The sequence below is a fragment of the Salvelinus fontinalis genome, chromosome 41 (assembly GCF_029448725.1).
Source record: "Salvelinus fontinalis isolate EN_2023a chromosome 41, ASM2944872v1, whole genome shotgun sequence".
Lineage (NCBI taxonomy): Eukaryota > Metazoa > Chordata > Actinopteri > Salmoniformes > Salmonidae > Salvelinus > Salvelinus fontinalis.
In genome coordinates, this window is record NC_074705.1 from 22,843,050 (window position 1) to 22,985,578 (window position 142,529).

The window sequence follows — 142,529 nt, forward strand, 5'->3', positions numbered from 1 at the left end:
CAACTCACTAGAAGGCGGAGTTAAAGGAACATCAATTAGGTTACTCACAATAACCATAGTGCTTTTTCTGCAGGAGTTGATATGATTTCCAAGTCCTCTGTTGCTTATTCTGACAGGGAGAACTGGAGCACTACCAAACAGTTTGCGATGTTACTGGAAAAAAAGAGACATTCCTGCCATTGCAAAGTTTCTTCATGTACTCATTTAGGGAAAAGAGTAAACTGAAACTTTCCGAAACCCTTCAGTAGCACGGGAGGGGGCCAGAGCTAATGAATCTCTTTCCTGTGCTAGCGAGGGTGTTTAAAATGTTTGTAGTCCTCACTCAGTTCCTCAGATCGCTTAAAACAAAGGTCGTTAAAACCTACGTGAGTGACGATGGTGTCAATATTGGAGTAGTTGGCCAGAACCATGGGCAGGAGGGAGTTGATGTCATGGACACAGGCTCCTAGGTGACAGTGGACCTTGGTCTGTCCACAGATCTTCTCTGATAGATGAAGGGTGGCCAGGTGCCCTTCTTTGCAAGGCATTGGAAAACTTCCCTGGTCTTTGTGGTTGAATCTGTGTTAAAAATGCAATGCTTGACTGAGGGACCTTACAGATAATTGTATGTTTTATTTAACTAGGCAAGTCAGCTAAGAACACATTCTTATTTACAATGATGGCCTACACCGGCCAAACCCGGACGACGCGGGCTATGGGACTCCCAATCACGGCCGGTTGTGATACAGCCTGGATTCGAACCAGGGTGTCTGTAATGACGCCTCTAGCACTGAGATGCAGTGTCTTAAAAATCATGTTAAACAATATTATTACACACAGAGTAAGTCCATCCAAGTTATTATGTGACTTGTTAAGCACATTTTTACTCCTGAAATTATTTAGGCTTGCCATAACAAAGATGTTGAATACTTATTGACTCAAGACATTTCAGCTTTTAAATTGTATTAATTTGTAAACATTTCTAAAAACATAATTCCACGTGGACATTATTGGGTATTGTGTGTATGCCAGTGACACAAAAATCTCAATTTAATACATTTTAAATTCAGGCTGTAACACAACAAAATTTGGGAGAAGTCAAGGGGTGTGAATAGTTTCAGAATGCACCTTTTTGACAAACTAAATGTGAAGTGAACTATCACTTTAATTGTAAAACGTTACCCTAATGGGCTTGTTCGACATTGGCGCTGACAGTGCAGGCGACTACCGACTGACTGATCTACAAGGAACTTTAATTCGGAAATAATTGCTCATTATTATTTGTAGATCAGTCAGCTATTCACAACTTACCCATGATACATGACGGTTTTGATCCTCTCGAACACGGCCTCCGTCAGCTGCGCTTACCACGGACTGGCTGGGAAAACTGTGCTAGACTACAGTAGAGGGGGGGTTGATGGTGACGCAGGAAAAACACCCAAGTGCAGACAAAAAAATAAGCAAGGAAGAGAGATCATATTATCAGATCTGGATGCATGCATGACAATATTACGTAACACACGTTGACACTTAGCAAAACACAGAATAGAAAGATTCATAGACAGGACAAGTCAACTCAAGGAAGTTGCATCAAATTTTGGGGTAAGTAACATTGGGTAGCTAGCAACAATGGTGCTAACTGGCTGGTATAGCTAGATAACATTTCTGAGTAATCATTAACAATGAAACGTTATAGCTGTCTAGCTACAAGGTGTAACGTTGCACATATGCTTTTCATTGGATAAAGAGGGGAGAGTAATAGCAAGCAAGGTGCCTGACATCGACAGAATGAATGCTGAAATGCCGGTTTGTTTCTGTATGTAACGTTGGCTAGTTAAGTTAGCTATTATTTTTGTCTGTGGCAAAATGGCTGACGTTTCCCATACCAACCTGTTAATTGTTTGGATTTTGAAATATAACGGTTTCCACATAGCTAGTTCAAGGTCAGTCTCAACCAAACAAGATGTTGGCTAACTTCTTGGATTAGTGGTGTTGACATATGGGCTGGTGTTTGATCAACAACCTACCAATGTACACAGACTGTTGATTGTTGTGGCCCCGGCGACAGTGGAGGCAGCGCCATTAGCTAACGTTTTTAACTAGCTAGCTAGCACGTTAGCGCTACTACCGATGTTGAGTAAGGAGAAGGCCCTTGCAATGCTTGTCAGTAGCTAGCTAGCTAACGTTACGGGCCTTGTATAACGTTATGCCTTAGTTATCGTCCAGACTCCTGTTGTAATAAGTAAGTTATTTTTCACATCAATTACCCGTGTTCCAGGCCGTGTTTGCAGGCTGGTTACTTTCGCATTTTTTTGCGTAGTATTAGCCAAATATTTCAATCTAGCAAGTGTAGTTAGCTACGTTAGATAGTTGTTGGCTGATGCTGGCTAGTTAGCGGTCTCTCATATCTAATATACGTCATACAATGTGACAGTGACACTTATTTTGAGATTGAGTTGTTTGCTGTAACTAAATCAAGTTTTCCTTATACTCCATTACCCAAATAACTTGATTTAATTAGTTAACTGCACAATGTTACTCAGTGACGTGTCCTCACAGAGATAGGTTCTGGTGAGGATAGAGGATCGTGACAAGAATGATTAACAAGCCTAGGACCAAGTACATCTTTATTCACACACATCATGCAAGCAACCTTGTCATTTGTCGTTACATAATGTTTTCCTTTGTGCCAAGCTCATTGTAAATCAAAGGCTGTCACAAGAAATGGCTTTACATGTCTGTCTGCATCTAACTGTCTCCAGAACTGAAACTGAAGGTGTAGCCAAGGGTAGTCTTGACAACCTGACCCTAGTTGCCTCTGCCTAGTGTCGGTTTTTGAGACTAGCCAAGGTGGGGGCTGGCAATGGATCTGTTGACAAAGATTAGATTAGAGTTATTTGCAAGCAAGGCATTGTCAATATAAGTCATTGTTTCTGATTTTTAAGCCTGGTAATATGCTTACTTTGTGCATTTCCAGATACAAATGACTTCATTCCACCTGAAAGGTCTGTGTTTCCTCAGTCTTGACCTAGCTATGCTCACTTCAAGTTTTACTCAAGTCAGCAAAACTAAGCCATGACCATGATGACCTGAATACTTGTCGCATACTAGCTGTGTATACACACTGCCATGGCAGCTGTGCCAGCTGGAATTAATATATTTTCAGCAAGCTGAAAACCAGTGTTTCTCAACCGCCCCAGAAGTTTTCACATTTTAGTTTTAACCCTAAACTTGGACCACTGATTCAGTTATTCAACTAATCATAAAGCCTTTGACTAATTAAATCAGATGTGCCAGTTTATGGTTAGAACACGAATGTGGAACGTCTGGGGGTGCTGAGGAGAAGGTTGGAGAAACCCTGGTTTATGGCCCGGTCAGGTGCTTTCTCAAGACTCAAGGTTTCTTCTTTTTCTGATTGGTTCCTCAACCGTTCTTGTTCCTTGGGTCATTGATTCCGATTGGCTTGTCAACTTCCATTCACACTGTAGCTGTCAAATGTAGCCTACTCCTGCCGGCTTGCCTGATGATGCTTGAGGTAGAAGTCGGCCCAAACCACAGATCTAGGATCAGATTCCCCTTCCCTAATATTAACCTCTTCCATTAGATGGAAGCAGATACATCTGAAGACAGGAAACTGAAGACAGCCAATAATAAACCTGTAAACTGAGCCCAGAGGATCGTAACTCAGCTGGAGACTGTCTTAATGTGTCTCAAGACTTCCAGTGTCTCACAACTAGACACACAGACCTTTCCTACCCAGAAACCCTAGCCCCTAATCTTAATGTTACCTCATAGGCACTTGAGTGGATTGAAGGAGCCTCAGGCCCTAAAACTGTTGTTAGGCTATCTCTTCCATCCTGACTCATACTGATTTAAGATGTTTTGCTTTGTCACTCTGCTGTTGTGTAAGGTCAATATTCTACACAGACTCACTTATGTTATAGTTCAGTGTTTCCCAACTTCAGTCTTCCAGTACCCCCCAACATCACCCATTTTTCTTATAGGCCTGGACAAAAACCCCTGATTCAACTCATTGAGGGCTTGATGATTAGTTGACAAGTTGAATCAGTTGTGCTTGTCTGGGGCTCCAACAAAAATGTGTGCTGTTGGGGCTAATGGAGGACTGGAGTTGGGAAACACTGTTACAGTACTGGGACACGTTGTTGGACTACCGCAACTTTATGTCAGTGGCAATGGCAGCCAAGCATAGAAGGCCTGAATTCAATCCAATATGGTATTATTAATCATTTTGGGCAATTATTAAGAATACATTATTTGTCAGTAAGCGCACAATGGCTTGTTCTCCTTGTTCAATTGTTCTTGTTTAGTTATTGTATTAGGCTTGGCTAATATATCCAGGTGATATCTTGAAACCTCAATATCCCATGCATGTTTTGCTGTAGTGAGACGTGAGTAACCTAGGAGCTGCAGTTAGTTGGGGTAGGGTTAGGGTAGGGTCGTGCTCTGTGTGACCAATCAACAGTTTGTCAGTAGCTGTATACTGTCTTGCACAGTCTAGATATCTCTGAACCAGTTCGACAGAGACTATTAATAGGCCAGTGTGGTGTATGGTTGATAGTCCTGTGCTGTCTGCAACTGGAAATAGGAGAGGTGATGGTAGTGGGGCGGTTCTGTCTGTCGGTATTGGAGCTAGAGTGTGTGTCTATGTAATAATTCCACCCCGTTGTCAAGCATGCGTATTAACATTTTAATGTCTAGACCCAGATAGTGGCAGAGTGAGAGTCATTTGAATTGGTCTTGCTTAGTTGAAGACTCCTGTCTTGCAAACATACTATGGAATCATGGCCTTTGGATGCACCTGTGTTATTTCTCAGCTATTTTTACACCTCAAGAGTGGTCTGAAGTTGACCATGTGATGTTACCTACATTGTACACAGATTAGCTGAAATGCACATGCCTCAGTCCCAAATGCATGGGAAAAATTGGGCATCAACCATTCTAGATCTCTCTCCCCCTGTCTCTGTCCCACAGGTTCTGCGATGGTCTCTGCAACCCGCCCTGAGCCTCAGCAGCCGGAGCATTCCCTCTCAGCCGGCCTCTGGTTCTCCTTCCCTACCCAGGCGCACGCAGTGATTCCCCCCCAGGCCAGGGCCTCCTAAAGTGGACAAGACTGCCAAGATCTGCCCCGTGTCGATCATGACGGTCACCACCCGTGGCTCCCCCGTGGGGGGCAATGATAGCCAGGGCCAGGCACCCGCTGATTCTCAGAGCCAGCCCCCACCCACACAGGCCCAGGTGGGTGAGGGGTTGACGTGTGTCTGTCTGTGGATAGTTCCCCAATTATCAGTGAACAAGGTTACCCGCATATCAACTGTATGTCTGCGTAAAGTTGACTGACTAATATGGAGCGATCTGCAATGCCATATGCTTTACTACTTACTGACTTAGGCCCATCGCCCCATGAGGAGCATAGGACAGTAGTAGGAGTTCATCTTTAGAATGAAACAGCATGAGTCATGTTGAGGCCACAGCTGGCTGCTCTCCAATGAGAGAAGCTCTTTGTAATTTAAAAGTGTTTCTGAGCTGTGGACAGGATCACTGATGAAAGTCTAATTACTGTCACATAATTGAATAAGCTTTATTTATAATCTAATGTTTTTTTTTATGAATTTAGTCCCTCACGCTCTATGAATTGTGTTTGTTTGACTTTGGGCTTCCTGTGAAGTTCCAAGGCTAATTACCTACCTTCCCTACTGTGTGTGTGTGTGTTCCCGACTAGCGTTCATCTCTTTTAATCAGCGTCTGTAGTATGCTTGGTATTAATGTGTGTGCGCGTTGCAGACGGTGTCCCCCAACCCGTCGTCCACGGAGCCGTCTCCTGTGAGCCCCCCGGCGGCGGATGAGGAGCAGGGCCAAGGAGACTCTGCCCCTGCTCTGGAGGAGGAGGAGCCTGCCTTCCCTCACACTGACCTGGCCAAGCTGGACGACATGATCAACAGGCCCCGATGGGTAGTCCCAGTCCTGCCAAAGGGGGAATTAGAAGTTCTACTTGAAGCTGCTATAGACTTATGTAAAAAAGGTGTGTCCATCATTGTATACAATATACATCCATTTAGGACATTTTTTTTTTTTTTTGATTGATCTCAAAAGATCTATTGATCTCTCTTTGTTTTCTGCCTTTAATCGTTGCCTCTTTCTGCAGGGCTTGATGTGAAGTGTGAGGCGTGCCAGAGGTTTTTTAGGGATGGCCTGACCATCTCCTTCACTAAGATCCTCACAGACGAGGCTGTCAGCGGGTGGAAGTTTGAGATCCATGTAAGGACCTTGTGTGTGTGTGTGTGTTGTGTGTGTGTGCGCGCACACTTGCACTTCCTGCTTGAACTGCAGCTGATTGTCCTCCCCTTCACAGAGGTGTATCATCACCAACACACACCGGCTGGTGGAGCTGTGTGTGACCAAGCTTCCTCAGGACTGGTTCCCCTTACTCGAGCTACTGGCCACAGCCACCAACCCCCACTGCAAGTTCCACATCTACAACGGCACGCGGCCCTCTGAGACCATCCCCGCCGGGGCCACGCTGGCTGACGACGAGCTCTTCGCCCGCCCACCTGACCCTCGCTCACCCAAGGTAGGCCCCAACTCACCCTCGCTCACTCAGGATTTCTCGCTTGATACAGTATGTCTAAGTTTTCAAAATGAATAAAGCTGTTGCCAGTGATTGGCCATTCATTGTTCTCTCTCTATCTCTCCCTCTCTCTCTCTCAGGGCTGGTTGGTGGACCTGATTAATAAGTTTGGCACACTGAACGGGTTTCAGACTCTACACGACCGCTTCATGAGCGGACAGGCACTCAACGTACAGATCATCGCTGCCCTCATCAAGTATGTTAACGCAGATGGACCAATGTAAGGGACTTGTAAGGGACGTGTGCGTGTCTTAACCCGTGTATGTCTTCCCTCCAGGCCATTTGGCCAGTGCTATGAGTTCCTGACCTTGCACACAGTGAAGAAGTACTTCCTGCCAGTGATCGAGATGGTTCCTCAGTTCCTGGAGAACCTGACGGACGAGGAGCTGAAGAAGGAGGCCAAGAACGAGGCCAAGAACGATGCCCTGTCCATGATCATCAAGTCCCTGAAGAACCTGGCCTCCAGGGTGCCCGGTCAGGAGGAGACCGTCAAGAACTTGGAGATATTTAGGTTGAAAATGATCCTTAGGTGAGATTCCTTGAGCAACCTCGTATGATGAGTGTTTTGGACAGTCAACTGCTGTTTTATTATTAAGGGAAAACTCTGCCCAAAAAATATGTTTTGGTATTTCTTTCATTAGTCCATTATTGACATAGTCCCAAACTTGTTTGCTGACATGCACATTTTTTTCCCAAGATGTATAACTTTCAAAATACAGCTGGTATTTTTCTGACATGCAAAACATTTTGGGACTATGTCAACAATGGACTAATGAAACAAATACCAAAAGATAGCTTTTGGGTGGAATTTTCCTTTTCGATAAGCTTTTCATTTGTTGATTGGTCCCCAGGTTATTGCAGATTTCCTCGTTCAACGGCAAGATGAATGCCCTGAATGAGGTCAACAAGGTCATCTCCAGTGTGTCCTACTACACGCATCGGCATGGCAACCCCGAGGAGGAGGAGTGGCTGACGGCAGAACGCATGGCGGTGAGTCACCTAGCCCCTAACAGTTACTCCTTATGAATGATAATGGACTGGATTTGTATAGCGCTTTTAAATTGCTCATCAGAGTTTTATAGTCAATTCCAGTTCAATTTCCGTCAGTCAAATTGGACATGGAATTTCTCCACAGGAATGCAAATCTATGCCTGACGTTTGTCTTTCTCTCCCTTTCTCTCAGGAGTGGATCCAGCAGAACCACATCCTGTCCATCGTGCTGAGGGACAGCCTCCACCAGCCTCAGTACGTAGAGAAACTAGAGAAGATACTCCGCTTCGTCATCAAGGAGAAAGCCCTCACCATGCAGGACCTGGACAACATCTGGGCAGCGCAGGTACTGAGTTAAACGTGTCATGGGAAAATGGGTCTTAGCAATATGGGGGTGGCTCCATTTTGAATTGTAATGTACTTCCTATTCATTGAACCTATACAGGTTATTCTCATTTGTGAAAAATATATATTTTGCAAGAGAGACCTTTTCCTTTAAGAAGGAAGGGGTTGTTTTTAGAACCATGCCTAAGTGTCTTCCGTGTCTGTTTCTATGTCAGGCTGGTAAGCACGAAGCCATAGTGAAGAACGTCCATGACCTTCTGGCTAAACTGGCCTGGGACTTCTCTCCAGAGCAGCTCGACCATCTCTTTGATTGCTTCAAGGAGAGTTGGACAAATGCGAGTAAGAAGCAGCGTGAGAAGCTGCTGGAGCTGATCCGTCGTCTGGCGGAGGACGATAAGGATGGAGTGATGGCCCACAAGGTGCTCAACCTGCTGTGGAACCTGGCTCACAGTGATGACGTCCCCGTGGACATCATGGACCAGGCCCTCAGCGCACACATCAAGATACTAGACTACAGCTGCTCTCAGGTAAAACTACTCTTACTGCTACTGGGTTGTATTCATTAGGCACCAAACGAAAGAAAACAGACTGAAACTGGGACGTTCTACCTAACCTTGTCAAATGAGAATCTCTTGTTTTTTTGTTTTCTGTTGCAAAATGTTTTGCTACGATGGTCCCTAATGACTAGGACCCTGCTCTGTGCTTCTGTGTGTTCCAACAGGACAGAGACACCCAGAAGATCCAGTGGATAGACCGCTTCATCGAGGAGCTGCGCACCAACGACAAGTGGGTCATACCTGCCCTGAAGCAGATCAGAGAGATCTGCAGCCTGTTTGGGGAAGCTCCTCAGAACCTCAGGTAACGAAAGACTCTCCACCTCCCTGTCTCTCTGCCTTTCTCTCTCGCTCTCATCTCCTTTTCCCATTGAGTCATAGCTTGTGATGAAATATTACACTTTTCTCCTTCCCTTTCCTCTTCCTCATACAGTCAGACCCAGAGGAGTCCTCATGTGTTCTATCGTCATGACCTGATCAACCAGCTGCAGCACAACCATGCCCTGGTCACTCTGGTGGCTGAGAACCTGTCTGCCTACATGGAGACCATGAGACCGTTCTCCAAAGCTGAACACGCAGACTTTGACCCTCAGACGGTCAGAGTGGGCAGTCGCTACAGTCATGTTCAGGAGGTCCAGGAGAGGCTCAACTTCCTGAGGTAAGCCAGGCAGCTGTCTACAGGTATCTCAGGATGAAAACAATGACCCTTGACTGCTTTTCTGGGCGGCGAGGCATTTCTCCGTCTGTGGGAATAAAAGTGGCCATTCTGAGTCCTCTGTTAGTGTCTAACTGCTTTGAACCATCTTGTTCTCCAGGTTCCTGTTGAAGGACGGACAGTTGTGGCTATGTGCTCCTCAGGCCAAGCAGATCTGGAGGTGTCTGGCTGAGAGCGCCGTCTTCCTGTGTGACCGGGAGGCGTGCTTCAAATGGTACGTACACATTTGTTTAGACCAGTTTTGTATATTATATGAAATATGATTTCCCTTTTGAATTATTCCAGGTTAGTTCAAATGTTATTGGTAGCACTTCACTTAAAGCCTGTTGGAGCATACTTTATAATTTGTTATAAGCAAGTATGAGCCTTTATAATGTCTTTATACTGTCTTTTCCAACTCTAGGTACTCTAAGCTAATGGGAGATGAGCCAGACCTGGATCCGGACATCAACAAGGACTTCTTTGAGAACAATGTTCTGCAGCTGGACCCGTCCCTGCTCACGGAGAACGGCATGAAGTGCTTCGAGAGGTTCTTCAAGGCCGTCAACTGCCGCGAGGGCAAACTAGTGGCCAAACGCAGAGCCTACATGATGGATGACCTGGAGCTCATAGGACTGGACTACCTGTGGAGGGTGAGTGTTTTAAAAAGCGCATCAATGTTATAAAGCTTTCTGAACATACTGTAAAACCTGGAGCTCATAGGACTGGACTACCTTGGGAGGCATTTGAGTTAAAACTCCTTTTATCGCTGTTATAAGCTTTTATAGACAACAATCTGGTTCCTGGATTAACCCTGGAGGAGGAGAGTGCACAAAACAGCTTTTCATTGTTCTACCAGGTGGTGATCCAGGGTACTGATGACATCGCCAGCCGAGCCATCGACCTGCTGAAGGAGATCTACACCAACCTGGGGCCCAAGCTGCAGGTCAACCAGGTGGAGATCCACGAGGACTTCATCCAGTTGTGTTTTGACCGTCTGAAGGCGTCGTACGACACGCTGTGTGTCCTGGACGGGGACAAGGACAGCATCAACTGTGCCCGGCAGGAGGCCATCCGCATGGTTCGCGTGCTCACCGTGCTCAAGGAGTACATCAACGAGTGTGACAGCGACTACCACGAGGAGAGGTCCATACTTCCCATGTCCAGGTAGGGGAGAGGCTCACACACACAGACTCAAACCAACACACACTTGTGAAAGCGAGGTCCAACTTAGTTTGTCAGTCTCAGTGCCAACATTTTGACTGACCAATCCCTCTCTTTCTCTCTCAGGGCGTTCCGGGGGAAGCACATCACGTTGATTGTGCGTTTCCCTAACCAGGGTCGTCAGGTGGATGACCTGGACATCTGGTCTCACACTAATGACACCATCGGCTCGGTGCGCCGCGGCATCCTCACACGCATCAAGGCCAACGCCACGCACACCAAGATAGAGCTCTTCATTGGCGGGGAGGTCGTCGACCCGGCGGATGACAGGAAGCTGATTGGACAGCTCAACCTCAAGGACAAAGCAGTGAGCTAGTCATTTCGTAATCAATGGCCCATGCACTGGTTTTGAATTAGGGCTTAGTTCCGATGTGTTTAAATACAATTTGATTCCGTCCTGGAATCACTAATCTACTAGGATTAGATGATGAAAGCACAGTATATCTGTTAGCGTTTGGTTCAAATTGGTTTATTGTTTGTGTGTGTAGTTGATCACAGCCAAGCTGACCCAGGTGAGTGCCACCGTGCCCTCCAGTCCTGACAGCTCTTCGGACTCCTCCACCGGCTCGCCCAGTAACCACGGCAACCACTTCAGCGAAGGACCCAACCCAGAGGTGGAGGGCTGCCTACCTGGAGTGGTAAGACACACACACCTTTTCTCACGTGAGAAATGTAAAATGTGTCGTCTTCTCCTGAGTAACGTCTTCCTCTCTGTAGATCATGTCCCTCCACCTGCGCTACATCTCGTTCCTGTGGCAGGTCGCAGACCTGGGCTGTACCCTCAACATGCCTCTGCTGCGAGACGGAGCCAGGCTCCTCATGAAGCTTATGCCTCCAGGTACACTGTCTTTCTCTCTCACGCTCTCATTCTTTCTCATTATGGCTTGCTGTCCTTCTGTGGCTCCGAAACAGCATCTCTCATCCTTCCTCTGCGTCTCTCTCTCTTACTGTGGTTTGAAATGATTTGTCCTGACTGACTAATGTTCTGGTTGAGCTGTGTGTAGACAATGGTACCGTGGAGAACCTGCGCGCTATCTGTCTGGATCATGCCAAGCTGGGAGAGAACAGCCTGAGCCCCACACTGGACTCTCGCTTCTTTGGCCCCTCGCCCTCACAAGTCCTCTACCTCACTGAGGTTGGTAACACACACCACTGTGTGTGTGGTGGTTTACGTGATCGATTCATTACCCCTTACCCTCTTCACATCCTCCTGCCACGTTTCATTGATTGGATTGATTCCCCAGGTGGTGTATGCGTTGCTGATGCCGGCTAGCGGCACCCTCGGTGAGGACGCCAGCGACTTCCAGTACAACTTCCTGAAAAGCGGCGGCCTCCCGCTCGTACTGAGCATGCTCACCAGGAACAACTTCCTGCCGTCGGCCGACATGGAGACGCGGCGGGGGGCATACCTCAATGCCCTGAAGATTGCTAAGCTGCTGCTGACCGCCGTGGGGTTCGGACACGTCAAAGCTGTGGCTGAGGCCTGCCAGCCCGTAGTGGAGGGGACCAGCCCCGCATCACCAGTAAATAACGTTATTGTATTGCCGTTATATTACCTCTGTAAATACGGGGAAAACCTTGTATTACTACAGCTTAGATGAGTGGAGAACAATGAGAGTAGCAGGACCCTTGTTACCAGACCTGAATGGACAGACCATGATCACCCCAAACATACCTTCACTGTGTATTTGAATGAGCTTGAATATGACTGGGGTTCTTAATCCACTGTCTTCTGTTTTTGTTCCTCTCCAGATCAACCAGGCGACCCACGACCAGGCCTTGGTCCTCCAGAGTGCTCTACAGAATATCCCCAACCCCGCCTCTGAGTGCATGCTCCGCAACGTGGCCATACGACTGGCCCAACAGATCTCTGACGAGGTGAGACGGCATTATCTATTGAGACGAGTGCTTACACATGCGTTCAACCGGGTAACAACGGCTAGTCAAAAAGAGTAAGACCGTAAACGTCTGCTCACTTGTTTTGGCAGTCACTGCCCCCGAACTCCCAGAACTTCTTCCAAGCATCCAAGTACATCCCAGACCTCTGTGTGATCCGGGCGGTGCAGAAGATCGTTTGGGCTTCAGGCTGTGGCACGGTACAGCTGGTCTTCAGCTCTAATGAAGAGATCAGTCAGATCTATGAGAAGGTAAAACCCTTCCTAAACTGAGATGGTGTGTGCTTGGTTTTTAAGTTGGGTATTGCATACTTCTAGGGGTTTGTATGGAGAGTTTCTGCGTCTTCTATAAACTCACAGCGGTGTGTGTTCACCTCTACAGATGAACGCGGGTAAGGAGCCGGACGGGGAGGATGAGATGGTGTGCTGTGAGGCACTGGAGATCATGACCCTGTGTTTTGCCCTGCTGCCCACCGCTCTGGACACTCTCAGTAAGGAGAAGGCCTGGCAGACTTACATCATAGACCTGCTACTGCACTGCCACAGCAAGTATGTCTGCATCTGGCTGTTAATCTATGTCTGTGTTGTGTATCCGTTCATTCAGGGCATTTCCTGGACACAGACTAATCCTGGACTGAAAAGCATTTTCAATGGATTCTCCATTGAGTTTAGTATAGGACTAGGCATAATCTGTGTCGGGGAAACCGCCTCTTGGTGTTCAAACTTAATCTCACAAAAACAAGCCAATATAAAACTGTCATCAGACGATGTCAAAAGCACCTTTTGACAGTGAAATTAACCTGTTGTCATCTTCCTGTCTGTCCCCAGGTCAGTTCGTCAGATGGCTCAGGAGCAGTTCTTCCTCATGGCCACTAGGTGCTGTATGGGACACAGACCCCTCCTCTTCTTCATCACCCTCCTCTTCACCGTCTTAGGGGTGAGTATCCTTCCATCTCCTCACTCTCCCCTACTGACACAATAGTCATTCTTCGGCCTCTGGGTAGAAGTTGGCCTCAAGGACAGACCTCGGATCAGTTTACCATCTCTCAATCCCAGCCTTCATCATTAGAGGAGGAAATGTAACACACTGAAACTCTTCACCCCACTCCATTGGGACCCATTGTTGTTGTAACCCATATCCTTCCTCTCTCCTCCAGAGCACGGCGAAGGAGAGGGCGAAGCACGCAGGGGACTACTTTACGCTGCTGAGGCACCTGCTGAACTACGCCTACAACAGCAACATCAACCTGCCCAACGCTGAGGCGCTGCTCAACAACGAGATCGACTGGCTCAAGAAGATCAGGGTATTGGACAAGAGAATTATTTTCATTGTTAGAAAATGAAATGCAGTTTAATATGGTGTAGTTTAGAGAAGACCTAAGATGGGCTTTCATATCTCTCAGAAATATTACCTCTAAATGGCAGTTTGGTGTTTTTACCATTAGGATGAGGTGAAGCTGACAGGAGAGACAGGGGTGGAGGAGACCATTCTAGAAGGTCACCTGGGGGTCACCAAGGAGCTGCTGGCCTTCCAGACACCAGAGAAGAAGTACTACATTGGCTGTGAGAAGGGCGGGGCCAACCTCATAAAGGTGGGTCATTATGTTGTTTATGAAATCCAGTATGGTTGCCAAATAGTCCACTCAATATAGTCACAGGACAAGCCACCATAGGATGATGCTTTGTCAATTTTGCTAATTCACCCCACTCTTTCTCCAGGAGTTGATAGATGACTTCATCTTCCCGGCGTCTAACGTGTACCTGCAGTACGTGAAGAGTGGGGAGTTCCCTACGGAGCAGGCCATCCCTGTCTGTAGCAGCCCCGCCTCCATCAACGCTGGCTTCGAGTTGCTGGTGGCTCTGCCGGTCGGCTGTGTCCGGAACCTCAATCAGATTGTTGATACACTCACAGATATGTACTACCTAGGTACACCAACTATACATTCATAGATATGTACTACCTAGGTACACCAACTATACACTCATAGATATGTACTACCTAGGTTCACCAACTATACACTCATAGTTATGTACTACCTAGGTACACCAACTATACACTCATAGATATGTACTACCTAGGTACATCAACTATGCACTCATAGATATGTACTACCTAGGTACACCAGCTATACACTCACAGATATGTACTACCTAGGTACACCAACTATACACTCACAGACATGTACTACAGTCACTTAATCTGTGATCTTAATTCCTAATTATTATTTATCTCACATATTCCTCTATCTGTACTGGTAAATTGTACCTCAATGAATTATAAATGTTTTTCTGATATTCATTGTTGTGTTGATCATATATGTGGAATGGATAAACGTTGAACAACTCACTCTCCCTGTCTCAGGTTGTGAGGCTCTGACAGAGTGGGAATACCTGCCCCCAGTGGGCCCGCGGCCCACCAAAGGCTTTGTGGGGCTGAAGAACGCGGGGGCCACCTGCTACATGAACTCTGTCATCCAGCAGCTCTACATGATCCCGCCCATCCGTAACGGCGTCCTGGCCGTGGAGGGCACCGGCACCGACGTGGACGATGAACTGTCCGGGGACGAGAAGCAAGAGAACGAGGTGATTGGACTGACTGGGAATCAATCGAAACTGTATGCACTCTTCAGATTGAATAATTGCAAAATTACTTGCTTAAAGCTACTATCTGAGATGCTTTTTATGGCAGCCCCAACCCTTGGTATAGAGCTAAGGGACTAGAGAAATTAAATCCCTCATATTACCGAGTGTTTATGGATGTTGTGTAGAGGAACCAAGATGTACATTTTGAACTTAAATAATCCATCCGGTGTATTGTTACTTTCCTTCCTCAGACTAATGCCGACGGAACGGCGCGGGACGAGGTGTTCGCCTACCAACACCAGTTTGACGACAAGCCCTCGCTGAGTAAGTCGGAGGACAGGAAGGAGTACAACATCGGGGTGCTGCGCCACCTACAGGTCATCTTTGGTCACCTGGCCTCCTCCCGACTGCAGTACTACGTACCCCGAGGCTTCTGGAAACAGTTCAGGTGAGCTAACGATAGCAGGCTGAGGTAAAACAATGAAATGTCAAGGAATGTAGTGGTATACAGATTACAAGCTGTTTATTTTGAAACCAATTTCACACAAACGGTCTTGGAAGACTAAGAGCTATCTCTATCGTTCTCTCTCCTGTAGGTTATGGGGTGAGCCGGTGAATCTGCGAGAGCAGCACGATGCCCTGGAGTTCTTCAACTCTTTAGTGGACAGTCTGGATGAGGCTCTGAAGGCCATGGGCCACCCCTCCATGCTCAGCAAGGTGCTGGGAGGCTCCTTTGCCGACCAGAAAATCTGCCGTGACTGTCCACACAGGTGAGTGATTTTTATCCACTTACTAACACTGGTGGAACCAAATGAACGACCACTCATCCTCCAGATTTTTATTATGCGAATATTCTAAAACCTGCATAAACAAAAAATATGTGCATTTTCCCACCATTGTGGTATTTCCACCAAATGGACTTGTTTGGAAAAAATCGGTGTGTGATGACATAGTGCACACACAATTTACTTTTTCGCACAACTTCTCATGTAACGAATAAAAATCTGAAGTTCAATGTGTTTCCATTGGATTTTCCACTCGACCAATAGTTTTGTCACAAAAACTGTTGTGTTAAGTAGACAATGTGCCTACTCTGGTCTTGACATGTGTGCTCTAGCTAACAGCTCTGAGTAAGTGTGGGTCGGCTAGTCTACATGATGACATTATTCTGGAGAAGACAGATTCTTTATTTATTTGTCAAACAGCAGTCATGTATTGATCAACATGTCACCAGAATAAGACCCATGATATTTAATGGAAAGGAGCTTCAAGCTCATCACCTTTAATCTGTAGCCTAATAAACTGCATGGTTTCCTGAACCGTAGTGGGAGGACCCCACACCGTGTCATCGCATGACTCCAAGTTTACTTCCATAGGATGATTATTATGCAACTGTTTGCGCATAAAAGAGTTTCCACCGCTATTTCTCGCATAATACATTTTTAACAAAGATCCCACCATGTTGAACGAACAAATTAGCTGTGTCGCCATTTATAAAATTGTACTGAAACTAGCTGTCGTGATCAATAAAAAAAAAATCATGTGTATATATACGGTATGACTACTCTCAGAAATGTGGATGGAAACGTGGTTAGTGACACAAAATGGCACCACATAGTTCTCAGTTATCACAGGCATGAAATATAATAAGTGAAACTGTTCCACCATCTTGTTCCCAGGTATGAGTGTGAGGAGTCATTCACCACGTTGAACGTGGACATCAGGAACCACCAGAACCTGCTGGACTCTATGGAGCAGTACGTCAAAGGAGACCTGCTGGAGGGAGCCAACGCATACCACTGTGAGAAGTGTAACAAGAAGGTACCTCACTCTTCTCCTGTCCTCCATCATTCCTGTTGAGTACTCAGTCCTTTGTTTTCATACTTTAGGATGATATTTCTTATTGTTCTGTTTCATCCACTACAGGTGGACACAGTGAAGCGTCTGCTGATAAAGAAGCTTCCTCCAGTGCTGGCCATCCAGCTAAAGAGGTTTGACTACGACTGGGAGAGGGAGTGTGCCATCAAGTTCAACGACTACTTTGAGTTCCCCAGGGAGCTGGACATGGAGCCCTACACTGTGGCCGGGGTGGCCAAACTAGAGGGAGACGACGGCAACCCGGAGAGCCAGGTAGATTACTTTAATATCAAATTTGATTTGTGTATTAGAGCTCTATAAATGTTTCACAAAATTCTAAACAGAAACCATGGCCTGAACCCCGAAAGAGTAAACAGAAGCAGCATTGGCAAGGAAACTCATCATTAGTCGATTCATCATTAGTCCAAACATTGTCTCTACTCAGTCACTCCTCCTTCCTCCTTTCCCTCTCAGATGATCATGCAGAACAAACCATCAGAACCCGACCCACCAGGCTGCAGTTCTAAGTACCGCCTGGTGGGGGTGCTGGTGCATTCGGGCCAGGCCAGTGGCGGCCACTACTACTCCTATATCAGCCAGCGAGACTGCGGCGCCAGCGGGAGCGCCGACAGCGGGCAGAAGGAGCGCTGGTACAAGTTTGACGACGGCGACGTGACGGAGTGCAAGATGGACGACGACGAGGAGATGAAGAGCCAGTGCTTCGGGGGGGAGTACATGGGAGAGGTGTTTGACCACATGATGAAGAAGATGTCCTACAGGAGGCAGAAGAGATGGTGGAACGCCTACATCCTGTTCTATGAGAGGATGGACACGGCAGGGGGAGGGGCCGCAGTGGAGGCAGACGGAGAGCTGGCCAGGTGCATCTCAGAGCTGACTGTGTCTCCCACTACACCACGACAGGTGGGGATCAGGACTGTCTGTGTGTGATAGTGTGTATTTGTTTGTGATAAAGTGCAGAGGTGAGAACCTGTGGGTGTGAATGAGTCTGTTTATGTGTATAATGATGTAATGCTCATAACCATACTAATGAATTCCCCCTCTCCCAGGTGACGATGCCGGGGGCCATTGAATGCAGTGTGAGGAAGCAGAATGTCCAGTTCATGCACAGCCGCATGCAGTACAGCTTGGAGTACTTCCAGTTCGTCAAGAAGCTGCTGACCTGCAACAGTGTCTACCTCAACCCTCCCCCGGGTCAGGACCACCTGCTGCCAGAGGCAGAGGAGATAGCCATGATCAGCATCCAGCTAGCAGCTAGGTTCCTCTTCAGCACCGGGTTCCACACCAAAAAAGTAGTCCGGGGGCCCGCCGGTGACTGGTGAGTGGGTTGTCTGTGAGAGGGACAAAGTGTGCTTTCTTTAAATTGCAAGACAGCCTTGTAACTCTCTTTCCCTCGTCTCTCCTTCTTTTCCCTCTTTCTGTCTACTCTCCTCCCTCCCCCACCTTCTCTCCCGCTTTCAGGTATGACGCCCTGTGCATCCTGCTACGCCACAGTAAGAACGTCCGCTGCTGGTTTGCCCACAACGTTCTGTTTGCGTACCCCACGCGATTCTCTGAGTACCTGCTGGAGTGTCCCAGTGCCGAGGTCCGGGGAGCCTTCGCCAAACTCATCGTCTTCATCGCACACTTCTCCCTGGCAGACGGACCATGCCCCGCCCCCGCCAGCTCCCCTGAGGGGTCCACACAGGTACGGAGGGAGAAAAGGAGAGAGTGAGAGATGGAGGGAAAGAGTAGAGAAGGTGTGTGTGGTGTGATGTAATACTAATGACCATACTTGGTATTCGCATCTCAAAAAATATCAATTCATTTACCACAATCAATTTCAACAGAAAGTTAGCAAAAATAGATAAGATACTGCAACCATGTAGAGGTAAATACTTGTCTATTTATGGAAAAATCACATTGATTAACTCTTTGGTCCTATCACAGTTTACTTACTAATGGCACTGCCTACTCCAGACGACTTGTTTTTAAAAATCATATGAGCAAAAAATATTTCATTTTATTTGGAATGCTAAGCCAGACAAAATTAAACATACCTATTTATATAATGAATATCACTTTGGGGGGCTAAAATGATTAAATATTAACGCTTTAAACCGCTCACTAAAAGCTTCACTTATGTATAAGTTCTACTTAAACCCAAAATGGTTCTCCAGTAGATAAAGGCTCATCCTTTGTTAAAAAATTTACTTTATGCCTTTATACAAATTACAAATTCTCATTTTTGATGACTTGAAAATGAAATTTTGTTTAAAGTATTGCCCTTTGATAAACAAGCCATACGAAGCTGGTTACAATTTCAGTTTTATCCTCCAGAAAAGATGGAACAAATGTTATGGTTAAACTCGAATGTACTGATGAATAAAATAAAAAAACACTCTTCATGAAAAAAAAAATGAAGGTATTTATGAATGATATTATGATTTAGAAACGGAAGAGTTATGTCACATATGCAGCTATCGCAAATATATGGTATTATCTGCTCAATCCAAGTTTACAACCACCTGATTGCAGCACTACCACACAAATGGAGGAGGCGAGTGGAAAAGGGAGAAGGTAGGGAACTTGTTTGCCTGCCATATATTAAAGATACAAATTGACTGAGAGGAACTGGCATAAATAGAAAAATATACCAGTTTCATTTCAGGACAAAAATGTTGACAGCTGTGCCATACAGGATGTAAATAAATGGAAAGAGATTTTCGATGTACCGATTCCATGGTACAAAAAATGACACTTGATTCAACACTTATTGTTTTTCAATTTAAATTATATACAATTCTTGCCACCAACAGAATGCTATATATATATATTTATATGTGGGGCATATAATAATCTCAGCTCTGTAGATTTTGCTGCGAAGAGACAGAATCAATAGATCATTTATTCTGGTATTGCCACAATGTAGCTTGTTTCTGGTCACAGGTTCAAGGAATGGTTAAAAAATCATAACGTGCCATTAAAATGAACCTTACAAATAGCAGTGTTGGGCAATTTGGAAAGCCGTAGTCACTAAATAATATAATACTCGAAGGAAAGGTTTTCATCTTTAGCTCACAACCTGTGGATACTATACATTTTAGAAAGGTTAAACAATTATGTAAAACATCACAGCACAATTGAAAAATATATGACAGATGGAAACCAAACGAGGGTGGTCTATGGTGACAGGTGGGAGTGGCTGAGGGGCGGGATTAAAGAGTTTATGGTTGGTAATGTATTATTGTTAGGTGACTGCTTTATATAAAAGTCCCATGGATGCTAAATGTGTGTACATATATGTAGCAGAAAAGCTGTAAAAAAATATATATATTTGGCCGACGGGGGGTGCATGGGTAAATTTAAAAAATGACCTGTAACCTTTGACCTCCTGCATCAGGGCTGTGATAACCTGAGTCTGAGTGATCACCTGTTGAGGGCTGTGTTGAACCTGCTCAGGAGAGAGGTGTCAGAGCACGGCCGACACCTGCAGCAGTTCTTCAACCTCTTCGTTATGTACGCCAACCTGGGTAAGATGACGTGCGTGTGCAGGAGAAACGCTGTTGCTTTGTTTCTTGCTGGAATAAATTATGGTTTCTCTTCCTCTCCCCAGGTCTGGCAGAGAAGACCCAGTTGTTGAAGCTGAGTGTCCCTGCTACCTTCATGCTGGTGGCTCTAGACGAGGGGCCTGGCCCTCCCATAAAGTACCAGTATGCAGAACTGACCAAGCTCTACGCTGTGGTCTCCCAGCTACTGCGCTGCTGTGATGTCTCCACACGCATGCAGTCCTCCATCAATGGTATGTTTTACTCTCTCTGTCACCGCCTTGTGGTTGCTGTCTCTTCTGCTCTCCTTTCTTTCGCTCTCGTTCTCTCTATCTCTCTGCGTTTCATTCATTCTCTAGTGGTTCCATTCTCTCTCTCTCGGGTTCACTGTCTGTCATTCTCTCTCTCCTGTTTCTTTACTCTTATTTGCGTTCTTAGAATAAAGCGAAGTGTCCAAATATAAATGTATCTCACTGTCCTCTAGGTAACCCGGCCCTGGCCAACCCGTACGGAGACGCCAACCTGACCACCCCCATCATGCCCCTGCAACAGCTGGTGTCAGAGATCCTCTTCGTTAGGACCAGCTACGTGAAGAAGATCATCGAGGACTGCAGCAACTCTGAGGAGACTGTCAAGCTGCTGCGCTTCAGCTGCTGGGAAAACCCCCAGTTCTCCTCTACCGTGCTGTCTGAGCTGCTCTGGCAGGTAAAGGGGTTGACACTGACGACTCTCACTCACGCGTGGCGTTTTTGTTTCCCTCACCCGTCTACCTGTCTCGACCCCTAGGTGGCGTACTCCTACACGTACGAGCTGAGGCCTTACCTGGACCTGCTGCTGCAGATACTGCTGATAGAGGACTCCTGGCAGACCCACAGGATCCACAACGTGCTGAAGGGTATACCAGACGACAGGGACGGCCTGTTTGACACCATTCAGCGCTCTAAGAACCACTACCAGAAACGGGCCTACCAGTGTATCAAGTGCATGGTGGCCCTGTTCAGCAACTGTACGGTGGCCTACCAGATACTACAGGTAAACCATGACAGTAGTAGACTAAATATGATATAGTAGTCACCTCTCTCTCCTCTCTGCCTACCAGATCAGTCATTTTAGAATGGTGTTTTAGATATGTACAGTATGTTTGTGTCTGGATATCTTGAATAGTTCTAATGTTAACACAGTTCTATTCGTCTCTCTCTGTTGTGCTCCCAGAGTAACGGGGACCTGAAGCGTAAGTGGACGTGGGCGGTGGAGTGGCTGGGGGACGAGCTGGAGAGAAGGCCCTACACAGGGAATCCCCAGTACACCTACAACAACTGGTCTCCCCCCGTCCAGAGCAACGAGACCTCCAACGGGTACTTCCTGGAGCGCTCGCATTCCGCACGCATGACCCTGGCCAAGGCCTGCGAACTTTGCCCCGAGGAGGTACGGAAGGTGTGTGCGCGTGGGATGGGTGTTTGCATGTTTTGTCGGTGTGTGTGGTAATGTAACAGAGCTCTCCTTGGCTGATTCCATTGTCTGTATTTCTTTCAGGAGCCAGATGATCAGGAGGCAACAGAAGATCACGACTCCTCCCCTCCCGAGGACACAGCGCTGTACCCTCATAACCCTGCTCCTGCCACGCAGTTTCAGCAGGTAACACACACACATTTTATGGCACTGCTCCAGAATTGACAGAATGCTCATATTGAATGCTGACACCTCTTTCTCCCTGTTTCCATGTCTCTCTGCAGCAGAACAACCACCCCCACGCCCAGCCCTATACGGGCCCGGCTGCCCAGCACATGAACACGCCCCAGCGGCCCCCACAGAGAGCACAGGAGAGCTGGGAGAGCACCACAGAGGAGGTGGGGCCTGTGGCGCCCCCGCCCGCTGTCCAGACGACAAAAGAGTAACAACACGACACGAGGGCAACCAAACCCCCTTAACCTGCAACTCACCTCACCAAATCTTTTTGCACACTAATATCACTCAATACCTTCAAGACACCCAGTTTATTGATTGGTTGATCAAACAGTCGATTTAAGACTAGACCCAGGCCGGAGCGCTCTCTTCTCTCCAGGAGGAACAGCGTCTTCTTTGTCACCTGTGACCCTTGACTCTTGCCCTCTGGATCGGGCCAATTAAGCTCTTCAAGTTGTTTCTGTTTCTATCGTAGAATTGGAATTCTATGATTTCTAGAACTTTGAGTTGGAAGAGTCTCGACCTTCTCTTTCTCTCTGCCCCATGGAGACACGTCACTGCTGACAGAGAAAAAAAACATATCTCTGCAGGGTTGTGTACAGTGTTTTTGAGAAACTTTGAGATGGAAGACAATGATGTGTGCAATGTGTGTACAGGAAGTGAAACAAAATGGTGAAGGGAAGGGGTACATAGTATGTTAATGTTTTGGAATCGTTAAAACCTTCCTTCCCTCGACCTCCCTCCCAACCTACAGCAATGATGCAGCAAGGCTGTCCTGGATTGGCCCCTAGTATGTGACTTCAAAACTGAAAAGGAAGACCAACGTCAAATCAAATGGGGAAAAGAATAAGCGTTTCTCTCATTTTCTCTGCTTTGTAGTCAATGCATGGAGGTGAGGTTTGGCCTTTCACTGGCTGACCGGGTCTTGGTTGATGCAGTCATCTATTCCACCACTATACTATAGTAGGTTTCAAACGCCTCTCGCAGTGAGGACATGTTGAATAAAGAATTAAAACCAATATCACCCTGTGTGCACCAGTTGACAATGGCAGGGTGAGTGAAGGCTTGTTTAATCTCTGCTCACTTGAAGTGAAAATAACTGCTTGGTTTTCTTACTTTTTTCACTTCCACGTTTTGTCCTACTTGAACACAGCTACAGTCTTACAAATGTCTGTCTGTTGAAAATAACAGATGAAGCATTCTAAAGCAGGGTCATGATCTACAGTAACTGCTGGTAAGCAAGCTAACTGACTTGCCCAACGTTTCTGATTGTTCTTTTAGGATTCTATCTGCAACGAAAGTAGATGGCTGTGTTTCAGTTGGTAACATGAATGTGTGGTTTGTTGTAAATTATTTTTTGTTTTACTAGGAGAATTGTCTGAAATGAGCAAAATCCCTGCAAAAAAAGAAGCCCTTGATATGAAGAATCGTAGACTATTTTATTTGAATTTCCTAGATGTTGTTTTTGCTGATTTGAAAGGAAGTAGAAAGTAATTGAAGAGGAATTTTTTGGTCCAATTCTTTTTTTTTCTTTTTTTTTAACACTTTGATAATGACTGTTTTGAGCTCCATCTTCCCTGAACTGTTTTTGCTAACAATAGTTTTGGCCATGGTGTGATTTTGAATTCTGGAGCTACAGTTCACACTTTGAAGTTGTTGTTTTTGTCTGTACAGCAGTGTGCCCACTCCCAAGAATACATGGAAAATGCAATCTTTACATTGTAGCGGTTTCATGTTTCATCTATGGTACATTGTAAATACCTAATGCATGCAACAACAAAAAAACATCAGGACATACGTGACAGTGACAAAACAATATCTCGTTGAGTGGATTTGCCAACAGTAAATGGCATTGCCCCAAGGGACTGGGTTGAAACGGCAATGGATTAGACACAGAATGTCTGCTAAAACTGTGGCCTATACAGACAAGCTGTGGAAGAGCAAAGTGAGGAGGGAAACAGTCTCTCCGTCCCCCAAACAAAAAGCATACTGGGTAGAAAAAAGGGGCAACCCGGAAACCTCCTGAGAGGACAAGACTGTGGATGGTTCTAGATTAGAACCTAATGAGGGGGTGTGGTTAGAATGCTGTATGGACTGATGTCATCCTTCCAGGCCCTGCCCTAAAGCACTACAGGTCATCTCTCCTCTCACTTCTTCCATTTTTTTTTTAGACTGCAAGGTCTTACAGATAGTTTTATTTTTTTTTCATTTTGGCATTTTCTTTGTGTAAAGTGTTATTTCAGGATCAGATCTGCCTTCTTATTTTGTTTGAATAATTCAAAAGTAATTTTTTTCTGTGAAACATGCATGGATGGTTATTACCCCCCCCCCCCCCCATCTGCCTTGGAGCACTCTACAAACACACCACACTGTAAAATTATACTTTAAGAAAAGGACAAATAAATGTTTTTTTGAATTATTATGCCCTGTATGCAAGGAGGAACCTACATAAAAAAATCTTTCACCTGTCATTTGTTTTTAGATTGGCATGGATAAATGGGAGGAGTCAAGGGAGAGGAAATTACTTTATATTATTGAGTAACTTTTCTTTTGCCCCTATTTAACCTTGTACTTGTCAATCTAACGAACCAAACAGACAAGCTTTACAACACAGCTTATAAACCCCACTTTGAGCAGACGCTGTGAAGGGATTAGCCGGTTTGCCACAGCAGGCTTCCAGCCACTGATCCACAGTCGGCCAACTTTACCCCAGCCCTATCCTCTTTCAGTAGGTGAAAACTGACACTAGATCTGCTTTTGAAGCAACAATGTCTGGCATCTATTCTCTCAGCAGGCACAGTTTATTCTAGCTCATTCTCACCAGCTGGAGGAATGTCAAGGGGAGAGTCTCAATTGCGTACACCTCGCTGCCTTTCTCCTCACCGCCTCCTCAAAAGTCATTGGACGAGAAAGCCAGAGGTCCCTCCCCTCTGACCTTCTCCTCCAATGGCTTTTGAGGAGGCGAGGAGTTGCAATTGAGATTCTCCTAAGGACTGTTAGAAAGGCAAAGGGGGTGTGATGTTGACATAATGAGATTTTACAGCTGTCAGCCATTCCTCGATCTCTACCTAATATGACAAAGTCAAAGTTCCTTGCCCAGTCAAAGTCATGGCTGTAGAATTATCAGCACCAGTGTTCAGGCCTATCTGACTAAAACCAATGCAGCCAGGGAAACCTAGAGCCAGTGACCTTAATGTTTTCGATGCATCCACCATGCATACTACCTCCTGTGCCATAGAAGTCCAGAACTCCTGGCAGAGACTTCAAGACACCTACATTTTGGGACCCTGCATTCACATAACAAGGCGTGTCAGTACAGTAGCCTCCAGGCAGCTACCTGTTATGTCGCAATTTGAAACACGTGGATAAACAGCAGGGGAATACTACAAAAAAAGTAGGTTGGTGGTTGATTAAAAGGCTTCTTTCAAAAAAAATGTATTAACAAATATAACACACCTACTCATTTCAGGGTTTTTATTTTGGCTATTTTCTACATTTTAGAGTAATAGTGAAGACATCAAAACTATGAAATAACACAGAATCATGTAGTAAAAGTGTTAAACAAATCAAAATACATTTTATATTTTATATTCTTTAAATAGCCAACCTTTGTCTTGATGACAGCTTTGCACACTATTTCTCTCAACCAGCTTCATGAGGTAGTCACCTGGAATGCATTTCAATTAACTGGTGTGCCTTGTTTAAATATATATATATATATATATATATTTAACCTTTATTTAACTAGACAAGTTAGTTATGAACAAATTCTTAGTTACAATGACGGCCAAACCCGGACGACGCTGGACCAATTGTGTGCCGCCCTATGGGACACCCAATCACGGCCGGATGTGATACAGCCTGGAGATAAACTTTTGTCAAAAGTTTATTTGTGGAATTTCTTTCCTTAATGCGTTTGAGCTAATCAGTTGTGTTGTGACAAGGTAGGGGGAGTATACAGAAGATAGCCCTATTTGGTAAATGACCAAGTCCGTATTATGGCAAGTACAGCTCAAATTAGCAAAGAGAAATGACAGTCCATCATTACTTTAAGACATGAAAGTCAGTCAATATGGAACATTTCAAGAACTTTTTAAGTTTCTTCAAGTACAGTCTCAAAACACATAAAGCACCATGATGAAACTGTCTCTCATGAGGACCGCCACAGGAAAGGAAGACCCTGAGTTACCTCTGCTGCAGATGATAAGCTCATTAGAGTTACCAGCCTCAGAAATTACAGCCGAAATAAATGCTTCACAGAGTTCAAGTAACAGACACATCTCAACATCAACTGTTCAGAGGAGACTGTGTGGATCAGGCCTTAATGGCCTAATTGCTGCCAAGAAACTACTACTAAAGGACACCAATAAGAAAAAGAGACTTGTTTGGGCCAAGAAACATTAGCAATGGACATTAGACCGGTGGAAATCTGTCCTTTGGTCCACATGTGTAGTTCCCACCGTGAAGCATGGAGGAGGTGGTGTGGGGGTGCTTTGCTGGTGACACTGTCAGTGATTTAGAATTCAAGGCACACTTAACCAGCATGGCTACCACAGCATTCTGCAGCGATACGCCATCCCATCTGGTTTGCTCTTCGTGGGACTATGATTTGTTTTTCAACAGGACAATGACTCAACACACCTCCAGGCTGTGTAAGAGCTATTTGACCAATAGCATCAGATGACCTGGCCTCAACCCAATTGAGATGGTTTAGCATGAGTTGGACCGCAGAGTGAAGGAAAAGCGGCCAACAAGTGCTCAGCATATTTGGGAACTCCTTCAAGACTGTTGGAAAAGCATTCCAGGTGAAGCTGGTTGAGAGAATGCCAAGCGTGTGCAAAGCTGTCATCAAGGCAAAGGGTGGCTACTTTGAAAAATCTCACTACTGTCATTGGTTACACTAATTGTAGTGTGTCTACATAACCTGGTTCAATAATTCATGACATTACCCTGAGGAAGGCACAGTGATGCCGAAACGTTGGTAAATACCCATTAAATTGCTGGGAGATTATACATGGAGTGTGCGACTTGATTTATTTTGATAGTTTATTCGCCGTTAGTCAGCACCTCCACACAAACTATTATTCTGGGTGTGCGCCAGTTTTTATCTACTTTGAAAAATCGAAAATATATTTTGAGTTGTTTAACACTTTTCTACATGATTCCATTATTTCATAGTTTTGATGTTTTAAGTATTTTTCGCAATGGACAAAATAGGAAAAAATAAAGGACTTGAATGAATGAGTATGTTAGGTATGTCCAAACTTTTGACTGATACTGTATGAGGTATTGACTGTCATATACTGCTGAATATCTTTAACTCAACTATGACGATATTCTACATCACAATTGAATATGAAATAGTACAGCAAATTATACAAATGTAGCCAGACTTTTAAAAACTTTTTGGAAAGGGTGATAAAATGTTGTGATATGCGCAATGTCCTCCTCTGCTCTTTGTGGTTGTCTCAACCAATAAAATCTCGCTCTGGGTTCCTGCTTCTAGCTTCCATTACACCACGACACGCACCACCACCAGTTAGTAAGCGTTGTCGGTTTAAAGGCTTTAGACCACCTAACTATAGTGTCATGAAAATAAGCAAAAATAATTTACAGTAATATAATATATCAACTGTATCTTTAAGGTTCATTCATTCGGAAATTGACAAAAGAAGAAAAGACGAGCGAAACCTAAGGGACGTCGACAAACCGGCAAACAAAGAGATCCCTTCTCGACGACAACATTTTTCCTCAATATTCTTTAGTTATGAGTCATGTGGCCGTCGAAAATTTACACGGTCTAGAACAGCAGGTGAGTTTTCTGTATTTATTGTTATTTGTTTTCATATCTATAACACGTAGAAATGAGTAGAACGAGTCTGAAATGCAGTCGTTGATACCAAGATAGCTGGTTAGCTTTGCTCGCTAGCTACGTTAGCTGTAACTGCGTGTGTTGTCTAATCTCTGGGTAAAATGGAGGCCGGTGGGTGATAATGGTTGGTGACGATGGCGGTGCTTCACGTTCAACAATGCAGTATTTCTGACAATTGGGTTTATCCTTAACTATGCCTCTGAGACATGCAATCTAAACCCTATGTTCAATGTTGGTGACATTAACAACAAAAAAATATCTTGCATTTATTCACTTGAGCTGATGATTGTTAGCCTGCTTGCTAGTTTGGCCTCTAGTTAGCGTTAGGTACGTCCGCTAACATGAAAGCTAGCTGGCTACATTTTCTTCTGCGTCACTGTCACATTGTTTTAATCCCGAATGAACAAAGCGTGTTTATGCTTTGCACAGTTGCTGGCTAGCAACGACTGCATTGTTTGGCGTTGTGTTGTGCTATAGATCTTGTTGCCATGTTAAAGAACCTGTCATTGTTAAATCATCCAGTTTTTGTCACCTGTAACGTTAGTCCAGCTGACAGTATCCAGGAAAACACCCATTAATTTGGTATGGAAACATTATAAAAATGAGTCTTGCTGTAACTGCATTTGCAAATGCAACATTTGTCTATGTTAAATATGGTCAAACGTGGAAGATGAAACCTAACATAATTAGTAAACTGTCATGACATTTTCTGATAGTCAGCAGATGCATATTTGACATGTGCTTGGCAGTGTGAAATGATGTTGGGTTGGTGGGGGCCAACTTATTTTGACACAGGAAATAAGACCTCTGAGCCATGTTGGTCACGCTCCTTGACAACCTGTATTTGTCTGTTAAAGTAAAGGACTCGAGGGGAAGAGTTTAGGTAGCAGTATATACATTTGAGCAGAGAAGAATCTAGTCCAACTCTGTAATTGGAGTGTTTTGGTAGGGTTAGGGAACGAAATCAAGCTATGGTTCTGGTGTTACACTTTGTATTCCATGTTATAGAGAAACCTCTCATGAACACACAATACTTTATTTCCTGATGATAGAATTTACCATTGCTGATATCAAATGTTCAAGTGATCTAAAAAGGTCGCGACATGTCATTGTCAATCCCTAGTCAATAATGGCACCAAATCACTTTTCTGAATTCTTAAATTAAACACATATTGTCCAATATTTCAAGATGGTGTAGTCATACTGTTAGGACATTTTCAGGGCTGATGTAGTATAGAGATTATTCAAATAAAAGCAATAAATTATTAACTTAAAATGCTGTGTAATGCAAATTAGGCACTTCATACGCAAACCAGGCAGTACAGAATACATCATTACTGTAATTTAAGCCCAATTGAAAGTAGGGTGGTCATATTAACAGATCTAAATATTTTATACCAAACTTGAGTTTGCAAAAAATTGAAACAATTTATGAAATTAGCTTTACACTTTTTACACTACTTTATGCAAATTACATACTTACATACTCACACACAGCCTAATTGTGTCTGCATGCTTCCCATCCACAATCATTTGGAACAGTTCATGCTTTTATTATAACAGTGTTGCAGTGTTGTTCATTTTTGGTTTTCGGCAAGTCTTTTTCCCCCGGCTGTTCACGCCCCTTCGTCTGGGAATGGTTAGGAGTATGGATTCTTCAATGAAGTGTGTTGACATTCCAATGAGAGTAATATTTTTCACTTTAGAAATAATGTGCCAAAAATCTTTGTAAAATGAAAGAAAAAAGAGGGGGGGGGGGGGGGGGGGGCAACGCGTCTTTGGCAACAACCTCAATGATTTACAAATTTCTTGAGTTGTCTATTTTGACCAAGTGTATACTGGCTACGGCGTCTCAAGATGGACAAAAACTAGAAAAAATAAGCAATAGTACTTTTTCAAGTGATGGTCTTTTTAAGGGAGTATACGAGCACACTCGTTCGGCTTGCCGACACATGCGGAAGGCTTAAGACACACACTTCTCAGCATCGCCACACACTTACCCAACACGCACACATCACACACTTCTCACTAAGTCTGAACTGTAACACGGAAAGCTACTAGTCTAATAACGTAGACTAGCTACGTAGAATAGCTATAGCTACAAGTCTAAAAGTATGTGGACACCTGCTCGTCAAACATCTAATTTCAAAATCATAGGTATTAATATGGAGTTGGTACCCCCTTTGCTGCTACAACAGCCTCCACTCTTCTGGGAAGGCTTTCCACTACATGTTAGAACTAGAGGTCGACCGATTGTGATTTTTCAATGCCGATACCGATACCTATGGATGACCAAAAAAAGACGATACCGATTAATTGGCCAATTTTTATTTTATTATTATTATTTAAATACATTTATTTGTAATAATGACAATTACAACAATACTGAATGAACACTTATTTTAACTTAATATAATACATCAATAAAATCTATTTAGCCTCAAATAAATAATGAAATATGTTCAATTTGGTTTAAATAATGCAAAAACAAAGTGTTGGAGAAGAAAGTAAAAGTGCAATATGTGCCATGTAAGAAAGCTACATTTTAAATTCCTTGCTCAGAACATGAGAACAAATGAAAGCTGGTGGTTCCTTTTAACATAAGTCTTCAATATTCCCACGTAAGAAGTTTTAGGTTGTAGTTATCTTCTTATGGCTGCAAGCCCGACCTCGGTACACTTATGACAACAGCCAGCTCAAGTGCAGGGCGCGAAATTCAAAATATATATTTTTAAAATATTTAACTTTCACACATTAACAAGTCCAATACAGCAAATGAAAGATACACATCTTGTGAATCCAGCCAACATGTCCGATTTTTAAAATGTTTTACAGCGAAAACAACACGTATATTTATGTTAGCTCACCACCAAATACAAAAAAAGGACAGACATTTTTCACAGCACAGGTAGCATGCACAAAGCCAACCTAACTAACCAAGAACTAACCAAACTAACCAACAAACAACTTCATCAGATGACAGTCTTATAACATGTTATACAATAAATCTATCTTTTGTTCGAAAAATGTGCATATTTCAGGTATAAATCATAGTTTACATTGCAGCTACAATCAGAAATTGCACCGAAAGCAGACAGAATAATTACAGACACCAACGTCAAATACCTAATTACTCATCATAAAACATTTCTGAAAAATACATAGTGTACAGCAAATGAAAGACAGGCATCTTGTGATTCCAGCCAATATTTCCGATTTATTAAGTGTTTTACAGCGAAAACACAATATAGCGTTATATTAGCTTACCACAATAGCCAGAAAGACAAGCCATTTCCCAGCAGTAAAAGTTAGCGATCGTAACAAACCAGCAAAGGATATATAATTTTTGACTAACCTTGATATTCTTTATCAGATGACAGTCCTATAACATCAGGTTATACATACACTTATGTTTTGTTCGAAAATGTGCATATTTAAAGCTGAAATCAGTGGTTATACATGTTGCTATCTTAGCTACTTTTTCCACAACGTCTAAACAGCAACGATATTTTTCTGACACGTTTTCTGACACACATATTCTGACCAAATAGCTATTCATAAACATAACTAAAAAATACATGTTGTATAGGAAATGATAGATCCATTAGTTCTTAATGAAATCGCAGTGTTAGAATTCTAAAAAATAACTTAATTACGACATCCAGCTTCGGTATAGCTGAGTACCCCAAAGTTGGGCGCCGGCGACTAGTTCACATGCACGACAGATATATGAAATAGCATCATAAAATGTTTCTTACTTTTGGTGATCTTCCATCAGAATGTTGGACAAGGTGTCCTTTGTCAAGAACAATCGTTGTTTGGATTTAGAACGTTCATTTTCCCTCTTGAATTAGCAAGCACACTTGCCAAGTGGCGCGAATCTCTCCATGTCAACAAACCGAAGAGAACGGAACACGGCAAAACTCCCGAAAATGTTTCAATAATCTGATGAAACTATATTGAAAAAACATACTTTACGATGATATGGTCACATGTATCAAATAAAATCAAAGCGGGAGATATTAGTTGCCTATAACGGCAGCTAAACAGAAGGCAAATCCAAGTCCCCTTTCGCGCTCTCCAGAAAACAGGAAATGGGCGGACACGTCATACAAAGAGCTTGTATTCCACTTCAGACCAAGATAAACACGAAATTTCTTCTCTCACCGCCTCTTGACATCCAGGGGAAGGTGTATGAAGTGCACGTATACTAATACGTATCATGCCCATGTATAGGCAGGAAGTAGAACAGAGCATCGATTTCAGACTTTCCACTTCCTGGTCAGGAAGTTTGTGCCAAATGAGTTCTGTTTGACTCACAGATATAATTCAAACGGTTTTAGAAACTAGAGAGTGTTTTCTATCCAATAGTAATAATAATATGCATATTGTACGAGCAAGAATTGAGTACGAGGCCGTTTGAAATGGGCACCTTTTATCAGAGCTATTCAATACTGCCCCTGCAGCCATAAAAAGTTATTATAGGAATTCTAGGACTATTTCTTTCGATACCATTTGTATTTCATTAACCTTTGACGATTGGATGTTCTTATAGGCACTTTAGTATTGCCAGTGTAACAGTATAGCTTCCGTCCCTCTCCTCGCTCCTACCTGGGCTCGAACCAGGAACACATCGACAACAGCCACCTTCAAAGCAGCGTTACCCATGCAGAGCAATTGGAAAAACCACTCCAAGTCTCAGAGCGAGTGACGTTTGAAACGCTATTAGCGCGAACCCCGCTAACTAGCTAGCCATTTTACATCGGTTACACCAGCCTAATCTCGGGCGTTGATAGGCTTGAAGTCATAAACAGCGCAATGCATGAAGCACAACGAAGAGCTGCTGGCAAAACGCACGATAGTGCTGTTTGAATGAATGCTTACGAGCCTGCTGCTGTCTACCACCGCTGTCAGACTGTTCTATCAAATCATAGACTTAGTTATAACATAACACACAAAAATACGAGCCTTAGGTCATTAATATGGTCAAATCCGGAAACTATCATCTCGAAAACAAAACGTTTATTCTTTCAGTGAAATACGGAACCGTTTCTTATTTTATCTAACGGGTGGCATCCATAAGTCTAAATATTCCTGTTACATTGCACAACCTTCAATGTTATGTCATAATTACGTAAAATTCTGGCAAATTATGCGGCCCAAACTGTTGCATAAACACTGACTCTGCGTGCAATGAACGCAAGAGAAGTGACTCGATTTCACCTGGTTAATATTGCCTGCTAACCTGGATTTATTTTAGCTAAATATGCAGGTTTAAAAAAATATATACTTCTGTGTATTGATTGTAAGAAAGGCATTGATGTTTATGGTTAGGTACACATTGGCGCAACGATTCGCACCGCATCTATTATATGCAACGCAGGACACGCTAGGTAAACTAGTAATATCATCAACCATGTGTAGTTAACTAGTGATTTATGATTGATTGATTGTTTTTTATAAGATAAGTTTAATGCTAGCTAGAAACTTACCTTGGCTTCTACTGCATTCGCGTAACAGGCAGGCTCCTCGTGGAGTGCAATGTAATCAGGTGGTTAGTGTTGGACTAGTTAACTGTAAGGTTGCGAGATTGAATCCCCCGAGCTGACAAGGTAAAAATCTGTTGTTCTGCCCCTGTACGAGGCAGTTAACCCACCGTTCCTAGGCCGTCATTGAAAATAAGATTTTGTTCTTAACTGACTTGCCTAGTTAAATAAAGGTGTAATAAATAAAAAAAATCGGTGTCAAATTACCGGTTTCCTATTGTTATGAAAACTTGAAATCGGCCCTAATTAATCGGCCATTCCGATTAATCGGTCGACCTCTAGTTAGAACATAGCTGCAGGGACTTGCTTCCATTCAGCCACAAGCATTAGTGAGGTCGGGCACTGATGTTGGGTGATTAGGCCTGGATCGCATTTGGCGTTCCAATTCATCCCAAAGGTGTTCGATGGAGTTGATGTCAGGGCTCTTTGCAGGCCAGTCTAGTTCTTCCACACCGTTCTCCACAAACCATTTATGTATGGCCCTTGCTTTGTGATCGGGGGCATTGTCATGCTTAAACAGGAAAGGGCCTTCCCCAAACTGTTGCCACAAAGGTGGAAACACAGAATCATCTAGAACAGGGGTGTCAAACTCATTCCACGGAGGGCCTAGTGTCTGCAGGTTTTTGTTTTTTCCTTTCAATAAAGCCCTAGACAACCAGGTGTGGGGAGTTCTTAACTAATTAGTGATGTTAATTCATCAATCAAGTACAAGGGAGGAGCGAAAACCCGCAGACACTTGGCCCCCCGTGGAATGAGTTTGACACCTGTGATCTAGAATGTAATTGTATGCTGTAGCGTTAAGATCTCTCTTCACTGGAAATAAGGGGCCTAGCCCAAACAGTGAGAAACAGCCCCAGACCATTATTCCTTCTCCACCAAATCTTTACTGTTGGCACTATGCCTTCGGGCAGATAGTGTTCTCCTGGTATCTACCAAACCCAGATTTGTCCATCGGACAGTCAGATGGTGTAACAGGATTCATCAAACCAAAGCACGCGTTTCCACTGCGCCAGAGTCCAAAGGAGGCAAGCTCTACACCACTCCAGCCGATGTTTTGCGCGTGGAGATCTTAGGCTTGTGTGCGGCTGCTTGGCCATGGAAACCCTTTTCATGAAGCGCCTGACTAACAGTTCTTGTGCTGATGCTTCCAGTTGTGAGTGTTGCAACCGAGGACAGATTTGTACGTGCTTCAGCAGTCCCGTTCTGTGAGCTTGTGGCTTACCACTTGCTCCTAGACGTTTCCACTTCACAATAACAGCACTTAAAGTTGACCGGGGCAACTCTTGCAGGCCAGAAATGTAATGACTTGATGGTGCCACGTTGAAAGTCATTGATCTCTTCAATGAGACCATTCTACTGCCAATGTTTGTCTATGGAGATTGCATGGCTGTGTGCTCGATTTTATACGCCTGGCAGCAACTTGTGTGGTTGAAATCACCAAATTTTAAGGGTTGTCCACATACTTTTCTATTATAGTGTTTCATAAAGTACAGTATTTGGATTTTTTTGGACATTGGGTAACAGCTGATACTTTGTTTAAAAAATCCTATATGTTTTTCTTTTAGTGTAAACTGATTTGTTTACTGCTGGGTTTTTTTTTTTTTTTTTTATGCATTGGTCCATTATTTCTCCCTCACCGTACACCCTTTTTTTGGGTCTGTATTCTTGTAGCCCAGGGCTGCCCAACTTTCTTCCTGGAGATTTACTGTCCTGTAGGTTTTCAGTCCAACCCAAATTTAGCATATCTGATTCAGCTAGTTAAGGTCTTGTTGAGCAGCTAAATGGTAGAATCAGGTGTGTTAAATTAAGGTTGGACGGTAGATCTCCAGGAAGAGGGTTGGGCAGCACTGTTCTAGCCTATTGGCAGTTTTGAGTGTCTGCCTTGTAAGAAAGTATCTTTGGTTGCTTGCAAAGGTACACCCACGGTAGACTGCTCTGCAAAGTGTACAATTGAAGCTTACTGTAATTGGATTGTGGTGGTGGGGGGGGGGGGGGGCAACGACTAGACAGGGGAGTTCCCTGCTTCACATATACTACAGTGCTTCCCCCATTATACATAAGGGATATTCATGTCTTTCTGCTTTCTGGAGATCAACAGTTTGTCACACTTTATTTGGATAGTGTGACCATCTGTTGATAAGCAACTGCTGGCGTAGGATAGGGAAAGGGTTAGGATAAGTGTTAGGGTTAGTAGATTGTTAGTTGAAATGTTACTGTGGAGCATCTATAGATGGAGTGTTACCCAGTTTGTCACCCTTTGTCTTGCGGCTTCCTGTCCTATATGCATGTTTAGAATTACATTTATCCATAACAGTGTTTACCATAGTACCTAACTGTACGTTTCATTTTCTATTTCAGCTTGCTGTCCTAGGCTTGAACAATGCTGACGGGCAGGGCGGAGGCACTGGCAGTAAGTGATCTCTACTCTTTGGGCCAAAGGACATCTAGGTTATGTTATGATGATCCTTTTCTTTTAGGATCACTTGGTCTGAAGCAGCCCTCACTCTTATCCTTTCCTTCAGGGCCATTGGGTGGTTCAAGGACTGAATATATCCCCCCCAGGTGGCCTTTTTAATGGATAGTTCATACCCCAAAGTCAAAAACTTTTGCTGTTTTTTTCAGACCGTAGTAGTGGTCTGAAGTCGAGCTGAGTTAGTGTTCTGCAGATAAATTATTGGTACCGTCCAATCAAAGGCCCATGAAACATCCCAGTCCTGACATCACTGGCCTTTGTGGGAAAGAGACTAGAGTAGGGAGCTTTAAACTATTGGGACTGACTCACATTTCCATCAGTGTATTACTAGGTTAATTTAGGTATAAGATGCCATCAAGTGATTTTAATTTCACTTATTTATTTTTAGCCAATTCATGCTCTTATCATTTATGAAATAGCATAAACGCCATTTAAGTTTCCAGTTTCCTCATTTGGGGTACAAGACAGTTTTCAACTTTTTTTGTTTTTGTTTTGTTTAATCAAACAGGCCAGATAGGCTACTTAATCCCTATTAAATTAAAGGGATTGAGACATCCCTAGAATAAGACTAGGAACCCATTAGACCTGTGACGTGTTTGTCCGTTTGTGTACAGTACTGCCCTTGTGTTCACAAGTCTGTCTCTCTAGGGACCTGTTACATTCCACCTCATTTACGGAACCAAGAGGCTTCCAAAAATGGTAAGTGTCGTCCCCCCATCAACACTACCACCTCTATGAGGTATGCCAGTTGGACACTGTAAAAATGCCCTGGCCCCCTAGTGGTCAAGAATGCCAAAATGCATTGTAGTGGCCCATAATAAACATTTCACTAAATTGATTGAGCTAGCAACGATGCTGTGAATTTCCCTTTAAAAAAAGCAGACAATTAGCTTTAGTTTTATCTTGACAATTTCTTCTCGCTGGACTGGTACAAGGTCAGTTAGAGGGAGACCCGGATGTATTGATTTTCTCCTCTAGTTGGAAACAGTGGCGTAAAGGTTGCGTTAGAATCCCCATCTTATATAGCCAGCCGCTTGTTTTTATCTCATCCCAAAAGAGACTACAGGAAGACAGACACAAAACCGTACATATCCAATGTCCTGGAGTACATTTTGTGACCGCATCTGGGAACTGCTTTGACAAACCATCAACCACTCCATTTCCATGCTCTTACTGGCCTACATTCGCAGTACATCGGCAGCATGTTTTCTTCATGAAGCCCCCCCCCCCCCATGACGTTGTTTTTTTTGCAGCAGATGCTTTCTCTAGGCTTGAGCGCTTTGTCAATGGCACCAGGAAGCTGTAAGTCCCTTTAGAATCCGCTCTTAGGCTGAGGGAAGCTCTGGCGTTTTTTATTTTAAATGTTATCTTTATTTTATTCTGCATGTTTTAATTAAATTGGCTACCAGAACAGTGGTCTCACTCAATTCGATTAGAAAACAAGGCCACGTGCATTTCGACAAGGGGACTGGAGGCTCTCAAATTACATCTTTTAAACCACATTCCCATGGGTGAAACGAAGACATGACTGTCTTTTTCCTGCATTAAGGGTGTTGGCATCCGCTCTCACATGCTTACATTTTGTTCAAACAAAAAACAGACTCCATTAGTTATGTCATTCCAACATACTGCTTAATTGCAACGTTTCCATTTATTTGTGTGTGGAATTTAAAGTGGTAGGTATTAGCAAATTAATTCTGCTTGCATTACGAATGTTCCTTAATCGGGACCCTAGTTAATGAGCCAAATTATTGACTTGTGTAGACTGTTTTATTGTATGGCTTGTGCATTGTTTACTGGGAAAATAAGCCAGGTCCTTTTTAATTTAATTATTTCCCTTTTCAGAGGCATCCATGCAGTAACAAGTGGTGCGTGTCTGGGATGTGAAAGTCAAAGGAACCAAGAAGGGCGTGGTTCCATTGTGCCCCTAACCCCTACTAGTTCTAAAGGACCTCAACACATTTCTTACAGCCATTCAGGTCGTTCTAATCTGTGAACATAGAAAGGCTAAGGGGAAGTAGCTAGAGGCTGAAATGGAACTAGGCCTACTTGGTCCAAATCTCTCTTCCTATAGGGTACGTTACTGCCTACCGCTGTTGTGCCCTTGAGGAAGGCACTACCTCTAAGTGCTCTAGGGGTGCTGCTCTGCCGCTGCCCCTGTGTTGCTCCCAGCCTGTGGTGTCTGTCAGATTGTGTACTGTGACAACAACAACTAAAGAATATCTGTGCAAATGGACCAATAAACAAAGTATTGTATTGACTGCGTATGAGGAGGAAACCCTCTTGTACTATGGGAGTCACCATGTCTCCCCTCTATTTCCTTTCTGTTTTTACCCAAGATACGCCTGGTGGCTGGGACGGCGGACGCAACAATGGCTTCGTGCAGAATGGTTACCATGACAACCGCATGAATGGAGGAAACCGGTACAACAGTGGCCCGCCTCGCATGGAGAGGGGCAGGGGGGGTGGAGGTTTCCGTGGAGGAAGGGGCGTGACCTACAACCCGGTACAGCCTATGCAGAATGCCGGCATGTTTGGCATCTACGACAACAAAGATGGCGGCGGCTGGAACACGACTAAAGATGCCTACACCAGCTTCGGTGCGCGTCCCGACAGGGGGAAGTCTGCTTTTTTCAACAACGGCGGGAGTGCGCCCCGAGGAAGGTGAGAAGACTAGAGAATTCACTCCCAAGCCCTTAGCCAACAGTTTTCAGGTTCCTCGGAGTTCAGTACTGTACCATGAGGCAACTCGTTAGCAAGCTAGCTTTCCTGACCCCTGTGGTTATGTTATGCTTGACAGTTACCAGCGTGGAGGGTTTGTAGGCAGTGGAAACAGCCGCTGGGTGGAGGAGTCCAGGGATGATGAGGACTGGTCCAAACCCACTCAGGCCAATGAGCGCCTGGAACAGTGAGTAGTAACCTAACCTACCCCCCTTTCTGCATACTAATGATATTTCAATAATGAGGGGTTACCAATGTCATTTTACAATACATCACTATCCGCTTTATCAATATCCCCTCTTGTTAAAATGGTCACGTAGACCTTTCTCTGTCACTTTCCTGACCTTCTGTGTTTCTGCTTCTCCCCAGGGAGCTGTTTGCTGGTGGCAACACAGGGATTAACTTTGACAATTACGACGACATTCCCGTTGAGGCCACTGGCCAAAACTGCCCCCATCACATTGACAGCGTGAGTCTCCAACTATTCTAGCCAAATAACCCTGTTTCAGATCCAGTAGCCCTCATGTCCTATTAGTTAGCATTTTGTTAGTATTCTCCAAAACCTGAAGCGTTTCCCATAGGATCTACTGAGCTGCTTGTGGTGCTGTTGATCACCCTGCACATATCCCCCCTTCCCCCTGAAACAGTTGCGTGAAAGCTGTTTGGTGTTCATTTGAGTGACTGGTTTGTCTTCGTATTTCAGTTCCAAGACATAGAGATGGGAGAGATCATCATGAGTAACATCGCCCTGACCCGCTACACTCGGCCCACTCCGGTCCAGAAGTACGCCATTCCAATCATCAAGAACAAGAGGGACCTGATGGCCTGCGCCCAGACAGGTTAGAACCAGAGCCAACTAGAACCACTCCAAATTGGATTGGTCTAGAGAGCTATATGCAGATATGACTTACGACAACTTTATTGTACTGTAGTTGATTTAAGTATAGGTATATGACTAATATAAACTGTGGTCTCTCAGGTTCCGGTAAGACTGCCGCGTTCCTGTTGCCTGTACTGAGTCAGATCTACAATGAAGGCCCAGGAGAAGCCCTCGCTGCCCAGAAGTCTGGAGGACAGGACAACGGAAAGTATGGTCGCCGCAAGCAGTACCCCCTCGCTCTGGTCCTGGCCCCCACCAGAGAACTGGCCCTGCAGATCTACGAAGAGGCCAGAAAGGTAAGCAACTGCCACCCTCTCACCTGGGATGTTATTGCGGGTGTAGCAAAATGCTTGACACACCCACGCAATGTGACCACACACACAGAGGGGACAGACATCCCATCAGCATCAATACCAGCTAGGTCGGTAGCGGTCTGCCAGTGGGCCTCTATCTCTTTGGCTCTGTTTTTGTGTTGACGGCCAACCAGCCAAGGTTGGTATTAGGGAACTGCAGTGTAACACACAATCATTGTTTGTGTTCTCCTTTCTCTCTCCTCTCTTGTCCCTTTCCCTGCTTTCTCTCTCTGTACCCCGTATTCCCCCTCTCCCTTCTCTCTCACTCTCTGTACCTCGTATTCACCCATCTCACTCTCTGTACCCTGTATTCACCCTCTTCCACCTCGCTCTCCTGCTGTAGTTTGCATACCGGTCCCGTGTGCGTCCTTGTGTGGTGTACGGAGGGGCTGACATTGGCCAGCAGATCAGAGACCTGGAGCGAGGCTGTCACCTGCTGGTGGCTACACCTGGACGACTGGTGGACATGATGGAGAGGGGCAAGATCGGCCTCGACTACTGCAAGTGAGTAGACTTCCAACAGTCTGGACTGCTGGCAGACTGAGCTGTCCCAGACATAGCATCTGGTTCTTGAATTCATTGTTTTTGAAAGGTGCAGACAAGTTACAAAGCCCCAGGGACCAGTCACTAGGCACTTTACCTCGACGAATAACCTAAGCCCTATTCGCATTGGATTTATTTTACTGGGGGGGGTGGGCGTTATGTGAACAAATCACCACATCTGTAATTTAAGTCCTGTCCAAATCTTCCATGTCAGTCATTTTTAAATGGCAGAAGAGTAATAAATCCAGCTGGAAAAACCCTATCATTTTTCGACTATCTCCAAAGTCCTCTGATAATACTAGTCATGTGCGACTCGATATCCCTGTCTTGTGAGAGAATGTCTTGAGTTTGACAGGCGTTGCTCATGGTTTGAGCAAGAAACAATAACTGATTAGATGGGTTTTAAACTCACATGAATATATATATATATATATATATATATATATATATATATATATATATATATATATATATATATATATATATATATATATATACACACACATATACATATACATACATACATACAGTGGGGAGAACAAGTATTTGATACACTGCCAATTTTGCAGGTTTTCCTACTCACAAAGCATGTAGATGTCAGTAATTTTTATCATAGGTACACTTCAACTGTGAGAGACGGAATTTAAAACAAAAATCCAGAAAATCACATTGTATGATTTTTAAGTAATTTTCAGTTTGGGGAAATAAATGTAACCCATCTGAATTGTCCTTTGGAATAAGACATTCTGGAGTAATAATTACATAACCAGTGTTCTCTTGTAATACTAGCGCTGTGCAAATAGAGCTCTAGATGAATTGCGTACATGTGGGCAATATGATTAATTCCACCTAGTCCATCAGAGTGCAAGCAAGAGCTGAGACCATATTGCGTAGCCCAGCTCTAACTCTCCTGATGCAGCTTATCAGACTATTGATTAGTTGAATTGGCCTGCTGGACAGGAAAGGAATCCTACATACCCATGCGTCTCTGACTGGGAAAACAGGTCTACAGCCCATCCCTGACCCTGTCTCTCTGTTAGTTACCTGGTGCTGGATGAGGCTGACCGGATGTTGGACATGGGTTTTGAGCCCCAGATCAGACGCATCGTGGAGCAGGACACCATGCCCCCTAAAGGCATCCGTCAGACCATGATGTTCAGTGCTACATTCCCCAAGGAGATCCAGGTACACACATCCACATGGTGTTCAACTCCCTTTCTTAAAGAGATCATGGACAATAATTGTTACTCTCCAGTCCCCACAATTGCTTATGTATTTGTCAAAAGTATTGTGCTTAAACTTCTTATGGCTGCAATCCCGGTAACGGGATCGATATGACAACAGCCAGTGAAAGTGCATGTCTTACACCATTTTAAAGGTAATCTTGTTGTTAATCCCACCAAAGTGTCCAATTTCAAATATGCTTTTCAGCGAAAGCACTACAAATGATTGTTAGGTCACACCAAACCACAATAAGCACAGCCATTTTTCGAGCGAAAGATAGCAGTCACAAAAAGCAGAAATATAGCTCAAATTAATCACTAACCTTTGAGGATCTTCATCAGATGACACTCATAGGACTTCGTTACACAATACATGTATGTTTTGTTTGATAAAGTTCATATTTATAAAAAAAAAAATCAGTTTACATTGGCGCGTTACATTCACTAGTTCCAAAAACATCCATTGATAGTGCATAGCCACATCGTTTCAACAGAAATACTCATCATAAATGTAGATGATAATACAAGTTATACACATGGAATTATAGATATACCTCTACTTAATGCAACCGCTGTGTTGCAACCGCTTTCCTTAATGCAAACCATGTAATAATCTGAGACGGCGCTCAGAACGAGTCAAATTAGCCGCCATGTTGGAGTCAACAGAAACCAGAAATTACATGATAAATATTCCCTTACCTTTGATCTTCATCACAATGCACTCCCAGGAATCCCAGGTCCACAATACATGCTTGATTTGTTCGATAATGTCTGTTATTTATGTCCAATTAGCTACTTTGGTTAGCGCGTTTGGTAAACAATTCCAAAGTCACACAGCGCGTTCACTAAAACGTGACAATGTCCAAAAGTTTCGTAACAGTCTGTAGAAACATGTCAAACGATGTACTGAATCAATCATTAGAATGTTGTTAACATACATCTTGAATTACGTTCCAACCTGAGAATTACATTGACTTCAGTTGAGCGATGGAACGGAGCTGCCTCTCACGTGAACGCGCGTGTTCAATGCGTGGTCACCTCATGGCAGTGCTGAATCATTCCTGTCTCCTTCGGCCCCCCTTCACAGTAGAGTCATCAGACAAAGTTCTATTGATTGTTGACATCTAGTGGAAGCCGTAGGAAGTGAAAACTCATCCATATCTCGCTGTAATTTCAATGGGAGGTTGGTTGAAACTTGACCAGCCTCAGAAAAAATCCAAACAGGAAGTAGAACTTCTCAGGTTTTTGCCTGCCATATGAGTTCTGTTATACTCACATAATTCAAACAGTTTTAGAAACTTCGGAGGGTTTTCTATCCAATACTAATAATAATATGCATATATTAGTAACTATGACTGAGGAGCAGGCCGTTTACTCTGGGCATCTCTGTGCACCTTTCATCCAAGCTACTCAATACCGCCCCTGTAGCCAAAAGAAGTTAATGAGGAAATGTGTTATTTGCATTTTGTCTTCTCTCTATGGTGAATTAACACACCTTTCCACGCACATTTTAATAAACTAACCTCCATGTTGGCTCCACAACTAACACGAACACCTCGGTCAGATCCTGGCGCGTGACTTCCTGGAGGAGTACATCTTCCTGGCGGTGGGACGTGTGGGCTCCACCTCCGAGAACATCACCCAGAAGGTGGTGTGGGTGGAGGACGGTGACAAGAGGTCCTTCCTCCTGGACCTGCTCAATGCTACAGGTAACTACCTGGACTATACCTGTCACTGACTCAACCCCCTCTCCTGTCCCTGTCTGTTAGTGTGTTACTTACTGGGACTTTTACTGGTAGTGCAGGGTTTCTCAAAGCTCATCCTGGGGACTCGCTCACAAGGTTCTAGATTTTATTCCAATTGAGCAACAATTGTATATACATTGATATGTGGTTGATAAGGGCATTCGGTTATCTGACGGAAGCTTTGATTGGTTGAAATGAAAACCTGCATGGACAGTGGGTGTTTGAGGACTGGAGTTGAGAAACCCTGTGTTTGAATAACCCCTCGGTGTCTTATGAATATGTTGACTTGATCAGTTGGGCTAGGTGGAATCTGCAACGGCAGGATTTCCCAACATCGGCTGTCTTTAATCAAATCTAACTAAATCCTGAAGCTAATTATTGATTGAATATTCAGACATGTCTTTGATGGGACAACTTCCCAGCAGATTCCACCTGCTCCTAACACTAGACTAGTTCCTGATTTTTAAAGCTTGTCAGATGTAAGCTATAGATCTTAGAAGATGGGTAACCATTCAGCTGTGATGGTCTAGTATTGATTGCATCAGGTATTCTGTTCTTTCAGATGGTCATAAGCCTGGGTTGTGTTCAGTGGGCAGTTTTTGTGTGTGTTGAACGTGACCCAGAGTTGGTAGTGTCATAGGGTCAGATGTGAGGTGAAGACTTATACTCTAGCTTAGGTATGTTGGCTATCATAAACTGACCCTGCCTAGTATCCCCAACCCCCAGTTACTCCTATGCAGAGCCATGTACACACAGAGTTCAGGAAACCGTCCTCCATGTTGGCACCAAATGTTCCTGAACAATAACATTCTAATAATGAGGTCGTATTGGCACTTGTTGGTACCATTAATGGCGGCCATTGGGTTTTCTGAACTCTGTTGGCTAGCCTCCCCCTTTTTAATGTCACTTATGAACTGTTGAAACTGCAATGAGTTTATCATCGGGTTTGGTTTTATCCAAAGTCATTCCGAGCGAAGTTCAGGACAATGCAGGTGAAAACATAGAGAAACCTGGTAAGTAGGAATTTATTATTACTAAAGTGGATGTGGAAGCTTGTATCTCATTTCATATTTCAGTTTATTTATTTATTGCTTGGCCTGTGTTGGTTACCCATATTAGTCATCCATTTGTGTCCAGACGAAGGTCCCGTTGGTTCTGATCAGCCATCTAGTGTGGTTGTCATTGTGAGGTCATTCACTGTTTTGAAGGGTGTTGTCTCCTTTGTGTGTTGATTTGGGAATCCATGACTGTTGATTTGTTTAGCCCACACCCTGCTTGCTACTGCAACCGTATGCCATTTCCTACACTTATTCTTTTGTTATGATGGCCATGGCAGCTTGCAAAAACGTTCACTGCAGTTAGAAAAATCAATAACATGATCCACTATTCTACCAGATAGAGATATGTTTGAACATGTTTCTCTATCTGAATGTGCTGTAACATTTTAAACCTTTTGAAGAAGCCCTACTCACTGTAGAGTAGCAGCTTTAGATATGCAGCTTTTCTTTGCCAGAGCCTCCATCTCTTAGCAACACTATGGATGTTTCTCCTCTCTCCTACTCCCACAGGGGGTAGTGGGTAGATGCTGTTTCCATACCTGTAATGTCTTCCCTGGGGCTCGTTTAGGAGGGTGCTGAGCAAGCGCTGAACGTTGCAGATAGAAATGCCACAAATAGACCTGATGCTAAGCCTCCCATATCAGAAACCGAGGCCGTGTCTGTTATACAGAATCTATTTCTATCTGAACATTTTTAAGCCGTGACTCACCGGTCTTCCTTCTCCTCCCCAGGTAAGAACTCTCTGACGCTGGTGTTTGTGGAAACCAAGAAGGGAGCGGATGCCCTGGAGGACTTCCTGTACCGCGAGGGTTACGCCTGCACCAGCATCCATGGCGACCGCTCCCAGAGGGACCGAGAGGAGGCTCTGCACCAGTTCCGCTCAGGACGCTGCCCCATCCTGGTTGCCACGGCGGTGAGTCTGCAAGCTGACATTTTGGTTTGAATTCTACAGCTCTGTTACAGCTAAAATATATTGGTTGACAAATGATAAAGCCAAACACACTAGGTCTTTGGCATACTGTTCAAGGCCTGGTGTTTGTTATGCAATATGGTTGCATGTTGGGGTCATTTAAAAAGGGAGCTAACATGCTTCTGTTCAAACAAGAAGGCCAATAGTTGTATTCGGTCTCTTGTACCAGGTGGCTGCCCGTGGCCTGGACATCTCCAATGTCAAGCACGTCATCAACTTTGACCTGCCCAGCGATATAGAGGAGTACGTCCACCGTATTGGCCGTACTGGACGTGTGGGCAACCTAGGTAAGCCTCTACAACATTCAAGAACTCTCAACTCACCATTCAGCGACACGTAATGCACATTTTTTTCATTTAGATAACTATTTTACTGTAACATGGTGAACCCTCTTGTCTCCCAGGTCTGGCCACGTCGTTCTTCAACGATAAGAACGGCAACATCACCAAGGACCTTCTGGACATCCTAGTGGAGGCCAAACAGGAAGTGCCCTCCTGGCTGGAGAGCCTGGCCTATGAACACCAGCACAAGAGCAACACCCGCGGACGCTCCAAGAGGTACACACATACTTACACACACACCTACATAAAGGAGCAGAAGTACAAGGGTTTGGAGACATTCACTATCTTAATCACTGACTCATCCTCTCTGTTTAGGTTCACCTCTGGTGGCTTCGGAGCCAGGGACTACCGTCAGACCAGTGGCGGCGGCAGCACTGGAGGGTTCGGGGGTCGCGGTGGACGCCAGCCCGGTGGACATGGAGGAAACCGTGGATTCGGTGGCGGCGGTAAATATCAGTTAAATCCTCACACTGGAGCAACATTTGGGTGTAAATATTACTGTTGGTCTATCCCACAATTCTTAGGACACATCCAAGAGTTAGTGTTTAATTCCAACCATGCTCACAGTCCTTATACTCCTAACACTGTCCTGACCCCCCCCCCCCCCACATCACAGGTGGCTTTGGAGGTAACTTCTACAGCAGTGACGGCTATGGAGGAAACTACTCTCATCAGGGGGGAGTGGACTGGTGGGGCAACTAAACATCCCTCCAAACCTATCCCCCTCTACCTACACCTCCTTCCCCCACCATCGCAGTGGGTCGCGCCACGCCAAACTCACTGATAAGGAAACCACATGTGTAACCTAAGCCAGACTATATAAACCCCCGTGTAGCTTCCAAACAGACTGCAGTACATTACCAGCTGTGATTCTCTGACCGCTTTTCCAAAAAATGGAGCTGAGAGACGGGGGACCGAGAGGACAGCTGACCAAGAGGAAAGCTGGAGCCACTGAGCGATTCCTAAAGAAACATGGCACCGCCAGGCTCTGGAATCATCGTGTGGTCACCCGTAGTGACTATAGCGTATTTAGGATCTTGGGACTTGCAGTTATTTTTTTTCTTTCATTACAACTGCTTTTTCTTTCTTTGTAACAAAACAAACTGAGGATCATTTGTTTGTAAATGTACTGTGCCTTTAACAATTAGATTGTTTTATCTGTATTTTCTTTTAAGTGTCATAACTGGCTAAAACCTGGCCAACAAGAACTAAATTATATATTTTTTGTTTTGGGGTTTAACCGTTGTTTTGTTATTTTATTCGGAAGGAAAACAAAATAAGCTTGAACTAAATATCAAACCTTGGCAAACACTGAGATGACATGACTTTTGAGTGAGTCATTTGTCCATTTGAGCTTCAAATTTGTCACAGGGTAATCTGATGGCTCAAACTAGCTCCGACCGCATGTTGCAGCCATCCTATGAGAATTCCACTATAGGTTTTCAAACCCTTGTGTGACAAAAGTGCACTTCAAGGGGAAAAAAGAGTTCAAAATATTTTTCGCTCACTCTATCCTGGAGAGGAATATGGTAGTCTTCACTAAATGAGCCATTCCAGTTGTACGATTTTAAAATTGAATATTTAAATGGTATGTCCATACATACAAGCTGTTTGAGCAAGTCGATGCTCAAAAGTTCAGTTCCCCACTTACAAATTGACTTGGCATTGTGGCACCTAGTGAAGCAACTTCTTCTAGCTGCCTGGTGGGTGAATTTAGTTTTTGATTGAGCTTTTTTACTTAAACATTTTGGAGGATGGCAATTGACAAATATCCATCCTTCTGAGAGAATGTTTCTTAAAATTGTCAATTCTAAAACAGCGCTTGCCATATAGAAAGTGAAGTTCGAATGGTTGCCATAGGACCACACAGTAACCTGGGTGGCTTTGCTCTTTGTCAAGGCCATCCTGGGATGAAATACGCATGCAAGTGTTGTTGTTTTTTGGTCAAGGAGTTAAAAAAAATGCAAAAGGAAATTCTGCAGCAGGCTTTTATTTCATTACAAAATGTCGTTCTCTTACACCTTTTAATTTAGTTCTCTTTTTCAAGCTGCGTTCGAATCCGAAGGACATTCTCGGGTTAACTGTAAAAAGACACAAGCGCTTCCTCCTCGGAGAGCGTAGGAAGATCAAAAGTTAAGGGTCAGCAATGTACAGGCGAGCAAACTGAATTGCACACGTAGCAAAGAGTGATGGGAAGTGCAGTTTATTTACCAGTGCACCAATTTAAGAGGCAATGAGGTTTTCCTGTGTATGCTGGCTGGTGAATCTAGCCCACGCCACCCGGCCAAAGACGGGGGTGCTTTATCTATCCTTCATTTCTGACAGAACCAATGCAGCTATTCTTCCCTTTGTAGGGTTGGGCCGCCTTGGTGTATTATGTAAAACCACTGGCCAGTTTACTACTATAGCTGGCATCCAGGCTTCCTCCTTATATAGGAGGGAGGCCCAACGTTGGCAAGATAAAATGGCATTTTAAGTGCAATAGGTATATATTCTCAGTGTCTGTTGTGCCTTGACATTTGAATCAATAACAGTGAGGTGGTGGTTATGAAGCAGATGCACTGACGGTATTGTGTTAACTTCAGATTGAATGGTGCTACCTAAGTTAGGTCTAGGCCCCTTTGTGATGTTACTTAACGGCCATCAAGTTTTTCAAAAAAAACATTTTATTGCACATCTAGAGTTTTATATAAATGTCTTGAGTGTGTGTCCTTAAAGCTTCCGAATTTTGTGTGTGAGGAGATTGTGAAAAACGCAGCTTGTTTACGAAAGGGGAAGGGTTATCACTATTTAAACCAGGATTTATTTGGGACCAGGGGTTAGTTCAGTAGCAGTCTGAGAATTGAGCTATTTGCACACAGATTACTAGATTCTACTTTTGCTGCTAGTTTGTGTAATTTATTAAGCATTTTTGAGAAATATTTATTTTTATAAGCCTAAAGTGATAGTTTAAGAAACTTGACCAAAAGACAGTACAAAAACACTGGCACTTGAATGTTGAATGTCACCGGTATGCGTGGAAATTTATATTTTTCGGGGTAGTGTGAGCTTTTTAATGTCAGTCATATTGGACTCAATCAAAATCCACACCTGTTACTTCTAGCAGTACTGGCCACATGGCCACATGGCCACACCGTCTAATCAACCTTAACGTTTAATTGGCGAACAAAATTTGAAACAAACAACCAATGCCAAGGTTTGGATAAAAGTGATAACATTTTCTAAAAAATATTGTACCAGTGCAAGAAGTGTCCAGATTCTCTCCAATTCAATTAGCTTTTCCTTGTTTTTGAGGGTTTTTTTTCCTTCCCCCAGCGAATGTCTGGCACATGGCAATCTTAAGGAAAAAAAACATGTGGTTCTGCTCTGTTGTTGTATTTGCATATTTGGGCCTCCGTGTGTTCTGTGGAGTGTGTGGTGAGTCTTACAGTAACATTGGCTGACTGAGTCTGAAAAGTAAAGGTTTGGATGAAACGTATGAATGGAAATGTGAAGCTGCAGAGAAGAGGGGTTGGAGAGCTTTCGGCTGGCCAGACACTCCCCTGAACGCCACTGAAGTCGCCCACTAGTTTGTATTTGCTTTATGTACTAGTTTAGAGGCTGTGCCCTGCACGAGAAAACACCTGTGCATTTATTGTATGATTTTACCAAAATTAAAAGTTGACTTGCAAATACTTAACCAACTTTTGTATTTTGTCTTTGCATATCATGTGTCCGGAGTTTAATATTCAACATTCAAGCCTGCTCTATAAAGTTATTTATTGACTATGATAAATACACTGCTCAAAAAAATAAAGGGAACAATTAAACAACACAATGTAACTCCAAGTCAATCACACTTCTGTGAAATCAAACTGTCCACTTAGGAAGCAACACTGATTGACAATAAATTTCACATGCTGTTGTGCAAATGGGAGATGGAAATTATAGGCAATTAGCAAGACACCCCCAATAAAGGAGTGGTTCTGCAGGTGGTGACCACAGACCACTTCTCAGTTCCTATGCTTCCTGGCTGATGTTTTGGTCACTTTTGAATGCTGGCGGTGCTTTCACTCTAGTGGTAGCATGAGACGGAGTCTACAACCCACACAAGTGGCTCAGGTAGTGCAGCTCATCCAGGATGGCACATCAATGCGAGCTGTGGCAAGAAGGTTTGCTGTGTCTGTCAGCGTAGTGTCCAGAGCATGGAGGCGCTACCAGAGGACAGGCCAGTACATCAGGAGACGTGGAGGAGGCCGTAGGAGGGCAACAACCCAGCAGCAAGACCGCTACCTCCGCCTATGTGCAAGGAGGAGCACTGCCAGAGCCCTGTAAAATGACCTCCAGCAGGCCACAAATGTGCATGTGTCTGCTCAAATGGTCAGAAACAGACTCCATGAGGGTGGTATGAGGGCCCGATGTTCACAGGTGGGGGTTGTGCTTACAGCCCAACACCGTGCAGGAAGTTTGGCATTTGCCAGAGAACACCAAGATTGGCAAATTTGCCACTGGCGCCCTGTGCTCTTCACAGATGAAAGCAGGTTCACACTGAGCACGTGACAGACGTGACAGAGTCTGGAGACGCTGTGGAGAACGTTCTGCTGCCTGCAACATCCTCCAGCATGACCGGTTTGGCGGTGGGTCAGTCATGGTGTGGGGTGGCATTTCTTTGGGGGGCCGCACAGCCCTACATGGGCTCGCCAGAGGTAGCCTGACTGCCATTAGGTACCGAGATGAGATCCTCAGACCCCTTGTGAGACCATATGCTGGTGCGGTTGGCCCTGGGTTCCTCCTAATGCAAGACAATGCTAGACCTCATGTGGCTGGAGTGTGTCAGCAGTTCCTGCAAGAGGAAGGCATTGATGCTATGGACTGGCCCGCCCGTTTCCCAGACCTGAATCCAATTGAGCACATCTGGGACATGTTGCACCACAGACTGTCCAGGAGTTGGCGGATGCTTTAGTCCAGGTCTGGGAGGAGATCCCTCAGGAGACCATCCGCCACCTCATCAGGAGCATGCCCAGGAGTTGTAGAGAGGTCATACAGGCACGTGGAGGCCACACACACTACTGAGCCTCATTTTGATTTGTTTTAAGGACATTACATCAAAGTTGGATCAGCCTGTAGTGTGGTTTTCCACTTTAATTTTGAGTGTGACTCCAAATCCAGACCTCCATGGGTTGATAAATTTGATTTCCATTGATAAGTGTTGTGTGATTTTGTTGTCAGCACATTCAACTATGTAAAGAAAAAAGTATTTAATAAGAATATTTCATTCATTCAGATCTAGGATGTGTTATTTTAGTGTTCCCTTTATTTTTTTGAGCAGTGTATATTACACTCCACCTTCATTAGTAAAACATTTATAAAAATAAGTGTTCCCTTGCACACCCACAGTGATTGAGATGATGGTTTGACTAGTGGAGGTCAACAACCCTAATTAAGATTGATTAATTGAACCAGATGTGTTAATACAGGGCTGGAACAAAAGACAGCACACCCTGTAGCTCTCCAGGAACACGGTTGGTGACCACGAATACAGGAAGAGGATCTATGTGGTTATTGGTCTCTGGTATCGAGCTCAAAGGTAATTGGTTTGACATCTGGCCAGAAGTCTGGATTCTCTTGGTACCATTTGACTGTAAAACAAATGGAGAGGACACTTTAGAGATTCACCCCTTGTGCTAAAATATATATGAAAGTCAATCTAAGGAATCCATAGAGTAACGTGTTCATGTACTGTACCTGTCCTTCTGATGCCCTCTGACCATGACACTGCAGGCTTCCAGCCCAGCCTCCACAGCTTCTCACAGTTCACAGGGTACCTCAGGTCAACCACTGGCCTTGGGTGGGTGAGAGGTTCAACAATGTCAGTGTCTTAGGAGCCAATCACACAGCCTGCCTTTCTCACGCTGGTTTCCATGGCAAAGACATGCTCAAAGGAAGTAAAGGCTCTGAAATGTGTTTAGTGTGATCCCCTTATACTTCACTCACCGGTCAGGCACAAACTCCAGCCAGTCATCCAGTTCTGCATCAGGTACATGCCTGACCTGTAATACACACTATTAGCAGATGTCTTTCAGTGGCTCAGTAAAGAGGACTACAGAGTGACCAGACACACACTTCACCCACCATCTTGATAAGTTCTCTGGCTAGTTGAATGATGGATATCCTACCATCTTGATAAGTTCTCTGGCTAGCTGAATGATGGATATCCTACCATCTTGATAAGTTCTCTGGCTAGTTGAATGATGGATATCCTACCATCTTGATAAGTTCTCTGGCTAGTTGAATGATGGGTATCTTAAAATCTTGATAAGTTCTCTGGCTAGTTGAATGATGGATATCCTACCCTCTTGATAAGTTATCTGGCAAGTTGAATGATGGACATCCTACCATCTTGATAAGTTCTCTGGCTAGTTGAATGATGGATATCTCGAAGTCGGTCCCGATGTTGTAGGTTTCTCCCACCACTCCCCTCTCCAGGATGGTGTGGAATGCTTCAATGGCATCATCCACGTACAGGAAGTGGCGAGATTGGGGGCTGGTCCCTTGGATGGTACTGTGGCAGAGAGGAGCATGGGATATGTAGGCTTTATTTGAAACAATAACATATGAAGTAAAACATGCACACATAGTCTGGGATGATGTCAGTGCTCTCTTAAAGTCTAAGTATTTACCATTTTTTGTTCAGCTGAAGGAAGGACACGAATTTTGGAATGACCTGGGGAAAAAAAAAAAAACTTTGTTGTGCTGCAAACCCGTTAACGGGATGATATGACAACAGCCAGTGAAAGTGCAGGGCGCCAAATTCAAACAGAAATCTCATAATTAAAATTCCTCAAACATAGATGTATCTTATACAATTTTAAAGGTAATCTTGTTGTTAATCTCACCAAAGTGTCCGATTTCAAATAGTCTTTACAGCGAAAGCACCACAAACGATTATGTTAGGTCACCGCAAAATCACAGTCATTTTTCCAGCCAAAGACAGGAGTCACAAAAAGCAGAAAGAGATAAAATGAATCACTAACCTTTGATGATCTTCATCAGATGACACTAATAAGACTTCATGTTACACAATACATATATGTTTTGTTTGAAAAAGTTCATATTTATATCCAAAAACCTCAGTTTACATTGGCGCCATATTCAGAAATGCCTCCAAAATATCCGGAGAAATTGCAGAGAGCCATGTCAAATAACATAAATACTCATCATAAACTTTGATGAAAGATACATGTTTTACATAGAATTAAAGATACACTTGTTCTTAATGCAAACGCTGTGTCAGATTTCAAAAGCTTTAGGGCAAAAGCACAATATTCAATAATCTGAGAACAGCGTTCAGCCACAAAAGGAAGCCATACAGTTACCCGCCAAATTGTGCAGTCAACAAAACTCATAAAAAGCATTATAAATCTTCACTTACCTTTGCTGATCTTCTTCGGAATGCACTCCCAAGACTCCCACAAAAAATGTTTGATTTGTTCGGTAATGTCCATCATTTATGTCCAAATAGCTATTTTTGTTAGAGTGTTTGGTAAACAAATCCAAAGTCAGGAAGCGCATTCACTAAAAGCAGACGAAATGTCAAAAAGTTCCGTAACAGTCAGTAGAAACATGTCAAACGATGTATTGAATCAATCTTTAGAATGTTTTTAACATAAATCTTCAGTAACGTTCCAACCGGAGAATTACATTGACTTCAGATGTGCGATGGAACAGAGATCCCTCTCATGTGAACGCGCATGGTCAGGTCATGATATACCTTACTAATTCCTGTCTCCTTCGGCCCCACTTCACAGTAGAGGCATCAGACAAGGTTCTACAGACTGTTGACATCTAGTGGAAGCCGTAGGAAGTGCAAACACATCCATATCCCACTGTGTATTCAATAGGGTCTTGGTTGAAAATCGACCAACCTCAGAATTCCCACTTCCTGATTGGATTTTTTCTCAGGTTTTTGCCAGCCATATGAGTTCTGTTATACTCACAGACATCATTCAAACAGTTTTAGAAATTTTCAGAGTGTTTTCTTTCCAATACGAATAATAATATGCATATATTAGCAACTGGGACTGAGGAGCAGGCAGTTTACTATGGGCACCTCTGTGCACCTTTCATCACAGCTACTCAATACTGCCCCTGCAGCCATAAGAAGTTAAAAGACCAGACACACAACAGAAATATATAGAACTGTGGTTCACAACCAGGGTTACTAGGACCCCTAGGGGTACTTGAGAAGACTCATGAAACCATAGGGTTACTGGTAAAATGCACATTAGGGGGTACTTCAGAGGTACTCCGGGCAGAGCAAAATTCAGTTGGTGGTACAGTAACCGAAAAAGGTTGGGAACCACTGATATAGAATATAGATACTATATTGACCTTCTCCAAGTACTGTCTGGGTCCATATACATTATTGCTCCTTGTTATTATAACAGGAAACTGAAAGAAAGAGAAAAATATTAATACAAAATAATACAAAAATGTGTACATGCCTCACAGAAAAACTTGGTTATAACTGTGGTATGTCTGTTGACAGTATTTACTACCTTGTGTCTCTCCCTGTAGGACAATACAAGACACTCAGCAGCTGCTTTAGACACAGAGTATGGGTTGTTGGGTCTTCTTGGGCTGGTTTCATCTAATTCCTACATGGGGGTAAAAGAGACCGCTTTTAACACCGGGGACTGACAGTGCTGCAGACAAAGAACCTTAAAAAGTGGCAAAAGAAGTTGAGAAGTGGCACTCAAAAACTTGGAGCTCAAATGTAAATGTGGCATACACCTTACAAAAAGTTATGATAATTATGTCAGGATATCAGTGAAAATGATATGAGTGGACTGACCTTATAAAGACTCTCTCCGTACACCTCATCTGTACTAATGTAAATAAACTTCTCCACCTTGGCCTCAAAAGCTGCTTTCAGTAGCACCCTTGTCCCCTCCACGTTCACCGTGTGGTATCTGGACGGCCAAACGAAGGACGTCTCTGAAAAGGGGGCACAGAAACATATGGATGAATGTCTTGCTCTATGGGTCACTGAGTGTTGTCAACAAGGCCTTTGATTGTTTTGGCATGGTAACAACACAATCTAAACAGTAAAACGTAATTTCTTACCAACATGTGTTTGAGCCGCAAAGTGAAAGACGATGTCGATATTTTCTGTGGCAAAGATGTGGTTTACCAAGCGTGGATTGCATATATCCCCCTGTTAAAGAAAAGGGACAAACCATGACACATATTCAAGCTAACAGTCTTTATGATTTTTTATATTTTTATTTTTTACAATAAACAAAAACATACATAGACAAAAACAATAAACAACTTAACATTCATACATTTCCAAACATTAATCACATCCTACTTACTCAGACCCAAATGTTTCCACCGTAACCACACCATATGTTGTTTGTAATGCTTTTAAGACAATGCCCCATATGACTTCAAATTGTGTTCTTTTGTTTCTGTCCTAGACAGATTTTTTTCAATATGTAAATAATAAAGCATTTGATTCTTCCATTCTCTTAAAGTTGGAGTATCATTTGACTGCCAGTGTTAAAGTAATAGTTTATTCAATATAATTGTCCAACCCATTCGGTATCTCACCGCACCCCTCTATGCCATGTCTTGAAATATGCAGAAAGACGGATTAAAAGTAAACTTACATTGTACAACTTCTGACAACTAGCTTTATAACTTCACCCATAACTTTTGGAACATAGCACTCCCAGAAGGCATGAATTATTGAGTCATTATTAGTTTTACACTTAAGACATTACTCTGCCGTTGTGCTGTAGAATTTGTGAATTTTGTCTCTTGTATTATACATTGTATACATTAGTTTATACTGGATTAAGTGTATATTGTCATTAATTGTAATTTTGTTCGTTATGTTCCAACACTCCCTCCATCTTGTGCCAATATCAGTTATTTTTAAGTCTTGGTTCCAATAGTTTTTTTTTCTTCTTTTCCCTAAGACATTGTTAGTTCATTAGGCTTTTTTTGTGCAAGGTTTTGTATATATTACCTTTCATATGAGTATATTTTCCTGACTCAAATAGGATTCCCTCAACATTGCTCTGATGTCCACTGGATGTCATTAGGTGAATGCACCAATTTGTAAGTCGCTCTGGATAAGAGCGTCTGCTAAATGACTTAAATGTAAATGTAATGTCCAAAAGCTTTCAGGTCAAAATTTCGAGATATAAAACCTTTAAGTTGCATTTATTTGAAATTGTCTACATTGGTCTGTCCAAAATGTATTTTTAATTCTGTCATGGAAATAATTGTATTTCCTATTACCATGTAGTTTATGGTTTCTATGCCTTCAGTTTTCCATGTGGGCCAATTTATCAGTGAATTCTGAAACGCTGTCCAAGGATTGTTCCAGAGGGAGTGAAATTGGTTCATGTAGAATCCGTTTCATGTTCTTCCATGTTGTTACAGTGTTGTTAACTATGAAGTTGTTCATGTTCTTAGCTTCATCCTTTGAAAACAGACACATAAAAAGATTCTGGGGATGAGCATGCGCATCTTCAATATGTACCCATTGTTCCTCTTTAGTGTATTTAACAACATGTTGCAAGTAAAAGCCTTGGGTGGCGAGTTGATACAATTCCAAATCTGGAAAGTTAAAAAACACCCTCAGACTTAGGAAGATGATAAACTATCCTTTTTATTCAGTGGTATTTCCCCACATGAAGTCTGTTATGGCCGAGTATACATTTGTAAATAATGTCTTCGGTGGGGTAATTGGTATATAACTGAAAATACACAGAACAAAAATATATGTATGTAAAATGTTGGTCCCATGTTTCATGAGCTGAAATAAAAGATTAGAGAAATTTTCCATACCCACAAAAAGCATTTTTCTTTCAAATGTTGTGCACACATTTGTTTACATCCCTGTTAGTGAGCATTTCTCCTTTTCCAAGATAATCCACCTGACATGTGTGACATATAAAGAAGCTGATTAAACAGCATGGTCATTACACAGTTGCACCTTGTGTTGGAGACAATTAAAGGCCACTCTAAATTGTGCAGTTTTGTCACACAACACAATTCCACAGATGTTGAGGGAGCGTTCAATTGGCAGGCTGACTGCAGGACTGTCCACCAGTGCTGTTGCCAGATAATTGAATGTTCATTTCTCTACCGTAAGTCTCCTCCAATGTTGTTTTAGAGAATTTGTCAGTACATCCAACTGGCCTCAACTGCTGACCACATGTATGGAGTCGTGTGGGTGAGTGGTTTGCTGATGTCAACGTTGTGAACAGAGTGCCCCATGGGTGGCGGTGGGGTTATGGTATGGGCAGGCATAAACTACGAACAACGAACACAATAGCATTTTATTAATGGCAATTTTAATGCACAGATATAACATGACAAGATCTTGAGGCCCATTGTCGTGCCATTCATCCACCGCCATCACCTCATATTTCAGTATGATCATTTAGATTTTATTTGTACCTTTATTTAACTAGGCAAGTCAGTTAGGAACAAATTCTTATTTACAATAACGGCCTACCCCGGCCAAACCCGGACGACGCTGGGCCAATTGTGTGCCGTCCTATGGGACTCCCAAATCACGGCCAGATGTGATACAGCCTGGATTCGAACTAGGGACTGTAGTAATGTCTCTTGCACTGAGATGCAGTGCCTTAGACCACTGCGCCACTCTGGAGTCCAATGCACGGCCCCATGTCGCAAGGACCTGTACAAAATTCCAGGAAGCAAAACATTTCCAAGTTCTTCCATGGCATGCATACTCACCAGACGTGTCACCCATTGAGCATGTTTGGGTACTCTGGATTGACGTGTACGACAGCGTGTTCCAGTTGTCGCCAATATCCAGCAACTTCGCACAGCCATTGAAGAGGAGTGGGACAACATTCCACAGGCCAAAATCAACAGCCTGATCAAATCTTTGTCAAGACGATGTGTCATGCTGCATGAGGCAAATGGTGGTCACACCAAATACTGGCTGGTTTTCTGATCCACACCCCTACCTTTTTTAAGGCATCTGTGACCAACAGATGCATATCTGTACTCCCAGTCATGTGAAATCCATAGATTCGGGTCTAATGAATTCATTTCAATTGACTGATTTCGTTACATGAACTCTAACTCAGCAAAACCTTTGAAATTGTTGCATGTTGCATTCATATTTTTGTTCAGTTAAATATAAAACTTTGGGAATCATGCCATTCTAAACAGGTTAGTCTATCTGTAAGATTTATGGGGAGATTGTTCCATTTAATTAGATCTGCTTCCATGTTGTTGAGTAATGGGATAAAGCTAACTTCATATATTTGTTGTTTGTTGTCACATATTAAGTATCCTAAGTATTTCATAATTTTTGTGGTCCACAAAGGATTGCTGTAGTTCATGAGTTATTATTTTTCTATTTGCCATTATTTCATTTTTTTTCAATGTTAATTTCATATCCTGAGATTTTTGAGTATTCCGAAAATATTTTGAACAAGGGGGACATTGAGTTTCAAATATTAGTCAGGTATATCAGAAGATCGTCAGCAAATTAGTTTATATTTGTGTTTATCAATACAGATACCTGTTGCATTTGAGTTCTGTCTAATTATTTCAGCAATCAGTTCAATTGCCAGTGCAAACAGGAGGGGAGAGAGGACATCCCTGTCTCGTAACACTGGCACTCCATACACAGTGATGTTACATAACAGCAGGACTTGGCTGTTCTCTCACCCTGATAAAGGTGTAGTTTTCATTCTCCTCTATAGACTCCAGGTTCCTGAGATTGGAACAGTAGTCCAGCTGTATGGGACCAGGAAAAGTTACACAGTCACTCCCAGGAAATGATGACAACTTGGAATTCTGCAGTGACATTGTGTAGTAGTTAGGGTGTATGGGAAATAAGCTTCACTTCGTTTTTTTAGTTAATTGTTTTTTTGTGTGTCACATACACCGGATATGTGCAGTGAAATGTGTTGTCAAATCAAATCAAATGTTATTGGTCACATACACATATTTCGCAGATGTTATTGCGGGTGTAGCAAAATGCTTGTGTTCCTAGCTCCAACAGTGCAGTCATATCTAACAATACACACAAGTCTAAAAAAGTAAAAGAATGGTATTAAGAAATATAAGGACGAGCAATGTCGGAGTCCGGAGTATAAATATATATGGACAGCTGGACTACTGTGATTATGGACAGTATATGGATAGAATATGTAGTATATCTGAAGAATACATTGGATAGAATAGTTTATGTACAGCAATAGTTAAATAGGATAGACCTTGACTAGAATACAGTATATACATATTAAGTGGGTAAAACAGTATGCAAACATTATTAAAGTGACCAGTGTTCCATTATTAAAGTGACCAGTGTTCCATGTCTATGTTGCACCTTGGCAGCAAAGGGAACGAGAGGCCCCAGCTTGAACAGGGCTTGAATCTGTCGTTACAGGAAAGCACATTTAGCTCCTACTCACATTGTCAAAGTTGATGATACGCCAATCTGGATGCCTGTTGACTAGGGAGCAGACAAAATGGGACCCACTGTATTGGGAAAGAGTTACAGATGAAACATGTATTGTATGCAATGAAATCTCATATTTGACATACATTGTAGATTCAACTTGCTTGTTTTCTGTAGTTTAAGTCTTTGTCAGAACACTACTGATCGTCATTATGATGATGATTTGCTAACTGTTACTTACATGAAACCTGCCCCTCCAGTCACCAGGACCGTTTTGACAAAGTCCATCCTCGCACAGCCTGTTGATGTCTCCTCACAACTCTTCTCCTGGATCTTCAGTTTTCATTGAAGCCCAAAGGCACTCTCCTAGTGACATAAGTTATGCCTACCTTAGCTAGCTAACTAGCTTACCTGTGCTGGAGTGTCTTATTGTTGAGTAAACAAGAGATAATCGCAAACTATATGCGGGAACTGATTTTAAGTGATTGAGGCCATTCTAAAGCGAAGCACATCGACAACACGTTAACGAACAGCTAGATAACATTACTCAGATGTTTGTGTTGTCACCAGTTCATGTCAGAAGCAGTTGATACAGTAGAAACCATATCAGCAAAATGTAATGTGCAACTTTTGCGACAGTCTTTTGTCGCTTTATGGCAATGTTGACACGTATCAGAGGCCTGCGTTGAGTTGGTCCGTTTTGGTGCCCACCCTTTTATCGCTCTCTGATTGGCTTGCAGCTTTGACGTAGGTAGAGGTCCTTTTATGATTAGGTAAAACCTAAATCAATCAAACGTTTCAGTGCAGATGGAACTCACTCCTTTTTGACTAGACCACTCATTGTTGTCGTACAATCATCTTCTTTATATCTAATTTGATACGTCTCTTTTAGGAGACAATGTATCCGTTAATGTTCACACTTACAGCCTTCTTACTATGCATTCCAGCTACATTTGGAAAAACTGTGTCGGGAGTTTTCAAGAGCGATGCAGCCAGAGAGCAGAATGGACAGTACATCACAAAATTCATGTACAACGGTAGGTGTAGCAGTCTGACGCTAGCGACAAATTCTGGAGGGAGGCTTGTGTGGATGGATACACATGCACCAAGATGACGTGATGCGTTTTATTATTGGATGTTTTATATAGGCTATAGTTGCAATGCTAATGTACATAAGGAAGCTACAGAACATGTGTTCTTAGTCTGGAAAGTGCTAATCTCCTGCATGGTGTTATTGGGTTCAAAGATCAAATCACATAGGTCTATGCAGTGTCTTAATAATAGGTTGGTTCAGTCTTAAATTAGTCCAGACCCATGAGCATCGGCAATGTCATTCTGTTCCCGGGTACAACATGTTGCCAAATGAGATAGCCAGGCAGTACATTAGAATCAATAGAGCTCCTTCCTTTATCACAGACGGTCTGCATATTCTGTAGGTTCGAAAGAAACCCAATCCTCTGAAAGGTGGATTTAGTGTCCTGTCAGATCTCTTCCCTCCTGCCCTCTTTCTCTCTCTCCCTTCTACTTCCACTACCTCTTCTTCTCTCACACCCTCTCTTGTCTCTCCCTCCCTCGCTCTCTTTCTTCCCCAGTGGGTAGTGGTCTGGTGGTGTGCAGGCTGGAGAATGCTACCCTGGCCATGGAGAAGGAGTCCAGACTCCTGCTCTTCCCGGAGACGGAGGATGGCTTTGACATCGACAACCTCAGCTGCCACGACCGCCTCTCCAAGGCACAGCTCTCCAGTGAGTGTGTCTCTGTGACTGTCACATGTATTGTTGTTTGCATTCATGTCCTGCTGGCTCGTAGTAAACATGCATTCATAAACAAGAGGCATTTGGGGAAGTGGCATAAAGACCATCATTTACAGGACATATTCTGAATGTACTTGCAGTATGTTGCATCAGCATATGTAACCGACTGGTTATCAAACCGTGGCCGTCTGCATGACTTAAGGCCACATTAGCCCTCTGAGCGAAAGCCTAGGGCTTGTCTCCCTCCTAACGTTGTTTCCCTCTCTCTGCTCAGTCCGTCTGAGTGAGGAGGAGCACAACCAGAGCATCCCCCACCTTCACTCCCCCACGGCCTGGATGGCGCTGTATGCAGACCGCTACACCTGCGGGGAGGGGGGCATCATTCCTGCCCACGGGGACCTGACCTTCACCATCCTGCTGTTCAACCCTGACTCGGCAGGCAACCCCTTGGAACACTTCAGCGCTGAGGAGGCAGGTCAGTACATGCACATACTTTAATATATGCATTTGGTACACTGTAAATCGCTTTGGATGAAAGTGTCTGCTAGTATTAACACACCATTTTATACTTCTGAGTTTAAGATATGACTAGGGCTCCAAACAGGACAGCACTGAATGCTTGACTGATTGTGTCCTCCCCACTCCTGGCACTATGACCCACCCTCCTTCCTACCCCTGCCCCCCTGCCTAACCCCCTTTCCCTCCTTCTTACCCCTGTCCCCTTGACCCACCCTCCTTCCTACCCCTGCCCCCCTGCCTAACCCCCTTTCCCTCCTTCCTACCCCTGTCCCCTTGACCCACCCTCCTTTCCCCCTGCCCCACCCTCCTCCCTACCCCTGCCCCACCCTCCTCCCTGACCCCCCCTCCTCCATACCCACCCTCCTCCCTATACCCGCCCCCCTGACCCACCCTCCTCCCTACCTACCTGACCCACCCCCCTACCAGGCCTGCATAGTTTCTACTGTCTGCTGATCCTGGCCTACTTTGTGGCATCCTGTATCTACATTCAGCCTCTGTGGATGGCCCTGAGAAAGGGTGGGCCCATGCACACGGTGCTGAAGGTGCTCTCCACAGCCTTGGCCCTACAGGGGATCTCTGCCCTCTTCAACTACATCCACCTGGCCAGGTGAGTGATACTCAGTCCCAGTCATTATTACAGTCACCTTTCAGCAGCCCTGTTCAGGTTTACATCAGTTACTGTATAACAGGATTATCCTGTATTTCAGGATATTTGGATGAGTGAACATCAGTCTTGTTGTGTAAAAACACACACCTTTTGCTCTCGTTCCACAGGTATGCCAGGGATGGAGTGGGCATTCCTATCATGGGCAGCTTGGCAGAGTGTGAGTGTTGTATTCTCACTCTCTGTCGCTCTTGCTTCTTTCTTCGTATTGTCTTTCGTTCTTCCTTTGTGACTGTGCTGACTGTTGCCTGTTGTTGTTCTCCCATGCTGCAGTCTGTGACATGGTATCCCAGGTGTCCATGCTGTACATGCTGCTGAGTCTGTGTGTGGGCTGGACCCTGAGCAAGAACAGGAAGCCCCAGAGCAGACCTCTCCAGTGGGACTCCTCCCCCGCCTCCAAAGCCCTCGCTATGGGAGGGGTCGCCACACAGGTCAGAGCCTCATCAGCCTATCCATGACCTTTAATCCCTTACCCCAAAATACTAAGCCCTGACCCTGACACTAACTTCCATCTCACTGGATACAGTAGTCCCTACTACTTGCACTAACCTCTACCTTGCTCGCACCATCCCCTATCCTGACCAATACTGTAACCCTCTATCCTGACCAATACTGTAAGCCCCTATCCTGACCAATACTGTAAGCCCCTATCCTGACCAATACGGTAAGCCCCTATCCTGACCAATACGGTAAGCCCCTATCCTGACCAATACTGTAAGCCCCTATCCTGACCAAAACTGTAAGCCCCTATCCTGACCAAAACTGTAAGCCCCTATCCTGACCAATACTGTAAGCCCCTATCCTGACCAATACTGTAAGCCCCTATCCTGACCAATACTGTAACCCCCTATCCTGACCAATACTGTAACCCCCTATCCTGACCAATACTGTAACCCCCTATCCTGACCAATACGGTAAGCCCCTATCCTGACCAATACGGTAAGCCCCTATCCTGACCAATACGGTAAGCCCCTATCCTGACCAATACTGTAAGCCCCTATCCTGACCAATACGGTAAGCCCCTATCCTGACCAATACGGTAAGCCCCTATCCTGACCAATACGGTAAGCCCCTATCCTGACCAATACGGTAAGCCCCTATCCTGACCAATACTGTAAGCCCCTATCCTGACCAAAACTGTAAGCCCCTATCCTGACCAAAACTGTAAGCCCCTATCCTGACCAATACTGTAACCCCCTATCCTGACCAATACTGTAAGCCCCTATCCTGACCAAAACTGTAAGCCCCTATCCTGACCAATACTGTAAGCCCCTATTAACTCTCAATTTCCCCTTTGGGATCAGTCAATAAAAACACATTCAATACCAATGACCTAAATACCTTTCCACTGACTCCCTGTCTGTGTCGCTGCCGGGCCACCAGGGGGCGCTACTGCTGTGGGAGCAGTATGAGGAGACGGAGCACCACAGCTACCACGCCCAGCGCAGCATAGCGGGTCTGTTGCTCATATCTCTACGTATCATCCTGGCCTTGCTGCTGGCCTCCGTGCTCTACACCATCATCAGCACAGAGAGGAGCGCCCTCAAGAGAGACTTCTACCTCAGCTTCTCCAAGGTAGGCGTCCAAGAATAGCTGGTAACCCTTTCCATGCGTTTATAGTGCCATCTACTGTGCATTATAAGATTGGTTATTCCAGTCTCACTAGTTTGTTTCTCAGGGTTGTTTTATCTGGTTCCTGTGCCACCCTGTGCTGGTCCTACTCTCTGTGGTCTTCAACGAGCATCAGAGAGAAAAGGTGAGAGGACGACACTCTATAGATGTATATATATATTGTACTGACTCATTCGGAAGGTTTTTGGTGTTGATGTTTGTGTGTGTCTGTGTTTCTAGGTTGTGACAATCGGTGTGATTCTGTGCCAGGCTATCTCGGTGGTGATCCTCTACCAGCTTTTCCTGTCCCGTAGCTTATACTGGGAAGTATCTTCTCTCTCCTCTGTCTCACTACCCCTCACCATGTCCAGAGGGGGCCGGGGACGCTACTGACCCCGCGTGCAGGGGGAACACTTTCACTGTGACACACGCCGAGGGCTAAGGGATACACCGTGACACCTGCAGTTAAAGGGACAAAACTTCCACTCCTCTCCGCTCACTCACGGAGAAGGTGCCCCCACAGACAGGTGAGGAAAGAGGAGGGTGGGATGAAGAGAAGGAAGTAGGAAGTTCACCCACAAATATAGAAGAGAAGAGGAATGATGGCCTGCTCATGTAGCTGGATAGCACACCTATTTAATACCCTCCCAAACAGGTTGAGAGTGAGACCTGGGTTTAAGCGCACATAAAGTATGTATGTAAATGAGACTCATTTGTTAGTATACAACAGATGTGGACACAGGTAACTGCCAAAATAATGGAAACACTTGAGTAAAAGAGGGATCCAAAGTGTATTAAAAGCAGGTGCTTCCACACAGGTGTGGTTCCTGGGTTAAGCAATTCACATCCCATCATGCTTAGGGTCATGTATAAAAATTCTGTCTGCCATGGCTGTGGCCCTACAGGCTGACAATGCCCCCATTCACAGGGCAAGGGCGGTCACTGAATGGTTTGATGAGCATGAAAATGATGTGAACCATATGGCCGTCTCAGTCACCAGATCTCAACCGGGGACGGTGTTTTCCACCACCATCAACAAAACATCAAATGATGGAATTTCTCGTGGAAGAATGATGTCGCATCCCTCCAATAGAGTTCCAGAATCTATGCCAAGGTGCATTGAAGCTGTTCTGGCTTGTGGCATAATGCCCTATTAAGACACTTTATGTTGGTGTTTTCCTTATTTTGGCAGTTACCTGTATGTTCGTCTTATTTACAATTGTATGTATGTGTGAAATTGTGGTTTACTGTTTTATTTTGAATGTCAAACTTTGGCTGGATTTGATGTCTCTTTCTTTTTCAGACAGAGTATAAGACTCCCAAAATGTTTAAAAGGTTTATAATAGATTACAACGAAAGGTTACTGATTGTCAAATTCCCTGTTAAGTCTTATTCATTGCCTATAAAGATATCCATGCGCGGACTGAAATACATTTGTTTACCGTTGATCCATATGGCTCCATGTTCAGTGTGGTAAATCTCAAACCAATAATATAGTCTGATCTTAACTCTGTCAGAAATAGAAAGTTGGGACGTTTTTCTTAACAGAGTTGCTTCACACTGTTTTACTGCTGTTTCATTCTATTGTCGTCAATTGATCGTTCTTTCTGCGAGGTTCTGGTGTGCTGAAGCTATTACAGAAATCACATGGAATCTTTGTATCATCCCCAGCACTCCAACACTGCAGTTAGTTGCATGTGTGAGAATCGTATTGCTATTATTATTTGTGTAATTATTGAATTATACTTGAATGTGAACGCTTGGTATTGTTTCGTCTGACATTGGAGCTAGACGTGCAATGTTTAAATACAGCTTTATTTTCTTTCTCAATCGTTGCAAGTGCCCGAGAAGACAATCACTTTGCTAGTAGAGAAGGTACCTGTGTTTGTCTATTAAAAGATGGGTTTCACATTGACATACATAACCAGTCATAGTTAAGTTATGCGGAGATATTGGGGGGGAAATGGTGAACAGAGCAGTGACTGTGTAATGTTCCTATTAAGCATGTTTATAAGGCTGTCTAAATTCATTACTGTATACTTTTATAAAATAAGTCTTTATCAGATGCTGATGCAATACAAGAAAATGTCTGCAGGGGGCAGCAGTTCTCTTGATCTGTTACAGTAGCTACTGTAGACCAGCGTTTCTCAACCCTGGTCCTCCAGTACCCCCAACAGGAAACACTTGTATTGTAACCCTGGACAAGCACACCTGATTCAACTTGTCAACTAATCATCAAGCCCTCAATGAGTTGAACGAGGTGTGTTTGTCCAGCGCTGCAACCAAACGGTCTATTGTTGAGCAAAGACACTGCAGTAGACTACTCTCAACCAATGCACACTCAAACCACAGAAGTTACCAGTGTCTTTGCTCAAACTGCCTGCATTTTCATTCAACAATTAAAGACATGATAATTCTGGATAATTCAAACATGGAAGGACAAACCATGAAATGTCACCATGACGCTCCACCTTGAGTACACAAACAGTTTTCCGCTCTCCACTTCCTCAAACGGCTCTGAGAGGTTAATATCAAACACTAACATCAGAGCTTAGCCGAGTCAGTCTCACTTTATTTGGGTAGTTAATCATCTTTTGTTGGTCATTGGTTTCGGTCCGTCTGCTATGGATTCCAGTATGTGACACTAAATAGGCCAATATAACTAGTAGCCTACACAACACAGTCAAAGTTGTGGAAACATGTCGTGGAATGTGGTTAAACTAACCCCAGACTTCTAAACAGTAAACAGTCAAAAGGGGAAGAGTCGTGTTACTGATATTCTCCACTGCCTGTTGGCCTGTTTGGTGGTTTCGGAGTCACTGTCAGTTAGCTGGTTTTAATTATTGTTTTCTGGATGCTATTTCACTCATTTTACCTTCATGTTGCAAAAGATCAAGAACATACTATGATGGCAGTGTTTACACAGGCAGCCCAATTCTGTTATTGTTTTCACTAATCTGTCTTTTGACCAATCAGATCAGCTCTGAAAAAGATCTGATGTGAAAAGATGTGATTGGTCAAAAGACCAATTAGTGGGGTGGGGGGAAATTCAGAATTGGGCTGCCTGTGTAAACGCAGCCTATATGGCACTGAACCTTAGATGAATTAAAACTATTTGAGAGTGGTGGGCTATTAGTGACAATGAGGACTAGGCCAGCAGCAAAGTAGTGCTCACTCCCTCACCAGTTCCATACTGCTGTTTAACCAGGTGCTCCTGTACTGGTTTACACACATCAGTGGCTCCCTACAGACCAGACCATAGCGTCCATCTTGGGTCTTTTCAGGACACCGGTTACCCACTGGGCTATTTCTGACCTCAGGCACACCAGGACACTGTGGGCTGAGGGGGATGAATACACACAGGACTTATTTTCCTGCAATACCACCATTAACTCCCTTTCTTGTATTATGCAAATAGTCTGACAACAGGAACGTGCTTGGGCTAATACTGTAACATTCATTTGCACCTTTTTTGACTCTACCACAGAAAGTAGTACCAATTCAGGCAGTACTATTCCATTACAGGGGGGACTTATTTTAATAGTGTTCCTTTAGATAAGTGGGTTTCTATGTATTCTATATCTAGGTCAGGTAGAGAGTAGCGTAGCTGGCAGCCTGAAACCACAGGCAAAGATGGACAGTTTCTGTTAGATGTATTTGAAATACTTATTTGAATTCAGAGTATTTTGTAATTTGACTTACACTGGGCTGAACTACAATCCAATGTGTTTTGTATTTTCAAAATACTGTAATTTGGATTGTCAAAATACAAAATACTTTTCTATACCATTTTTGATAGCAGTTCACATTTTGTGGCCCCTCTTTCACCCTGCATTGGTATCAGAAGTTTGATAGCACTATGGTGTGATACAATTGTCTGCTAAATGAATGAATGAATGTGTTTGTCATCGGCAAGGACTTGGGAGTTTTATTTGGGATTAAAAGAAAGGGAATAGAGCTAAGCACAGACATAGTCCTAGAGGAAAACCTGGTTCAGTCTGCTTTCCAACAGACACAGAGACAAATCCACCTTTCATCAGGACAGTAGCCTAAAACGCAAGGCCAAATATACACTGGAGTTACTACCAAGACGATATTGAATGTTTGAGTGGCCTAGTTACAGTTGACTTAAAATCGACTTGAAAATGGCTGTTTAGCAATGATCAACAACCAACTTGACAGAGCTTGAATCATTTTTTAAAGACTAATGGGCAAATAATATACAATCCAGGTTTGCAAAGCTCTTCGAGACTTACCCAGAAAGCTGTAATTGCTTCCAAAGGTGATTCTAACATGTATTGACTCAGGGGGTTAAATACTTATCTAATGAAGATGTAGTGTTTTATTTTCCATTTAATTTGTGATTTTTCTGCCACTTTGACATGAGTATGTAGTGTAAATCGTGAGTATGTAGTGTACAAATGACAATTACATTATTTTAATCCCACTTTGTAATAACATGTTGAAAAAGTCAAGCGGTGTGAATACTTTAAGGCACTGTACCATACGTAATGTAACATTACATACTAGGTTTACGTTTCCTATGTTACGTCTACCTCTGAGTCCATGTTGGAGTACCATCAAGGCTGGACATTTTTGTTCTAGCCCAGCTCAAGCACACCTGATTCACTGGGCTTGAACTTTTGGGGTGGCGTAGGAAACACAGCAAGAAGAAACACTTCTTTAGATGTCACATGTAGACATATTACATATAAACTATATTGTGTACATCACAGGTTGAGATCCCCTCCTACAGAGAGAAGTAGATGAAGAGGAACACCCCCACAGAGCAGACCAGCACCAGGCCCATGTTGAGGATTAGTCTGGTTCTGGGGGTCTCCTGGAGCATCTCCTGCAAAAGCCTCTCTTCCTCCTCGGCTGATCTGGGCCGGGTCTTAGCCGGCTCCTCCTTAAACCCACAGAACCACTCTAGAACCCTCACACACCTCCCCTTCTCCCCTCCTACTCCTCCACAGCAGACCACCCAAGGCTTTTCTTGGTCTACCGCCATTCCGGTGTTTGGAAAGGTTAGGTGGAGATTATTTTGGAGATTAGATGGAGCCTCCATATAGGATAAAGCCTCCACCCCATTGACACCATTATGGAGGTCTTTGGGCGTCTCCTTGTCCATGCAGCCGTTCCCATTGACATGGGTCTTAGTTTGGGGGTTCAGCTTGCTCATCTCCTCGTCTCTCTCCATGTTTGGAGTTGTGTTTCTTTGGCGTAGCCCCCAGAAGGTAGTGGTGCGGACCTGCTCTATGCTCGGGGGAGGGGTGCAGAGGCTAACCACCACAGCCACCAGTCCTGAGATCCAGAACAGCCCGGCTGCCACGTACATGAAATGAACGTCCTTGACAAAAGATGGCCGCTCGTCCGGTTCGTCACAGTGGGGCTCTCTGTAGACGAACGCAAGCACCAGTCTCGTGGCGCCCAACGCGAACCCCACTATGCCACCCCAGAATGCACCAGTCTCGTTGCAGCGCCGCCATAGGACGCCCAGCAGGAATAGGGCAGCGATGGGCGGGGTCAGGTAGTCAGACACTTCCTGGATGTAGTAGAACATCTGGCCTCCCTGCATCTCGATGATTACAGGAACCCAGGCGATGCTGATAACCACCATGAACACCACGAACACACGCCCCACCACCATCAGCTCCCTCGACGACGCCCGCTCCCGCGCCATTTTGTAAATGTCCAAGGTGAAGATGGTGCTGGCGGAGTTGAAGATGGAGTCCAGGTCACTCATGAGCGCTGCGATCATCACCGCCATCATCAGGCCACGCAGACCCACCGGCATGACGGACATCACCAGGCGGGGGTAGGCTACGTTAGAACACCCAGCCCTGGATCCACACACCTCCATGCAGTGTTCTGGGCTGATACACGCCAGCTCATCTGCAAACAGGATGCGGGAGATCATCCCGGGAATGACGATGATGAACATGGGCAGGATCTTGAGGAAGCCGGCCATCAGTGTGGAGCCTTTAGCGTGGGAGATGCTCCGTGCGGCTAGCACCCGCTGGACAATGACCTGGTCAGCACACCAGTACCAGATGGAGGCCGGGGTCTGGCCCAGGAGGAAGCCCGGCCAGGGGAGGTCCTTGTCCAGCGGGCCCCTTAAGATGTGCAGGGAGTCGGGCTTGGGCTCCACGTGGCAGGAAGGGATGTAGGTGAAGTTGGAGGATGCTAATATCGCTGTGATGTTCGGTCTGGCTTCCATGTACTTGGTCCGCACCCCTTCCAGGCCACCCACTTTTACCAGGCTAATGGCGGTTAGGCATAGCGCGCCGCCAATCATCAGGAACGCCTGGAGGGTGTCGGTGTAGATGACCGCAACCAGGCCCCCTGTGACGGTCAGCAGCGCGGTCACGGTGATGAGGAGGATGATGGACAGATAGAGGTTCCAGCCCAGAGACTCCTGGATGAAGAGCGCTCCGGAGTACAGGTCCACAGAGAGCTTGGTGAAGATGTAGAGCAGCAGAGACAGAGCAGCGAAGTAGACCTTAAGCCGTCGGCCGCCGAAGCGCTTGGCCAGGTACTCAGGCATTGTGTAGACCCCAGAGTGGATGTAAACAGGGATGAACACCCAGCCCAGGAGCTGGAGGAGCAGGAGGGCATTGAACTCCCATGCGGCGACTCCGAGCCCGCTGGCCGCCCCGGACCCTGCAAGGCCAATGAAATGCTCGCTGCCAATGTTGCTGACGAACAGAGAGGCACCAATCATAGCCCAGTTCATTGATCGGCCGGCCAGGAAGTAACCGCTCACAGTGCTCCGATTGGCTTTCATCATGGCGAAGAAGCCAATGGCAAGGACCAGGATGAAGTACAGCACCACTACAACGATGTCCGCCGCCTCCATGGTGGTGGGAGCCATCTTGGATAATACTTCTAAAGACAGTTATTGAGGAGTTTCGTGATATGGTTGCTTTAGTGATCAGTACCCTTTCAATTTAAGTACCAGTCTTTCAGTTGATTATGAGAGATTCTAAGACACTGAATGCTTGGATGCTGCAGGCGAGTCAGGTCCAGTTCAGGTCTTGGTGAGGTATTCCCACAGAAAGGCACCCTAAGGCTTGATGGGGAATACTGTAAGTTGGAGGTAGCAGCTCATGTATCGACGCTCCTACAATAGAGCATAAAAACACAACAGATCAGGGTTGGTAAAACCTTTTTTAAATAAATGGAGGTTGAATAAATAAGAAGATCTACAATACATCTAAAACTGTGTTTCCCCAAAGAAATAGCGGGTCAAGATAAAACTGGATTTGAGTTATGGCAAAAGTCTTTTAATTAAGTCGTGTCTGGGTCCTGGCCAGGAACATTGGTTTCGCTGACTTGGTTGGCCACTAAAAAACCTCAAAAGCTATAAAAGGGTCACAGTGAAAAAGGCATTTGGGAACCACTGATCTATAACACATAGCTGACAGTATAGTAGTACTAGTCTTGTATGAGTTTTGCACAGTTCAATGGGTGCATGCATACTTACCCCTACCAGTCCCACCCTCAGTCTTTATTTCTCAGTTTAACTGACGACTACTCCCCTTTTAGCTGTGTAAACATTCATCCAATTTTAACATGCTGTAGCTGGATCTTCTTGTTTCAGATGGGTGTACATATTTGTAGTATTCAGGTTTGACTCAGATTTATGTCAAATAGTTCCATTGGGTATTGTTTGTTTATCTGGGTTATTTTGAAGAGATACATGTCACAAAGGGATGGATGTGTCTGAGTTACTGTACGACCAAATGTGTGCTCCTTCTAGAATCAATAGCTCTGGTGTGTTTGTGGGACAGTCAAAGCCTTACAGTGGACTGGACATAGGGATGTGTCTGTTACTTACATTCATTCAAATGTGTCCAGGAAAAGCCTCACAGGGCTACCAAACCACATTAAATTGGAAGATAACACTAAGCGAAAGACTTGACAGACAGTAAAGATTAATAAGTTAAGGACATTTTTTAACAATCACTAATTCTGATCCAAACTTTACAAAAGTGTCATTAAGGTTCATCTTTCTCTTTGGCTTCATCTGGTGATTCCAGAATTATGATAGACAAAATATATGATTGATTAGCAGTGTTGAGGAGTAGCGAACTACACGTAGTTCTACTAGTAATTTAACTACATTTACTAGTAATTGAACTACATTTACTAGTAATTGAACTACATTTACTATATAGCAATTTAAATTACTACATAGTAAATGTAGTTAACTACATTTTGCAGAAGGGTAGTGGTAGTTGAATTTAATTCAAATGTTGGTAGGGTTTTCAGTAGTTAATTACTTTTGTGCCATGTAACGGTGTAGCTAACTACTGAAACTACACTACTTTATAATGGGTGAAGTAGGCAAGAATATTCTTTTTCTGCATCAGACCTGCCTAATTCTCACTTGAAACAGTTTGTGTTTAATAGTGATGGGTTCTGGGTTCTGACTCCTAAACTTGGAATAGTGTTAATTATCAGGTATCCTATTGGAATATTGAGTGCTATACGGCCTCCTGGGTGGCGCAGTGGTCTAGGGCACTGCATCTGCGCCACCAGAGTCTCGCGGGTTCGCGCCCAGGCTCTGTCGCAGCCGGCCGCAACCGGGAGGTCCGTGGGGCGACACAATTGGCATAGCGTTGTCCGTGTTAGGGAGGGTTTGGCCGGTAGGGATATCCTTGTCTCAGTATGTAAAAATGTAATTAAATGTATGCACTCTACTGTAAGTCGCTCTGGATAAGAGGGTCTGCTAAATGACTAAAATGTAAATGTCTATAGTCTAGGGTCTACACCAGAAGTTAATGGTTATCTGTAGGAGGAATGTATATGGTGGAGGCAATTAAGCTTGCAATGTACTGGGTGCAGGGAAGGGCAATCACATGTGGCAGGCACTGATAAGGGTGGTGCGATGTGGTTTAGTGAGGAGGGGGGCCAACGTTAGGTCAGGTCACATTAAGGGAGAAGTAACAGTTTATGTGCCGCATCACTTCATTTCCTGCCTAGCAATAAAGATGTCCTCCTTCTCTCTAAACATTACATCACCCAAATGGGGGTATATTACCACTGGTGGAACCATGTCTTTGTCTTATGCAGCTGTATGACCCAATGGGTGAATAAACTTGGTTTAAGCTTTACTAATCTGTGAGTTTTACTAGGCTAAATTACAATAGGCTAAATTACACATTCTGTAAACATCGGACTCCAGAATGATCTGTTCTTGTAATTTGTAGTCTATGATGTTTCAGATTCAGATATGAGAATTTTTCTAAGTAGTTTGGATGTATTGAACTACTTTTTCAAAGCAACTTTAGTTAAGAAAACTAACTTTTTCTTAAGGGCCTCTTTAGTATAGCTTAACTTCTTTGAGTGTGAAGTAATTGTTAGCTTGGTAAGCTATATTGTCAGAGAAGCTTCCCCAACACTTTTGATTAGAAGCGCCCCAAGTCCCCTAGACACTGGAACTCAGTGGCTACCTCAGGACACCATGTGGGGGAGATGCTAGCAGGTATCGGAGGCCTTTATTTTCAAGGGGACTTTGTTGTATATTTAGAGTTTCTGGGAGTTTATCTTTTTGAGTGCAATTTTCTGTGAAATATTAGCTTTTTCTAACCAGTGTGTGAAACCTATTATTGCACGTGTGCTTTTGTGGTGTTTTTCACTATCAAGTGTGAGGAAGCACTCATTAAGTGGGTGAGAATGACACAGGTGTGACTTATCGGCATGTTTAACCTAAGTAGCATTTCTATTGGTTAATTGCCTGATCACGTGATATAAATTATATACACTGAACAAAAATATAAACTCAACATGTAAAGTGTTTCATGAGCTGAAATAAAAGAACCCAGAAATGTTCCATACGCACGAAAGCTTATTTCTCTCAAATGTGCACAAATTTGTTTACATCCATGTTAGAGAGCATTTCTCCTTTGCCAAAATAATCTATCCATCTGACAGGTGTGGCATATCAAGAATCTGATTAAAACAGCATGATCATTACACAGGTGCACCTTGTGCCGGGGGACAATAAAAGACCACCGAAATGTGTAGTTGTCACAGTGTCTCAGATATCTCAAGTTGAGGGACCAATCAATTGGCATGCTGACTGTACGAATGTCCACCAGAGCTGTTGCCAGATAGAAAAATGTACATTAAATTACCATAAGCCGCCTCCAACATTGTATTAGGGAATTTGGTAGTATTTCCAACCGGCCGCACAATCGCAGACCATGTATAACCACGCCAGCCAGGACCTCCACATCCGGCTTCTTCACCTGTGGTATTGTCTGAGACCAGCCACACGGACAGCTGATGAAACTGTAGGTTCTGCAAAAACTGTCAGAAATAGTCTTAGGGAAGCTCATCTGCATGCTTGTCATCCTCACCAGAGTCTTGACCTGACCGCAGTTCAGCGTTGTACCGGACTTCAGGGGGCAAATGTTCACCGTTGATCGCTGCTGGAAAAGTCTGCTCTTCATGGATGAATCCCAGTTTCAACTGTACCAGGCAGATAGCGTGTATGGCGTCGTGATGGGCGAGTGGTTCGCTGATGTCAACGTTGTGAACAGAGTGGGGTTATGGTATTGGCAGGCATAAGCTATGGACAACGAACACAATTGCATGTTATCGGTGGCAATTTGAATCCACAGAGATACCGTGACGAGATCTTGAGGCCCATTGTTGTGGCATTCATCAGCCGCCATCACCTCATGTTTCAACATGATAATGCACGGCCCCATGTCCATCTGTACACAATTCCTGGAAGCTGAAAATGTCCCTGTTCTTCCATGACCTGCATACTCACCAGACATGTCACCCATTGAGCATGTTTGGGATGCTCTGGATTGACGTGTACATCAGCGTGTTCCAGTTCCCGCCAATATCCTGCAACTTCGAACAGCCATTGATTAGGGCCCAATTAATTTTGATTTCCTTATATGAACTGTAACTCAGTAAAATCATTGAAATTGAATTTATATATTTATATTTTTGCTCAGTGTATATTTAAACACCCTTGTTTATGGACGCGTTCCTCTGCCCAGATGTTGTTGACACCTGCCAGATAAGTATTTTACGTATCAGCTAACCACATATGTTTTGGCAATCTGTCAGTTGGACAGTGGATGATGTGGCACGCAACCATTGGCTAATGCATGCAACGTCTGAGCAGGGGAATGCCACCTTTGGCTGTGTTCAAGAGGATCAAAACCATAATGTACAGTGCCTTGCAAAAGTATTCATTCCCCTTGGCGTTTTTCCTATTTTGTTGCATTACAACCTGTAATTTAAATAGATTTTTATTTGGATTTCATGTAATGGACATACACAAAATAGTCCAAATCGGTGAAGTGAAGTGAAATGAAAATAAAACATGTTTCAAAGAATTCTAAAAAATACAAAACGGAAAAGTGGTGTGTGCATATGTATTCACCCCCTTTGCTATGAAGCCCCTACATAAGATCTGGTGCAACCAATTACCTTCAGAAGTCACATAATTAGTTAAATAAAGTCCCCCATCATGCTGTGGGGATGTTTTTCATTGGCAGGGACTGGGAAACTGGTCAGAATTGAAGGAATGATGGAAGACGCTAAATACAAGGAAATTCTTGAGGGGAAACATGTTTCAGTCTTCCAGAGATTTGAGACTGGGACGGAGGATCACCTTCCAGCAGGACAATGACCCTAAGCATACTGCTAGAGCAACACTTGAGTAGTTTAAGGGGAAACATTTATACACTGCTCAAAAAAATAAAGGGAACACTTAAACAACACAATGTAACTCCAAGTCAATCACACTTCTGTGAAATCAAACTGTCCACTTAGGAAGCAACACTGATTGACAATAAATTTCACATACTGTTGTGCAAATGGAATAGACAAAAGGTGGAAATTATAGGCAATTAGCAAGACACCCCCCAAAACAGGAGTGATTCTGCAGGTGGTGACCACAGACCACTTCTCAGTTCCTATGCTTCCTGGCTGATGTTTTGGTCACTTTTGAATGCTGGCGGTGCTCTCACTCTAGTGGTAGCATGAGACGGAGTCTACAACCCACACAAGTGGCTCAGGTAGTGCAGTTCATTCAGGACAACAACCCAGCAGCAGGACCGCTACCTCCGCATTTGTGCAAAGAGGTGCACTGCCAGCGCCCTGCAAAATGACCTACAGCAGGCCACAAATGTTGCATTGATGTGCCATCCTGAATGAACTGCACTACCTGAGCCACTTGTGTGGGTTGTAGACTCCGTCTCATGCTACCACTAGAGTGAGAGCACCGCCAGCATTCAAAAGTGACCAAAACATCAGCCAGGAAGCATAGGAACTGAGAAGTGGTCTGTGGTCACCACCTGCAGAATCACTCCTGTTTTGGGGGGTGTCTTGCTAATTGCCTATAATTTCCACCTTTTGTCTATTCCATTTGCACAACAGCATGTGAAATTTATTGTCAATCCGTGTTGCTTCCTAAGTGGACAGTTTGATTTCACAGAAGTGTGATTGACTTGGAGTTACATTGTGTTGTTTAAGTGTTCCCTTTATTTTTTGAGCAGTGTATGTCTTGGAATGGCCTAGTCAAAGCCCAGACCTCAATCCAATTGAGAATTTGTGGTATGACTTAAAGATTGCTGACCACCAGCAGAACCCATCCAACTTGATGGAGCTGGAGCAGTTTTGCCTTGAAGAATGGGCAAAAATCCCAGTGGCTAGATGTGCCAAGCTTATAGAGACATACCCCAAGAGACTTGCAGCTGTAATTGCTGCAAAAAGTGGCTCTACAAAGTATTGACTTTGGGGGGGTGAATAGCTATGCACACTCAAGTTCTCAATTTCTTTGTCTTATTTCATGTTTGTTTCACCACAAAAAATATTTTGTATCTTCAAAGTGGTATGCATGTTATGCAAATCAAATGATACAAACCCTAAAAAATTATCAATTTTAATTCCAGGTTGTAAGACAACAAAATAGGAAAAATGCCAAGGGGGTGAATACTTTCGCAAGCCACTGTATCATGGATAAATTGGGACTGACTGATCTACAAATAATATGAAGTAGTTATTTATGAGTAGTTATTTTTATCGATCAGTCAGCCGGCAGTCACCTGCAAAGTTTAACAAGCCCTGTGTGCAGCCGCCCACAGGAAGTGATCCAGTCCAGAGGCATGTTGGATCACTGTTTGCTGAAAGCTTATTATGGCAGGCTGATACGATTGGAGGTGGTAAACAAAGTTTGTGCTGCATTTGACCAAGGGCGCGTTCCTCTGCCAAGGCGTTGCTGACACATGCCAGATCTTATTGGATAGATTTTTTAAAGTATCAGCTAACCACATGGTTGTGTTCCCCTGCTCGGACGTTGCATCCACCAACCAATGGTTGCGTGCCACATGATCGACTGAAAGATTGCTCTAACATATGATGTGGTTAGCTGATACATAAAATACCTGTCCAGTCGTTGTAAGATCTGGTATGCGTCAGCAACGCCTGGACAGAGGAATGCGCCCTTAGTCAATTACAGCACAAACTTTGTGCAAATTTTGAGAATTTGCTGAAACTGATTGAAAACCTTGCCTTACCATGTTTAATTGCAGGATAACCATAAGTGACAGACAGTAAAGATTAATAAGTTAAGGAAATGTTTGAACAATCAATTCTGATCCAAACTTTACACAAGTGTCAATAAGGCTCATCTTTCTCTCTTGCTTTATCTGGTGACTCCAACATTATGATACAGTATTCATAATGTTTCTCTAAAAACTGGAGAGTAACCTAATGTATGATTGGAGTGCACCAAGGTCCCTAGACACTGGAACACTCCATTGGAGCGGAGGAAATTCCGTGCATAAAGTGAGGTGCACTAGCGCGCAATCCACAAGTGGTCACTAGACTAACAGGTTTAAGGTGAACTAACAGGTTTCAACTCATTTTTCAGGTGAATGTGTCACTTTCCACCTTGTGACATTTAGTGTAGCATCAGCTGGGTCTGGGCCACTGAGTGGGCAGTTGTGGAGCAGGGACCATTTTAGTTTCATGGTCTGGTGTTTGTGCCCTCCTAGGTTTTGCAGTCTCTCCCATGGGTGGTTCTGGGCGCAGGTGAGGAAGCCAGTCTCTCCCTGCTGGTCCATGAGACACTAACTGGCCTGGGGCATGTTAAGGTGCCTTGTGGGTGAAGGAACTGGTTGGAGGTGTGTGGCCTGGTGAGCTGAGGGCAATGTGCCAGCAATAGGGCAGGTCAACACTGCTATGGGAGCCCTGGCTGCCTCAGGACACCATGTGGTAGAGTTGCTAGCAGGTATTGGAGGTCTATTTTTCCATGGGGACTTTGTTGTATAGTTAGAGTTTCAGGTAGTTTATCTTTGAGTGCAATTTGTGTGTGAAATATTTGCCTTTTCTAACCCGTGTGTTAGCTAGTGTGTCTAACCTATTATTGCACATGTACTTTTGCATAGTTTCACTATCAAGTGCTAGGAAACGCTCATTGTAAGTGGGTGAGAATGTCACCTGTGACTTATTGGCATGTTTAACCTGAGTAGCATTTTCTATTGGTTAATTGCCTGGTCATGAGCTAAATTATAGTATTTAAAAAACTATTTTTTCCAGACGCTGTCCGGAGGCATGGCGGATCATTGTTCGCAGAAAGCTTATTATGACAGGCTGATATGTTTGGTGAGAGTACAAATGGAGACTGTGCTGCGAGGTTTGCTACACTGACTAAATCTAGATGGACACCTGCCTGATGGGCTTGCTGTGCCCCTTTTTGTTTGCGTCTGATTTTAAAGTAACGGTAACGACATCGAAATGAACATACCTGAATTGTGAAACCAAATTGAGAATGCGCCGGCACCGAGAATGTGCTGAAACTGATAGAAAAGCATGCCTTACAAAATAATTGTTAGTCACTTTTGTCTGCCTCTTGCTTCACGCTGCCTGCTTAACTAAGACCTAGAACCTGTCACTTTCCACGTGACAAACGCACCACTGTTTAGGATTTTACAGCCTGACTCCATACATTTAATTATGACATTGTTTGTAACGCTTGTACTTACCATTTCCAGCAGCCCTTCTCTGACTAATCTCTCCAACACCGGACTCACGGCATCAATCACGCTCCTTCCTAGGCAGGTAGATTACCTGCAATTTATTTCACAGGTTGCATTCCTATTTTGGTTTGACAGTATAGTGCCATTTCTATGAACACGCCCCCCATCTTTGCCTATGGCGCAGATGCACGCTCTAGCCTCAAGTTTTAGCATAATTGGTGACGGAATTATTAGTCGGTTTCCATCCAATTGGCATTTCCCCATCAGATGTTTCCATAAAATTTACTTGTTTCTGTAAAGTCTGTGCGTGAAGTGCACGCAAATACCTTTCGCAGTTAAATTCCCATTTCCGGAATTTAAAAAAACTAGTTAAGTAGGTTTCCATTGCATTTTCAACTCTACTGATGGTTTTGAAACTAAAAACGTTGCATTATGCAGCGAATGTGCCCACTGGTATTGGGACGTGCGCGCTAGCCAACAGCGCATAACGACTTTTCTTGATTCCTTTTCAGGTATATATATATCTGTGTACTCGTTAGGAGCTAACATAAGCATTTCGCTGCACCCGCTATAACATATTCTAAACCGTCTACTTGACTTAACGTTGATTTGATGAAAAGTTCTGCAAGCACTTCCTTATACGTCTATATGACTTGGAAGTGTGTTTGTGCTCTGGAGGTCATGTGCACACTCCAGGGGTGCAACACCTTTGGCAATCGATAGTTCCAAAGATGCATGAAATTAAAACACTTTCAGGGGTAGGCTACATCATTCTTCAGTTAGTTCTGCACATTACATCCTACTTGATGTTTCATAATAGCCCTACCTGCAGCCAGCGATGACAAACCAGCCCATGTTGTTGCTCTATTAGTTAAAAGTTCCCATGGAACACCCTCATTCCCTCAAAGAAGGGCTTAATCACTAAACCAGTAACCTTTCAGTTACTGGTCCAACACTCTTAACCACTAGGCTACCCCTACCTGCCAGATACTTATAACCAGATAATGGGTGACTTTCACTTTCACTCGAGTCATTTTCTATTAAGGTATCTTTACTTTTACTCAAGTATGACAATTTGGTACTTTTCCTCTCTGCTATCTGGGATCCTTGAGATGCTAAACCCTAACCGTAACCATTTAAAATCTAAACTTCAATGGGGTAGGGCCGTGCCATGGATCCGGATAGCACAGACCCCATTGCTGGCTTTGACCAAGACAGCCATTTTTCCATGGAGCTGTGTGTGTACATGGCAGAGATCCATGCAATAAACTGAATTTGATCAAACTCATTCACGGAATTGATGTGTGAGTTTACCTCGTCAAAATAATGCACTTTTGCTTCGATATTAATAGCAGCTACAAAGTACGAGCTACTTTAGTTGTGTATCCTCTGTCAAGTGGTCTGGACCTTTATTGCACTGGAGGCAGAGTCCTGTTGGCTACCTGCAGGGTCGCTGGTTCAATCAAATCCCACTCTGGCTCTTCGCTCTCAATTGCTACAGTTCTACTGTGTAAAGACAGGCTGTACATTGCACCCAAGGGCATTATAATCTGCAAATGCATTGACAAATAAAACCCTGACGATCTCTTTGGAAATCTTCTTTCTTTGAGCTTTCTGGCCGTCAAGCATTGTATTTGCTTTATCCTACAGTTTTCTCATCAGTCTTGATGGTGATTTTTGTCAGTTGTGATCTGTCAAATGGTGATTTTGCAACATTCTATTCTAAATTGCAGATAGCAACCCTAACCCTGGTTATGAGTTAATCTATGTAATGAAGGTCTGATGTAGTGTCTAGATAGACACTAGGTGGCAATGTTGCATTTCTAACAGTATAAAATACTGATGTCAAACCTTGAATGTCACTGTATGCATATACTGGTAAATCACTACGACATGAGAACACTTTAAATGGGACAGACAGGAAGCACAAACCACAAACAGGAAGATACTATTTTTAACTTAACACGGTTATTCAGTTAAGGAAGCTAAATGTCTGTGGAATCGATAGAGATCTGTCTCTAAGGTGAAGAATAGGAGCCAGGTGTTAAAGGTGCTCCAGTCCATAGAATTAGAATACTAGAATGTCCATCAACCTTCTTATGATGGTCCAAAGGTCAGCCATGTTGGTCAGGGAGTTGGTCAACCATGGTTTGCCAGTGCTGTGATAAGATATTGTGTAAAATAATGAATTTGAATAATTTATCTGCACTGTATGTTTATTAGCTAGCTAGCCAGCCAATTTTAGAGGAATGATTCCATAAATTCCTAAAATTAACTGCCAATATACCAACATTCCATTCAAACAATGCAGTCAATCCACAGCCAAACACTGTCTGAAATCAGTTGATTGGATTTAGAAAAGTTGTTAATGCAATAAGTACTGATATTGCATCATAAAATAGAACTCACAGCTTTCCAAAACAACCACACCTGTTTAGATATATTTTAGAGGCTATTTATACAGAAAATGTGTATAAAACCCCTATAAAATGTATTTCTAATTATATAACAATATTTTAGGTTGACAATTCTTTTACACAATTTCTGATATCACATGCCTTATTTTTATTCAAATCAGGATTATGCCTCTACTGCCATTCATTCCAATTAGACTGGTTTGTTTTTCTCCCTGACCAATATGGCTGCAATTTTAATCCTATTCTGAAACTTTTATGACATAGTCCGTCTAGTAATTTAATAGGATCTCTATGCTCCAGTCACTCTCCAGCCCTAACGACTGATTCCAGGTCAGAGCTGTTCATTTCAAGGCTATTGTCAAGGTAACAAGTCACGTCTCCACTGCAGACAATAGAAATAGAATACCTATGATCTTCTAGAATGGTAAACAATTATAGCTAGAATAGAGTGATTCTAATTGCTACATATGTTTTCCAAACTCTGACAGGCAAAGAAAAAAATCAACCAAAAGGTCACAGAGCTCTAAAGTGCCCAATTGTAACCACGGAGATAAGAATATTTACATTCTACCCCGACCTTTGCCCTCAATGACAGGAAGAGGAACGAGGAGGCCTATGGGAAAAGTGAAGGAAGAGAAGAAGGAAAGAAAGAACAGAGAAGTTGATTCAACATGGACTATATTGATTCTCAGTCTGGGAGAGGAAGAGACAAAGGCTTTTGACCTGAATGAAGCCAGTCCAGAAGTAATTTCCTACACCGTTAGGAATCTTTAGCCTCGTTTGTGTCACAGAATAGGTGATTCTGATAACTGATTGATTTTTAAAAGACACAGCCTACAGCGCATACAGTACAGTACTGTATTCTTAAGGACAATGTTCTAAAATGTACAATTAGCTGGGCATTTTAGCCATTCATTTGACTTGTGTTATCCAGAGGGACTTAACATCCGTTTATTTAAATAAGGAGCCTGAAACCCCTACTCAATACTAACATCCTAAATCCCTCTTCACGATGGCAGCGCTAGACTATAACATTCTCCAGGATAAGCATTCCTAATGCATGTGGTGAAACAGGAGACTGATGAGGTTGGAAAGAACGTTGTCCTCCCTCATTCTGTCCCTTAAGCCAGGCAGAGTAGTTCTAAAAATGGTTGGGGGATTGAGTCAGGCAGAGTAGCTGTGTGTGTGTGTGTGTGTGTGTAACAGAGGCAGGACTAAGGGCGTCTTATTGTCTGGAGACATCTGATCTGTTCACTGATCTAAGGAACATAAAGCTTAGACTCAGCTGTTTTAACAGAGAGAAAGAGACTGCCGTAACCAGAGAGAGATCGAGGGATAGAGAGAGAATGGGACAAAGAGGGAGAAAGAGATTACATGAGTTATATATATATCCTGATGGAAGTTCTTTACCCTTTAGGTCAACAAACAAAAACAGCCATTAGATTGCAGCACTGAATTATTGAAAGCAAATTTCTGGTAGGCATCCATCCACCATATTGCTTTCAATCACCCTGTGTTTTCAGACCAGAACACGAGGGAGAGCAGAGGAGACGAGAGGAAGCCACTTTAGGCTATTGAGATGCAGCCTTTAGGCTCTCATCTGTCACACCGTCAGATCAGTGGTTGTTGAGGAAAGGAGAAAAGCCAAGGTATCTATGACAGTGGAATGGAATACGACCACAGAGGCCCTGCTGTGTGTGTAGGATGTATGGGTATGGGGTTAATTCAATATTCAGACTTTCTTCACTGAGACATCCTGAGCATCTAGGAGATGCAACACCACAATGCCAGCAGCTGTATGGCAATGCGAGGGGACCTGACCTAAATACCCCCATGGGGCTAGCATGCATAACAATGGACTAGATCAGGGTTACCCAAACTCGGTTCTGGGGCCCCCCCTGGGTGCACGTTTAGTTTTTTAACGTAGCACTACACAGCTGATTCAAATAACCAACTCATCAAGCTGGGAGGCCCCAGGACCGAGTTTTGGAATCCCTAGATTAGATGATCGCAGGCAGGGCCTTTGATTGAAGGCTAATAAAGTCTGCTCCACGTTGGCAGAAGTCTCTGCGGCTCCGTCCTGTGTTTATTATAGTGTCTGTATGGCTGTGCTAAATCAACATGAGCAAAGCTAATAGGCATTACAATGTTAGTCACTCAGAAAGATGGCCGTGCCAGCATGGATGGACAAACATGGTGATGCAGTCAGAGCTGATGGGATGTGCTCTTTATTAAGGGTTAGAGGTCAGGGGTCAGGGCTACTTAGTGATTAGAAGCATATTGGTGGTTAGAAAGGGTTAGGTTTCAGTCCCCTCTAGAATGATACAACAGACAGAATAACTAAAGGGCTTTAATGTAGCTTCCCGCAGGCTGTGAGCATCCATAGAGCATACATAACAGGTTATGACAGCCGTATGAACGGATCTATATACAGCCTTAGAAGCACACCAGCAGCCGTAGTGGCAGAGGTTAAATAACTGCAAGATAACATTAATCAGTGAAGATGTATATGGATTATGGGAGGGAGATATTGAACCAAATGGCCATGTGACTGAAATTCAATCAAATTTCACACCCATGGGTGGTGTTTGTTTTATTGATTTCATTTCTATGAGCCAGGGCCTCCTGAGTGCTGTGACAGTGATGGGTGAGGACACAGAGGAAGTTGGCACAGAGGGACGGTCGCCCTGGAGAACACGCACAGCCTTACAAGGACAAGGCATGCTCCAACCAACTCCCAGAGTATGACACTACTGGAGGTGTGTGTGCGCAAGTATTCTGTGTGTATAGTATTGACAGAATATAACTGTGGATAGGGGGAAACTAAACATAGATGTGTAGGTTACATGTGTATGTGAGAAAGAGCGTTTGGAAGTGGTGGAGGCAGATCAGATATCACACTCCCAACTTGTTCTTTCCTCCATTTCCACCCCAACCACACACCCTCCATCTGTAGACAGTTGCCATGGCTAGGCGTTGACGAGTCATCGCCACATTCCGGGGCATGGCTCTCCCCCCTGGACACTCTCCTCCTCTCAAGTTTAACATTTACTCTATGCGGTGTACTGTTGTGTGTACTCATGCAGTCCCCTCCCTACAGTAACCTCCTGCAGAGCTAGAACAACCAACATACCGCAATCATTAACCTGTACGTCACGGGTGTCAAACTCATTCCATGGAGGGCCTAGTGTCTGCAGGTTTAGTTTAGTTCCTTTTAATTAAGCCAGACAAGGTGAGGGGAGTTCCTTACTAATTAGTGACCTTATTTTCATCAATCAAGTGCATGGGAGGAGCAAAAACCCGCAGACACTCAGCCCCTCATTGGAATGAGTTTGACACGGGATGTACATGGTTTAAGAAGCAGGATTTGATTAGGCTTAAGCACATCACACAATTGACCACATTGCTTCATTCTAGCCAATTGCATTCAGACCTACAGGAGTGTTTACTGAGTTAGCCGAGGGGCTAGGAGTCCATTTGGCCACCCCGGTCTAGAGTTGTTAACTGTTGTTCTGAGCTATCAGGCCCAACCAACAGATCCCAGAGATATGTCTAATACAGGAACCACCATTGAGGATCAAACAAGGCCTTAAACAATCTGTGTCCAGATGAAACACACACTCATCACCAGAGGGGGAATGGAGGATACAGCACCAAAATCTGGGTCCATTTTTTGAAAGCGAGAGGAAGATGGAGGGAGAGAAAGAGGGGAGAAGAGAGCGAGAGAAAGAGACATTTAGGGACTAAAGGAGAGCCAGGGATTATGAAAAACAGGTGAAAAAGAGAGGGGAAGAAGAGAGAGAACGTGAGAGAAGGTGAGAAAAATAACTTGAGGCTGGCAGTTCTAAACATAACACTCATCTGCATTTGTAATTAAGAGAGAGCGAGAGAGGACACAAGCTATTCCCTGGAGAACGACAAGAGATGGAGGGAAGGAGGGATACAACAAACCAGCTTCAGTCGTGGTACTGTTATAAAACATTTATTCTGGCAGAAATATTTGAAGTTTTTCAGAGGCCTGGAAGCAGAGGCGAATCATAAAAAACCCTGATTGATCGTCACCCAGAGAAACATCGGCACAGAATAAGATATTCATGTCAGATAAAAATCCATATTGGGCTTTACAATCATTTACAAAAAGACTTAGAAATCTATTTCAAATTACAAAAAATAAAATGACAGTAAGGATCTTTAAAAAGAACTTGCAGTGTTTTGTGTTGGCGGTTGTCCTATCTGTCTGTGGTTCTAGACTTTAGGGAGGTTCTTCGAATAGATCTCGGATCAGCTTCCCCAAGTCCAAACCTGAACTAAATAATTACGAGGTTGCACACAGAACTGACCTTGGGTCAGTGCTTAGGGACACCTTTCACCCACACAGTGGGACAGCTCGAGGCCTGATACCAATACTATAAAATGCAACTCTTTCCTTCAAGTACATGTCTGATCTCATACAGATGTATGGCAGCTGTAAACCAGGGTTCCACTACACCTCTTTCACCAATCCAGTCATGTCAGATTAGGAAGGATGCAATTTCTAAGTATTTTAACAGGGCCCTGGTTTATTGATCGGCACACAGCAGCTCTTCTCCCGTCGGTGGCGCTAGTGAGTTAAACCAGGTCAGATCCCAGAGCCAAAGACCCAGTTGGTACCTGGCCAGAACCTAGATACAGCTGGTGCCTCACAAGATGTGCATTCACACAGGGTTACATTGGCAGTGTGTATACAGGACAGTGTGTGTGTAGGGTTGTGTGTGTGCGGGAGGAGTGTGATTTTATTTGTAGATGTTGGGGTACATGGCATTGGGTAAGAGGAGTGCTCGATCAAGCAGTGTGTGTTTAACTGTTGTTGTGCATGTCAGTATGTTGAGTGTTGGCAGTATATGGAGTGTATTGTACTGTACCAGAGACAGGGGAAGAAGACTCCCTAAGGACTGCTGGGCCCTACTAAATTGGGAGGTGAGATGGACGTTCCTTTCAGGAATGGGTTTGTTAACAGTTCTCTCTCTAATCCTTCTCCATTGCATTCCACGGGTGTATCTCCATGCTCTGGCTTCCTCGTCCCGTCTTCTTCACTTAATCTGCATTGATGTGAATGAAACGGGTAGGCTTCAACCATTATATTGCTTAGATCCATCCTGTGTTTATTGATCAGTGCAGATGAAGGAGAGGAGACGAGGAAGCCACTTTGGGACTCCTTCAGCTAGAGTCAGGCATTGGCTGGGATAGTGTGTGGAGGACAGCAGGTTCCAGCTGGTTCCACGCATTAATCCAGTATGCTACCTAAATAAACGATCTCTCCCTCTGACTGTTAGTCCATATCATACCACTCCTTTCAGTCACAATCCATTCTCTTAATGGCCAGCTTGCTCTTCAACCTGCCCCATATAAACCCTAGGCACAACATAACATCAATGTCATTCACAGTGGGGGTAGCACCAGTGTCAGTGTAGGGGGTTACAGCAGGTGAGGTTTGGATCCTTAGTGTCATTCACTCTCTCTAGAGGAGAGCCTCTGAGGTCATCAATGTTCACCGGGGAACCTGCCTAGTTGCTGTTGAGTCATTGAAATGACATCACACCAGGATATGACATCACACCATGAATAGGGCAGGACAAAACGGGTAAAGCGGCTCTTTCCCAGCCTCAGGTGTGGCAAACCACACAAATATAGTATACACACACACATCTCCATTTAAAAGCAGTCTCATTTCAAAAACTAGTTGAGGACAAACGTAGAGAAAGTCTACTAAGGTAGGAATACTCCAGGGCTGTTTTGTGCAATACCTAACATCAATACGTTCACATAGGCAGACTAGATATCCTGCACTCTTCTTTAGCAGTTTGTTCAGTTCAGTGTTTTTCCCCCTCTACAGCTCCACAGTAAATGTCCTATTGTCTCTCCTCCTCCCCCGTTGGTGCGCTTAAAAGCTCCACGGAGCGCACCCGAAGGGCTGTGATTGGTCAATTGTCTGCCGTTGCCGTGGTAATGTGCCGGCGCGGTAACGTGCGCGTGCTCGTAGTTCATCAGCTGGAGAAGCGGTGGTCGCTCCAGCGGGCCTGTGCTAGTCAATCCATCTCCAGGTCTATGAGTTTGTTGCGTGTGCGGGGTGTGTGTGTGGTGTTGCGGCAGCAGCAGTGGGCACAGATGAAACCCAGGAGTAGAGAGAAGAGCCCCACGGACACAGAGGCTACAGAACCGTACAGCAGAGGCAGCTTCAGAGAGTCCCACACTGGAGGGAGACAGAGACAGACCGAGAGAGAGAGAGAGAGAGAGAGAGAGAAAGTGTTAGTTACTGTACACACACAACACACACACAGTACCCCTCCCCCCCATCCTTACTCACTGGGGAATCGTACAGTGAGGAACACCCTGGTAGAGGTGAGTTCTGCCCCGTGTGTCCAGGCCCCTGTGGAGGCAGACAGGTACCAGGGCGTGGCCTGGCAGTGGTACTCCCCGCTGTCGCTGTCCTGGGTGGCGTGGATGTTCAGGGCGTAGGCGTGTGTGTCTGTGCGCTCCAGGGACACGTCACTGCTGGCGTTGCGCGCCTCCTTCTTGACCAGACCGAAGCGGTCCACGCTGGCCAGTAGGGTGCCTTTGTTCCCCCCTCTCAGCCGCGTGAGGTACCAACGTACCTCATAGGACAGGTCATCTGAGCAGAGGGAGGAAGAGGAGAGAATTCTATTAAAACCACTTCATTGGATTTATGTAATAGAGCTAACATCAGCAGATTGAAACTGTGGATGTAGGGACAGGAAGAGACGTGGAGGGGAGACTGGATAGAGCGACAGGAAGAGACGTGGAGGGGAGACTGGATAGAGCGACAGGAAGAGACGTGGAGGGGAGACTGGATAGAGCGACAGGAAGAGACGTGGAGGGGAGACTGGATAGAGCGACAGGAAGAGACGTGGAGGGGAGACTGGATAGAGCGACAGGAAGAGACGTGGAGGGGAGACTGGATAGAGCGACAGGAAGAGACGTGGAGGGGAGACTGGATAGAGCGACAGGAAGAGACGTGGAGGGGAGACTGGATAGAGCGACAGGAAGAGACGTGGAGGGGAGACTGGATAGAGCGACAGGAAGAGACGTGGAGGGGAGACTGGATAGAGCGACAGGAAGAGACGTGGAGGGGAGACTGGATAGAGCGACAGGAAGAGACGTGGAGGGGAGACTGGATAGAGCGACAGGAAGAGACGTGGAGGGGAGACTGGATAGAGCGACAGGAAGAGACGTGGAGGGGAGACTGGATAGAGCGACAGGAAGAGACGTGGAGGGGAGACTGGATAGAGCGACAGGAAGAGACGTGGAGGGGAGACTGGATAGAGCGACAGGAAGAGACGTGGAGGGGAGACTGGATAGAGCGACAGGAAGAGACGTGGAGGGGAGACTGGATAGAGCGACAGGAAGAGACGTGGAGGGGAGACTGGATAGAGCGACAGGAAGAGACGTGGAGGGGAGACTGGATAGAGCGACAGGAAGAGACGTGGAGGGGAGACTGGATAGAGCGACAGGAAGAGACGTGGAGGGGAGACTGGATAGAGCGACAGGAAGAGACGTGGAGGGGAGACTGGATAGAGCGACAGGAAGAGACGTGGAGGGGAGACTGGATAGAGCGACAGGAAGAGACGTGGAGGGGAGACTGGATAGAGCGACAGGAAGAGACGTGGAGGGGAGACTGGATAGAGCGACAGGAAGAGACGTGGAGGGGAGACTGGATAGAGCGACAGGAAGAGACGTGGAGGGGAGACTGGATAGAGCGACAGGAAGAGACGTGGAGGGGAGACTGGATAGAGCGACAGGAAGAGACGTGGAGGGGAGACTGGATAGAGCGACAGGAAGAGACGTGGAGGGGAGACTGGATAGAGCGACAGGAAGAGACGTGGAGGGGAGACTGGATAGAGCGACAGGAAGAGACATGGAGGGGAGACTGGATAGAGCGACAGGAAGAGACATGGAGGGGAGACTGGATAGAGCGACAGGAAGAGACATGGAGGGGAGACTGGATAGAGCGACAGGAAGAGACATGGAGGGGAGACTGGATAGAGCGACAGGAAGAGACATGGAGGGGAGACTGGATAGAGCGACAGGAAGAGACATGGAGGGGAGACTGGATAGAGCGACAGGAAGAGACATGGAGGGGAGACTGGATAGAGCGACAGGAAGAGACATGGAGGGGGAGACTGGATAGAGCGACAGGAAGAGACATGGAGGGGGAGACTGGATAGAGCGACAGGAAGAGACATGGAGGGGGAGACTGGATAGAGCGACAGGAAGAGACTGGATAGAGCAACAGGAAGAGGCATGGAGGGGAGACTGGATAGAGCAACAGGAAGAGACATGGAGGGGAGACTGGAAAGAGCGACAGGAAGAGACATGGAGGGGAGACTGGATAGAGCGACAGGAAGAGACATGGAGGGGAGACTGGATAGAGCGACAGGAAGAGACTGGATAGAGCAACAGGAAGAGGCATGGAGGGGAGACTGGATAGAGCAACAGGAAGAGACATGGAGGGGAGACTGGATAGAGCGACAGGAAGAGACATGGAGGGGAGACTGGATAGAGCGACAGGAAGAGACATGGAGGGGAGACTGGATAGAGCGACAGGAAGAGACATGGAGGGGAGACTGGATAGAGCGACAGGAAGAGACATGGAGGGGAGACTGGATAGAGCGACAGGAAGAGACATGGAGGGGAGACTGGATAGAGCGACAGGAAGAGACATGGAGGGGGAGACTGGATAGAGCGACAGGAAGAGACATGGAGGGGGAGACTGGATAGAGCGACAGGAAGAGACATGGAGGGGGAGACTGGATAGAGCGACAGGAAGAGACTGGATAGAGCAACAGGAAGAGGCATGGAGGGGAGACTGGATAGAGCAACAGGAAGAGACATGGAGGGGAGACTGGAAAGAGCGACAGGAAGAGACATGGAGGGGAGACTGGATAGAGCGACAGGAAGAGACTGGATAGAGCAACAGGAAGAGGCATGGAGGGGAGACTGGATAGAGCAACAGGAAGAGACATGGAGGGGAGACTGGAAAGACCGACAGGAAGAGACATGGAGGGGAGACTGGATAGAGCGACAGGAAGAGACATGGAGGGGAGACTGGATAGAGCGACAGGAAGAGACATGGAGGGGAGACTGGATAGAGAGAGAAGAGAGGGGGAAGGGAATGGGACGGAGGTTTTTAATCAGTCTATCGCTGAACCTACAGTTAGTGTCTGGTGTTTCAATGTTGATCTGTGATGGCAATTCATGGATCTGAAGAAAACTATTCACACTACATGTGAATAGACATGCTATCACTGAGAGAACACAGAACACAGTATACACAGTATCTTCCATATGGATACATCTATTTCTCTATCCATGTATTCATATATCTGTGTTTCTGTGCTAGGGGCTCTTAGCAGAGAGAGGAGCAGCTTTAACCGGTCATTAATGTGTCTAAAAGGGACTATCATTACTGTCCCACCCACACACAGATTACACATCAATACTATGTGTGTGTGTGTGTGTGTGTGTGTGTGTGTGTGTCTACAGCCACCTTTAGAGAACATCTCACGGAAAGAGACAAAGAGGGGAGGAACAAGAGAAAAGTAAAGAACAAGATGTTCTAGAGAAGATGAAGAAAAAGAGTACAAGAAAAGGAGAGGGAGAGTGAGCGGGAGCAACGAGAGAGTGAGCGGGAGCAACGAGAGAGAGCGGGAGCAACGAGAGAGAGCGGGAGCAACGAGAGAGAGCGGGAGCAACGAGAGAGAGCGGGAGCAACGAGAGAGAGCGGGAGCAACGAGAGAGAGCGGGAGCAACGAGAGAGAGCGGGAGCAACGAGAGAGAGCGGGAGCAACGAGAGCGGGAGCAACGAGAGAGAGCGGGAGCAACGAGAGAGAGCGGGAGCAACGAGAGAGAGCGGGAGCAACGAGAGAGAGCGGGAGCAACGAGAGAGAGCGGGAGCAACGAGAGAGAGCGGGAGCAACGAGAGAGAGCGGGAGCAACGAGAGAGAGCGGGAGCAACGAGAGAGAGCGGGAGCAACGAGAGAGAGCGGGAGCAACGAGGGAGAGCGAGCTGCAGCGAGGGAGAGCGAGCTGCAGCGAGGGAGAGCGAGCTGCAGCGAGGGAGAGCGAGCTGCAGCGAGGGAGAGCGAGCTGCAGCGAGGGAGAGCGAGCTGCAGCGAGGGAGAGCGAGCTGCAGCGAGGGAGAGCGAGCTGCAGCGAGGGAGAGCGAGCTGCAGCGAGGGAGAGCGAGCTGCAGCGAGGGAGAGCGAGCTGCAGCGAGGGAGAGCGAGAGCAGCAAGCGAGAGCAGCGAGAGAGAGCAACAAGAGCAACGAGAGTGAGAGAGAAAAAAGAGCATGAGAGTAACAAGAGCAACGAGAGCGAGAGAGCAACGAGAGCGAGAGAGAACAAGAGCAAGAAACGAGAATGTGGTATGACTTCTTCAGTCAGATGATATCCTGTCCAGCAGCCTCTAATTACTGGACATCTTAACCACCAATACAGAGTTCTCTCCACTGGAGAGTTGGAAGTAAAAATAAATAAATGAGGTACTATGGGGTGAATCCTAACTTTAAGTAACATTTTCACTTCGTATCCCATTGACATCAATGTGTGACTAACTGCTAATACAAGGCCTACTTAGTGAAAAATACGAAGATGCTGATGGTAATGAATAAGATGGGGAAAGGCAGGAAGGGATACATCTATATTTATAGAGATGGAACGGAGGGCACAGCGACCACTCGTTTCCACAACCTCGATGTTCGTATTCAAGAGGTGACTGGATGTGACACGAGCCTAAACGTAGAGGACCGCTGGACTAACGGACCAATCAGGCCGATTCCTCCAGACCTAATTGAGGACTGGTCAGTGGACGTTAGTCTTAAAGGGATAGTTTTGTAGCTGGGCTGTTGTCAGTCGTAACCCGTTTCACTCCTAGAATTTGGACTGTATGGATAGGGCCAAATGGAAATATTTTTAACAGAAGGAATATGACAAATAATATGCATAACCAATGATAAGGGAACAGTTTGGAGATTAGGGGTAAATTATCTGACCAAAAGGTGAGCACACAACAGTTCACCTGACAAGACTGAATCCAAACATTATACTGTCGTGGCCAAAAGTTTTGAGAATGACAAATATTAATTTCCACAAAGTTTGCTGCTTCAGTGTCTTTAGATATTTTTGTCAGATGTTTCTATGGAATACTGAAGTATAATTACAAGCATTTCATAAGTGTCAAAGGCTTTTATTGACAATTACATGAAGTTGATGCAAAGAGTCAATATTTGCCGTGTTGGCCCTTCTTTTTCAAGACCTCTGCAATCCGCCCTGGCATGCTGTTAATTAACCTCTGGGCCACATCCTGACTGATGGCAGCCCATTCTTGCATAATCAATGCTTGGAGTTTGTCAGAATTTGTGGGTTTTTAGTTTGTCCACCCGCCTCTTGATGATTGACCACAAATTCTCAAAGGGATTAAGGTCTGGGGAGTTTCCTGGCCATGGACCCAAAATATCGATGTTTTGTTCACCGAGCCACTTAGTTATCACTTTTGCCTTATGGCAAGGTGCTCCATCATGCTGGAAAAGGCATTGTTCGTTACCTAACTGTTCCTGGATGGTTGGGAGAAGCTGCTCTCGGAGGATGTGTTGGTACCATTCTTTATTCATGGCTGTGTTCTTAGGCAAAATTGTGAGTGAGCCCACTCCCTTGGCTGAGAAGCAACTCCACACATGGCCTCAGGATGCTTTACTGTTGGCATGACACAGGACTGATGGTAGCGCTCACCTTGTCTTCTCCGGACAAGCTTTTTTCCAGATGCCCCAAACAATCGGAAAGGGGATTCATCAGAGAAAATGACTTTACCCCAGTCCTCAGCATTCCAATCCCTGTACCTTTTGCAGAATATCAGTATGTCCCTGATGTTTTTCCTGGAGAGAAGTGGCTTCTTTGCTGCCCTTCTTGACACCAGGCCATCCTCCAAAAGTCTTCGCCTCACTGTGCGTGCAGATGCACTCACACCTGCCTGCTGCCATTCCTGAGCAAGCTCTGTACTGGTGGTGCCCCGATCCCGCAGCTGAATCCACTTCAGGAGACGGTCCTGGCGCTTGCTGGACATTCTTGGGCACCCTGAAGCCTTCTTCACAACAATTGAACCACTCTCCTTGAAGTTCTTGATGATCCGATAAATGGTTGATTTAGGTGCAATCTTACTGGCAGCAATATCCTTGCCTGTGAAGCCCTTTTTGTGCAAAGCAATGAGGACGGCACGTGTTTGACAGAGGAAGAACAATGATTCCCAGCACCACCCTCCTTTTGAAGCTTCCAGTCTGTTATTTGAACTCAATCAGCATGACAGAGTGATCTCCAGCCTTGTCCTCGTCAACACACACACCTGTGTTAACGAGAGAATCACTGACATGTCAGCTGGTCCTTTTGTGGCAGGGCTGAAATGCAGTGGAAATTATTTCGGGGGATTCAGTTCATTTGCATGGCAAAGAGGGACTTTGCAATTAATTGCAATTCCTCTGATCACTCTTCATAACATTCTTGAGTATATGCAAATTGCCATCATACAAACTGAGGCAGCAGACTTTGTGAAAATTAATGTGTCATTCTCAACTTTTGGCCATGACTGTACACTTCATTTTATGTGCATTTTACATTCACAGTACTTTTTGCAGCATTTCTCATAACGAAAATCTAAAAATACTCGGTATACTTTCAGTAACATAGAAAATGGTTGCTTAAATGGGAAGAGGTCCATGATAAGGCGTTGGTTGCTCTGCCTTCTTGACATCTGTCGAGGGAAAGTGTCAGTAACATGCATGTCAATCAAAAAACGGCCCATTATAAAGCTCAACGTGGTTCAGGTGTGCATCGTTTGAAAGCCTGTTCTATTGTCAACATTACTAGTTATAAAATATGATCTTACAGTCTTAGGTTTCCACAAGGCACTTCAGTGCGTGTTCTGCGGCAAATTTTCTTCACAATACGAGAAATACAAGCTCATTCTGTTCAGAACAATCCAGGGTATGACATGTAATCTTACACCAAAAGTTGATACTGTAAATAAAAACATTTTAAAATATGAAGTACACATTATGACATAAAACCGGTATTATAATCCTCAACGTCTCATCTTTCAGAACACATGGACTCCTCTAGATTTACAGCATGCCCCTCAGATTACATACTAAATTACTAAAGCAGCCAAAATCATCCACGACGAGTTATAGGTGCTGAGACTAGTAGTTGTAAAAGTAGTAGTGGTAGTACGTTGCTAGGTAACAATGTAAACGATGCCACTTTATATGAACGGGACCATGTGTATGTTGTCTCATATCATGGGCAGGAGAGGCTCTAACAATGGGATCTCTAAACCACCCGTTGTATAAACACGTTTAGAACGTCTGCCAGTTGAAACTCATACAACGCTGGAAAGCAGACAGCTTGAGCTCTGACGTCATATACAACATGTTACTGTACAGCCCCTGCATTCCAATTGAGGTACTCATTAATGACCAAATCTGCCCTTTTCAACCAGTATATGGGATGACGGGGGCTGTGAGTGCAAAGGGTTAATAGTTTGGTAGCTAGGCCTTTTATATTGAATAGTAAGCAGTGTTTCTATGCAGCCACTCAGTTCCTATCTGAAAGGATCTCCTAAGTTATAAAGCCACACTTTGCCTCCTTTGACATTGAATACAATTATAACAAAGGACCGGAAGAGAGAACATGAAGATATTGAAACAACATGAAGATCCATTACACCATCCAAATAGAAGATATCTAAAGAGGAATTAAGGTGAACCACCACACCTTAGAGAAACAAAAAGAGGTTCCTGCCAAGACCCCCTGTACCAGGCACTGCAGATAACATTCTCTCACGCACATGCACACATGCCTGCGAGCACACACACATCGTCACATTGCCTCAGATTGGTCCCAGCTGTTTCAGTGGACTGTAATTCCTTGAATATACTGCTCTTTGAACCACACGCGTAGCAACAATAACCAAGACGGCAAAACAAATACATTATCACCAGTGTTCCCATTAACAAGCTTGATCCCCACCACAACAGTATGCTGTAAGATTCCTCCCACTGGCCCTTTTATCCTCCCCCTCCACCTCCTCTATCCTCCATCTCATCAACACCAGGATCCGCTAGGAAAAATAAAACTAGATTGTCTTCACATCGAAATGAACTGAATAAAATACATTTGATTGGTTCATTCCATGTATTGATCCCCAGAGGGGGAGTTAGTTTTGCCAGCAGCAGCAGCAGAAGGTAAAGACCAATAGTGTTAGAGACACTACAGGCATCCAGAACACAGAACTCAACAGGGATACTGCCACTGATGTCTGATAGAACAAAGTCTATTACATGTGGGCCATAAAGCGCTGCTACAACACAGCACACAGGAATACTAAACACTGCATGGACCTCGTAGAATCACAATGAGCAGAATGGCCATTCCAATTACGAGCAACGGGCCATGACCGACGGGCAGCGGCCATTTTGGGTGTCTCGTTTGGAATTGACGCTAACAAGTCACGACGTCGCGTAAATTCTATTGTGTCGCCAATATTTGGGTGGAATGTGAAAAATGTTTTATTTCTTAGAGTTATGGGCTGATCTAAAGAGACATATCGTGCAGTAAGGTGCCATTTGACACACAACTCATGTCTGTTGTGTTACCCCTTCTATTTCTATGCTCAAGCAGTCCTCCCCTTTATTACCAGAAGGACTTAATGGCCTGAGTGAGAGTCTCTTTCCCCACACCAGTGAGTTAGACCGTTCCCTCCTCACCACTCCTTTAGGAGATCTCTCCAGTCTCCTCTTCTCCCTGTGAGGGGGTAATGGACCATGGAATATAACTATTAATTACTGGGTGGAGAGGAGAAGAGAACATGGTTAGCAGGCTAGTTTGATTCTGTGGGGCAGGCTAGGAGAGGACAGGGTTAGCAGGCTAGTTTGATTCTGTGAGGCAGGCTAGGAGAGAACAGGGTTAGCAGGCTAGTTTGATTCTGTGGGGCAGACTAGGAGAGGACAGGGTTAGCAGGCTAGTTTGATTCTGTGGGGCAGGCTAGGAGAGGACAGGGTTAGCAGGCTAGTTTGATTCTGTGGGGCAGACTAGGAGAGGACAGGGTTAGCAGGCTAGTTTGATTCTGTGGGGCAGGCTAGGAGAGGAGACTAGACAGACTCAGTGAACTGCTCTATTCGTAAAGGATGGTTCAATCCTAGTCAGACGTTTAAAAAAAAAAAAAAAAAAAACATGCTTCTTTAGTGGGTTTATTTTTTTTGTATTTAACTAGGCAAGTCAGTTAAGACCAAATTCTTATTTACAATGACGGCCTACCCCGGCCAAACCCGGACGACGCTGGAGCAATTGTGAGCTGCTCTATGGGACTACCAATCACGGCCAGATGTGATGCGCTACTGGGCCGAGTCCATATTCCACTCCATTCAAAGAAAATTAAAACCAATAAACAATTTTATGTTCCATCTTTCTCTTGATCTTAATTTAACCTCCTGTTGTCCTTTTTATGTTATGTCCTCTCATGGCAGCAACTGGCACAAGCAGGGACAGAGTCTTCAGTTTCTCCCCTAAGGAAACAGACTCCGTACTCTGGGTACAGAGTCTGGGTACAGAGTACAGAGACAGGGTACGGAGACACGACAGCATCTGAGAAAATTAACTGCTGCCAAACAAACAAACACATAACTCTGCTCTTTAATGACAACATCCTCGTGTCCCAACCACTCACACATTCCATACCTTTGCTGTGCATTCCTTACGTTGTGAAAATCTAACGTCTCCCCTTAGTCTTGGTCAGCAGGCATCAACACGCCAGGCCAACAGCTAGCTAGCTTTCTCAACAACATCAGTTCACAAGTGCAACATTCCCACCAACACACGTGCAGTCTGTCGGTCTCACACAATCAACACACCGGCTGCGTCCTAATGGTCTGACATATACAGTCGTATGAAAAGGTTTGGGCACCCCTGACAATTTCCATGATTTACATTTATAAATAATTGGGTGTTTGGATCAGCAATATCATTTTGATCTATCAAATAACTGATGGACACAGTAATATTTCAGTAGTGAAATTAGGTTTATTGGATTAACAGAAAATGTGCAATATGCATCAAAACAAAATTAGACAGGTGCATAAATTTGGGCACCCCAATAGAAAAATCACATCAATATTTGTTAGAGCCTCCTTTTGCTAAAATAACAGCCTCTAGATGCTTCCCATAGCCTCGAGTGTCTGGATTCTGGATGAAGGTATTTCGGAACATTCCTCCTTACAAAACATCTCCAGTTCAGTTAGGTTTGATGGTTGCCGAGCATGCACAGCCCGCTTCAAATCATCCCACAGATTCTCAATGATATTCAGGTCTGGGGACTGGGATGTCCATTCCAGAACATTGTACTTGTTCCTCTGCATAAATGCCCGGGGAGATTTTGAGCAGTGTTTTGGGTCGTTGTCTTGTTGAAACATCCAGCGCCAGTGTAACATCAACTTTGTGACTGATTCTTCAACATTATTCCCAAGAATCTGCTGATATTGACTGGAATCCATGCGACCCTCAACTTTAACAAGATTCCCAGTACTGGCACTGGCCACACAGCCCCACAGCATGATGGAACCCCCACCAAATTTGACTGTGGGTAACAAGTGTTTTTCTTGGAACGCTGTGTTCTTTTGCCGCCATGCATAACGTCCCTTGTTATGACCAAATAACTCAATCTTTGTTTCATCAGTCCACAGCACCTTATTCCAAAATGAAGCTGGCTTGTCCAAATGTGCGTTTGCATACCTCAAGCGACTCTGTTTGTGGCGTGTGCAGAAAAGGCTTCTTCTGCATCACTCTCCCAAACAGCTTCTCCTTGTGCAAAGTGCGCTGAATTGTTGAACGATGCACAGTGACACCATCTGCAGCAAGATGATGTTGTAGGTCTTTGGAGGTGGTCTGTGGGCTGTTTTTGACCGTTCTCACCATCCTTCGCCTTTGCCTCTCCGATATTTTACTTGGCCTGCCACTTCTGGCCTTAACAAGAACTGTGCCTGTGGTCTTCCATTTCCTCACTATGTTCCTCACAGTGGACACGGACAGCTTAAATCTCTGCGATAGCTTTTTATAGCCTTCCTCCAAACCATAATGTTGAACAATCTTTGTTTTCAGGGCATTTGAGAGTTGTTTTGAGGCCCCCATGTTGCCACTCTTCAGAGGAGAGTCAAAGAGAACAACAACTTTCAATTGGCCACCTTAAATACCTTTTCTCATGATTGGATGCACTTGTCTATGAAGTTCAAGGCTTAATGAGCTCACCAAACCAATTGTGTGTTCCAATTATTCAGTGCTAAGTAGTTACAGGTATTCAAATCAACAGAATGACAAGGGTGCCCACATTTTTGCATAGCCTATTTTTCACATCTGATTTATTTTCATACAACTTAATATTGCTACACTAAACATCTTTGTCTGGACAATACCCCAGTACTCAGCTTTTATTAGAAAATGAATGGCATGCCACTGTGATCATTTTCTGTGACGACAGAGTAAATTATTATGCAGCCTCAGAGGGGTGCCCAAACTTTTTCATACGACTGTATGTATTTCCTTGATGTCCACTAATCTGAAAGGACATGATGATAGACCAATACTTTTTTTATCCATCTGTCCAGTTATATCACCTAGGAAAGGAAACAAGGAAAGGTGGCTGTTTGTCATCTTGCGTTCTCTCTGTGACGCTAGGTCTTGTAGGTAGGCCCATTCCAGTGCTGCATAGGAATGTGATTCTCCTGCTCAGGCTTGTTCCTGCACTGTAAATGTTGCATATAGAGTATCACTGTCGATTACTCAACACTTACACCAAACCATCAGTCCTGTCAGGTACTATCCAGTCCCTCTCCTTTCTATATAGCAGTGGTTCCCAAACTTTTTATAGTCCCGCACCCCTTCAAACATTCAACCTCCAGCTGAGTACCCCCTCGAGCACCAGGGTCAGCGCACTGTTTTTTGCCATCATTGGAAGCCTGCCACACACACACACACACACTATACATTTATTAAACATAAGAATGAGTGTGAGTTTTTTCAAAACCAGGCTCGTGGGAAGTGACAAAGAGCTCTTATAGGACCAGGGCACAAATAATAATAAACAATTTTGCTCTTTATTTAACCATCTTAAATATAAAACCTTATTTGTCATCGAAAATTGTGAATAACTCACCACATGTTTAATGCGAAGAGTGTGCTTGAAAAGATGCACATAACTCTGCAATGTTGGGTTGTATTGGAGAGAGTCTCAGTCTTAAATCATTTTCCACACAGTCTGTGCCTGTAATTAGGTTTCATGCTTGTGAGGGCCGAGAATCCCCTCTCACATAGGTACGTGGTTGCAAAGGGCATCAGTGTCTTAACAGCGCGATTTGCCAAGGCAGGATACTCTGAGCGCAGCCCAATCCAGAAATCTGGCAGTGGCTTATGATTAAATTACATTTTCACAGAACCGCTTGTTGCAATTTCAATGAGGCTCTCCTGTTCAGATATCGGTAAGTGGACTGGAGGCAGGATACGAAAGGGATAACGAATCCAGTTTGTGTCTTCCGTTTCAGGAAAGTACCTGCGTAATTGCGCACCCAACTCACTCAGGTGCGTCGCTATATCACATTTGACATTGTCTGTAAGCTTGAGTTCATTTTTACACCAAAAAAATCATACAATGATGGAAAGACCTGAGAGATCAAATAAGCAAAGAAAAATGCCAGTCCATCATTACTTTAAGACATGAAGGTCAGTCAATGCAAAACATTAAGAACTTTGAAAGTTTCTTCAAGTGCAGTCGCAAAAACAATCAAGCGCTATGATGAAACTGGCTCTAATGAGGACTTCCACAAGAAAGGAAGACCCAGAGTTACCTATACTGCAGAGGATAAGTTCATTAGAGTTACCAACCTCAGAAATTGCAGCCCAAATAAATGTTTCACAGAGTTCAAGTAACGGACACATCTCAACATCAACTGTTCAGAGGAGACTGCGTGAATCAGGCCTTCATGGTTGAATTGCTGCAAAGAAACCACTACTAAAGAAAACCAATAAGAAAAAGAGACTTGCTTGGGCCAAGAAACATGAGCAATGGACAATTGACCAGTGGAAATCTGTCATTTGGTCTGGAGTCCAAATTGGAGATTTTTTGGCTCCAACCGCCGTGTCTTTGTGAGACGCGGTGTGGGTGAACGGATGATCTCCGCATGTGTATTTCCCACCATAATCTATGGAGGAGGAGGTGTTATGGTGTGGGGTGCTTTACTGGTGACAATGTCTGTGATTTGACCAGCACGGCTACCACAGCATTCTGCAGCAATACGCCATCCCATCTGGTTTCGGCTTAAAAAATATCATTTGTTTTTCAACAGGACAATGATCCAACACACATCCAAGCTGTGTAAGGGCTATTTTACCAATAAGGAGAGTGATGAGTGCTGCATCAGATGACCTGGCCTCCACAATCCCCAGACTTCAACCTAATTGAGATGGTTTGGGATGAGTCAGACCGCAGAGTGAAGGAAAAGCAGCCAACAAGTGCTCAGCATATGTGGGAACTCCTTCAAGACTGTTGGAAAAGCATTCCAGGTGAAGCTGGTTGAGACAATGCCAAGAGTATGCAAAGCTGTCAAAGCAAAGGGTGGCTATTTGAAGAATCTCAAAATATATATATTTTGATTTGTTTAACCCTTTTTTGGTTACTACATGATTCCATATGTATTATTTCATAGTTATGTCTTCACTATTATTGTACAATGTAGAAAATAGTAAAAATAAAGAAAAATCCTTGAATGTGTAGAGGTTCTGAAACTTTTGACCGGTAGTAAGTAAGTGTAAGTATATATATATATACACACACATATATCCTTCAAGGGTTTTTCTTTATTTTTACTATTCTGATCAATTTGATGTTATTTTAATGGACAAAAAAAAGTGTTTTTCTTTCAAAAACAAGGACATTTCTAAGTGACCCCAAACTTCTGAACAATAGTGCTAACATATTGGCAAAAGGGTTTTCTAATGATCTATGCCTTTTAAAATTATAAACTTGGATTAGCTAAAACAACGTGCCATTGGAACACAGGAGTGATGGTTGCTGATAATGGGCCTCTGTTAATGTTGTAAATGACTATTGGCGTACAATGTCTACACTGTATTTCTAATCAATTTGATGTTATCTTAAAAATGGACAAAAACGTTGCTTTTCTTTCAAAAACAAGGACATTTCTAAGTGACCCCAAACTTTTGAACGGTAGTGTATATATTTGTTTTAAATGTGAATCACGTTTTTATTAAAACATACCACCGACGACATTTGGGAATTTTGTTTGGGAATACCTGCTATATAGGGTATCACTGTGGATTACTCAACATTTACACCAAACCATCAGTCACGTCAGCTACTATCCAGTTCCTCTACTAGACATCTGTTACCAAGTCTCTCTGACAATTGGTTTCTTGTGGTATTGTTGACAGCTTTTCAGCACCTCACATATCCTACATCAACAGCATTAATATGGGGATTAAATATTCCCCACCTCTGTAATAGAAGAAGGAATAAATAGTGTGTGCGCGCGCGCTAAGACAACAAAGGTTGGGTAACACCATCCGGTGCATGACTAAATGACAGCACACACACACACCTACCCATGTGAGTTTAGGACACCGCAGAAGGCATGGTTGGGCAATACCATATCAGTCGGCACATGACTGAACGAAACAAACCACTGCCACACCTGAAGGAAACGGGATGTATCTGTTTTAGTATCAGTAGGATTAGTTGGAACAATTCGTCTTGAATAGTGCGTCATAATACCTATTGTGAGGCATTATGACCAAGACAATAAGAAGGTAAGTCTGGCTCACAGATGAGACATGGAATTCTTATAGCTACAGGTCAGGGTCTGCTGGCTTTACTCCAGCCTAGCTCTAATTAATTAACACCTGATTCAACTAAATCTGAGCTCTTGATAATCAGCTGATTGGTTGAATTGGGTATGTCAGTGCTGGGATGGAACAAAAGCCGAGGCTACACTCTAAAAGCGCTCACCACGGTTGTAGAAAATTCTGCTGTCGATTGAGAAGACAAAATGCCATTCTAACCAAAAAAAAGCCATGAGCCACCTAACAAACTAAGTGTAGTTCAGTAATACCATTCCCCTGCAGCCTTCCAGCTGTCTCCCTGTAGGTAACTAACTAACTGTGTAGTTCAGTAATACCATTCCCCTGCAGCCTTCCAGCGGTCTCCTTGTAGGTAACTAACTAACAGACTAACAGTGTAGTTCAGTAATACCATTCCCCTGCAGCCTTCCAGCTGTCTCCCTGTAGTTAACTAACTAATTAACTGTGTAGTTCAGTAATACCATTCCCCTGCAGCCTCCCAGCTGTCTCCCTGTAGGTAACTAACTAACAGACTAACAGTGTAGTTCAGTAATACCATTCCCCTGCAGCCTTCCAGCTGTCTCCCTGTAGGTAACTAACTAACAGTGTAGTTCAGTAATACCATTCCCCTGCAGCCTCCCAGCTGTCTCCCTGTAGGTAACTAACAGACTAACAGTGTAGTTCAGTACTACCATTCCCCTGCAGCCTTCCAGCTGTCTCCCTGTAGGTAACTAACTAACAGTGTAGTTCAGTAATACCATTCCCCTGCAGCCTCCCAGCTGTCTCCCTGTAGGTAACTAACTAACAGACTAACAGTGTAGTTCAGTACTACCATTCCCCTGCAGCCTTCCAGCTGTCTCCCTGTAGGTAACTAACTAACAGTGTAGTTCAGTAATACCATTCCCCTGCAGCCTCCCAGCGGTCTCCCTGTAGGTAACTAACTAACAGACTAACAGTGTGGTTCAGTACTACCATTCCCCTGCAGCCTCCCAGTGGTCTCCCTGTAGGTAACTAACTAACAGACTAACAGTGTAGTTCAGTAATACCATTCCCCTGCAGCCTCCCAGCGGTCTCCCTGTAGGTAACTAACTAACAGACTAACAGTGTGGTTCAGTACTACCATTCCCCTGCAGCCTCCCAGTGGTCTCCCTGTAGGTAACTAACTAACAGACTAACAGTGTAGTTCAGTAATACCATTCCCCTGCAGCCTCCCAGCGGTCTCCCTGTAGGTAACTAACTAACAGACTAACAGTGTGGTTCAGTACTACCATTCCCCTGCAGCCTCCCAGCTGTCTCCCTGTAGGTAACTAACTAACAGACTAACAGTGTAGTTCAGTACTACCATTCCCCTGCAGCCTTCCAGCTGTCTCCCTGTAGGTAACTAACTAACTGTGTAGTACAGTAATACCATTCCCCTGCAGCCTCCCAGCGGTCTCCCTGTAGGTAACTAAGAGACTAACAGTGTAGTTCAGTAATACCATTCCCCTGCAGCCTTCCAGCTGTCTCCCTGCAGGTAACTAACTAACAGACTAACAGTGTAGTTCAGTAATACCATTCCCCTGCAGCCTCCCAGCTGTCTCCCTGTAGGTAACTAACTAACAGACTAACAGTGTAGTTCAGTAATACCATTCCCCTGCAGCCTTCCAGCTGTCTCCCTGTAGGTAACTAACTAACTGTGTAGTTCAGTAATACCATTCCCCTGCAGCCTCCCAGCTGTCTCCCTGTAGGTAACTAACTAACTAACTAACTAACTAACAGTGTAGTTCAGTAATACCATTCCCCTGCAGCCTTCCAGCGGTCTCCCTGCAGGTAACTAACTGTGTAGTTCAGTAATACCATTCCCCTGCAGCCTCCCAACTGTCTCCCTGTAGGTAACTAACTAACAGTGTAGTTCAGTAATAGCATTCCCCTGCAGCCTCCCAACTGTCTCCCTGTAGGTAACTAACTAACAGACAAACAGTGTAGTTCAGTAATACCATTCCCCTGCAGCCTTCCAGCTGTCTCCCTGTAGGTAACTAACTAACTGTGTAGTTCAGTAATACCATTCCCCTGTAGCCTCCCAGCTGTCTCCCTGTAGGTAACTAACTAACTGTGTAGTTCAGTAATACCATTCCCCTGCAGCCTCCCAACTGTCTCCCTGTAGGTAACTAACTAACAGACTAACAGTGTAGTTCAGTAATACCATTCCCCTGCAGCCTTCCAGCTGTCTCCCTGTAGGTAACTAACTAACTGTGTAGTTCAGTAATACCATCCCCCTGCAGCCTTCCAGCTGTCTCCCTGTAGGTAACTAACTAACAGACTAACAGTGTAGTTCAGTAATACCATTCCCCTGTAGCCTCCCAGCTGTCTCCCTGTAGGTAACTAACTAACTGTGTAGTTCATTAATACCATTCCCCTGCAGCCTCCCAACTGTCTCCCTGTAGGTAACTAACTAACAGACTAACAGTGTAGTTCAGTAATACCATTCCCCTGCAGCCTTCCAGCTGTCTCCCTGTAGGTAACTAACTAACAGTGTAGTTCAGTAATACCATTCCCCTGCAGCCTCCCAACTGTTTCCCTGTAGGTAACTAACAGACTAACAGTGTAGTTCAGGAATACCATTCCCCTGCAGCCTCCCAGCTGTCTCCCTGTAGGTAACTAACAGACTAACAGTGTAGTTCAGTAATACCATTCCCCTGCAGCCTCCCAGCTGTCTCCCTGTAGGTAACTAACTAACAGTGTAGTTCAGTAATACCATTCCCCTGCAGCCTCCCAGTTGTCTCCCTGTAGGTAACTAACTAACAGACTAACAGTGTAGTTCAGTAATACCATTCCCCTGCAGCCTCCCAGCTGTCTCCCTGTAGGTAACTAACTAACTGTGTAGTTCAGTAATACCATTCCCCTGCAGCCTTCCAGCTGTCTCCCTGTAGATAACTAACTAACAGACTAACAGTGTAGTTCAGTAATACCATTCCCCTGCAGCCTTCCAGCTGTCTCCCTGTAGGTAACTAACTAACAGACTAACAGTGTGGTTCAGTAATACCATTCCCCTGCAGCCTTCCAGCTGTCTCCCTGTAGGTAACTAACTAAGTGTAGTTCAGTAATACCATTCCCCTGCAGCCTTCCAGCTATCTCCCTGTAGGTAACTAACTAACAGACTAACAGTGTAGTTCAGTAATACCATTCCCCTGCAGCCTTCCAGCTGTCTCCCTGTAGGTAACTAACTAACAGTGTAGTTCAGTAATACCATTCCCCTGCAGCCTCCCAGCTGTCTCCCTGTAGGTAACTAACTAACAGACTAACAGTGTAGTTCAGTAATACCATTCCCCTGCAGCCTTCCAGCTGTCTCTCTATAGGTAACTAACTAACAGACTAACAGTGTAGTTCAGTAATACCATTCCCCTGCAGCCTTCCAGCTGTCTCTCTATAGGTAACTAACTAACAGACTAACAGTGTAGTTCAGTAATACCATTCCCCTGCAGCCTTCCAGCTGTCTCTCTATAGGTAACTAACTAACTGTGTAGTTCAGTAATACCATCCCCCTGCAGCCTTCCAGCTGTCTCCCTGTGGGTAACTAACTAACAGACTAACAGTGTAGTTCAGTAATACCATTCCCCTGCAGCCTCCCAACTGTCTCCCTGTAGGTAACTAACTAACAGTGTAGTTCAGTAATACCATTCCCCTGCAGACTCCCTGCTGTCTCCCTGTAGGTAACTAACTAACAGTGTAGTTCAGTAATACCATTCCCCTGCAGCCTCCCAACTGTCTCCCTGTAGGTAACTAACTAACAGACTAACAGTGTAGTTCAGTAATACCATTCCCCTGCAGCCTTCCAGCTGTCTCCCTGTAGGTAACTAACTAACAGTGTAGTTCAGTAATACCATTCCCCTGCAGCCTCCCAACTGTCTCCCTGTAGGTAACTAACTAACAGACTAACAGTGTAGTTCAGGAATACCATTCCCCTGCAGCCTCCCAGTTGTCTCCCTGTAGGTAACTAACTAACAGTGTAGTTCAGTAATACCATTCCCCTGCAGCCTCCCAACTGTCTCCCTGTAGGTAACTAACTAACAGACTAACAGTGTAGTTCAGGAATACCATTCCCCTGCAGCCTTCCAGCTGTCTCTCTGTAGGTAACTAACTAACAGACTAACAGTGTAGTTCAGTAATACCATTCCTCTGCAGCCTCCCAGCTGTCTCCCTGTAGGTAACTAACTAACAGTGTAGTTCAGTAATACCATTCCCCTGCAGCCTTCCAGCTATCTCCCTGTAGGTAACTAACTGACAGACTAACAGTGTAGTTCAGTAATACCATTCCCCTGCAGCCTTCCAGCTGTCTCCCTGTAGGTAACTAACTAACAGTGTAGTTCAGTAATACCATTCCCCTGCAGCCTTCCAGCTATCTCCCTGTAGGTAACTAACTGACAGACTAACAGTGTAGTTCAGTAATACCATTCCCCTGCAGCCTTCCAGCTATCTCCCTGTAGGTAACTAACTAACTGACTAACAGTGTAGTTCAGTAATACCATTCCCCTGCAGCCTTCCAGCTGTCTCCCTGTAGGTAACTAACTAACAGACTAAAATTGTAGTTCAGTAATACCATTCCCCTGCAGCCTTCCAGCTGTCTCCCTGTAGGTAACTAACTAACTGTGTAGTTCAGTAATACCATTCCCCTGCAGCCTTCCAGCTGTCTCCCTGTAGGTAAGTAACTAACAGTGTAGTTCAGTAATACCATTCCCCTGCAGCCTTCCAGCTGTCTCCCTGTAGGTAACTAACTAACTGTGTAGTTCAGTAATACCATTCCCCTGCAGCCTTCCAGCTGTCTCCCTGTAGGTAAGTAACTAACAGTGTAGTTCAGTAATACCATTCCCCTGCAGCCTTCCAGCTGTCTCTCTATAGGTAACTAACTAACAGACTAACAGTGTAGTTCAGTAATACCATTCCCCTGCAGCCTTCCAGCTGTCTCTCTATAGGTAACTAACTAACAGACTAACAGTGTAGTTCAGTAATACCATTCCCCTGCAGCCTTCCAGCTGTCTCCCTGTAGGTAACTAACTAACTGTGTAGTTCAGTAATACCATCCCCCTGCAGCCTTCCAGCTGTCTCCCTGTAGGTAACTAACTAACAGACTAACAGTGTAGTTCAGTAATACCATTCCCCTGCAGCCTCCCTGCTGTCTCCCTGTAGGTAACTAACTAACAGTGTAGTTCAGTAATACCATTCCCCTGCAGCCTCCCAACTGTCTCCCTGTAGGTAACTAACTAACAGACTAACAGTGTAGTTCAGTAATACCATTCCCCTGCAGCCTTCCAGCTGTCTCCCTGTAGGTAACTAACTAACAGACTAACAGTGTAGTTCAGTAATACCATCCCCCTGCAGCCTTCCAGCTGTCTCCCTGTAGGTAACTAACTAACAGACTAACAGTGTAGTTCAGTAATACCATTCCCCTGCAGCCTTCCAGCTGTCTCCCTGTAGGTAACTAACTGTGTAGTTCAGTAATACCATTCCCCTGCAGCCTTCCAGCTGTCTCCCTGTAGGTAACTAACTAACAGACTAACAGTGTGGTTCAGTAATACCATTCCCCTGCAGCCTTCCAGCTGTCTCCCTGTAGGTAACTAACTAACAGTGTAGTTCAGTAATACCATTCCCCTGCAGCCTCCCAGCTGTCTCCCTGTAGGTAACTAACTAACAGTGTAGTTCAGTAATACCATTCCCCTGCAGCCTCCCAGCGGTCTCCCTGTAGGTAACTAACTAACAGACTAACAGTGTAGTTCAGTAATACCATTCCCCTGCAGCCTTCCAGCTGTCTCTCTATAGGTAACTAACTAACAGACTAACAGTGTAGTTCAGTAATACCATTCCCCTGCAGCCTTCCAGCTGTCTCTCTATAGGTAACTAACTAACAGACTAACAGTGTAGTTCAGTAATACCATTCCCCTGCAGCCTTCCATCTGTCTCTCTGTAGGTAATTAACTAACAGACTAACAGTGTAGTTCAGTAATACCATTCCCCTGCAGCCTTCCAGCTGTCTCCCTGTAGGTAACTAACTAACTGTGTAGTTCAGTAATACCATTCCCCTGCAGCCTTCCAGCTGTCTCCCTGTAGGTAACTAACTAACAGACTAACAGTGTAGTTCAGTAATACCATTCCCCTGCAGCCTTCCAGCTATCTCCCTGTAGGTAACTAATTAACAGACTAACAGTGTAGTTCAGTAATACCATTCCCCTGCAGGATTCCAGCTGTCTCCCTGTAGGTAACTAACTAACAGTGTAGTTCAGTAATACCATTCCCCTGCAGCCTTCCAGCTGTCTCCCTGTAGGTAACTAACTAACAGACTAACAGTGTGGTTCAGTAATACCATTCCCCTGCAGCCTTCCAGCTGTCTCCCTGTAGGTAACTAACTAACTGTGTAGTTCAGTAATACCATTCCCCTGCAGCCTTCCAGCTGTCTCCCTGTAGGTAACTAACTAACAGACTAACAGTGTAGTTCAGTAATACCATTCCCCTGCAGCCTTCCAGCTATCTCCCTGTAGGTAACTAATTAACAGACTAACAGTGTAGTTCAGTAATACCATTCCCCTGCAGGATTCCAGCTGTCTCCCTGTAGGTAACTAACTAACAGTGTAGTTCAGTAATACCATTCCCCTGCAGCCTTCCAGCTGTCTCCCTGTAGGTAACTAACTAACAGACTAACAGTGTGGTTCAGTAATACCATTCCCCTGCAGCCTTCCAGCTGTCTCCCTGTAGGTAACTAACTAACTGTGTAGTTCAGTAATACCATTCCCCTGCAGCCTCCCAGCTGTCTCCCTGTAGGTAACTAACTAACAGACTAACAGTGTAGTTCAGTAATACCATTCCCCTGCAGCCTTCCAGCTATCTCCCTGTAGGTAACTAACTAACAGACTAACAGTGTAGTTCAGTAATACCATTCCCCTGCAGCCTTCCAGCTGTCTCCCTGTAGGTAACTAACTAACAGACTAACAGTGTAGTTCAGTAATACCATTCCCCTGCAGCCTTCCAGCTGTCTCCCTGTAGGTAACTAACTGTGTAGTTCAGTAATACCATTCCCCTGCAGCCTCCCAGCTGTCTCCCTGTAGGTAACTAACTGTGTAGTTCAGTAATACCATTCCCCTGCAGCCTCCCAGCGGTCTCCCTGTAGGTAACTAACTAACAGACTAACAGTGTAGTTCAGTAATACCATTCCCCTGCAGCCTTCCAGCTGTCTCTCTATAGGTAACTAACAGACTAACAGTGTAGTTCAGTAATACCATTCCCCTGCAGCCTTCCAGCTGTCTCTCTATAGGTAACTAACTAACAGACTAACAGTGTAGTTCAGTAATACCATCCCCCTGCAGCCTTCCAGCTGTCTCCCTGTGGGTAACTAACTAACAGACTAACAGTGTAGTTCAGGAATACCATTCCCCTGCAGCCTTCCAGCTGTCTCTCTGTAGGTAACTAACTAACAGACTAACAGTGTAGTTCAGTAATACCATTCCTCTGCAGCCTCCCAGCTGTCTCCCTGTAGGTAACTAACTGTGTAGTTCAGTAATACCATTCCCCTGCAGCCTTCCAGCTGTCTCCCTGTAGGTAACTAACTAACTGTGTAGTTCAGTAATACCATTCCCCTGCAGCCTTCCAGCTGTCTCCCTGTAGGTAACTAACTAACAGTGTAGTTCAGTAATACCATTCCCCTGCAGCCTTCCAGCTGTCTCTCTATAGGTAACTAACTAACAGACTAACAGTGTAGTTCAGTAATACCATTCCCCTGCAGCCTTCCAGCTGTCTCTCTATAGGTAACTAACTAACAGACTAACAGTGTAGTTCAGTAATACCATTCCCCTGCAGCCTTCCAGCTGTCTCCCTGTAGGTAACTAACTAACAGTGTGGTTCAGTAATACCATTCCCCTGCAGCCTTCCAGCTGTCTCCCTGTAGGTAACTAACTAACTGTGTAGTTCAGTAATACCATTCCCCTGCAGCCTTCCAGCTGTCTCCCTGTAGGTAACTAACTAACAGTGTGGTTCAGTAATACCATTCCCCTGCAGCCTTCCAGCTGTCTCCCTGTAGGTAACTAACTAACTGTGTAGTTCAGTAATACCATTCCCCTGCAGCCTTCCAGCTGTCTCCCTGTAGGTAACTAACTAACAGTGTGGTTCAGTAATACCATTCCCCTGCAGCCTTCCAGCTGTCTCCCTGTAGGTAACTAACTAACAGTGTAGTTCAGTAATACCATTCCCCTGCAGCCTTCCAGCTATCTCCCTGTAGGTAACTAACTAACAGACTAACAGTGTAGTTCAGTAATACCATTCCCCTGCAGCCTTCCAGCTGTCTCCCTGTAGGTAACTAACTAACAGTGTAGTTCAGTAATACCATTCCCCTGCAGCCTTCCAGCTGTCTCCCTGTAGGTAACTAACTAACTGTGTAGTTCAGTAATACCATTCCCCTGCAGCCTTCCAGCTGTCTCCCTGTAGGTAACTAACTAACAGACTAACAGTGTGGTTCAGTAATACCATTCCCCTGCAGCCTTCCAGCTGTCTCCCTGTAGGTAACTAACTAACAGTGTAGTTCAGTAATACCATTCCCCTGCAGCCTTCCAGCTATCTCCCTGTAGGTAACTAACTAACAGACTAACAGTGTAATTCAGTAATACCATTCCCCTGCAGCCTTCCAGCTGTCTCTCTATAGGTAACTAACAGACTAACAGTGTAGTTCAGTCATACCATTCCCCTGCAGCCTTCCAGCTGTCTCTCTATAGGTAACTAACAGACTAACAGTGTAGTTCAGTCATACCATTCCCCTGCAGCCTTCCAGCTGTCTCTCTATAGGTAACTAACAGACTAACAGTGTAGTTCAGTAATACCATTCCCCTGCAGCCTTCCAGCTGTCTCTCTGTAGGTAACTAACTAACTGTGTAGTTCAGTAATACCATCCCCCTGCAGCCTTCCAACTGTCTCCCTGTTGGTAATTAACTAACTAACTAACAGTGTAGTTCAGTAATACCATTCCCCTGCAGCCTTCCAGCTGTCTCCCTGTAGGTAACTAACTAACAGACTAACAGTGTAGTTCAGTAATACCATTCCCCTGCAGCCTTCCAGCTGTCTCCCTGTAGGTAACTAACTAACAGACTAACAGTGTGGTTCAGTAATACCATTCCCCTGCAGCCTTCCAGCTGTCTCCCTGTAGGTAACTAACTAACAGTGTAGTTCAGTAATACCATTCCCCTGCAGCCTTCCAGCTGTCTCCCTGTGGGTAACTAACAGACTAACAGTGTAGTTCAGTAATACCATTCCCCTGCAGCCTTCCAGATGTGTCCCTGTAGGTAACTAACTAACAGTGTAGTTCAGTAATACCATTCCCCTGCAGCCTTCCAGCTGACTCCCTGTAGGTAACTAACAGACTAACAGTGTAGTTCAGTAATACCATTCCCCTGCAGCCTTCCAGCTGTCTCCCTGTAGGTAACTAACTAACAGTGTAGTTCAGTAATACCATTCCCCTGCAGCCTTCCAGCTGTCTCCCTGTAGGTAACTAACTAACAGACTAACAGTGTAGTTCAGTAATACCATTCCCCTGCAGCCTTCCAGCTGTCTCCCTGTAGGTAACTAACTAACAGACTAACAGTGTAGTTCAGTAATACCATTCCCCTGCAGCCTTCCAGCTGTCTCCCTGTAGGTAACTAACTAACAGACTAACAGTGTAGTTCAGTAATACCATTCCCCTGCAGCCTTCCAGCTGTCTCCCTGTAGGTAACTAACTAACAGACTAACAGTGTAGTTCAGTAATACCATTCCCCTGCAGCCTTCCAGCTGTCTCCCTGTAGGTAACTAACTAACAGTGTAGTTCAGTAATACCATTCCCCTGCAGCCTTCCAGCTGTCTCTCTGTAGGTAACTAACTAACAGACTAACAGTGTAGTTCAGTAATACCATTCCCCTGCAGCCTTCCAGCTGTCTCCCTGTAGGTAACTAACTAACAGTGTAGTTCAGTAATACCATTCCCCTGCAGCCTCCCAGCGGTCTCCCTGTAGGTAACTAAAAGTGTAGTTCAGTAATACCATTCCCCTGCAGCCTTCCAGCTGTCTCTCTGTAGGTAACTAACTAACAGACTAACAGTGTAGTTCAGTAATACCATTCCCCTGCAGCCTTCCAGCTGTCTCCCTGTAGGTAACTAACTAACTGTGTAGTTCAGTAATACCATTCCCCTGCAGCCGTCCAGCTGTCTCCCTGTAGGTAACTAACTAACAGACTAACAGTGTAGTTCAGTAATACCATTCCCCTGCAGCCTTCCAGCTGTCTCCCTGTAGGTAACTAACTAACAGTGTAGTTCAGTAATACCATTCCCCTGCAGCCTTCCAGCTGTCTCCCTGTAGGTAACTAACTAACAGTGTAGTTCAGTAATACCATTCCCCTGCAGCCTTCCAGCTGTCTCCCTGTAGGTAACTAACTAACAGTGTAGTTCAGTAATACCATTCCCCTGCAGCCTTCCAGCTGTCTCCCTGTAGGTAACTAACAGACTAACAGTGTGGTTCAGTAATACCATTCCCCTGCAGCCTCCCAGCTGTCTCCCAGTAGGTAACTAACTAACAGTGTAGTTCAGTAATACCATTCCCCTGCAGCATCCCAGCGGTCTCCCTGTAGGTAACTAACTAACAGACTAACAATGTAGTTCAGTAATACCATTCCCCTGCAGCCTTCCAGCTGTCTCTCTATAGGTAACTAACAGACTAACAGTGTAGTTCAGTAATACCATTCCCCTGCAGCCTTCCAGCTGTCTCCCTGTAGGTAACTAACTAACTGTGTAGTTCAGTAATACCATTCCCCTGCAGCCTTCCAGCTGTCTCCCTGTAGGTAACTAACTAACAGACTAACAGTGTAGTTCAGTAATACCATTCCCCTGCAGCCTTCCAGCTGTCTCCCTGTAGGTAACTAACTAACAGTGTAGTTCAGTAATACCATTCCCCTGCAGCTATCTCCCTGTAGGTAACTAACTAACAGTGTAGTTCAGTAATACCATTCCCCTACAGCCTCCCAGCTGTCTCCCTGTAGGTAACTAACTAACAGACTAACAGTGTAGTTCAGTAATACCATTCCCCTGCAGCCTTCCAGCTGTCTCCCTGTAGGTAACTAACTAACAGTGTAGTTCAGTAATACCATTCCCCTGCAGCCTCCCAGCGGTCTCCCTGTAGGTAACTAACTAACAGACTAACAGTGTAGTTCAGTAATACCATTCCCCTGCAGCCTTCCAGCTGTCTCTCTATAGGTAACTAACTAACAGACTAACAGTGTAGTTCAGTAATACCATTCCCCTGCAGCCTTCCAGCTGTCTCTCTATAGGTAACTAACTAACAGTGTAGTTCAGTAATACCATTCCCCTGCAGCCTTCCAGCTGTCTCCCTGTAGGTAACTAACTAACAGACTAACAGTGTAGTTCAGTAATACCATTCCCCTGCAGCCTTCCAGCTGTCTCCCTGTAGGTAACTAACTAACTAACAGTGTAGTTCAGTAATACCATTCCCCTGCAGCCTCCCAGTGGTCTCCCTGTAGGTAACTAACTAACTAACAGTGTAGTTCAGTAATACCATTCCCCTGCAGCCTTCCAGCTGTCTCCCTGTAGGTAACTAACTAACAGACTAACAGTGTAGTTCAGTAATACCATTCCCCTGCAGCCTTCCAGCTGTCTCTCTATAGGTAACTAACTAACAGACTAACAGTGTAGTTCAGTAATACCATTCCCCTGCAGCCTCCCAGTGGTCTCCCTGTAGGTAACTAACTAACAGTGTAGTTCAGTAATACCATTCCCCTGCAGCCTTCCAGCTGTCTCCCTGTAGGTAACTAACAGACTAACAGTGTAGTTCAGTAAAACCATTCCCCTGCAGCCTCCCAGCTGTCTCCCTGTAGGTAACTAACTAACAGACTAACAGTGTAGTTCAGTAATACCATTCCCCTGCAGCCTTCCAGCTGTCTCCCTGTAGGTAACTAACTAACAGACTAACAGTGTAGTTCAGTAATACCATTCCCCTGCAGCCTTCCAGCTGTCTCCCTGTAGGTAACTAACTAACAGACTAACAGTGTAGTTCAGTAATACCATTCCCCTGCAGCCTTCCAGCTGTCTCCCTGTAGGTAACTAACTGACTAACAGTGTAGTTCAGTAATACCATTCCCCTGTAGCCTCCCAGCTGTCTCCCTGTAGGTAACTAACTAACTGTGTAGTTCAGTAATACCATTCCCCTGCAGCCTTCCAGCTGTCTCTCTGTAGGTAACTAACAGTGTAGTTCAGTAATACCATTCCCCTGCAGCCTCCCAGCTATCTCCCTGTAGGTAACTAACTAACAGTGTAGTTCAGTAATACCATTCCCCTGCAGCCTCCCAGCTGTCTCCCTGTAGGTAACTAACTAACTAACTAACTAACTGTGTAGTTCAGTAATACCATTTCCCTGCAGCCTTCCAGCGGTCTCCCTGTAGGTAACTAACTAACTGTGTAGTTCAGTAATACCATTTCCCTGCATCCCAGCGGTCTCTCAGTAGGTTACTAACTGCTATGTTCCACCATCAGGAAAAGAAGCTGCAACTGCCCATAAGATTACGACATTCCATTACGTTCTCTGATATGCATGTGAATACACACACACCGACAGCTGGGGTTCTGAAAAATGACACCCCCCCCCTTGCATAATCACACAATCACATTCTGACAAACACACACAGCTGCTATGAGCAGAACTCTCTGTTCTGAGCTCTGACCGGTCTCGTGTTAGACTGGACTGAAGAATATAGAAAGATAACAATATGAAAGAGACAGAGAGGAGGAGGAGAAAGGAGACAGACCGACAGACAGAGACACAGAGACAGAGTTATGTAATCTAATGGCTGAGGGAGGGAGAGGAAGACAAAGTGATAGAGAGAGTTGATAAGAGAGAATGAGACAGAATGACTTCCAATAAGAGATCACACTGCACTCCTCCCTGAGCTGGGAGAACAGTGACAAGAGAGGCAGGAAGAGGACAGGAGGAAGGGAGGAGAGGATGGAGAGATGTGAACAGGAGAGCTGATAAGAAACTAATTAACTCTTAAGTCTGTCTCAACACTGGAAGGTTGTGTCTTATGGATACAGCTATCACCTGATGAGTGTGTGTGTGTCGTCTCCTACCTGACTTGGGGGATGCTCCAGAGACGCTGAGGGCACACACCATCTTGGCGGTCTCCCAGGGATACAGAGTGGTGGTGTCAGAGCGGATGGCCACAGCGAACGAGGGGCCTACAGGAAGGAACACACAGAGGTTAGAGGTCAGGGGTTACATTCACTGTGTTTACACCCCTAACACTGGTCCTTCGCCAGGTTTTTCAAAGGTGCTCATCCAAACAGCTCCTCTCAGCTCACTGAGCCAGTCAGAGTGTGTGTGTGTGTGTGTATAAGCACCTACAGAGGGACACAGTATGGTGTCTCCTCTAACACATGTTCAACACACACGAGAAAGAGAGCCAGTGATACAGATCATTGCGGCTTCTAACTGATTTGTCCAGGAGAGGTTGGTTATGAGGTGCCGCTTTGAAGCTTCCTCCCCACAGAGAGGAAGAAGGGCTGCAGGTAGCCTAGCGGTTAGGAGTGTTGGACCTGTAACCAAATGGTTGCTGGTTCGAATCCTCGAGCCGACTAGGTGAAACATCTGCTGATGTGCACTTGAGCAAGGCATTTCACTATATTTGCTCCTCTAAGACGCTCTGTATCAGAGCGTCTGCTAAATGACTCAAATTTAAGAGAGTGTGTGCCTTTCCACAGTGAGAGCGATGTAGAGAGAGTGCTCAAGGGGTCTACTCCCCAGAGACAGTAGTAGAGGTTTCAGTAACTAGTTACACCTCTCTCCCACGAACATCAAACACAGCCAACTAGGCCAATGCAGGGAATGCGAGAGTATATTTTGAGTCCGTGTGCGAGAGAGTATATTTAGAGTTCAGGTGAGAGAGAGTATATTTAGGGTTCAGGTGAGAGAGAGTATATTTAGAGTTCAGGTGAGAGAGAGTATATTTAGGGTTCAGGTGAGAGAGAGTATATTTAGAGTTCATGTGAGAGAGAGTATATTTAGGGTTCATGTGAGAGAGAGTATATTTAGGGTTCAGGTGAGAGAGAGTATATTTAGGGTTCAGGTGAGAGAGAGTATATTTAGGGTTCAGGTGAGAGAGAGTATATTTAGGGTTCAGGTGAGAGAGAGTATATTTAGGGTTCAGGTGAGAGAGAGTATATTTAGGGTTCAGGTGAGAGAGAGTATATTTAGGGTTCAGGTGAGAGAGAGTAGATTTAGGGTTCAGGTGAGAGAGAGTAGATTTAGGGTTCAGGTGAGAGAGAGTAGATTTAGGGTTCAGGTGAGAGAGAGTAGATTTAGGGTTCAGGTGAGAGAGAGTAGATTTAGGGTTCAGGTGAGAGAGAGTAGATTTAGGGTTCAGGTGAGAGAGAGTAGATTTAGGGTTCAGGTGAGAGAGAGTAGATTTAGGGTTCAGGTGAGAGAGAGTAGATTTAGGGTTCAGGTGAGAGAGAGTAGATTTAGGGTTCAGGTGAGAGAGTAGATTTAGGGTTCAGGTGAGAGAGTAGATTTAGGGTTCAGGTGAGAGAGTAGATTTAGGGTTCAGGTGAGAGAGTAGATTTAGGGTTCAGGTGAGAGAGTAGATTTAGGGTTCAGGTGAGAGAGTAGATTTAGGGTTCAGGTGAGAGAGTAGATTTAGGGTTCAGGTGAGAGAGTAGATTTAGAGTTCAGGTGAGAGAGTAGATTTAGAGTTCAGGTGAGAGAGTAGATTTAGAGTTCATGTGAGAGAGTAGATTTAGAGTTCATGTGAGAGAGAGTATATTTAGAGTTCATGTGAGAGAGAGTATATTTAGGGTTCATGTGTGAGAGAGTGTATTTAGAGTTCATGTGAGAGAGAGTATATTTAGGGTTCAGGTGAGAGAGAGTATATTTAGGGTTCAGGTGAGAGAGAGTATATTTAGGGTTCATGTGAGAGAGAGTATATTTAGGGTTCATGTGAGAGAGTATATTTAGGGTTCAGGTGAGAGAGAGTATATTTAGGGTTCAGGTGAGAGAGAGTATATTTAGGGTTCATGTGAGGGAGAGTGTATTTAGAGTTCATGTGAGAGATAGTATATTTAGGGTTCGTGTGAGAGAGAGTATATTTAGGGTTCGTGTGAGAGAGTATATTTAGGGTTCAGGTGAGAGAGAGTATATTTAGGGTTCATGTGAGAGAGAGTATATTTAGGGTTCGTGTGAGAGAGAGTATATTTAGGGTTCGTGTGTGAGAGAGTGTATTTAGAGTTCAGGTGAGAGAGTATATTTAGGGTTTGTGTGAGAGAGAGTATATTTAGGGTTTGTGTGAGAGAGAGTATATTTAGGGTTCAGGTGAGAGAGAGTATATTTAGGGTTCAGGTGAGAGAGAGTATATTTAGGGTTCAGGTGAGAGAGAGTATATTTAGGGTTCAGGTGAGAGAGTATATTTAGAGTTCATGTGAGAGAGAGTATATTTAGGGTTCATGTGTGAGAGAGTATATTTAGGGTTCATGTGTGAGAGAGTGTATTTAGAGTTCGTGTGAGAGATAGTATATTTAGGGTTCGTGTGAGAGAGTATATTTAGGGTTCAGGTGAGAGAGAGTATATTTAGGGTTCATGTGAGAGAGAGTATATTTAGGGTTCGTGTGAGAGAGAGTATATTTAGGGTTCGTGTGAGAGAGAGTATATTTAGGGTTTGTGTGTGAGAGAGTGTATTTAGAGTTCAGGTGAGAGAGAGTATATTTAGGGTTCATGTGTGGGAGAGTGTATTTAGAGTTCATGTGAGAGATAGTATATTTAGGGTTCGTGTGAGAGAGTATATTTAGGGTTCAGGTGAGAGAGTATATTTAGGGTTCAGGTGAGAGAGAGTATATTTAGGGTTCATGTGAGAGAGAGTATATTTAGGGTTCGTGTGAGAGAGAGTATATTTAGGGTTCAGGTGAGAGAGAGAGTAGATTTAGGGTTCAGGTGAGAGAGAGTAGATTTAGGGTTCAGGTGAGAGAGAGTAGATTTAGGGTTCAGGTGAGAGAGTATATTTAGAGTTCATGTGAGAGAGAGTATATTTAGGGTTCATGTGTGAGAGAGTATATTTAGGGTTCATGTGTGAGAGAGTATATTTAGGGTTCATGTGTGAGAGAGTGTATTTAGGGTTCGTGTGTGAGAGAGTGTATTTAGGGTTCGTGTGAGAGAGAGTGTATTTAGAGTTCAGGTGAGAGAGAGTATATTTAGGGTTCAGGTGAGAGAGAGTATATTTAGGGTTCATGTGAGAGAGAGAGTATATTTAGGGTTCATGTGAGAGAGAGAGTAGATTTAGGGTTCAGGTGAGAGAGAGTAGATTTAGGGTTCAGGTGAGAGAGAGTAGATTTAGGGTTCAGGTGAGAGAGAGTAGATTTAGGGTTCAGGTGAGAGAGAGTATATTTAGGGTTCAGGTGAGAGAGAGTATATTTAGGGTTCAGGTGAGAGAGAGTATATTTAGGGTTCATGTGAGAGAGTATATTTAGGGTTCAGGTGAGAGAGAGTGTATTTAGGGTTCAGGTGAGAGAGAGTATATTTAGGGTTCAGGTGAGAGAGAGTATATTTAGGGTTCGTGTGAGAGAGAGTATATTTAGGGTTCGTGTGAGAGAGAGTATATTTAGGGTTCAGGTGAGAGAGAGTATATTTAGGGTTCAGGTGAGAGAGAGTATATTTAGAGTTCGTGTGAGAGAGAGTAGATTTAGAGTTCGTGAGAGAGAGAGTAGATTTAGGGTTCAGGTGAGAGAGAGTATATTTAGGGTTCAGGTGAGAGAGAGTATATTTAGAGTTCAGGTGAGAGAGAGTATATTTAGAGTTCGCGTGAGAGAGAGTGTATTTAGAGTTCGCGTGAGAGAGAGTGTATTTAGGGTTCGCGTGAGAGAGAGTGTATTTAGGGTTCAGGTGAGAGAGTATATTTAGGGTTCGTGTGAGAGAGAGTATATTTAGGGTTCGTGTGAGAGAGAGTATATTTAGGGTTCAGGTGAGAGAGAGTATATTTAGGGTTCAGGTGAGAGAGAGTATATTTAGGGTTCAGGTGAGAGAGAGTATATTTAGGGTTCAGGTGAGAGAGTGTAGATTTAGAGTTCGTGTGAGAGAGAGTAGATTTAGAGTTCGTGAGAGAGAGAGTAGATTTAGGGTTCAGGTGAGAGAGAGTATATTTAGGGTTCAGGTGAGAGAGAGTATATTTAGGGTTCAGGTGAGAGAGTGTAGATTTAGAGTTCGTGTGAGAGAGAGTAGATTTAGAGTTCGTGAGAGAGAGAGTAGATTTAGGGTTCAGGTGAGAGAGAGAGTAGATTTAGGGTTCAGGTGAGAGAGAGTAGATTTAGGGTTCAGGTGAGAGAGAGTATATTTAGGGTTCAGGTGAGAGAGAGTATATTTAGGGTTCAGGTGAGAGAGAGTATATTTAGGGTTCATGTGAGAGAGTATATTTAGGGTTCAGGTGAGAGAGAGTGTATTTAGGGTTCAGGTGAGAGAGAGTATATTTAGAGTTCAGGTGAGAGAGAGTATATTTAGGGTTCGTGTGAGAGAGAGTATATTTAGGGTTCGTGTGAGAGAGAGTGTATTTAGGGTTCGTGTGTGAGAGAGTGTATTTAGAGTTCAGGTGAGAGAGTGTATTTAGAGTTCAGGTGAGAGAGTATATTTAGGGTTCGTGTGAGAGAGAGTATATTTAGGGTTCGTGTGAGAGAGAGTATATTTAGGGTTCAGGTGAGAGAGAGTATATTTAGGGTTCAGGTGAGAGAGAGTATATTTAGAGTTCGTGTGAGAGAGAGTATATTTAGGGTTCGTGTGAGAGAGTATATTTAGGGTTCGTGTGAGAGAGAGTATATTTAGGGTTCAGGTGAGAGAGAGTATATTTAGGGTTCAGGTGAGAGAGAGTATATTTAGGGTTCATGTGAGAGAGTATATTTAGGGTTCAGGTGAGAGAGAGTGTATTTAGGGTTCAGGTGAGAGAGAGTATATTTAGAGTTCAGGTGAGAGAGAGTATATTTAGGGTTCGTGTGAGAGAGAGTATATTTAGGGTTCGTGTGAGAGAGAGTGTATTTAGGGTTCGTGTGTGAGAGAGTGTATTTAGAGTTCAGGTGAGAGAGTGTATTTAGAGTTCAGGTGAGAGAGTATATTTAGGGTTCGTGTGAGAGAGAGTATATTTAGGGTTCGTGTGAGAGAGAGTATATTTAGGGTTCAGGTGAGAGAGAGTATATTTAGGGTTCAGGTGAGAGAGAGTATATTTAGGGTTCAGGTGAGAGAGAGTATATTTAGAGTTCGTGTGAGAGAGAGTAGATTTAGGGTTCAGGTGAGAGAGAGAGTAGATTTAGGGTTCAGGTGAGAGAGAGTATATTTAGGGTTCAGGTGAGAGAGAGTATATTTAGAGTTCGCGTGAGAGAGAGTGTATTTAGAGTTCGCGTGAGAGAGAGTGTATTTAGAGTTCGCGTGAGAGAGAGTGTATTTAGAGTTCGCGTGAGAGAGAGTGTATTTAGAGTTCGCGTGAGAGAGAGTGTATTTAGGGTTCGCGTGAGAGAGAGTGTATTTAGGGTTCGCGTGAGAGAGAGTGTATTTAGGGTTCAGGTGAGAGAGAGTATATTTAGGGTTCAGGTGAGAGAGAGTATATTTAGGGTTCAGGTGAGAGAGAGTATATTTAGGGTTCAGGTGAGAGAGAGTATATTTAGGGTTCAGGTGAGAGAGAGTATATTTAGGGTTCAGGTGAGAGAGAGTATATTTAGGGTTCAGGTGAGAGAGAGTATATTTAGGGTTCAGGTGAGAGAGAGTATATTTAGGGTTCAGGTGAGAGAGAGTATATTTAGGGTTCAGGTGAGAGAGAGTATATTTAGGGTTCAGGTGAGAGAGAGTATATTTAGGGTTCAGGTGAGAGAGAGTATATTTAGGGTTCAGGTGAGAGAGAGTATATTTAGGGTTCAGGTGAGAGAGAGTATATTTAGGGTTCAGGTGAGAGAGAGTATATTTAGGGTTCAGGTGAGAGAGAGTATATTTAGGGTTCAGGTGAGAGAGAGTATATTTAGGGTTCAGGTGAGAGAGAGTATATTTAGGGTTCGTGTGAGAGAGAGTATATTTAGGGTTCAGGTGAGAGAGAGTAGATTTAGGGTTCAGGTGAGAGAGAGTAGATTTAGGGTTCAGGTGAGAGAGAGTAGATTTAGGGTTCAGGTGAGAGAGAGTAGATTTAGGGTTCAGGTGAGAGAGAGTAGATTTAGGGTTCAGGTGAGAGAGAGTAGATTTAGGGTTCAGGTGAGAGAGAGTAGATTTAGGGTTCAGGTGAGAGAGAGTAGATTTAGGGTTCAGGTGAGAGAGAGAGTAGATTTAGGGTTCAGGTGAGAGAGAGAGTAGATTTAGGGTTCAGGTGAGAGAGAGAGTAGATTTAGGGTTCAGGTGAGAGAGAGTAGATTTAGGGTTCAGGTGAGAGAGAGTAGATTTAGGGTTCAGGTGAGAGAGAGTAGATTTAGGGTTCAGGTGAGAGAGAGTAGATTTAGGGTTCAGGTGAGAGAGAGTAGATTTAGGGTTCAGGTGAGAGAGAGTAGATTTAGGGTTCAGGTGAGAGAGAGTAGATTTAGGGTTCAGGTGAGAGAGAGTAGATTTAGGGTTCAGGTGAGAGAGAGTAGATTTAGGGTTCAGGTGAGAGAGAGTAGATTTAGGGTTCAGGTGAGAGAGAGTAGATTTAGGGTTCAGGTGAGAGAGAGTAGATTTAGGGTTCAGGTGAGAGAGAGTAGATTTAGGGTTCAGGTGAGAGAGAGTAGATTTAGGGTTCAGGTGAGAGAGAGTAGATTTAGGGTTCAGGTGAGAGAGAGTAGATTTAGGGTTCAGGTGAGAGAGAGTAGATTTAGGGTTCAGGTGAGAGAGAGTAGATTTAGGGTTCAGGTGAGAGAGAGTAGATTTAGGGTTCAGGTGAGAGAGAGTAGATTTAGGGTTCAGGTGAGAGAGAGTAGATTTAGGGTTCAGGTGAGAGAGAGTAGATTTAGGGTTCAGGTGAGAGAGAGTAGATTTAGGGTTCAGGTGAGAGAGAGTAGATTTAGGGTTCAGGTGAGAGAGAGTATATTTAGGGTTCAGGTGAGAGAGAGTATATTTAGGGTTCATGTGAGAGCGAGTAGATTTAGGGTTCAGGTGAGAGCGAGTAGATTTAGGGTTCAGGTGAGAGCGAGTAGATTTAGGGTTCAGGTGAGAGCGAGTAGATTTAGGGTTCAGGTGAGAGCGAGTAGATTTAGGGTTCAGGTGAGAGCGAGTAGATTTAGGGTTCAGGTGAGAGCGAGTAGATTTAGGGTTCAGGTGAGAGCGAGTAGATTTAGGGTTCAGGTGAGAGCGAGTAGATTTAGGGTTCAGGTGAGAGCGAGTAGATTTAGGGTTCAGGTGAGAGCGAGTAGATTTAGGGTTCAGGTGAGAGCGAGTAGATTTAGGGTTCAGGTGAGAGCGAGTAGATTTAGGGTTCAGGTGAGAGCGAGTAGATTTAGGGTTCAGGTGAGAGCGAGTAGATTTAGGGTTCAGGTGAGAGCGAGTAGATTTAGGGTTCAGGTGAGAGCGAGTAGATTTAGGGTTCAGGTGAGAGCGAGTAGATTTAGGGTTCAGGTGAGAGCGAGTAGATTTAGGGTTCAGGTGAGAGCGAGTAGATTTAGGGTTCAGGTGAGAGCGAGTATATTTAGGGTTCAGGTGAGAGCGAGTATATTTAGGGTTCAGGTGAGAGCGAGTATATTTAGGGTTCAGGTGAGAGCGAGTATATTTAGGGTTCAGGTGAGAGCGAGTATATTTAGGGTTCAGGTGAGAGCGAGTATATTTAGGGTTCAGGTGAGAGCGAGTATATTTAGGGTTCAGGTGAGAGCGAGTATATTTAGGGTTCAGGTGAGAACGAGTATATTTAGGGTTCAGGTGAGAGCGAGTATATTTAGGGTTCAGGTGAGAGCGAGTATATTTAGGGTTCAGGTGAGAGCGAGTATATTTAGGGTTCAGGTGAGAGCGAGTAGATTTAGGGTTCAGGTGAGAGCGAGTAGATTTAGGGTTCAGGTGAGAGCGAGTAGATTTAGGGTTCAGGTGAGAGCGAGTAGATTTAGGGTTCAGGTGAGAGCGAGTAGATTTAGGGTTCAGGTGAGAGCGAGTAGATTTAGGGTTCAGGTGAGAGCGAGTAGATTTAGGGTTCAGGTGAGAGCGAGTAGATTTAGGGTTCAGGTGAGAGCGAGTAGATTTAGGGTTCAGGTGAGAGCGAGTAGATTTAGGGTTCAGGTGAGAGCGAGTAGATTTAGGGTTCAGGTGAGAGCGAGTAGATTTAGGGTTCAGGTGAGAGCGAGTAGATTTAGGGTTCAGGTGAGAGCGAGTAGATTTAGGGTTCAGGTGAGAGCGAGTAGATTTAGGGTTCAGGTGAGAGCGAGTAGATTTAGGGTTCAGGTGAGAGCGAGTAGATTTAGGGTTCAGGTGAGAGAGAGTAGATTTAGAGTTCGTGTGAGAGAGTAGATTTAGGGTTCAGGTGAGAGAGTAGATTTAGGGTTCAGGTGAGAGAGTAGATTTAGGGTTCAGGTGAGAGAGTAGATTTAGGGTTCAGGTGAGAGAGTAGATTTAGGGTTCAGGTGAGAGAGTAGATTTAGGGTTCATGTGAGAGAGTAGATTTAGGGTTCATGTGAGAGAGTAGATTTAGGGTTCATGTGAGAGAGTAGATTTAGGGTTCATGTGAGAGAGTAGATTTAGGGTTCATGTGAGAGAGTAGATTTAGGGTTCATGTGAGAGAGTAGATTTAGGGTTCATGTGAGAGAGTAGATTTAGGGTTCATGTGAGAGAGTAGATTTAGGGTTCATGTGAGAGAGTAGATTTAGGGTTCATGTGAGAGAGTAGATTTAGGGTTCATGTGAGAGAGTAGATTTAGGGTTCATGTGAGAGAGTAGATTTAGGGTTCATGTGAGAGAGTAGATTTAGGGTTCAAGTGAGAGAGTAGATTTAGGGTTCAAGTGAGAGAGTAGATTTAGGGTTCAAGTGAGAGAGTAGATTTAGGGTTCAAGTGAGAGAGTAGATTTAGGGTTCAAGTGAGAGAGTAGATTTAGGGTTCAAGTGAGAGAGTAGATTTAGGGTTCAAGTGAGAGAGTAGATTTAGGGTTCAAGTGAGAGAGTAGATTTAGGGTTCAAGTGAGAGAGTAGATTTAGGGTTCAAGTGAGAGAGTAGATTTAGGGTTCAGGTGAGAGAGTAGATTTAGGGTTCAAGTGAGAGAGTAGATTTAGGGTTCAAGTGAGAGAGTAGATTTAGGGTTCAAGTGAGAGAGTAGATTTAGGGTTCAAGTGAGAGAGTAGATTTAGGGTTCAAGTGAGAGAGTAGATTTAGGGTTCAGGTGAGAGAGTAGATTTAGGGTTCATGTGAGAGAGTAGATTTAGGGTTCATGTGAGAGAGTAGATTTAGGGTTCATGTGAGAGAGTAGATTTAGGGTTCATGTGAGAGAGTAGATTTAGCGTTCATGTGAGAGAGTAGATTTAGCGTTCATGTGAGAGAGTAGATTTAGGGTTCATGTGAGAGAGTAGATTTAGGGTTCATGTGAGAGAGTAGATTTAGGGTTCATGTGAGAGAGTAGATTTAGGGTTCATGTGAGAGAGTAGATTTAGGGTTCATGTGAGAGAGTAGATTTAGGGTTCATGTGAGAGAGTAGATTTAGGGTTCATGTGAGAGAGTAGATTTAGGGTTCATGTGAGAGAGTAGATTTAGGGTTCATGTGAGAGAGTAGATTTAGGGTTCAAGTGAGAGAGTAGATTTAGGGTTCAAGTGAGAGAGTAGATTTAGGGTTCAAGTGAGAGAGTAGATTTAGGGTTCAAGTGAGAGAGTAGATTTAGGGTTCAAGTGAGAGAGTAGATTTAGGGTTCAAGTGAGAGAGTAGATTTAGGGTTCAAGTGAGAGAGTAGATTTAGGGTTCAAGTGAGAGAGTAGATTTAGGGTTCAGGTGAGAGAGTAGATTTAGGGTTCAAGTGAGAGAGTAGATTTAGGGTTCAAGTGAGAGAGTAGATTTAGGGTTCAAGTGAGAGAGTAGATTTAGGGTTCAAGTGAGAGAGTAGATTTAGGGTTCAAGTGAGAGAGTAGATTTAGGGTTCAAGTGAGAGAGTAGATTTAGGGTTCATGTGAGAGAGTAGATTTAGGGTTCATGTGAGAGAGTAGATTTAGGGTTCATGTGAGAGAGTAGATTTAGGGTTCATGTGAGAGAGTAGATTTAGGGTTCATGTGAGAGAGTAGATTTAGCGTTCATGTGAGAGAGTAGATTTAGGGTTCATGTGAGAGAGTAGATTTAGGGTTCATGTGAGAGAGTAGATTTAGGGTTCATGTGAGAGAGTAGATTTAGGGTTCATGTGAGAGAGTAGATTTAGGGTTCATGTGAGAGAGTAGATTCAGGGTTCATGTGAGAGAGTAGATTTAGGGTTCATGTGAGAGAGTAGATTTAGGGTTCATGTGAGAGAGTAGATTTAGGGTTCATGTGAGAGAGTAGATTTAGGGTTCATGTGTGAGCTTCAGTAAAAGTCTAGTGGGTATAGACTCAGTAGGACACAGAAGATATTACTATGTAACTCAGTGGTGGTCAGGGTGTGTGTTCTATCCTCGTACCAGTCTCCTGGAAGTTGATCTGGACCTTGTTGGACTTGGCGCTGACAGCTTTGGTCCAGGCCTGGCCTGGTTGTTTGGTACAGGCGGTGATGTCACACCAGTAGAAGCCCCTGTCAGCCTGCTGCACTCCGGCCAGACGGAAGCGGAACTCAGCCGGACCCGTCTTAGTCAGAACCAGGCTGTCCCTGGAAGCCAGAACCCAGTTTAGTTTCAACATAGCTCACTAGTAATAACACCACAACTTCATTCATCTTATGATACATACTGCTCAGTACTGTGTGTATGTGTGTGTTTACCTGCGGTTAGGGTCTGTAGCCCCTCCATGTTGTAGTACAGAGTCAGGACTGAGAGAGATGACGGTTCTGGTGGCAGAGTCCACGCTCTCCTGAGTCTGCACCAGCACAGAGTAGCCCGGGTCCTGCAAGTGCACATGGGATATGGTACAGCTCATCTCAAAGGTGGCTCCGCCCGCCACCGCCTCACGCACACGCTGTGCCACGGCGGTTAGAGACGGACCTGGAGGCAGACAAATCAATCAATCAGTGAATCAATCAATCACCATAACGTTCATCCTTATGACTTAAAAAGCTGCCTGGAGCGCAACCTAAATCAAGGACCATGAGAGCAACTGGGATTTGTGCGATAGTGTGAGCCGGGTACCGAGGTAACGGCAAGGGAAGCAGTGCAATCAATCAAGCTAGAGCCTGAGGCTAGTAGAGTGGTAGGGAGTAACCAGGACTACAGACAGACAGTAAACAGTCAGACACTCCGCAACCACAGCTACTGTAACATAACAACCAGCTGTCAGTAGTAACCACAGGGACTGAGTGGACAGACCATCAGTAGGAAAGTCCGGACTTCATGAATGGACAAAGACACTGACTGAGCTCTGCAGAGAGAGATGGACAGAGAGAGTGAGACGAAGAGGGAGGGAGAGATTGAGAGATGAACAGAGAGAGAAGGGGAATCCCAGAGTTGCTGGGAGGAAACAGAGGAAGACAGTCAGAACTAGAAGGGAGAGGGAGAAAAATAAAAACTCCCTACTGTATATCCTCATCTTATCGCTATTCAGTAGATATTACACTAGATCGTCATCATCTAACCAGCCTTACGGGGTTCACAGAGTTCAGTTTGTGTGTGTGTGAGAATGTGGAAGCTGAAGGGAAACTGTTGAGAACTATTTAGACTCAAATCAGCAGTGGAAACTAGGACTCATAGCTGTCACTCAGGGAAGCTGTCTAGGTCCCTTACTTTATTCAACCTTTACTAATGTCATGCCACCTGCTTTGACTAAATGACTCAACACTATACATGTCAGCAGCTACTACAGCGACTGAAATGACTGCAACACTTAACAAAAAGCTGCAGTTAGTTTCAGAGTGGGTGGCAAGGAATAAGCTAGTCCCAAATACAATGCTTTTAGTTTTAGAAATATTTAGGACAAATCATTTACTAAACCCTAAAACCTCAACTAAATCTTGTAAGAAATAATGTGGAAATTGAGCAAGTTGAGGTGACTGAACTGCTTGGAGTAACCATGGATTGTAAACTGTCATGGTCAAAACATATTGATACAACAGTAGCTAAGATAGCCATTGAGAGCTTGCGACAACCCGGTCGCATTCCGCTTCGCTCCACAGGTAGTATCACATTTCACTTCATTTCATTACAGTACAACGGTTTGATTTGTTTGATCTTAGCTAGCTACATAGCCATCTTTGTATCAAAGATAATTGTGTAGTTTAGAGTGATTTTCTAGGTTAGCTAGCCAGCAATTTTCGTCCTTTTAACGTAACGTAATCAACACTGCTAGCTAGCCAGCTAGCCACCGAATAGCAGCACTGTAGAATCTATTACATTCAACGGAACAACTTGATTAGTGTAGTGTTAGCTAGCTACATAGTTGTCTTTGCTGTCCTTGTATCTAAGATAACTGTGGAGTCTAGAGTAATTTTCGGTTAGCTAGCCAGCTATTTTCGTCCGCCGCGCTGCCGTTCTCCTACCTAGTCAATACTGCTAGTCAACACTGCTAACACTGCTAACACTGCTAGCTAGCCAACTTCTACCGAATAGCAGCACTGTAGAAACTATTACATTACAACGGAACGATTTGATTAGTGTAGTGTTAGCTAGCTTGTGTTAGCTAGCTACATAGTTGTCTTTGCTGTCCTTGTATCTAAGACAATTGTGTAGTTTAGACTAATTATCTGGCCAGTTACCGAGGTTACCTAGCCAGCTATCGAGGTTACCTAGCCAGCTACACTTTCAAACAAAGTCAACAACGCAGCCACTGCTAGCCAGCCTACTTCAGCAGTACTGTATCATTTTAATCATTTTAGTCAATAAGATTTTTGCAACGTAAGCTTAACTTTCTGAACATTCGAGACGTGTAGTCCACTTGTCATTCCAATCTCCTTTGCATTAGCGTAGCCTCTTCTGTAGCCTGTCAACTATGTGTCTGTCTATCCCTGTTCTCTCCTCTCTGCACAGACCATACAAACGCTTCACACTGCGTGGCCGCGGCCACCCTAACCTGGTGGTCCCAGCGCGCACGACCCACGTGGAGTTCCAGGTCTCCGGTAGCCTCTGGAACTGCCGATCTGCGGCCAACAAGGCAGAGTTCATCTCAGCCTATGCTTCCCTCCAGTCCCTCGACTTCTTGGCACTGACGGAAACATGGATCACCACAGATAACACTGCTACTCCTACTGCTCTCTCTTCGTCTGCCCACGTGTTCTCGCACACCCCGAGAGCTTCTGGTCAGTGGGGTGGTGGCACCGGGATCCTCATCTCTCCCAAGTGGTCATTCTCTCTTTCTCCCCTTACCCACCTGTCTATCGCCTCCTTTGAATTCCATGCTGTCACAGTTACCAGCCCTTTCAAGCTTAACATCCTTATCATTTATCGCCCTCCAGGTTCCCTCGGAGAGTTCATCAATGAGCTTGATGCCTTGATAAGCTCCTTTCCTGAGGACGGCTCACCTCTCACAGTTCTGGGTGACTAACCTCCCCACATCTACCTTTGACTCATTCCTCTCTGCCTCCTTCTTTCCACTCCTCTCCTCTTTTGACCTCACCCTCTCACCTTCCCCCCCTACTCACAAGGCAGGCAATACGCTTGACCTCATCTTTACTAGATGCTGTTCTTCCACTAATCTCATTGCAACTCCCCTCCAAGTCTCCGACCACTACCTTGTATCCTTTTCCCTCTCGCTCTCATCCAACACTTCCCACACTGCCCCTACTCGGATGGTATCGCGCCGTCCCAACCTTCGCTCTCTCTCCCCCGCTACTCTCTCCTCTTCCATCCTATCATCTCTTCCCTCTGCTCAAACCTTCTCCAACCTATCTCCTGATTCTGCCTCCTCAACCCTCCTCTCCTCCCTTTCTGCATCCTTTGACTCTCTATGTCCCCTATCCTCCAGGCCGGCTCGGTCCTCCCCTCCCGCCCCGTGGCTCGACGACTCATTGCGAGCTCACAGAACAGGGCTCCGGGCAGCCGAGCGGAATAGGAGGAAAACTCGCCTCCCTGCGGACCTGGCATCCTTTCACTCCCTCCTCTCTACATTTTCCTCTTCGGTCTCTGCTGCTAAAGCCACTTTCTACCACTCTAAATTCCAAGCATCTGCCTCTAACCCTAGGAAGCTCTTTGCCACCTTCTCCTCCCTCCTGAATCCTCCTCCCCCTCCTCCTCCCTCTCTGCAGATGACTTCGTCAACCATTTTGAAAAGAAGGTCGACGACATCCGATCCTCGTTTGCTAAGTCAAACGACACCGCTGGTTCTGCTCACACTGCCCTACCCTGTGCTCTGACCTCTTTCTCCCCTCTCTCTCCAGATGAAATCTCGCGACTTGTGACGGCCGGCCGCCCAACAACCTGCCCGCTTGACCCTATCCCCTCCTCTCTTCTCCAGACCATTTCCGGAGACCTTCTCCCTTACCTCACCTCGCTCATCAACTCATCCTTGACCGCTGGCTACGTCCCGTCCGTCTTCAAGAGAGCGAGAGTTGCACCCCTTCTGAAAAAACCTACACTCGATCCCTCCGATGTCAACAACTACAGACCAGTATCCCTTCTTTCTTTTCTCTCCAAAACTCTTGAACGTGCTGTCCTTGGCCAGCTCTCCTGCTATCTCTCTCAGAATGACCTTCTTGATCCAAATCAGTCAGGTTTCAAGACTAGTCATTCAACTGAGACTGCTCTTCTCTGTATCACGGAGGCGCTCCGCACTGCTAAAGCTAACTCTCTCTCCTCTGCTCTCATCCTTCTAGACCTATCGGCTGCCTTCGATACTGTGAACCATCAGATCCTCCTCTCCACCCTCTCCGAGTTGGGCATCTCCGGCGCGGCCCACGCTTGGATTGCGTCCTACCTGACAGGTCGCTCCTACCAGGTGGCGTGGCGAGAATCTGTCTCCTCACCACGTGCTCTCACCACTGGTGTCCCCCAGGGCTCTGTTCTAGGCCCTCTCCTATTCTCGCTATACACCAAGTCACTTGGCTCTGTCATAACCTCACATGGTCTCTCCTATCATTGCTATGCAGACGACACACAATTAATCTTCTCCTTTCCCCCTTCTGATGACCAGGTGGCGAATCGCATCTCTGCATGTCTGGCAGACATATCAGTGTGGATGACGGATCACCACCTCAAGCTGAACCTCGGCAAGACGGAGCTGCTCTTCCTCCCGGGGAAGGACTGCCCGTTCCATGATCTCGCCATCACGGTTGACAACTCCATTGTGTCCTCCTCCCAGAGCGCTAAGAACCTTGGCGTGATCCTGGACAACACCCTGTCGTTCTCAACTAACATCAAGGCGGTGGCCCGTTCCTGTAGGTTCATGCTCTACAACATCCGCAGAGTACGACCCTGCCTCACACAGGAAGCGGCGCAGGTCCTAATCCAGGCACTTGTCATCTCCCGTCTGGATTACTGCAACTCGCTGTTTGCTGGCCTCCCTGCCTGTGCCATTAAACCCCTACAACTCATCCAGAACGCCGCAGCCCGTCTGGTGTTCAACCTTCCCAAGTTCTCTCACGTCACCCCGCTCCTCCGCTCTCTCCACTGGCTTCCAGTTGAAGCTCGCATCCGCTACAAGACCATGGTGCTTGCCTACGGAGCTGTGAGGGGAACGGCACCTCAGTACCTTCAGGCTCTGATCAGGCCCTACACCCAAACAAGGGCACTGCGTTCATCCACCTCTGGCCTGCTCGCCTCCCTACCACTGAGGAAGTACAGTTCCCGTTCAGCCCAGTCAAAACTGTTTGCTGCTCTGGCACCCCAATGGTGGAACAAACTCCCTCACGACGCCAGGACAGCGGAGTCAATCACCACCTTCCGGAGAGACCTGAAACCCCACCTCTTTAAGGAATACCTAGGATAGGATAAAGCAATCCTTCTGACCCCCCCCCCCCTTAAAAGAATTAGATGCACTATTGTAAAGTGGCTGTTCCACTGGATGTCATAAGGTGAATGCACCAATTTGTAAGTCGCTCTGGATAAGAGCGTCTGCTAAATGACTTAAATGTAAATGTAAGATGGGGAGAAGTCTGTCCATAATAAAGCGTTGCTCTGCCTTAACAACACTATCACCAAGGCAGGTCCTACAGGCCCTGGTTTTGTCGCACCTGGACTACTGTTCAGTAGTGTGGTCAGGTGCCACAAAAAGGGACTTCTGCAATTGGCTCAGAACAGGGCAGCACAGCTGGCCTTTGAATGTACACAGATAGCTAACATTAATAATTAATAATATGTCTGTTTAAACTTATAGCACACAGCTCAGACATCCATGCATACCCCACAAGACATGCCACCAGAGGTCTCTTCACAGTCCAAGTCCAGAACAGACAATGGGAGGCGCACAGTACTACAGAGCCATGACTACATGGAACTCTATTCCACATCAAGTAGACCACCCTCCCTATTGTATATAGTTCTGTCCTTGAGCTATTCTTGTCCTGTTTAAATGTCATGTTTCATGTTCTGTGTGGACCCCAGGAAGAGTACCTGCTGCTTTTGCAACAGCTAATGTGATCCTCATAAAATACCAAACCCATGCAAGCAGTAAAATTAGATTTAAAATACAGACAAATTCACCTTATGGAACAGGGGGGACTGTGAAGCAACACAAACATAGGCACAGACACATGCATACACACGCACTATACACACACATACACATGGATTTTGTAATGTAGATGTGGTAGTGGTGGATTAGAGGCCTGGGGGCACACCGTGTGTTGTGAAATCTGTGAATATATTGTAATGTTTTTAAATTTGTTAACTGCCTTTATTTTGACAGACCCCAGGAAGAGTAGCTGCTGCCTTGGCAGGAACTAATGGGGAACGCCAAACTGACTGACACCATCTCTGGTATGTTAGAGACTGATGCATCCGTCTGTGTGTGTGTGTGTCCTAGGCTTGTGGTGTGCCATGGTACAGGCTTTCCTGTTGTCAGACATACATTGGCGCCTCTACATGCTCTGCCATGTTTGTTGAGCAGCCAACATGAAACAAGCCAAGGTTAGGTGGTAATGTTCTGCATCCTCTAGCTTGGACTGCCATACAGAACACACGTCCCTTCTTACCTCAAACACATCACATAGAAAACATGAGAAAACAAATGAGCATAGCAGAATGACAAATGTATTAAATAGCAACATTGCTATATTCAGGTGGTTTCATCAAAAGAGAAATAAAAAAGGATGGAGGAAAAAGAAGAGCGTCATCACTACTTACGTTTGGGTTCCCATTGGACGGTCAGAGGGGGGGTGAGGAACTCTGCTGCCTCCTCCATTCCACCCTGCCTAGATGGAGTCCACGCTGTCACACTGCACGCATACGCCCCCATGTCCACCTCCTGACGGTACACACACACCTTGTTAGCGGCTCTTGCTTTAATACAAACTTGTGTGTCTAACAAATGATTGTGCTTGAGGTACACACACACCTACCTGTGTGCGTAAGAAGCGGAGCTTGAATGTATCCGGCTCTACTCGGGTCAGAAGGATGGCACCAGACTCCAACCTATCACGGTACAGCGTCCCAGACTTCAGGTTGCCGTGGGCATCCAGGGAACCAATAGGGAGGGTGGTCTGTGCGGTTGTCAGGCGGTCGCCTGGTGGACCAGGAAGTGGTGTGTACTCCCAGGCCACGCCCAGTCGGCCCCCTGCAAGGAAGTGGGTGATGTTGGTCACATGACACGCCAGCTCTGTGGGGTCACCTGTGACCTGCGGGGTCGACGAGGGGGTAAGGGTCACTGCGAAATTAGGCTCTGGAGGGAGGGATAGAAAGATGGGGGGGGGGGGGGGGGGGGGAAAGAGAGAAACATTAATAAACACACTCTAAATGTCAGTAAAGGGACATGGTGAAATAACATCCACCTTAGGGCATTCAGGGTAGTGTAACTTGTTGACTCCTGCTGCATACAGAACCAGATCAGAATAATCTGGAAGCCACTTCACATCCACTAAAGTAGTGGTGATCAGAGCTCTTTCCTGTCTGTAGCCATGAATCCAATGGTTGGTGTGTGTGCGCGTTAGGGATGTGCACGATTATTTGAATATCCGAACAGGCGTTAGTATTCAAATAATTGTGAGTACTCATTTTTTGTGAGAAAAAAAGTGTTTTAAAGTATTTTTCCATGGTAAAATATCCATGTGACATTGTTATACCATGACCTTTCAAATTATGAATTTAATAAAAACAAACTTTAATGTAATTCATGACATGCTCCCCATAAAAGACTGGTAGCCAACCGGTAGCCTTCAAGTGTGTAGCTTGTTGTTTATGTTGGCCAATCAAAGCGGCAAGAAGGCTCAATGTGTAGCCAGTGGAATGAGAGTTCACTAATGCAGTGCAAGATAAAACAGCCTACCTGTTGGTTATTTTTGTTCTATCTGAACAGGGTTGGGGAGAAAGCACAGCATTTGGCCTCAATTAGCCTAGCTAGCTATAGCTGGCTAGCTAGCTTCTAGGCTCCTGCAATCAAGAAAGATATTGATATATGGGATGATAAATTGCTTCTACAAGTTAGCTTGTCTTGGCTGTAGTCGCGTTGGCTTGGGTACTCGTCTCGCTAGCTCCCATCTCACTGGCCCCTCAGCAGAGCAACAGAGCACCAGCCTCTCCTTACCACAGCAGTGCTCAGGTTAAAAACTTAAGCAATAAATAAATAACATACTTTTTGTATTATGGATATCTGACAAATTCATGATACTATTCGAATAGTGAAATTATTTCTAAACCCCATTCCTAGTGTGTGTGTGTGCGTGCGCGCCAATGGGGTAGTCAGGCTTCTCAAACACTCACACACAGTGTATCAGTGTGAAATGACCGAGGCTTACACACAGTGTATCAATGTTAAGTGTCAGTGTGTGTGGGGTCTCAGTAGGTGATGGGGCTGGTATCTCAGTCAGACCTCTAGTCTACAGATTGTCCCTTTATGCTCCAATGAACAGGGAACACACATATTCCTTGCTCTCGATTAGTGTGTGTGTGTGTGTGTGTGTGTTTGTGTGGTCGTGGGTTTTCGGCATTGTGTCATTTGGACGTCACAGGGGCTGAATCATGCACTGTCACCATCTGCTACACTGCTGTGAGGATCATCACAAGCTCATCTGCGAAAATCCTCCTTCCATTGTGAGGAGAGAATCCCCGCCAATTACCCATGTGCCCATTCCTCCGCTCTCATCCCCCTTTCTCACACACACCGTAGCTCCATTAATAGACCAAAGGAAGACACACTGCAGAACGACTCAAACATATTTCATGCTAATGGTCTACAAATGGAACGAAACATGCATTATAAACAAACTCACGTGCCCACACAAGTACACAGGTGCACACCCACCCACCCCTACTTACCCAAGACCGGATAAACTGAGGCATTATGCACAGGACAAGAGCTGTTCCAGGGCCATTTGTTAAGGGAATAGAAAGCTGATATCTACTCCACCCAGTAGAGAGCTGATACCAGGCAGTGAAGAACACTACTCAGCTCTGATAAAGAAGGTAATGGCCCTCAAAAAAAAAAAAAAAAAAAAAGACTAATGCACATTTTGAATCCGAACAACACAACTAGGTTTCCATTAGCCTTGCTGTGGTTCCCAACTGGTTGTTATGGACCATAGAGATGTAGAATACATTAAATGTTCTTCATACATATATGCATGTAATTATATGGATCTACTGCTGGGTTGTGATTGTGGCTAAAGACTGGGGTGCTATGCACTCCAGCTAGAACCACAGTTCTGTTTACTTGAAAGGTTGTATTGAAACATGGTTTGGGTATAGCCTAGCACAGCATAGGGGTTGACAACCACTGATCTACAAACTAACCACATTCAGGATTATGTGCTTGCTTGCCTTAAGTGTGTGACCTATAAAAAACTACAGGCACACACCTTCGCTAAACACAGACACTTCGGAGGACATTTCAGTTGATTAAAAGCTCTGATAAAACCAGTTTGTGTTTCAATTGATTTGGATCAGACCTGTCTTAGGGTTGTGTCAGCAGGGGCAAGCTGACGCAGTGTTAACTGCCAGATATCTCTGGGGGGGATGTGTGTGTGTGTGTGTGCGTGCGTGTGTGTGTGTGAGTGACTCACTGTTAATACAGGTCTGGAGTTTCAATGGTAAACACAGCCTGGCCTGTGTTAGAAATAGGTCATCCAATCTTACATCAGAAAGAAGTTCAGGTAAGGACATAGTGTTGTACTTTGACCTCGTACAGTAAGGGAACAATATACTTCAGCCACCATGTTTCCCTGGGAGCTAAGAGTGCGACACAGTGCGTGACGTTTGAGTGTGGAGTTCTGCTCCGTTTAAGTGTTTTGGTGTGTTACCATAGAGATAACATCCACTTATACAGACTAGAACTAGCTGACCAACTCAACTCCAGAGACGAACTGTAGTACGTTAGTAAACGTCTGTTCATACTGACTACCACACAAACCAGACGTAGCTTAGGAAATTCTGTATATTTCATGAAAATAGTTAAACATTGGTGCTGATAAATAATAAACACACTCAAGCGTATGTGTCTACAAAAAAACACACACACCTAATATAGTTAGTGTGTCTCACACACATGCTGTGCAACAAACTAAAACGCTAAAGGGAGATTTAATTATTAGGACCGAGCAAGCAGGTGTTCTATCTGGAGTGAAGACAGAGAGAGACAGATGGATGTGCGAGGCGAGAGAAAAGGAGAGAGAGAAAGAAAAGGGGACTAAGCATGTTCCAAGGAATGTTCTCAGAGGACCCTCTCCACTGCCAAGAAGCTCCGGCCTTCATCAGAGGGTCTCTGGTTTCACTGGGGTGTTTGAGCATGTGGTGTGTGTCTGTGTTGAACCAGATATGACCCAGAGTGCATTCCTCCACTCAGTCTCCACCCTGTCAACACCCTCCATCATCACTTTTCCTCCATTCCCTCATCAGAAAGCAGCCACTGAGCATCCTGAAGCCTGACTCAGACATTGAAGGGTAATATGGAGAGAGAACCAGTGGTGGTCGGTGCCGTTTATGAGGGAGAATGATCATTTATTTTATGATCATAGCGCCTTATTTTCTGTTATTTTCTGTTATTGGATTCACCCAGCTCAATGTAACATCAATAGGTTTAGGCTACTACATGATACGCAAATCTTCCCTATACCAATCATGAGGTTGCTACAACCTAGCCTATGACTGAAAGTTATCAACATAGTTGATAACAGGTAGAGGTCACAGGTCGAGGTCATTTTTTGTAATCAGGGTGAGAGACCGTGACGCATTCAATACCACCTTCCACACGCTTGCCTGCATCTAGCTGATCTAGGGTGTAAATCATTAGTACACTATGGTGCTACCCTACCGAGTGCTGCTGAGGCTACTGTAGACCTTTAATGCAAAATTATGTTTAAATCAATGATTTGGTGAATATATTTGCCATTGTTTTATCTAAAAAGCTTAACATTCATGTTTAACGGTTTATTTTTATGAAATTCACAGAGGATGGTCCTCCCCCTCTGTGGAGCCTCCACTGGAGAGAACCCATTGAACTCTATGGTGACTGTATGATTGTATGGGAGAGGTGACACAGCACTAACACCACAGGGGGGGGGGGGGGGGGTGTAGGATGGAAGAATAACAGAAACTTAAAGTATTGTACTATGTCAATTTTTGGGCCACCAAACCAAATTCACATAGAAATGAGAGTTATAGATCTCTCATCCTCATTGAAAGTTTTGGCATCTTTTAATTTCAATTTTGTGCACTACATACAGTGCATTCAGAAAGTATTCAGACCCCTTGACTTTTTCCACATTTTGTCAGATTACAGCCTTACTCTAAAAATGTATTAAATAGTCCCCCCCTCAATCTACACACAATGACAAAGCATTATGGGGTTTTTTGCTATTTAGCGCGAGAGTGAATGTCTGTGGATTTGGGCGCGAGAGTGTATGTCTGTGTGTGTCTTCCAGACGTAGGCAGAGTTCCTCTTCCATTGATGTCTGACCTTCCCTACGACCCTCTCCCACTAGGCTTAACCCAGGGCACTTCTCTCAACATGCACAATGGCAGACAGAAAACAGACATCTAGTAACCACCAACACATACATATCGCTGGTGAGTCTGTGTTGGTGTAGGGCTCTATGGTACTAGAGGGAACTCCTACACTCTGGCCTCTGGCTACACATTCCTTTCCTCCATGACCATTTTCACTGCACAGCATTTGGTGTGTGTGTGTGTGTCAGAGGAGCGTCATGTTTGGGACTCTAGAGAACCAGCACCAGGCAGACCTAGTTCCAGAGCAGATTTAACCCCACAGCTACTGCAGCTACTGTGTGGAGCATTCAAGATCTGAATTCTAAGAGTTTCATACACTAGGAGCAGTGGGGTTGCTTATTATCATGCTAATGCTAACCCAATGGACTTTATGGCACTTCCTCACACAGAAATACAACAAGTAGCCTAAAGCAGCGATTCTCAACTGCTGGATCGCAACGCAAATTTGGGTCACAGGAGGTTTCTTCAGAGTGTTTTTAATATAAAACGCTATTTTGGAAGTCTCAAACCAGTTCGTTTTTTACTGTTAGTTTTTACACTGAAAATTAGAACCTCACACTATGAAAGCTCAAACTAAGTTTATTCGTCCCAGAGGGTCAATACAGCTGCATTAGACAAAGACATTTCACACAAGCACTGATATTTAACCTTTTCTCCTATGTTGAGTCTCCCCCTACACATCTGAACAAACATTGTATCTTTCTTGCTAGGCAGGAAACTAAGTGATATGGGCAATAAACTTTTCTTTCTCCCTTAATGTGACCTGGACTCCTTTCATCACTAATCCATGGCTCTCTCCCCTTATCAATGCCTGCCACATGATCATTTTCCCTACAATCAGTACGTTCCAAGCTTAACCACCAACTTCTGGTGTAGCCCCTCAGCTATGGCACCCCTCAGGTCCCTATTACAACTAATGATTAATAACATTTAAAGTTCAGAAATGTAAACCTATCATTAACATTCTTCATCAAGAATATGGGCAGGATTTAATTATTGACAATGAAAGATGTTGGAATGTTGTTCCCTTGTCATATAATTGCTACATTTACTATCTATATAACATTTTTTTTAAAATCCAGATAGTATTTTGTCTATTCTTTTCGCGATGAGAATATTGGGTCGGGACTGAGACAGCCTGGTTCAATGTGTCCCGAGGAAAAACCAGTTGAGAACCACTGGCCTAAAATGTCATAAATCTATACCAAACTGGGAGGGACAACATGAACTTATCCATTGCAAAATGTTTTGCTACGGTGGTCACTAATGAATCCCTACACGACCACCCACACACTCTGAAGATGGCATGAGTGACACCACGGCACCTTGAACTTGTCAGGTCATATACAGTTACACTCTACACCACCGCTTAGGTCCCAGAGCGACCATGCTGTCATTGTAAATAAGAATTTGTACTTAACTGACTTGCCTGGTTAAATAGAGGGAGGGAGCGAGTGAAACAGGGTGTAAAACCAGAGAAAGGAGTTAGCTAAGCCTTAACAGGCATGAATAATCAATATTTTTCACTGTGGGGGCAGGTATGTCAGAAAAAAGGCTTAACTAATGGATAGGCTCACTCTGCGGGTGCCTGTGTGTGATGCGTGTGTGTTCGTTCCTGTGTAGTACAAGGCATCACTGATGTACTGCCATGGTGAAGCGTGTGTGTTCAAAGTAAGCCTAGTGAGAGGCCAATGCTATTAATAGCATGTTAGATATGGTAATCTCGGTTGGACTGCATTTCAAGACCTGAAAAACATACAGTAGATATTTTAACAGCACTTTCACTCACTGATCTGTGTGACTAGAACTTGAACTGGGTTGGAGGTCTTCTCTGCAGCCTGGTACCATCTTCCGCCTCCGACCCAGGCCCGGACCCTACAGGAGTACATCCCCTTGTCAGACCCCCTTACCCCCCACACCACCAGCCTAAACTCCCCTGGCCCCGTACGCTCCAGCCCCACCGAGGGGGACCCGTTTGAGACCACCCCGTCACGGCCCAGGCTGACCGCTGTGCGTCCGTCCACAAGCCAGGTGACCTCCAGGGCCAGGGATGCCAAGTTGCCGGCGGAGACCAGGCAGGTGAGGGTCAGGGTGTCGTCCATGTTGAGCGTGGTGTTGGACTTGGCCATGACAGACAGGGAACGAGCTGGAAGGCGGAGGGAGAAGACAAAATGGCTGCCGTTAGAACCAATAAACAAAGAAACAACCCCCAGGTCCTAACTGCTAGACACCTGTAGAACTGGACCGGTTGGATAAGTAGCAGCAATATGGTGAAAATATAGAACACTCTAGCACAGTTGGATATGGAGATACAAGTACTCTACACATGGAGAAGACGGAGTAGAAGGGATTCAAAATGTAAAACTTGATTAAAACCATCCAGATCAAAAGAACCAACAGTGAGAAGTTGAAAGACCCACATATAGAAGATCAAGGATAACCATTTATTAAAAAGCCAATTTCAAAAGCTCTAGAACCCACAAAATGATTTAGGCTAAATGTTAACAGAGTTTCAAAGCTATGGAAAGAAAAGTCAAGGAAAAACACATTAAAACATGACACGACTCATGACTCCAGAGACTGAACTGAAGCTCAACCCTTTTGAGGGGGTTTATATTTCTCAAATTAAATCCTGGATACTGCTACTATAGGAGACTGGGATATCTGGTAGGTGAGATGACTTCACTATAGCTCACTATGTATGTTTAGACAAGAGAGCCCAGCAAAGGCCCCTGTTAGACTTCTCCAACCTCTTTACTTTAGCATCTCAGTAGACAGTCAATAGTGGCTGCTTTGCTACACTAGTCTGTACTTAGATACAGCATGTAAAGGAAGGCCCAGTCCCTCCACGTTGTCTTCCTGCCGAGCTAGTCCTTCTGTCTCTCACCCCATTTTAAAAATCACTCACCATGCAGGAGAGGGTTCGGGGGATATGGTGTCCCAGGCAACCACTGTGTGTGTGTGTGTGTGTCGGGGGTTCCTCACACACACCCAGGGATAAAGGCCTGACAGGGGGAGGGGCTGAGATAGATCTCTGGGTCAAGAGCCTCTCCAACACAAAGAAATGCTGCTAGGCTGAAATAAAGTAGGGGCCATAGAAACCACTCTACCATCCCCCAGATCCCTCTCTCTCAGCTGGTCCTAACCCTTCGATATTTTTACGTCTGTAAGGTGGAAGCCACATTGTGGAAGCTCCATCGCACCGCTTATACCAATCCAGACTGTACAGATCTGCAAATATCTCGGGGTTAGGGTCAAAGGGGAGTGATTTAGGATCGGCTGAATGTTTCACACGCCTAAGTACATACAAAACACACCCCATCCCCTTTACCTGTAGGTGTGACTGCCACAGCTCCCATCTCCACAGTCTTCTCCACGATGTTCTTCCACTGACCCCCTTCCTCGTGAATCCATTCCCTCCCCGTGCACACGTACATCCCTGCATCAGCTTGCGTCACCCCGGCAACAACCAATCCAAACGCCCCATCTCTGCGAATAGCCAATCGGAGCCCTCCGTCAGCGTAGCGCTGGGCGGAGCCACTTCCTGTGACCACATCCCCATCTGGGCCAACGGTCAGGATGTCCACCAATGGGATACCTGGTCTCCGTAGCGACCAGGTGACGGACAGGTAGGTGGGATCAGTGAAGTGGCGGGTGACGTTGCAGGAGAGGGTGATGTCGCCACCCTCGGGGACCACGGGCTCTGGGACCTCTGGGGCCACCTTTAGGGTGTTAGCAATGACTGTAGGGAAAGGACAGACAGTTATACACACACGGCTAGCGTCGTTAATTTGCTGCTTCACTACAGCGACGTGGTTCTTCACTGCATGTTAAATGTCATAGTGACAGAGAACGCTAACAGATGTTGGCTTAACAGATGTTGCCGTAAGCCAACATCTAAAAATGTCATCATGTTCGTTCTACTTCGTCACCAAGAGTCATTACTGCTTTTATAATCCATGAAAAATCTATTAATACCGATATCAAGCTTACATATCTGCCCCTTTCCTAACCACCCCCCCCAAACACACACAAAAAACAAAATAACACAGTTTAGGCTGTCAGTGAGGGGTGTAATGGGGGGTGCTGGTGTCAACAATATGTGTAAGGAGGGTTTAGATTTGATAATCACATCAGAGGAGAGAAGCTCTGTTTACTCTGACCGTCACAGCTGAATAAACAGAAGAGAAATAAGGGGGGGGGGGGGGGGGGGCGAGAGACAGGCAATGTATGCCTGTCACTCGCAATGTCTGTTCATCTCACTCCCTCTCTTACCCTCTTCCTCACTCCCTCAGCCTCTAAACAAGAATAATACACTGTGCTTTGAAGTGCTCATATTCTGATGAACCTTCTTACTCTAAGCTCAGTAAGCTGCCATTCTACCAAGTCTTTGATATTGACTTAGTGTCCTGGAGCGGCCAAATCACTGTCACACTCATCAGTTAAAAATCTCCCTTTCCCCCCAACTAGCTAAACATATTCCTGTCTATGTGTTCGGGTACGGAGAAAATGAACATCGCACAACAGAAAGCCATTATTAATGTTGAACGTGCTGAAAGCCATTCAGTGGATCATGAATAGTTGTCATAGCAGAAGCAGCATTCAGTCTGTTCAGGGCGGCAGCAAAAAAATAGGTGTGTGTGTGTGTGTACAATGCATTAGGAAGTCATCAGAACACTACTTTTCCACAATGTTACGTTAGAGTCTTATTCTAAAATGGATTTAATCGTTTGTTTCCCTCAATCTACACACAACATCACATAATGACATACCCTAGAAGACTTGAGGCTATGACGCTACAAGCTTGGCACACCTGTATTTGGGGAGTTTGTCCCATGCAGATCCTCTCAAGCTCTGTCAGGTTGGATGGGGAGTGTTGCTGCACAGCCATTTCATGTCTCTCCAGAGATGTTCGATCGGGTTCAATCCGGGCTCTGGCTAGGCCACTCAAGGACATTGAGAGTTGTCCCAACAACCACTCCTGTGTCGTCTTGGCTGTGTGCTTAGGGTCTTTGTCCTGATGGAAGGTGAACCTTTGCCCCCAGTGAGGTCCTGAGCTCTCTAGAAATGGTTTTCAAGGATCTCTGTACTATGCTCCGTTCATCTTCCCCTCGATCCTGACTAGTCTCCCAGTCCCTGCCGATGATAAACATCCTCACAGCATGCTGCTGCCACCACCATGCTTCACTGTAGGGATGGTGCCAGGTGTCCTCCAGACGTGATGCTTGGCATTCATGCCAAAAAGTTTAATCTTGGTTTCATCAGACCAGAGAATCTTGTTTCTCATGATCTGAGTGTCTTTAGGTGCCTTTTGGCAAACTCCAT

The 142,529-nt window shown here is 44.6% G+C and overlaps 6 protein-coding genes across 10 annotated transcripts in view; 3 read left to right on the top strand and 3 right to left on the bottom strand.

Moving 5' to 3' along the window:
* Nucleotides 1-1,360: 1,360 nt before the first annotated feature.
* LOC129840623 (probable ubiquitin carboxyl-terminal hydrolase FAF-X) lies at nt 1,361-24,466 on the top strand. 2 transcript variants are annotated; one of them, XM_055908631.1, is made up of 42 exons: nt 1,361-1,581; nt 4,972-5,235; nt 5,782-6,019; nt 6,143-6,255; nt 6,350-6,568; nt 6,706-6,821; nt 6,903-7,154; nt 7,477-7,615; nt 7,809-7,961; nt 8,176-8,487; nt 8,682-8,818; nt 8,948-9,172; nt 9,330-9,443; nt 9,633-9,861; nt 10,068-10,375; nt 10,499-10,739; nt 10,921-11,070; nt 11,150-11,270; nt 11,437-11,567; nt 11,677-11,955; nt 12,185-12,310; nt 12,421-12,579; nt 12,710-12,876; nt 13,156-13,264; nt 13,485-13,631; nt 13,773-13,919; nt 14,047-14,254; nt 14,690-14,910; nt 15,162-15,358; nt 15,507-15,680; nt 16,590-16,731; nt 16,837-17,040; nt 17,242-17,688; nt 17,835-18,103; nt 18,247-18,472; nt 20,168-20,297; nt 20,381-20,566; nt 20,797-21,017; nt 21,099-21,344; nt 21,525-21,746; nt 21,846-21,947; nt 22,046-24,466. In XM_055908631.1, exons 2-42 carry the CDS (start codon nt 5,137-5,139, stop codon nt 22,205-22,207), a joined length of 7,788 nt encoding a protein of 2,595 aa, XP_055764606.1. In that variant the 5' UTR covers nt 1,361-1,581; nt 4,972-5,136; the 3' UTR covers nt 22,208-24,466. The 2 variants fall into 2 exon arrangements, with proteins under 2 accessions (XP_055764606.1, XP_055764607.1); XM_055908632.1 differs by having other exon boundaries at nt 21,525-21,737.
* Nucleotides 24,467-27,477: 3,011 nt separating this feature from the next.
* LOC129840624 (ATP-dependent RNA helicase DDX3X-like) lies at nt 27,478-49,399 on the top strand. Of its 3 annotated transcripts, XM_055908633.1 has the most exons (17): nt 27,478-27,807; nt 35,772-35,823; nt 36,535-36,585; nt 38,226-38,550; nt 38,687-38,794; nt 38,977-39,076; nt 39,311-39,446; nt 39,587-39,783; nt 40,184-40,344; nt 41,424-41,568; nt 43,171-43,315; nt 44,314-44,364; nt 45,141-45,322; nt 45,549-45,666; nt 45,783-45,936; nt 46,036-46,166; nt 46,337-49,399. In XM_055908633.1, the coding sequence occupies exons 1-17, from the start codon at nt 27,763-27,765 to the stop codon at nt 46,420-46,422; spliced, it is 2,187 nt and encodes a 728-aa protein (XP_055764608.1). In that variant the 5' UTR covers nt 27,478-27,762; the 3' UTR covers nt 46,423-49,399. The 3 variants fall into 3 exon arrangements, with proteins under 3 accessions (XP_055764608.1, XP_055764609.1, XP_055764610.1); XM_055908634.1 differs by lacking the exon at nt 44,314-44,364; XM_055908635.1 differs by lacking the exon at nt 36,535-36,585.
* A 65-nt stretch (nt 49,400-49,464) lies between these two features.
* LOC129840628 (dTDP-D-glucose 4,6-dehydratase-like) lies at nt 49,465-59,851 on the bottom strand. Of its 2 annotated transcripts, XM_055908638.1 has the most exons (12): nt 59,406-59,851; nt 59,178-59,244; nt 58,429-58,497; nt 54,826-54,916; nt 54,554-54,696; nt 54,258-54,356; nt 54,091-54,150; nt 52,380-52,423; nt 52,096-52,261; nt 51,694-51,749; nt 51,445-51,542; nt 49,465-51,338 (listed from the first exon to the last, which is right to left on the bottom strand). In XM_055908638.1, the coding sequence occupies exons 1-12, from the start codon at nt 59,450-59,452 to the stop codon at nt 51,259-51,261; spliced, it is 1,020 nt and encodes a 339-aa protein (XP_055764613.1). In that variant the 5' UTR covers nt 59,453-59,851; the 3' UTR covers nt 49,465-51,258. The 2 variants fall into 2 exon arrangements, with proteins under 2 accessions (XP_055764613.1, XP_055764614.1); XM_055908639.1 differs by lacking the exon at nt 58,429-58,497.
* Nucleotides 59,852-59,960: 109 nt separating this feature from the next.
* LOC129840627 (integral membrane protein GPR180-like) lies at nt 59,961-65,633 on the top strand. Its single transcript, XM_055908637.1, has 9 exons — nt 59,961-60,201; nt 60,757-60,906; nt 61,190-61,390; nt 61,861-62,041; nt 62,209-62,258; nt 62,372-62,529; nt 63,482-63,673; nt 63,777-63,854; nt 63,950-65,633. The coding sequence occupies exons 1-9, from the start codon at nt 60,063-60,065 to the stop codon at nt 64,100-64,102; spliced, it is 1,302 nt and encodes a 433-aa protein (XP_055764612.1). The 5' UTR covers nt 59,961-60,062; the 3' UTR covers nt 64,103-65,633.
* A 2,498-nt stretch (nt 65,634-68,131) lies between these two features.
* On the bottom strand, nt 68,132-79,278 carry LOC129840626 (sodium/myo-inositol cotransporter-like). The gene is made up of 2 exons (XM_055908636.1): nt 78,730-79,278; nt 68,132-70,832 (listed from the first exon to the last, which is right to left on the bottom strand). The coding sequence occupies exon 2, from the start codon at nt 70,581-70,583 to the stop codon at nt 68,460-68,462; it is 2,124 nt and encodes a 707-aa protein (XP_055764611.1). The 5' UTR covers nt 70,584-70,832; nt 78,730-79,278; the 3' UTR covers nt 68,132-68,459.
* A 5,828-nt stretch (nt 79,279-85,106) lies between these two features.
* LOC129840748 (prostaglandin F2 receptor negative regulator-like) overlaps nt 85,107-142,529 on the bottom strand; it is a 66,189-nt gene continuing 8,766 nt past the window's right edge. The window contains exons 3-11 of the mRNA XM_055908900.1: nt 140,536-140,946; nt 138,994-139,350; nt 132,608-132,927; nt 132,393-132,513; nt 125,951-126,170; nt 125,655-125,839; nt 115,201-115,308; nt 87,484-87,789; nt 85,107-87,369 (exon numbers count right to left, since the gene is read on the bottom strand). Of these exons, the coding sequence (XP_055764875.1) occupies nt 87,206-87,369; nt 87,484-87,789; nt 115,201-115,308; nt 125,655-125,839; nt 125,951-126,170; nt 132,393-132,513; nt 132,608-132,927; nt 138,994-139,350; nt 140,536-140,946 (2,192 nt within the window). The 3' untranslated portion in view covers nt 85,107-87,205. The remainder of the gene's footprint in view (nt 87,370-87,483; nt 87,790-115,200; nt 115,309-125,654; nt 125,840-125,950; nt 126,171-132,392; nt 132,514-132,607; nt 132,928-138,993; nt 139,351-140,535; nt 140,947-142,529) is intronic.

Coding starts and splice junctions, on each gene's coding strand:
- LOC129840626 (XM_055908636.1), bottom strand. CDS start 70,583: ATGGCTCCCACCACCATGGAGGCGGCGGACATCGTTGTAGTGGTGCTG.
- LOC129840628 (XM_055908638.1), bottom strand. CDS start 59,452: ATGGACTTTGTCAAAACGGTCCTGGTGACTGGAGGGGCAGGTTTCAT. Junction 52,424..54,090: donor CCAGACAGTACTTGGAGAAG/GTCAATATAGTA, acceptor TTTTTTCCCCAG/GTCATTCCAAAATTCGTGTC. Junction 52,262..52,379: donor CTTCAGCTGAACAAAAAATG/GTAAATACTTAG, acceptor TCTCTGCCACAG/TACCATCCAAGGGACCAGCC.
- LOC129840623 (XM_055908631.1), top strand. CDS start 5,137: ATGACGGTCACCACCCGTGGCTCCCCCGTGGGGGGCAATGATAGCCAG. Junction 20,298..20,380: donor CGTTATGTACGCCAACCTGG/GTAAGATGACGT, acceptor TCCTCTCCCCAG/GTCTGGCAGAGAAGACCCAG. Junction 21,747..21,845: donor GCCCCGAGGAGGTACGGAAG/GTGTGTGCGCGT, acceptor TATTTCTTTCAG/GAGCCAGATGATCAGGAGGC.
- LOC129840627 (XM_055908637.1), top strand. CDS start 60,063: ATGTATCCGTTAATGTTCACACTTACAGCCTTCTTACTATGCATTCCA. Junction 60,202..60,756: donor CACAAAATTCATGTACAACG/GTAGGTGTAGCA, acceptor TTTCTTCCCCAG/TGGGTAGTGGTCTGGTGGTG. Junction 62,042..62,208: donor AACTACATCCACCTGGCCAG/GTGAGTGATACT, acceptor CTCGTTCCACAG/GTATGCCAGGGATGGAGTGG.
- LOC129840624 (XM_055908633.1), top strand. CDS start 27,763: ATGAGTCATGTGGCCGTCGAAAATTTACACGGTCTAGAACAGCAG. Junction 38,551..38,686: donor GGGAGTGCGCCCCGAGGAAG/GTGAGAAGACTA, acceptor TATGCTTGACAG/TTACCAGCGTGGAGGGTTTG. Junction 39,077..39,310: donor GCCCCCATCACATTGACAGC/GTGAGTCTCCAA, acceptor TTCGTATTTCAG/TTCCAAGACATAGAGATGGG.